This window comes from Ornithodoros turicata, chromosome 1, assembly GCF_037126465.1.
Source record: "Ornithodoros turicata isolate Travis chromosome 1, ASM3712646v1, whole genome shotgun sequence".
Classification (NCBI taxonomy): Eukaryota; Metazoa; Arthropoda; class Arachnida; order Ixodida; family Argasidae; genus Ornithodoros; species Ornithodoros turicata.
In genome coordinates, this window is record NC_088201.1 from 120590719 (window position 1) to 120734897 (window position 144179).

At 44.9% G+C, this 144179-nt stretch overlaps 4 protein-coding genes and 3 long non-coding RNA genes across 19 annotated transcripts in view; 3 read left to right on the forward strand and 4 right to left on the reverse strand.

Annotated features, from left to right (window-relative positions):
- Positions 1-5175: 5175 nt before the first annotated feature.
- LOC135368466 (uncharacterized) lies at positions 5176-9575 on the reverse strand. Of its 2 annotated transcripts, XM_064601775.1 has the most exons (7): positions 8949-9575; positions 8144-8291; positions 7412-8060; positions 7139-7282; positions 6918-6989; positions 6744-6809; positions 5176-6310 (listed from the first exon to the last, which is right to left on the reverse strand). In XM_064601775.1, exons 3-7 carry the CDS (start codon positions 7587-7589, stop codon positions 5235-5237), a joined length of 1536 nt encoding a protein of 511 aa, XP_064457845.1. In that variant the 5' UTR covers positions 7590-8060; positions 8144-8291; positions 8949-9575; the 3' UTR covers positions 5176-5234. The 2 variants fall into 2 exon arrangements, with proteins under 2 accessions (XP_064457845.1, XP_064457835.1); XM_064601765.1 differs by having other exon boundaries at positions 6744-6989.
- A 6608-nt stretch (positions 9576-16183) lies between these two features.
- LOC135378566 (uncharacterized) lies at positions 16184-75984 on the forward strand. 2 transcript variants are annotated; one of them, XR_010418473.1, is made up of 3 exons: positions 16418-17053; positions 17113-17522; positions 75919-75984. It is a non-coding gene; the product is annotated as an uncharacterized LOC135378566 (long non-coding RNA). The 2 variants fall into 2 exon arrangements; XR_010418472.1 differs by lacking the exon at positions 75919-75984 and having other exon boundaries at positions 16184-17053; positions 17113-17302.
- On the reverse strand, positions 49503-110508 carry LOC135378564 (uncharacterized). 9 transcript variants are annotated; one of them, XM_064611611.1, is made up of 17 exons: positions 108530-109533; positions 108419-108468; positions 107811-107929; positions 96835-96942; positions 94349-94450; positions 90161-90274; positions 82771-82887; positions 73462-73691; positions 63960-64200; positions 63684-63814; positions 63537-63605; positions 63328-63429; positions 63115-63216; positions 62666-62885; positions 59054-59159; positions 50343-50450; positions 49503-49591 (listed from the first exon to the last, which is right to left on the reverse strand). In XM_064611611.1, the coding sequence occupies exons 3-16, from the start codon at positions 107854-107856 to the stop codon at positions 50399-50401; spliced, it is 1740 nt and encodes a 579-aa protein (XP_064467681.1). In that variant the 5' UTR covers positions 107857-107929; positions 108419-108468; positions 108530-109533; the 3' UTR covers positions 49503-49591; positions 50343-50398. The 9 variants fall into 9 exon arrangements, with proteins under 9 accessions (XP_064467681.1, XP_064467680.1, XP_064467684.1 ...); XM_064611610.1 differs by adding an exon at positions 110363-110508 and having other exon boundaries at positions 107811-108700; XM_064611614.1 differs by lacking the exons at positions 108419-108468; positions 108530-109533 and adding an exon at positions 110312-110508.
- Positions 110509-113936: 3428 nt separating this feature from the next.
- On the reverse strand, positions 113937-117786 carry LOC135368470 (uncharacterized). Of its 3 annotated transcripts, none has more exons than XM_064601806.1 (7): positions 117291-117786; positions 116144-116160; positions 115775-116087; positions 115509-115715; positions 114866-115328; positions 114608-114783; positions 113937-114439 (listed from the first exon to the last, which is right to left on the reverse strand). In XM_064601806.1, exons 3-7 carry the CDS (start codon positions 116062-116064, stop codon positions 113956-113958), a joined length of 1620 nt encoding a protein of 539 aa, XP_064457876.1. In that variant the 5' UTR covers positions 116065-116087; positions 116144-116160; positions 117291-117786; the 3' UTR covers positions 113937-113955. The 3 variants fall into 3 exon arrangements, with proteins under 3 accessions (XP_064457876.1, XP_064457861.1, XP_064457867.1); XM_064601791.1 differs by having other exon boundaries at positions 117281-117786; XM_064601797.1 differs by having other exon boundaries at positions 115775-116160.
- Positions 117787-130801: 13015 nt separating this feature from the next.
- Positions 130802-133383, forward strand: LOC135378567 (uncharacterized). Its single transcript, XR_010418474.1, has 5 exons — positions 130802-130922; positions 131412-131506; positions 131712-131819; positions 132345-132453; positions 133295-133383. It is a non-coding gene; the product is annotated as an uncharacterized LOC135378567 (long non-coding RNA).
- A 2561-nt stretch (positions 133384-135944) lies between these two features.
- LOC135384482 (uncharacterized) lies at positions 135945-137540 on the reverse strand. The gene is made up of 4 exons (XM_064613686.1): positions 136932-137540; positions 136747-136870; positions 136448-136577; positions 135945-136254 (listed from the first exon to the last, which is right to left on the reverse strand). Exons 1-4 carry the CDS (start codon positions 136956-136958, stop codon positions 135945-135947), a joined length of 591 nt encoding a protein of 196 aa, XP_064469756.1. The 5' UTR covers positions 136959-137540.
- A 5566-nt stretch (positions 137541-143106) lies between these two features.
- Positions 143107-144179, forward strand: part of LOC135368484 (uncharacterized) — a 1129-nt gene continuing 56 nt past the window's right edge. The window contains exons 1-2 of the long non-coding RNA XR_010414786.1: positions 143107-143347; positions 143919-144179. The exon at positions 143919-144179 is cut by the window's right edge and continues 56 nt beyond it. This is a non-coding gene — a long non-coding RNA (uncharacterized LOC135368484). The remainder of the gene's footprint in view (positions 143348-143918) is intronic.

Consider the following 144179-nt stretch of genomic DNA (forward strand, 5'->3'; position numbering starts at 1 on the left):
TCATTCACGGCAGATCATAAAACGTCCTCTGTCTATGTCGTCAGCTAAAGAGCCTCAACCGTGGTACTTTTGCTTAAATTGTCTGCGTGTGTTTCAAGTATATTACGAACACAGGCTAGACAGTGAGCAAGGAAAATGACGTTCTGTATATCTGAAGCTTATTGCTTATTGGGTACTTACATTGATAAAATCGAAAGAGATTGAACTCTCTCCGTGTGTTCGTCAAGGAGGCAGGCTTTCTTTTGGCCAACATGAAAACAAAAAGAAAAGAACATTCCGGAACAGATAAGCTGTCGACGAACCGACAAGTCAAACCTTCCAGTGGTTTCATGAGGTCAGGCGGGTCAGTTTCTTATTTTTACTTTATCATGCTTCATATCTAGCGAATCGAACTTTTGATGCTTACGGAAGAAACATGCATTATAAGTGCAGCTGCATCCGCGTGTGAAGGTTATTTATGATCACGAAGCCGTCGTCTTCGCACGGTTAAGTTGACCTGTTAAGGGACATGGAAAGGCCGGGAAGGTGTACCTGCTCATGGTAAGTTGCTCTTTAACGTTGCTTATTTCCGCTACAACTACGTGCATGCCGTTTCCCAAAACGCGCATGTGTATAGCGTGAGATTAGTGAACGGTAGCTTGCCAGAGTGCGTATGCGATTGCTTGAGGGTTCAACAACCCAGAACCGTTCCACGTCAGTGTATTATTTCAGGCTTGTCTAGTGCTGAAGGTTATCGCCCCAGTTGTAGCGCTGAAATATTTTTCGATGTAGATACAGTGGCGCGTACACTTGCCTTAACCAGCGAAGCTCGTGTCATCGGGCGCTGTTAGACAGCTGGAAACGAGATTGCAATGATCCACTATCTCGTTGAAGGGAGGGTCGGTACGCACAACGGAGATGCCGAAACGCGAACTCATCCGCTGTGCGTATGACCCTCCCTTCAAGGGGATAGTGGATCATCTCAACCTCGCTTCCAGCTGCCTATCAGCGCCCAATGACACGCGCTCCGCTGGTTAAGACAAGTGTGCGCGCCAATGTACCTCCCGTCAGTACGACGAACACAACTACCCCATGGCATGGTCACCTCCAATGGATCCTTTCGAATCCAACTCTCCGAGTAAGGAAAAATATATAATTCTATACTGGAGCGAAATCTGATCGCCTTGATACACTGCTTTGCTGGAAAGTCAGGCACCAAGAGTAGCCAGTCGGTAAAACACCCATGGGTCAGAATGACGACTTCACTTAACGGCGTAGCGATGTAGTTTGTCATGTTAGTAATGTAGTTTGCCAACACTGATTATTCGTACGATCGAAATAAATCAAACGAAGTGATCGGTTTTGCTGTGCTGTTACTGCTCAAGCCGACATTGTAGTTTTATCTCTAATATCCAGACTTGTGCGTAACGCTTTACTAGTAATTGCGTTACTTGTAATCAATTACTTTGTTGAGTAATTTTTCGAGTAATCAGTTACTTTAAAGTCAAAGTAATTTTTCGAGTAATCAGTTACTTTAAAGTCAAAGTAATTTTTCGAGTAATCAATTACTCTTCTGAGTAATCGATTACTCAGTAATTGATTACTTTCCCGGCAGAGACTAACTCATCTTTTAGATGTTCTGCCCCAAGTCAAGATCTTCGTGCCATCAGCCTTTGTTCTGGAATTTCAGGGTATCTCCCCATAATCTGTTCCTACACCAGTGTGGTGGTACCTTTGTGGTAGCTTTGGAGGTTTAGTGAGTCATGGGGAAGTTCCACGCATGATCTTCCACAATCGGGTAAACGTCTTCCCGGGCGATAACTACAGTAGACGTACATATCTTTGGGTTATTTCAGCTGTTCCACTGTTAAACTTTTCTATTTTTTTTCTTCTTTTGCTGAGGCACACAAAGACGGGTATAATTTGCGTGAATGCAGAGTAACGACCGTAGTAACGCGTTACTTTTCTACTCGTTACTCAATTACATTTGAACTCCTGTAATTGGTAACGGTAATCAATTACTTTGTCCGTACAAGTAACGGTAACGTTTTTCGAGTAACGGGCACAAGTCTGCTAATATCTAAACTCCATGTTTTTCAGCTGATACTGGAATTCTACGTCAGATTCCGCACAAGCTTTGATCAAGCAATGGTGGAGGTGACCAACATCCTGGCGGCTTTTTCAGCCATGAAGGAAAAGAATCGTCGACGTTCGTCGATGTGGACGTATTCTTACGCCCCCAAAAATTCGAAGTATGACCTGATAGCAACGGTATGTGAACCGCTTCCTTTGTTTGAGACAATTATTTTGGAAGGCACAAACACGAACTAATTGCGGCGTTCCTCTTCAGACCGTCCCCAAAGAGGTAGTCTCTCCGGGACCGAAACTACTTTTCTGACAGGAGAGCCTTGTTTGGTGTAGTGACTGAGAGGCTGTGCAACTGGAACCGTCGGACATGCTTATATGTGTTTGCGCTGCTCTGCTGTTTGATAGTTCACTACGTAAAAAACTTGACATACCCAGCTGCTTTTGGCCAGTTGTTAGGCCTGCTGGGCGACAACCCGAAGGCGTACAGAAAGCCACGGCTTTCGCAGCTGCTGAAATCGCTGAAGGTAAAAAAAAAAAGAGCAGTTCAGTATTTAGATCGCCTTTTGTCTTTCTCCCGCATGTGCTTGCAACACGTTAGTCACCTTCGCGTACGTTACAGGTGCACACTTCTGCGAGTGTGTATTACCACTACCGATACCGAAGCATAAACTCACAATACATGATGCGCGTCCTGAATTTTGCTGTGCGTGCGATACGTCACTTACGGATTATGTCACCACATACATGTTCCTCTCCGCTGTGTGTGGACTGTATACTTCTTGGACAACTGTACCCCTTAGACGGGCGTACCTGTTAGACGGCTGTACCTCTTAGACGGTTGTACCCTTCAGACGACAGTATCTCTAAAATGGCAGTACCTCTTGGACGGACGTACCTCTTGGACGGACGTACCTGTTAGACGGCACTGCCTCTTAGACGGGTGTGCCTGCTAGACGGCTGTACCCTTTATACGGGGGTATACCTGTTAGACGGCAGTACCTGTTAGACGGCAGTACCTTAAAAGTGCTGTACCTTTTAGGCGCTTTCGTACCGCATAAAATAAAGGGTACGTTTTTGCAAAAATGTACCTTATAACAGGGGGTTTTAAGAGGTACGGATTTTACAATGTAGGGCACCAAGGGTTTGGGATAACTTCGGATATTATTGACCTCGGGATTACTCGTAGCGCTTTTTGGACTGCCAAAGCACTGTAGTGCTTAAAACAGCAGTGACCACGAGACCAGTTCACACTGTGCTGCTATTGTACACCTAATAATGGCCGGAACGAAGCGGTGCGAATGTGCGTTTCTCGTTAGTATGACAATTCGCTTTATGACCAATATCTGCGGGAACGGTGATGGTCATATTAACGAGGGTTCACTGTATCTGCTTTGATTTAGAAAATAATTTAGTGTGTTTAATGTGATAAAAGTGTGTCACAATCTGTAATTTGATCTGGTCTTCACATTCTTAGTCGTCATGGCAGCAAAGAAGCCGGACCCTCCCACCCCAATTGATAAGATCAAATTCAAACGAGATTCAGTGCATGTCTCAGCTGCAAGGAGTAGTTACCCTCCTGCGGGGCACCTGCTGCCTGGTGATCATTGCAGTCTGGTGGCTGCTTTGGAGAAAGTGCATCCAGAATGTATTTGGCTCCGGTATAATAGGGACATGGGAGAAGATGAAACTGATGTCCAAGTTCAACCCGCTCCACTTCTTCCTACGTCCGAAGACTTCAGACATGGTGACTGGATAGCAGTTATTCAACGCTACTTTGAAGGTATGAGCCAGATATTAATCGGATAAAGTACACAAGATTACGGTTGTCTTCCGATTGTTTCCGATAGAGATGTGTGCGCTCCTTTTTCGTAAAACAAAAGGGGGGCCCAAGCTTCTGTGGAAATGGGAGAAGTTACGTTCCTTGTTGTCTCTAACTATACATTGCTTCCCAAATGTCAGGATACCCCTGGGATTCTACGCTCATTATTCGGTGCAAGTTTGCCGCAATTCTGCCTTCAAGTCATTTTTTCTCTCTTTTTCGTGTAGCAGTTTTCAAATTATCTCGTTATGGTACACAGATATTCAATGATCGGTACATGACGGCATTATAGTTGACAAGGAAATCTCATAAGCACTGTCTTGCACACTTACCTATCGCAGAAAAAGAAAAGACAAACATTTTGTTTTCCCACTGCGTAGAAACATGTTGAAGTTCCAGTTTGTCAGTACTACATTTGCCTCCAGTACTAATAAAATTAATAAGACACATTCCTACCTTCTCCAGGTATCCAGCCTTTGTCAGGTGAAGAAAGGGAAAGCATATGTCAAGCAACAGTGGGACAGGCATCAAACCACACATGGCACCGGGAAAGACAAGGACGTGTAGCATCTTCACTATTCGGACGTGTCATGAAATGTAAAAAGCTAGAAGGGCTTGTGAAGGATATCCTCTACCCCAAAAAGAAGGTGCAATGCGAGTTTCTGCGGTACGGTAGAAACCATGAACCTGATGCGGTAAATGCGTACCTGTCATTAATGTCATACTATGACAGGCAAATAGTTGCGAATGAAAGTGGGTTACATATTCAGCCTGTATATGCATTTCTTGCAGCATCATCAGACAGAATTGTAAAGGAAGGGTCTGACATGGGTATTTTAGAGGTAAAGTGCCCCTTTTCACAGCAGGGTAGAACCCCACTAGAGGCATGCACCACAAAAGGCTTTTGCTGTGAAGAAGAAAACGGGGCTCTTCGTCTCAAACGAGGGCATCAGTATTATGCCCAGGTGCAAGGGCAAATGGCTATAACTGGCTACAAATGGTGTGATGTTGTTGTGTGGTCCAACAACGGCTCACTGCAAGATTCTGTTTCTGTTGAGCGCATTTACTTTGACGAAGTATGCTGGGACAACCTGTTTCTTTGCGTTGTTGCACTTCTACAAACATGCCGTGGTACCAGAAGTGCTAACCGGTCGTCTCAGGGCAACAGGAAAGTTATTTAATGACAAAGCTCCATACGTGCCATACTTGGCCAAAACCAAACAAGTCAGGCACAGAAAGTAGTATGCTGTACCGAAGTAAATAAAAATGTTATGCATGAATACTTTTATTCCTACTTTACATACACATCATTCAGCCGGCATGATATGCAGTACATTGATTTAAGGATTTATGAGGGGTCCTGGAATTTACTTAGAAAAGCATACACCCTCAAGATGTGACCAGCTATATCCATCATGTTGATTGAGATAGGGCTATCAAATATGTGGAATTCTTTTATGCGCCTAATAAGCCGTTCAATGTCGATCCTCGCACTCGCTATTTTGCGAGTATTCTTAACATCAGAAGGAGGCATCTGCATACTTTTCCGAAATGGCGGTACATACAGCTTGATCCCAGGCGGCAGAAAACATTCTAGTTTGAAGCCCTTGTCAGCCATGATGGCATCTCCTGGCCTCAAGTGGTCCAGGAGACCACTTTCCTTGACTATAAAACCGTCACTCACATGCCCTCCCCACAGGTTTGAAACAAAACACAAATATCCGTCTTGTATCACTCCTACGAGCACTTTGCAAGTATTGTAATGCTTGTAATTAGAAAAGGTTTGTCGTTGAGCAGTGAGCCTTGACGGCCTTTGTATTTTGATCTCTGTGAAGTCGATAACTACTCTTGTGTCCTGAAAACACGAAAAAGATTTGGGGAAGTCCTGCTTTATACCATTAGGTGAGGGGAAGTGTGTTTGAGCGCTCTGCTCTTGATCAAGGAATTTGACCCACGTGGTAAATATTCTACTAAATGTGGCTTCAGATATACCAAAATTTCTTGTGATTTCCTGGCTTGGCATTCCAGTCCTGAGTTTTACGAGTACCATTAAAAATTCATCGTCAAGGCTGACAGCTCTTTGTCGTCCCCTAGCTCCATCTTCAGTTCTGGGCCCCATCTGCCAGTAGTTCATTCGTCTTGCATTCCCTTCAACGTGTTTAAAAATTACATGGAAAAGTTGTTTACTCTTAAAACCGGTGTAATACTTGAACTTGCTGTCCGGAATACTCCGCAAGCTCAGTACGCGTAAAGACATGTTGCGGTTTTCTTCTTCCAGTGCTTGAATCCGCATCTTGAGGAGTTGGTTCTCTGTACTCATTGTTATTGTCGCGCAGGAGGTCTTGGTTCCAAACTTTGTCGTTGATTTGTCTTGTTGTAGCAGGATCAGCGACTCGGCTGCCATCAGTTCCAAGTCTGTGTGTCCTATGTGTCAGATAGGAAGGAAAAATGGCTTTAGTTACTGTCAGAAAGCAAGGATAGGCAAAAAGACATGAGCATATTTAGTCGGCAGTTTTGTTGGGGGATGAATGCAGTAACGCATATCGGTCACGTACAGTCAGCTATCAGTTAATGAAGAAAAATAGCCAGCCTTTCTGTTCGAGTGTTTTAAGAAATGTAGAAATATTTAAGAAAGTACCAATATGTTCTGAAGCAGGTTACGACATCTTTACAACACTGTTCTTTCATGCTGATCTGTGCAGTTGTGGTTGGTTAAGATACGTAGATGAAAAGTAGTACCCATCTATCAGAGGGGCGTGTATCACTCCGGAGTACACAACACTACTATGTAGAGTGGTGTTGTCTTATGACCGCTGCAGGTATATGTCAAAATTAGTAACAAATGTGATACTCTTACCGTCTTCACTGGTGCTCTCGATTGCGGAACTTGTGCTGCCTTCATCACAGACAAGGCTTTCAGAACCTGGCACAAGTATGAGAGATGAAAAGTACACATGTGCTCTGCCTGTAGTAAAATGTGCCAAAATGACCTTCTGCAGTAATTGCTCAGCTTTGTTTTTACAGTACATACCAGACTTTTCGCTGCTGCTGTGGGCTGCATACCCTTTTCCGGTACTCTGAGGGAAGGAGCTACGAGAACAATCTGTTAGAGGTGGGAGGAAGCAAATTCGGTCATTGACCTATCTGTGCCAGATGTGTGGGCTGCATCATGGATACTTAAGATATCTTCGTTTGATTGTTAGTTTTACTTCCCCTACACAAATGTCATGTGACATAGAGCAAAGCACATACACTCGTTTTTCTTTTGCTGAAACCATCTTTGCGATCGCTCAAGCCTCTGAAGGGCATCAGTCCTCCTCTGGCACGAGTTTTCATCATTTTGGTTAGCAGCACATGGCACGTAGTCAACATGTTTTGGTGAACGGCTTGGCCTTCCTAATGCATAACAAACAAATGTTCATTACAGACGTCGGACTTTTTCTGACTGCAATAGCACCAACACCATAAATACACATTTTCGTTTATTTCATTCCCGGCTGTCGTGCCGCCGTATTTCTCACGTACCTGTTGCGAAATGTCGATGACATATTCGTGGATACGGAGTTGGAATCCACGGCTTGACACGCCGAACAGCAGCAATCCAGGCGTGCCTCCTCTGTGTTTCACGTTTTTCCGACGGGAAACGGAAAAAGCCTTTTACTCCCCGTGACTTGCAGCCGGGCATTGCGCACGTTGACGGCATGATATGCTCTTCTGTGCCTTATGCTAGTAACAGTAGCATACAAATTACGACATTCAGTAACGTCAACAAAACTCCACGACGATAGAGTGAACACGTGGGTTAGTTTCGCTTCTGCACGTCTGCTTGAATCCGCCGCCACACATATCACTTGGTCGTCTGCTGCACTAGACTTGCCCTCCAAGTTGTTTCTGCGCTCCGCCGCAGGGTGGAGCATGCGCAGGTGGTATCTTTGAAAGAGGCGCATTACAGTCACCATGCTGTGTCAAAAAGTCTTTCGTTGGGCAATAGGTGTGGCAATTGCCTTCTAGTATTCTGTTTCTAAGCATTGTGAGATGGGTTGATCATTACGCAGTGCGTGTCTCAGCGTAAAACATTGGGTGGCCCTGAAAAGGGCCGTTTTGTTTTGTTCTTGGGGTCTTTTGTCTTGAGATCAGCACACCTTGTGGCCTGGATTGATTTTACTTCTGGAACCTACGTTAAAACCCACATTGTAAGCGAATATGCAGCACTAAGCAAGCGACGTCCAGAACATGGCAAAACCAATATCCACATGCCTCTATTACTGTTGCTCCACAGCTTGAGCAAGAACTGGCCTTTCCCCATACATGGAAGAACGTGGTGGCAGTGTCTCCATGGCTGCTGATGGCTTTCGATGCTCACGTATGCGACTGAAGACCTCAGTGATCAGTTCGGGCGTATAATCTACAGAATTAGGAAATATGAAATATCCATCCAAGCTTTTCTGCTCTTGAGGCTTTGGAGAAATTTGTGCACACACTGATTATGAGTAAAAAGAAAATAAACTTGCATAAGTACAGGAGCAACATCTTTTTTTTTTACAACAAAGGCGCAATGTTACAGATGAAGTTGTGCGTGATTATGCATTTTGCTCTTCCATTATTTCATATCCTAACATTGTTGCTTCATGAGCAGTGGTGTAGGAAATGCAGCGCAACTGCATTTTCAAACCTGATACTATGTATTCATCATGGGCGTACCGAGAAGGGGGCAAAGGGGGGGGGGCGTTCCCCCTGGAACTCTAAGGTCGCTTGTGAACATAGCGCACTCTTTAGTCATACATAGATCGCAATGATTATTCTCAGATGTCATGATAGGAATCTCTGAACACCCACACGGTGCGCTACGTCTGTCCCCAGAAAAAGATGTGGTAGGGGTGGGGATTTGCACTCTTGCCTCCACCGGAAGTGATTTGCCCCCGTTAGAAAAAAATCCTTGGAACATTCATGGTATTCATTTCACAAGGATCAAGCATTACACCAAAATTTGCAGTTCAAGGATATTCTGATGAAATCATCATAGTGACAGTACACTGGACAGCATATAATAGCAAGCACATACTGTAAGTAGCAGCTTCCTTCACAGGTACAGGCAGTTCCACACTTTCAGCTGTGCTAGTTTCAGCACACCCCAAGACCGATTGATGCCATGTAAGAGTGCGTGCGCTAGAGGGTGGAAGATTCAGGGTATTCTGGATTTTTCCTACTAGGCATCAGGTAGCGGGTCTGAGTAGCTGGAACGCAAGGTTGCGAACAGTTGTGTTTTTTCTGTTGTTTTTTTATGTACAGGACGATGGAGCTGTAAGCTCAGTATATCATAATATCACACCAAGTATCATGATGAAATGGCAGTACAATATTTCTAAGACACTGTGACGGTTTGAGGATTTGCTTCTGGGAGAAGTGTACTACAACTGTAACACGATACGACCCGCCTTGCGCGAAGTTGCAGTGCCAAGGGGGCCATGAGGACTCGTCCGGCAAACGTTCGGCCACATGTTTTCGGGTACTCCCGGTGTCCGGTTTCAACACAGCGTCCGCGAAGAGTGTCTAAAAATAAAGAGCAAAAAGAAAAGCCCGCTAAAAAGAAGGAAGTAGCAGTGGGCGGTTGGTTCGGACACGGAAAGGAAGCATAGAGAACGCTGCGACTGATAGCCAGAACCGAGGTTCAGCGGCCAGTAAGTTGCTGTAGTTTTCTCCTGAATCGGCCACCGCCCCGTAATTCGAAGGACGTCATAACCCAGGACTGAGAATTCTTGGAGAAGCATCTCATCTTTTGTCGACGCCGGGATCCTCGCTTCAGCCAGTCATCGGCCCCTACGCTTCGGACGTGAATCTCGCCCCGAATCCAGGATTCATCGCTGTGTGACGAGAGACGACGCACTCTGTGAGAGCACTGACTTTGTCACCGTGCCGAGGTCCTCTTTAGGTTAGGGAACGCCATAGTAGATCTGTCTGAGCATTTTTATCGTCTATATCGTGTATCGCATTTGCTACATTAAATGTTTGTTGTTTCTTTTGTGCTGAGTCTCTTTGCCTCTGCGGGTAACCACGTTAGCGTTTCCCATCCCTTTGTGCTCCGTCTGCTCCAAAACCGGGAGGCGTCACAACACCATATTGTGCAGTGGAAATGTTCGCCTGTTCAGCCTAGTCCTCCATTTTGGGCAGCAATAATGCAATATTGCTCTGAACAAGAAATGTTGCTACATGCTAATGTGGTACTATTAACGCTCTGAGCCATATGTGGAATCATTCCGCACTTGAAGTGCTTTCAGTTTTGCAAAAGTTACCTCAATTCTGAACAAATGGTTTCATTTCATAATTAAGATCCGTGGCTTCAGTTGAAATTATCAGTCCATTCTGCCCGGATTTGAATCTGTGCGCGTGGCAGATCGGATTCCGAATTTTTCTGATGGGGATACTGCATTGGACAGCATGCTAACTACACTCTAGGGAGTGTAGTAAAAGTAAAAGAGTAAATAAGAGTAAATGCAGTGTAACTATGACTTTCACACTTTTTGTATCCCTTTTTCTGCCCATTTTTAGTCTGGCAACCCCGCCTTACTGTTTCGATGCTCTCTTTACCCTGCAATGACGACTGTCACGTTGCCATACCATGCTGAAAACGCAGGTTCATGCCTGTTGCCTGTCTGTACTCTGAAATCACTGCTTGTAAGTGTTCACCAAGTATGTGCATGCTACTGAGCCATCCTTTGTCAGTCCAAGTCTCAACATCTGTACGTCTGTCCATATAACCCCTCTCAGTGTGCATATGGCCAGGGCAACATCAGGCACATGGTCTCAATGCCGGGCACTCTTCATCAATAGACAAAAAGCACTAGCATAGTAACGTACGTGAACGACAGTAACATCATTTTACAATGCATGAACACAAAGTAATTTATAATCCCTTGCAGTGTTATGTTACACTCCTGGGCGACAGTGTAACACGTTTGCAAAAGAAGTAGCGGATATTACACTAAAAAAGAGTGATCTCAGTGGCAAAGATTTTACACTGCAGAAGGTATATTCTGTTTGTTCTTAGTGTGTACAAAGGTCAATTGAAACTCTATGTACTGACAGAAACTGAGGGTGTGGTCAGGACTTCATCACCCCATTAAAGCCGCCCGTAGATGTGTTCCTGGTACACACGTGTAATATTTTGCATCTCACACAAATCTTGACTACAAAAGGCATAATGTAAATGCAGTACTACCCAGTGTGCAGGTTTGGAATGGCTGTCTGTGTCCCCCTATATTGCACTCTCTTTTGGTCCTTGTGCTCCGGATTGTATGGCACCAAGGTGTATAGGATCCCGTACTGGCTCACTGTCTGGTAGGGCACCAGAGGTCCCAGTAGCAGTTCGTCGAGCACAAGCACTATGGAATTTGATATAACTGATAGTGAACACATAGGAGGATAATAAGAAGTGATAAATGTGAGGTGATGCCAATCTGCTATAAAAACATACAGCCTCCAGAAAATATAGCGAAAAAAGTAACGTTGCTGCCATACTGTGCTGCGAGAAACAATAACAACCTGGTCGACTGCTCGCAGTCTTCTGGTTCGCTTAGATAAATACGTCACATTGATGTCGGTCTCGTTGGAACCACCACGGCTGCAGAGGCGGCGCGAAACTTTGAAATTCGTTTATTTAATATCGAAGAGGTTTCCGGCCGTGAAAATTGGCCAAGTCGATCACTCAGCGATGCTCAACATTGTGGTATCAATTCTATAGACCCATTTCCGGATGCGACTGTTACTTTAACCGGAATGCCACTAGTGATATCGTTGATAAAAAACAAGAATCAGGACTGGTCCCAAAACAGCACCCCCCCTTGGGGCACCCCAGATAAGACAGAGCTACACGAAGAGTGTGACTGGTTAATTTGTACAAATTGTTTCCGATTAGAAAGGTATTAGTCCTTCAGCCACTTGACCAGAAGAGGGTTAGATAATAACTTGTCAAGTTTTAGTAATAATTTTTTTATGAGAAGCTCTGTCAAAGGCCCTGGACATGTCAAGGAATCGGTCTGACCGCGGGCGTTCAACACCTCAGAGAAATCGTGTATTGTCGCGCTTAGTTGCGTCACGGTGGACATCCCCGTCCTAAATGAGAGGAATGAAAGAAGCTATTATCTTCGAAAAACGATATCAGGTGCTTGTTTACTATGTGCTCAAGTATCTTCGCGCATGTAGGCAAGAGTGAAACAGGGCGATAATTACCAGCGTTAACTCGACTCCCTGATTTATCCTTGAGCAAGGCGACAAAAGAAAGGGACGCAGACAACGACGACGCGAGTTGCTCAAGGATATGTACCAACCGCCCCCATACACTCTGTGTCCCTGATGTATGTATTGGAACAACTTGAGCTGTTTTCTATTGCTCAGGAACCACTCCTGTAGATAAAGATTTCTTATAAATCACAACAAGATATTCGCTACACCACTCGGCATAGAAAAGCATTTGGAATTCCGTCAACACCTACCCAGTAAACCACAAACGTCTATTAGACATACCAGAAAGATCCAAACATCTAAGACATTTGGGATGTCTAGTACACATCCGGATATGTCCAGCTAACATGGAATGGATTTACTATGGATCGTCGGAAGCTCATCCATAACTGTATAAATGTGAATGTAAAAATGTGTCCTCTGGATATAACAGCTGGACATTTGTCACATCCAAGTGGACGTGCTTGTGTGGCATTGCGGCGTCTAATATACGTCCTATCGATGTTCCTACCGGATTAACATACGACAATATAGACGTACATTTACAAAACGTTCTTTCGACTATCAATTCAATAGTAATTTTTACGTATAGCGCGAGAAGGAAGCTGTAGCGAAAACCGAAACCGAAATTAAAAGAATTACGAGAGTGTCCGCTTGGAGGCGTCGCGGAGGTGGGTTTCGTCACTAAGCGGGATTATTCGAATGACCAGTTGACCCACTTTGCCGCGACTCAGGGAGCTATAAAAGGAGCCTTCACTGGACAAAGAGGCAGTTGGGGATTGAGACAGGGTGGCCTTGTCTGGACGCCGAGTTGCGAGTCGACCGCGGACAGCCTGACCTCCTGGCTCTTACCTAGAGTTGCGCCGAAGTGGCAACCGGCCGTTCCTTCCGCGGAGACTCCCCCGTTTGGACTTGCGGCCTTCTAGGCCAGCTCCAAGATATTATTTAGCTGTTATGCGTCTTCCTTATTTCCGCCCGTTTAAATCTCACGTTACAAAGCGAATCTATCTTACGAGAATGTGAGAAATTGGAGAACAAGTAAAAGCAAGTTTTTCCATTTGTTCGCGTCCTGCTCTCTGCAAAGTATCTACGTAGCACTCATCCACCAACACAGGAAACCTGTCAGTTTGACAGCTCCACTCAGTAGGTAACCTCATCATAGACAATAGCCTGAATTACAAACACAATATTTGTCAGGAAGGAATATTGCAGAAACACATCCTCGTCACCGTTACAAACGTCTTCGTCCCCCACTACACTTAACAAACATCCCGCAATTATTGATATTTTAGTATATGTTCCACCCAGTACGCCAATAGAAATTGAGAAATGCCCAAGCCGTGTCGGGTGGAGTACGACCACGGCTACGGCATTTGCGCTGTTCATGCACACAAAATAGCTGAAAAAGTAGATCTGCAATCCGGTCTATATATTGTCGTATGTTAATCCGGTAGGAACATCGATAGGACGTATATTAGGCGTCGCAGTGCCTCACAAGCACGTCCACTGGATGTGACAAATGTCCAGCTGTTACATTCAGAGGACATCCATTTATACAGTTATGGATGAGCTTCGGACGATCAATAGTACATCCATTCCACGTTAGCTAGACATATCCTGATGTCCATTAGACGTTTGTGGTTTACTATGTTTACAACGAAAGCCCATAGCTCGTCAACACCACACGCTGGGTCATCAAAAACATCCCAAACCTTCTCGATATTAATGTCCAACAAATCTAATGCACTCTCATCTTGAGCACGACTGAAATCATAAAAGCTACTATGCCTATGGGACGATGCCTGACGATATAATTCAACGTCAAGGAGCACTAACTTATGATCAGAAATACCGTCGAGAACCTCACACTCACGAACCTTCTCTTCAATACCCTTTGATACAAAAATGAGATCAAGAATGGAATTGGACGAACCACATGACCTAGTGAAATCTTTTACCACTTGATATAAGTTCATCTGAAATGTGCACTTCGTAATGAAATATGTACTTTGGCAACTCTGGTTTGCTGGGCTTAGATTAGATCAATCAACGTTAGGCACATATTAAAGTCTCCGGCAATGTTAAGCTGCCGTTTCTTTGACAGAAGATCGACATGGACAAACAAGTTTTCCAGCACTTGTACAGCACGTTGCGGTGGGCGGTAAACAGCCCCAACAACAATATTCGGATGAAATTACAATAACTTCATCCAGACGGACTCCACTCCAACTATATCAGGTAGTCTAACGAAAGAAATATCATTCCTCAAGAGTATTGCTACGCCTCCTCTTCTCGATTTGCGATCGAAGCGTTCAATATTATACCATGACGGTGTAATCTCAGAGTCACTTATATCCTCTGACAACCACGTCTCCGTAATTACAGTAACATGTGGATTAAAAGACATCAAAATATTTTCCAATTCCGTTGTTTCATTTAACATGCTTCTAGCATTTACATTCAGTAATCTCAAGTTACCTGGACAAACATCACGTCAATCCGTTTTCCGAGATAACAGTAAACATCTATCCGGAATCCTCCTGTCCAAGACAGTGTATCCCAAGAAACAAAATCATTGTTTATGCTTAATTTGGTATAATGCAATGAGACCCTGTCGCCACGTCGTCTGTTCTTAGCCGCGCTTTCGCACAGCTTTTCCGTGACAGACGGACCTTTTTTGAGTAGTCTTCCGATATGAAAATACTGGATCCTTTCAACTTTGAACAGTTGCGCAGCACAGTATATTTCTCAGTGTAATTGTAAAGTCTGAGAATGACCGGGCGATGCTTAGATTCACTGTGTCTCCCAAGCCTATGTATACGCTCAACAGATGACAGGGTCAGGCCCAAGCGACTATTTAATTCGGTCGTGACTTTTTCGGTCAAGCTAGCAGTTGCTTCACCGATTTTATAAAGGCATAGGCACAATAGGACTGAAAGGACAAGCCCTGTTGAACAGTACAGGATAACAACAGAATATAAGTCACATCTTGTGAGGAGTACAAACAAGGTCAAAAACAGGGGGAAGAAAGAACAAGCAAAATCATGCGAGAACATACAGAAACTGCTGCAATCCAAAATGTACAACGCGGTCAAAATTAGATACAATAAAAACAAAAAGGATATAAGACAGGTAGATGAAGTGTAAGCACCCAGATGATAAGTTCCTTGGTTCATTGTCCCGATCTTGTGTCATTAATTTAATAATAATAATTTATTTGATTAAATCGATGCATTCATCAATGCAATAATAATAATTTATTCAACGTCCGGGCTAAGGCGCTAAGATACTCCCTGTAACTTGCGTTGGAGTGTGCAGCGTTCCGAGTTTTTTAACACGTGTAATGACTCATTTCAATTACGTTCATCGACATCACGACATCGATTTTTTTTTTTTTTTTTTGCAGACAGGTCTCATCTGCCATTAAGACTGTAATGCTATAGTCATGCATGTAACACTTGATTTTGAATTTGATGTTTTCTTGTGCGACATTATTCACACCATGGTTGTTGATGGGGGCCATCAAAATAAAAATTTATGTTCACTGAATTATTATTAGTGAAAATCACGCAATCGCTAATGTATTTAATAAATACTTTGATGATATCGCAGAGTATGCGAAATGTGACAATTTGGATCGCCACCTCACAAAAGGAGTAGGATAACTGTACTGGAAACACTCATAAGGTCCTGCACGTTTTGTGGTGCAAATGTTTTCTTGAGATATAAGCTTGGCTGTCAAACAGGCAACTTTATTGCGGTACTTGCCATACAGGACTGTTCGTATCATAAAGTAGAAGATGTTCATAGGTGAAGTATTATGTTCCGATAATATATTGTACATCACATATTGTAATACAAAGCACAAAGGTAGCAACACAATGGAAGAAAGTTTTACTAACGTGGACAGTATAGCTGTTGGGAGCTACGATAGAAAATATTGTCCCAAACACAATCGACGGGTCCTATACTATGCAGGGGTCTTGCAGAAAACACTGCAAGCAACTCTGCGCAGGCAATTGATGATGGTATTCCAAACGTAAGCGAGCATCATTTTCGAAAATACTAGAAAATTATTCCGCATTTAAGCACTTGGGTATAGTACACTAGTATTCAACGGAGGTATATTTTTATACCTGTCGCACGGTTACGTACTCCATTGGTTATATAAAAAAAGGGGGGGATGAGAAAAAGCGATGTGGAGCTCGAGCAGCGCAACTTATCAGTATGCCGTCAAGAAAAGTTCCTCTCACGCATTATCGCAGCTCGGGCCAAAATGCCGCAGCAATGCTTCGAAGTCCTTCCGAAGCTTCCGGAGCTCTTCGTCTCGAATTTTGAGTTCGTTCTTGTGTTTCTCCTCTTCTTTTTGTCGTTCTAGTTTCTCACGCCTGCACTCTTCACGCACCTGGCGGATTTCCGCTTCTAGGCTGTTCATTTGCACCTTCATCTCATGCATGCACATCGCGTGTTTCTCGAGCGTCAAGTGACGTTCCATTTCGTCATCACCAGCCTTGAATGTGCACCCCAAAGCGGCCATCTTGCAAAGCTTCGGTGTTTTGCGGCAACCGGCGCCATGTTCCTCTAAGCTGCCGCGTCTAATGCTCTCTTGGTTGCAGTACTGACACGTGACCGGATAATCCTGACAGTCCTTAAAGTGACTCCCAATCTCGGAGACGAAATAGTTTCCGTGGCAGAAACGGCACTCCTGCGTACGCCTGGGACACTCATCGGTCAAGTGTTTTGGCAGGTCGGTGTTGGAGACAATGGAGGAACACTCGTTGGGACACGGCGTCGGACGTCGAGGGCAGGTGCGGAGGTGGTCCACACAGTTATGAGGGATGGCCGTTTGATACTTGCAGCCAAATATTGAACCAGGACACAGCAAGAGGCTGCTTCCGTTGCAGTGGGGACATCGAGGCGCTTGCGAAGGTTCGTTGTTCAATAGGCACTTCTTGCATACGTAATGATCACAGGTGGTTGCTTTCCAGAGGTCGATGGAGGATGCCCCACAATACTCGCACATTCCCAATAAGTCCAGCGACGGCGGTGGAGAAAAACGGACGGCTGGCATGTTGGCACAACGAGACGTCCCGTCGAGTGCGGTGGGATGCAAGCGCTCCAGAGGCGAAAACAGCTCCAACGAGGAACGCACGTAATAAAGATATCGGGTTCCCTGGGTTACGTGGCGTGCTGTAATATGTGGTGACGCACAGAGGAAACGGTTGGCGATAAGTGCTTGCGCAGGAAATGGAATGGCGTCGTAACTTGTACTAACGATTGCTTAAGTTGTGCGGGATACGTGTGTAGCCCACCGCGGGATATTTGATTGTTGCTTTATGACAAGTGCGAAGTAACAAGGAGCCTGGCTGGAAGAAGGAAAATGAATACTTCTAAACAGGTATTCTCAACGGCGTGTTTGTTTAATTTTTAGTACAGTGTGCCGAAAAGCATGTCATTAAGTCAACAGCCTGTGAAAACTTCGCGGCAATCTGGCGGCGCCCGCGTTTGTTGCGGCATATGTTTGAGGGCCGCTTTGTTTAATGTGTTTAAGTGTTTCTATATCAAAGCAAAAAAAAATTCAGGGAGGTATTGTGACGCACGCCTAAAACTATCGCCGCCGTTCATTGTTATCTGTCGTAATTGCCGTCATCGCTTAGTGACACTTACTTAGGCTGTCTATAAACACGTAGTGAGAGTGACATTCTGCTTGGGAGGAGTGCACGAAAATGTCACTAAAATAGCCCATGTGACACAGGTATATTACTTTTGAAGGGTGTAAAAATTACTCCGAGGGGATATGTAGTATAGCTATGTCGCTGTGTTTGACTGACGTCAATTTGTTACTGCTTTTTGTTCATCAAGAGTGCCCCCTTTCTGTTCGGGACTTGTGCCCGACGTAGTCCTGCTCGTACACACGCTGAGACACGGATGACCAGTTGGTCAGAGAAAAAGGACGTCTCGCTAGTACGTACACTGTTAAAACAGAACTTCACCACATAGCACGCTCCTAGCCAACCATCATTCTGAAAGATATTCTGTGCATTGATTTGTTGAAAACGGGAGGAGGCGTCCCGAGGCGCCTATCTGTGACACACTATGCTTGTCCAAGATAGGCGCCTCCCCCCTGTTTTGAACAAATCGGAACACAGAATGATGTCATTCCAGAATTATGGTTGGCTTGGAGCGTGCTATGTGGTGAAGTCCTGTTTTAACACGGTACCCAGGTTCGAATCCCGGTGCCGGCTGTGTTGTCCGGGGTTTTTCCTGGGTTTTCCTCAGACGCTTTCAGACATATGTCGGCACAGTTCCCTTAGAAGTCGGCACAGGACGCACATTCCCCAGGGCGTGAGTCGTGACGTTGGCCACATACGTGAGGCCGACAACGGCAAGCCCTATCACCACCTGTTTTAACAGTGTACATACTCTGACGTCACTCACAGGCCGCTATTTCAGAGAAGTACCAGTAGTCAAGGGACTACTACAACATTTGTGTTCTGCATTAGGGAGCATACAGTCTTAAAAGTGAATTTCACAACATAGCGCGCTCTTAGCCAACCACCATCCCGATTCCCGAATGACAACGTTCTCGCCCTAGATTTGTTGAAAACGGGAGGCGGAGCCCATTTTGCGGCGAGAACGGTGCCATTCGGGATGATGGTTGGCTATGAGCGTGCTATGTGGTGAAGTTCATTTCTATAACCCTTCGCGATTCTGTCAAATGGCACCAGGGCACCAACATGGCAGCCGCCTGAGGGCGGCTATATATCGACTGCTATATATCGACTGGGGATGTCACCACTCTAAAGACCGAGTCGCGTATGTAGGCTCCCGATTCTGCATGTTATGATGACGTCGCCATAGTACTGCTATCAGCGCAGCCAGTGCACACTCTTAAGGGCAGGGATGGGCATAAATACATTTTTTTTAGTATTTAAATATAAATACAAAATACTTTGTTGAAAGGGGTATTTAACTACTCTTCATAAATACTTTTCAACATGAGTATTTAAATACAAAATATAAATACAGTATTTAAATACCGTAACTACTACCGTAAATAATGTGAGGAAGATGTCATCTGGAATTACAGAAATAATGATGATCATAAGAACAAATCAGCAAGGAACAATAGCATTTATTTGTTAGATTATCACGGCGATTTTAATATTAGAAATATCTCGAAGGCTGCTTCTTTCAGGCATCTTCTGTCCGGCCGTACAATCAGATTCGCAAAGGAGAACAGCTTCTTCACAGGTGCAGATGAACAAACGCTTTTATTAAAGTTGACGAAGATACTTCGTGGAACAATGTAATCGGGTAGTCGCGACCGTTGTCCGCAACAACAGTGAAAACCTCGCCATCTAAAATGGTTTGTCGCATGCGCATGCTAGCGCAAACCCGGCATAATTGCACCCCAAGCTCTCCCTTCTTCCCGAAATGTCAAATGCAGGGCAACTTTAAGGCATGAGTCAGTATATTCTATATTTAAGAATATTTATGAAGTATTTACAATAATAAATACCTTAAAATTGATATTTAAATATAACTCTAAATACATTTTTCGAGTCTGTATTTAAATACAAAATATAAATACATGTATTTATATTTTAAATAGTATTTTAATTACAATGTATTTAAATACTGCCCATCCCTGCTTAAGGGCAACCTCCATGGAGCGAATGCATAGTCACGTCGGGCGCCAAGCGCGAGGTGTCTGCCCTACTTTCCCCCAGCGTCCGCGATTCCGGAAGCGTGGTGGTGAAAGGGCTCGCCGTTGTCGGCCTCACGTATACTGGGACGTCCTGGGCCGACTTCTAAGAGAACTGTGCCGACATATGTCTGAAAGCGTCTGAGGAAAACACAGCACGTCTGAGGAAAGACAGCACAGCCGGGACCGGCATTCGAATCCGGGTACCTGCCAGTCTCGACGTGACATGGCCAGCACGCTAACCATTGAGCCACGGGTGGTGGTGGTGGTGAAAGGGTTCGCCGTTGTCGGCCTCACAAAGGTGGGCAACGCCACGACTGACGCCCTGGGAGAATGTGCGCCCTGTGCCGACTTCAGGCCACGAGTGGTGGTGGTGGTCATAGGGCTCGGCCTCACGAGTGGTGGTAGTGGTGGTGGTAAACCGGCTTGCCGTTGTTGGCCTCACGGATGTGGGCTGCGTCACGACTGTAGCCAGGATGAGATGAGATGATGTGATAGCAGATGAAGGAATGAAGACGGCCGGAAGTTACGATCTAAGATGAGAAGTCCGAGCAGTGCTCATAGCCTTTGAGCGAGGCCCGATTCCTGGAGAAAGCAGACGAGGCTGCGAATTTTGGAGTATCTTTCCGTGAAAGCGCCTCTGGGATGTAGGATATCATCCACCGTACAATTCCTGCAATGGCCAAGATATTTTTCCCGCACCGCAGCATATGCACCGCAATGCAGTAGGATATGTTCGATAGTTTCAATTTGCTGACAATGTACGCAGTTTGCGTTGTCTAGAGAGCCAATCTTGAGTAATTGTGATTTAGTGAAAGCGCTTCTTGTTCGCAACCTGAAGAGCAAGGTATGTGCACTGCGGGAAAGACCTTTCAGTGGGAGGTCAAGTCGATGATTTTCCAGGATGTCCCGGGTCGCAGGGTGCTGCATAAGGACGATCTCATTTATGACCAATTTTCTGTCGCTGTCTCCCGGGGTAGGCAAACTAGGGCTAGAGCTGTGGTGTGCAGCCTAAGCAAGTTGGTCCGCTTTTTAATGCGAACGTGGGAGGGGATCCATTGCAGGGAGATGTCTCCACCGATTGTCCTGTGTTGGGCACATGACGTCCTGATACACCTTGCTAGAATGCTATTGCATGTGGGGTTCATCACCATTTGGAGAGCGCTACGCGAGTCCGTGAGGATGACAGCCTGGTGATTCCCCTGACCTGTACCGCAGCTGCTGCATGTAATAGGGAGTTTTAGCAGACCGGATCCGGCAGCTCACGGTCGTTAATAAATACGGTGAAATCGAACCGATCGTGTCCGGAGAGAACGGCAGCATAGACACTTTTAGCAAACCGGAGGGAATCAGAGACGCGCTCACTGCCCGACGCAAGACATCTTTTTAGACGAAGAAGAAGCAGATAGCCATTCAGAAGAGGAAGTTACGTTCTACTGCTGTCCACATTTTCACGAATTGAAAGGATGTTCAAATAAGTGATATGCTTTTTTCCTGACCGTGAACGTTCACAAATGTGTGGACCTAAAGTGTATTCTTCGAAACTTGTCTACCGAGAGAAAAGACAGTTGCGGCTAAGTTGCTCTTTCGTTCTTGCACGCTTGAAACAATGCTTACTGGTGCCGCAATGTATATCAAATGCGCCGGAGAGTCTAGGTGTCCTGTATGAGCTCCTCACGGAGAAAATAAAGGAAATCGGTGGTCGTAGAACGCTTTCGGGAGGGTGTTATACTAGCACACGACGCAGCCATTACGAGATTTTCCAACCGTAAGTGTGTCCGGTAATGGCGGCTAGCGAGCGTAGCTCCGGAGAGGTACCGTGCGATCGGCGTCTTCTGAGCATGCGCAGTTGCGTGGCCGCGCCGACGGTAACATACCGTGCGGGAGAACGTGGTTTGCTAAAACTCTCTAATATTGCCAGAAGCTCAGCTGTCGTAGAGCATATTGGGTATCGAGCTGATTTTCCTTGCCATGCCACATTTAATGATGGTATATAATAGGAGGAAGTAGCGCTCCTACACTCTGCGTCAACGGAGCCGTCAGTGAACACCAGAGTGTGAGCGTGAAAAGTGTCACTAAGTGCCTCACGAGTGAGCTGCGGGTGGACACGAGGCCGGCCAATCGAAGCTCTCTTCCGCAATCTGCGCCAGCTACGCTGCCTTGTCGTCTGCTCTCGTGGGTCGTCGTCTTTTTCTTCTTCCTATGGGGTGCTGTTGTCTGCTCGCTGTCTCGTCTATACTGCACCGCTAGAACGCTAGGCATTCTCTGCAAAGAAACATGTTTCCCTTTTGCAGGATTGAATATGCTTTTCGGTAGATTACTGGGCAAACTTTTTGAGGCAGTTGCAGAATTTGTGGCATTAAGTATATTTCTTGAGCAACAGATTTCACTAAGCTCTCACCTTGTACTCTGGCAACAGTGACATCAGAGCAAGACTTTCCGGCGCCGTACGCTAGTTTTTCGTCCAATGGAGCTAGTGCCTGCGAACAAGTGGCGGCGGAACGCGCGTGGCACTCAGCCGCGCGAACTTCGTTACAAAAAAATTCGCTTCATGGAGGCTGGCCCTTACACATGAACTTCATCGCATAGCATGCTCCTAGCCAACCATTATCTCCAATGATATCGTTACCTGCTCTGATTTGTTGAAAACGGAGACGTCTTTTTTGCGACAATTATGAACAGCATAAGTGTCACAAAAAAGGCGTACGCCTCCGGTTTTCAACAAATCAGGACAAATAACGATATCATACGTGATGATCGTTGTCTAGGAGCAGGCTGTGTGGTGAAGTTCATTTTTAACCGTGCAGCATAACCAATGCCTTCTTCTGTTTATTTTTCTTTTTTCTTTGCGGAATAGCAAGCCGTTCTCAGCAAATTGGTAGAAAGAACTATGTCTCTCGGGATGGTTGGCTACACTTTAAAAACATAACTTCACCGCATAGCAAGCTCTGCGCCAACCATTGCTGCGAATGATATGGGGTCCTCGCTTCTGATTCGAAGCCAGACGGGGCCGTACGCCCTTTTGTGTCGATTTCGATATATAATAATTGACACAAACAGGTTTCTCTCTTCTTTTCCTCTCTCTTTGCATTAAAGGCGATAACCCTATCGTTCGTGGCCATGGTTAGAGCAGAGCATGCCATGCGATGAAGTTATGTTTTTAGAGTGTAGGAGGGTGCTATGTCGTGATGTTCATTTCTGAGAGTACCTCATAAGCACGCTGTGAATTGCGGCGTCGTCGGGTGGCACATCTCTGGGTGCGATGCGAATGTGGGAGCGACTTTATTTTCCCGCGCTCACTTCTATATATCGAGTTACCGTGAGTTAGTGAGTTTTTCGCGCGTTTAATTCCGCCATCTCGTATACCAACAGGACTAGTTTGAATATTTACATCTTATATTACATCTTAACATTGAATATCACAGCATAGCACACTCCTAACCAATTTCATCCCTACACTGTAAAAACAGAACTTCACCGCATAGCAAGGTTCTAGTCAACCACCAACCCGAATGATATCATTGTGTATCCTGATTTGTCGAAAGCAGAAGGAGGAGCCTATCTGGGTCATGCATAATGTGTACCAGATAGGCGCCTCCTCCAATCTTCGTCAAATCCGAAGACATAATAATATCATTCGGGTTGGTGGTTGGCTAGAACCTTGCTATGCGGTGGAGTTCTGTTTAACAGTGTAGTGATATCGTTCTCGTGCCTGACTTGTTCAAAACAGGAGACGTACGCCTTGTTTGCACCGATTATGTACAGCATCCCCAAGAGTACACTGTCATCCCAGGCATATCCTAAGAACATCATGCATGGACAGAGATGACATCCCCAGAATGGTAATATCTGATCCTCAAATCGCCCTCAGCGTGTCAATGCGGCACTATACAGGGTGTCCCAGAAAACGTGTCATTGAATTATAATAAAAAAACTACACCGCCTAGAATCATGCGGTCAACAGGATTTGTTCTTTTTAGGCTTTTGCAAACTCCTAATGTGAATGTCATGTACTCAAAGTTTAATTATGTAAATATTTGCGAACTTAACTCGGAAATTTGCCAAGTAAAGGTCACTTTTTTACCCCACCAATATGAAGAGCGTGCTCAATTCACTCAAACTCATGATAATTCACAGTGCTATTCAAGTGCTATCCCATCGGGAAAAAAACATAGACGAATATCATACTTTTCGGAGCACCGGACCATTGCGCGCGATGACTTTTTGAGCGCAGTCGCTCTCAGTGCGGGGAAAGGAGGTCCCGAAGCCAGCCCACAGAGTGATAGTACAAAAAGTAACAGTTCCTAAAATTGGGAGAGGGAGAGCATTATCACAGCCAAAGTCGGACGTGATAAGCCGTGTCTGTTTTATCTCTTTCTGCGATGTCTGGGAGGGCTGGCTTTCCAACCTCCTTTCGTCGGACTGACAAAGATTGCGCTGAAAAATTCATCGTGCGCTATTCTGTGCCACCTCCGTAGAGCATGATGTTCGGCTACTTTTTCCGATGGGATAGCTCCTGAATATCCCTGTCAATTATCATTAATTTGACTAAATTAGACACGCTCTTCACATTGGTGAGGTAAAAAAGTGACCTTTACTAGGCAAACTTCAGACGTAAGCTTGCAAAAATTTACATAATTAAACTTACGTTACACGACATTCACATGAGGAGGTGGCAAAAACCCAGTAAGAACAAATGCCATTGACCGCATGACTCCAGGTGCTGTAGTTTTTTTATTACAATTCAATGACACGTTTTCTGGGACACCCTGTATATGGCATACTCAGAATATCGTCAGACTTTCTTTGAGGACAATTTCAGGATAGAGTGATGACACATGAGGGACGAAACCATACAAGGCCTCAAGTTGCCTAAGAAATTAACGACGAAATACGAAAGTTACTGAAAAGGTTAGCCACCTGTAGGACTAGAACCCACATCTCCTGGATGATAATCCAGAAGACTTTATCCACTCCACGACCACGACCATCTCTATACGACGAATAATGAACCGTGACCCCCGGCAAGGGATGGACATAGATACAGAAGAGAACTGATGTTCTGAGGCTGGAACAACATAGAACGGACAATCACATACAAGGCCTCAAGTTGCCTAAGAAATTAACGATGAAATATGAAAGTCACTGAAAATGTTAGCCAGCTGTAGGACTCGAACCCACATCTTCTGGATGGTAATCCAGAAGACTTTATCCACTCCACGACCACGACCATCTCTATACGACGAATAATGAACCGCGACCCCCGACAAGGGATGGGCATAAATACAGGAGAGAACTGATGCTCTGAGGCTGGAACAACATAGAAGAGACAATCACATACAAGGCCTCAAGTTGCCTAAAAAATTAACGATGAAATATGAAAGTCACTGAAAAGGTAAGCCAGCTGTAGGACTCGAACCCACATGTTCTGGATGGTAATCTGGATGGTATTATGCCCCAAAATTTTATGTCGATACTGCCATTTGGTCCGTTTCTCTGCGGATAAATCGTGAAAATTAAACCGCCGCTGCCTAAACGGCTATACCTGTGTTTCAGCTTCTTTCCGTCAGATGGCAAAACGGTCGAACGTGGCGTTGCAGAGTACGACTCCGCATTCAGTTCCACTTGTGCACTTGGTTTCGATGTCGTCTGCAACGCCGCGTTCGACCGCTTCGCCATCTGACGGAAAGGAGCTGAAACACAGGTATAGCGGATTAGGCAGCGGCGCTTTTCTAATTTTCACGATTTATCCGCAGGGAAGCGGACCAAATGGCAGTATCGACGTAAAATGTTGGGGCATAATGCGTCCTCTAACATCTACTTTAGCTTCCCGACACTGTTCTATCTTCGTTACAAACCCCGAAGTTTATCTTGGCGAACCCTGTACATTTTTTGAGTATTTAAATACAAAATATAAGTACATTTAAATACCGTAACTGCTACCATAAATACTGTGAGGAAGACGTTACCTGGAATTTCAGAAATAACTGATGGTCATTACAAGTCAGCAAGGAAAAACAGCATTTATATTTGTTATTTATTATCATGGTAATTTTAATATTAGAAGTTTTTTGAAGACTGCATCACATGGCGTTTTCTGTTCGGCCGTACAATCAGATTCGCAAAGGAAAACAGCAGCTCCACAGGTGCCGATGAACAAAGGCCTGCATTAAATTTGATGAAGATGCTTCGTACAAGGTAATCAGCCGCCACCATTGTCTCAGCGACAACAACGGCGAAAAATAAACCTCTACCTGACAAACGTCATCATGACGTTGGTAGACAGACCGAAACCAAAACAGATCGGAAGGGGAGAGCTGGGTTCCACGAATGGGCAATTGTTCCCATTGAAAGAAAAGTAGGACCGAAGGTCGCGTCTTTTTCAGAGACCATCGTAATCCACTCAAGACCGTGGCTTTCGGCCGCGACCTTGTTCGCGACTAGCTTTGAACGTAGTTACGTAGTTCAACTCTACCAAACTCGTGGCGCTGTCGGACATTATGACGTCATTTGTTTACAAACAGGTAGAGGTCTATTGTTCGCTGAAAGAAAAGTAGGACCGAAGGTCGCGTCCCTTTCAGAGACCATCGTAATCCCCTCAGGACCGTGGCTTTCGGACGCTACCTTGTTAGCCACTAGCTTTGAACGTAGTTCAACTCTACCAAACTCGTGGCGCCGTCGGACATTATGACGTCATTTGTTTACAAACAGGTAGAGGTCTATTGTTCGCTGAAAGAAAAGTAGGACCGAAGGTCGCGTCCCTTTCAGAGACCATCGTAATCCCCTCAGGACCGTGGCTTTCGGACGCTACCTTGTTAGCCACTAGCTTTGAACGTAGTTCAACTCTACCAAACTCGTGGCGCTGTCGGACATTATGACGTCATTTGTTTACAAACAGGTAGAGGTCTATTGTTCGCTGAAAGAAAAGTAGGACCGAAAGTCGCGTCCCTTTCAGAGACCATCGTAATCCCCTCAGGACCGTGGCTTTCGGACGCTACCTTGTTAGCCACTAGCTTTGAACGTAGTTCAACTCTACCAAACTCGTGGCGCTGTCGGACATTATGACGTCATTTGTTTACAAACAGGTAGAGGTCTATTGTTCGCTGAAAGAAAAGTAGGACCGAAAGTCGCGTCCCTTTCAGAGACCATCGTAATCCCCTCAGGACCGTGGCTTTCGGACGCTACCTTGTTAGCCACTAGCTTTGAACGTAGTTCAACTCTACCAAACTCGTGGCGCTGTCGGACATTATGACGTCATTTGTTTACAAACAGGTAGAGGTCTATTGTTCGCTGAAAGAAAAGTAGGACCGAAAGTCGCGTCCCTTTCAGAGACCATCGTAATCCCCTCAGGACCGTGGCTTTCGGACGCTACCTTGTTAGCCACTAGCTTTGAACGTAGTTCAACTCTACCAAACTCGTGGCGCTGTCGGACATTATGACGTCATTTGTTTACAAACAGGTAGAGGTCTATTGTTCGCTGAAAGAAAAGTAGGACCGAAAGTCGCGTCCCTTTCAGAGACCATCGTAATCCCCTCAGGACCGTGGCTTTCGGACGCTACCTTGTTAGCCACTAGCTTTGAACGTAGTTCAACTCTACCAAACTCGTGGCGCTGTCGGACATTATGACGTCATTTGTTTACAAACAGGTAGAGGTCTATTGTTCGCTGAAAGAAAAGTAGGACCGAAAGTCGCGTCCCTTTCAGAGACCATCGTAATCCCCTCAGGACCGTGGCTTTCGGACGCTACCTTGTTAGCCACTAGCTTTGAACGTAGTTCAACTCTACCAAACTCGTGGCGCTGTCGGACATTATGACGTCATTTGTTTACAAACAGGTAGAGGTCTATTGTTCGCTGAAAGAAAAGTAGGACCGAAAGTCGCGTCCCTTTCAGAGACCATCGTAATCCCCTCAGGACCGTGGCTTTCAGACGCTACCTTGTTAGCCACTAGCTTTGAACGTAGTTCAACTCTACCAAACTCGTGGCGCTGTCGGACATTATGACGTCATTTGTTTACAAACAGGTAGAGGTCTAATGTTCGCTGAAAGAAAAGTAGGACCGAAAGTCGCGTCCCTTTCAGAGACCATCGTAATCCCCTCAGGACCGTGGCTTTCGGACGCTACCTTGTTAGCCACTAGCTTTGAACGTAGTTCAACTCTACCAAACTCGTGGCGCTGTCGGACATTATGACGTCATTTGTTTACAAACAGGTAGAGGTCTATTGTTCGCTGAAAGAAAAGTAGGACCGAAAGTCGCGTCCCTTTCAGAGACGATCGTAATCCCCTCAGGACCGTGGCTTTCGGACGCTACCTTGTTAGCCACTAGCTTTGAACGTAGTTCAACTCTACCAAACTCGTGGCGCTGTCGGACATTATGACGTCATTTGTTTACAAACAGGTAGAGGTCTATTGTTCGCTGAAAGAAAAGTAGGACCGAAAGTCGCGTCCCTTTCAGAGACCATCGTAATCCCCTCAGGACCGTGGCTTTCGGACGCTACCTTGTTAGCCACTAGCTTTGAACGTAGTTCAACTCTACCAAACTCGTGGCGCTGTCGGACATTATGACGTCATTTGTTTACAAACAGGTAGAGGTCTAATGTTCGCTGAAAGAAAAGTAGGACCGAAAGTCGCGTCCCTTTCAGAGACCATCGTAATCCCCTCAGGACCGTGGCTTTCGGACGCTACCTTGTTAGCCACTAGCTTTGAACGTAGTTCAACTCTACCAAACTCGTGGCGCTGTCGGACATTATGACGTCATTTGTTTACAAACAGGTAGAGGTCTATTGTTCGCTGAAAGAAAAGTAGGACCGAAAGTCGCGTCCCTTTCAGAGACCATCGTAATCCCCTCAGGACCGTGGCTTTCGGACGCTACCTTGTTAGCCACTAGCTTTGAACGTAGTTCAACTCTACCAAACTCGTCGCGCTGTCGGACATTATGACGTCATTTGTTTACAAACAGGTAGAGGTCTAATGTTCGCTGAAAGAAAAGTAGGACCGAAAGTCGCGTCCCTTTCAGAGACCATCGTAATCCCCTCAGGACCGTGGCTTTCGGACGCTACCTTGTTAGCCACTAGCTTTGAACGTAGTTCAACTCTACCAAACTCGTGGCGCTGTCGGACATTATGACGTCATTTGTTTACAAACAGGTAGAGGTCTATTGTTCGCTGAAAGAAAAGTAGGACCGAAAGTCGCGTCCCTTTCAGAGACCATCGTAATCCCCTCAGGACCGTGGCTTTCGGACGCTACCTTGTTAGCCACTAGCTTTGAACGTAGTTCAACTCTACCAAACTCGTGGCGCTGTCGGACATTATGACGTCATTTGTTTACAAACAGGTAGAGGTCTATTGTTCGCTGAAAGAAAAGTAGGACCGAAAGTCGCGTCCCTTTCAGAGACCATCGTAATCCCCTCAGGACCGTGGCTTTCGGACGCTACCTTGTTAGCCACTAGCTTTGAACGTAGTTCAACTCTACCAAACTCGTGGCGCTGTCGGACATTATGACGTCATTTGTTTACAAACAGGTAGAGGTCTATTGTTCGCTGAAAGAAAAGTAGGACCGAAAGTCGCGTCCCTTTCAGAGACCATCGTAATCCCCTCAGGACCGTGGCTTTCGGACGCTACCTTGTTAGCCACTAGCTTTGAACGTAGTTCAACTCTACCAAACTCGTGGCGCTGTCGGACATTATGACGTCATTTGTTTACAAACAGGTAGAGGTCTAATGTTCGCTGAAAGACAAGTAGGACCGAAGGTCGCGTCCCTTTCAGAGACCATCGTAATCCCCTCAGGACCGTGGCTTTCGGACGCTACCTTGTTAGCCACTAGCTTTGAACGTAGTTCAACTCTACCAAACTCGTGGCGCTGTCGGACATTATGACGTCATTTGTTTACAAACAGGTAGAGGTCTATTGTTCGCTGAAAGAAAAGTAGGACCGAAGGTCGCGTCCCTTTCAGAGACCATCGTAATCCCCTCAGGACCGTGGCTTTCGGACGCTACCTTGTTAGCCACTAGCTTTGAACGTAGTTCAACTCTACCAAACTCGTGGCGCTGTCGGACATTATGACGTCATTTGTTTACAAACAGGTAGAGGTCTATTGTTCGCTGAAAGAAAAGTAGGACCGAAAGTCGCGTCCCTTTCAGAGACCATCGTAATCCCCTCAGGACCGTGGCTTTCGGACGCTACCTTGTTAGCCACTAGCTTTGAACGTAGTTCAACTCTACCAAACTCGTGGCGCTGTCGGACATTATGACGTCATTTGTTTACAAACAGGTAGAGGTCTGATGTTCGCTGAAAGAAAAGTAGGACCGAAGGTCGCGTCCCTTTCAGAGACCATCGTAATCCCCTCAGGACCGTGGCTTTCGGACGCTACCTTGTTAGCCACTAGCTTTGAACGTAGTTCAACTCTACCAAACTCGTGGCGCTGTCGGACATTATGACGTCATTTGTTTACAAACAGGTAGAGGTCTATTGTTCGCTGAAAGAAAAGTAGGACCGAAAGTCGCGTCCCTTTCAGAGACCATCGTAATCCCCTCAGGACCGTGGCTTTCGGACGCTACCTTGTTAGCCACTAGCTTTGAACGTAGTTCAACTCTACCAAACTCGTGGCGCTGTCGGACATTATGACGTCATTTGTTTACAAACAGGTAGAGGTTCGCTGAAAGAAAAGTAGGACCGAAGGTCGCGTCCCTTTCAGAGACCATCGTAATCCCCTCAGGACCGTGGCTTTCGGACGCTACCTTGTTAGCCACTAGCTTTGAACGTAGTTCAACTCTACCAAACTCGTGGCGCTGTCGGACATTATGACGTCATTTGTTTACAAACAGGTAGAGGTCTAATGTTCGCTGAAAGAAAAGTAGGACCGAAGGTCGCGTCCCTTTCAGAGACCATCGTAATCCCCTCAGGACCGTGGCTTTCGGACGCTACCTTGTTAGCCACTAGCTTTGAACGTAGTTCAACTCTACCAAACTCGTGGCGCTGTCGAACATTATGACGTCATTTTTTTACCAACAGGTAGAGGTCTAATGTTCGCTGAAAGAAAAGTAGGACCGAAGGTCGCGTCCCTTTCAGAGACCATCGTAATCCCCTCAGGACCGTGGCTTTCGGACGCTACCTTGTTAGCCACTAGCTTTGAACGTAGTTCAACTCTACCAAACTCGTGGCGCTGTCGGACATTATGACGTCATTTGTTTACAAACAGGTAGAGGTCTAATGTTCGCTGAAAGAAAAGTAGGACCGAAGGTCGCGTCCCTTTCAGGGACCATCGTAATCCCCTCAGGACCGTGGCTTTCGGACGCTACCTTGTTAGCCACTAGCTTTGAACGTAGTTCAACTCTACCAAACTCGTGGCGCTGTCGGACATTATGACGTCATTTGTTTACAAACAGGTAGAGGTCTCTTGTTCGCTGAAAGAAAAGTAGGACCGAAAGTCGCGTCCCTTTCAGAGACCATCGTAATCCCCTCAGGACCGTGGCTTTCGGACGCTACCTTGTTAGCCACTAGCTTTGAACGTAGTTCAACTCTACCAAACTCGTGGCGCTGTCGGACATTATGACGTCATTTGTTTACAAACAGGTAGAGGTCTAATGTTCGCTGAAAGAAAAGTAGGACCGAAGGTCGCGTCCCTTTCAGAGACCATCGTAATCCCCTCAGGACCGTGGCTTTCGGACGCTACCTTGTTAGCCACTAGCTTTGAACGTAGTTCAACTCTACCAAACTCGTGGCGCTGTCGGACATTATGACGTCATTTGTTTACAAACAGGTAGAGGTCTATTGTTCGCTGAAAGAAAAGTAGGACCGAAGGTCGCGTCCCTTTCAGAGACCATCGTAATCCCCTCAGGACCGTGGCTTTCGGACGCTACCTTGTTAGCCACTAGCTTTGAACGTAGTTCAACTCTACCAAACTCGTGGCGCTGTCGGACATTATGACGTCATTTGTTTACAAACAGGTAGAGGTCTATTGTTCGCTGAAAGAAAAGTAGGACCGAAAGTCGCGTCCCTTTCAGAGACCATCGTAATCCCCTCAGGACCGTGGCTTTCGGACGCTACCTTGTTAGCCACTAGCTTTGAACGTAGTTCAACTCTACCAAACTCGTGGCGCTGTCGGACATTATGACGTCATTTGTTTACAAACAGGTAGAGGTCTAATGTTCGCTGAAAGAAAAGTAGGACCGAAGGTCGCGTCCCTTTCAGAGACCATCGTAATCCCCTCAGGACCGTGGCTTTCGGACGCTACCTTGTTAGCCACTAGCTTTGAACGTAGTTCAACTCTACCAAACTCGTGGCGCTGTCGGACATTATGACGTCATTTGTTTACAAACAGGTAGAGGTCTATTGTTCGCTGAAAGAAAAGTAGGACCGAAGGTCGCGTCCCTTTCAGAGACCATCGTAATCCCCTCAGGACCGTGGCTTTCGGACGCTACCTTGTTAGCCACTAGCTTTGAACGTAGTTCAACTCTACCAAACTCGTGGCGCTGTCGGACATTATGACGTCATTTGTTTACAAACAGGTAGAGGTCTATTGTTCGCTGAAAGAAAAGTAGGACCGAAAGTCGCGTCCCTTTCAGAGACCATCGTAATCCCCTCAGGACCGTGGCTTTCGGACGCTACCTTGTTAGCCACTAGCTTTGAACGTAGTTCAACTCTACCAAACTCGTGGCGCTGTCGGACATTATGACGTCATTTGTTTACAAACAGGTAGAGGTCTAATGTTCGCTGAAAGAAAAGTAGGACCGAAGGTCGCGTCCCTTTCAGAGACCATCGTAATCCCCTCAGGACCGTGGCTTTCGGACGCTACCTTGTTAGCCACTAGCTTTGAACGTAGTTCAACTCTACCAAACTCGTGGCGCTGTCGGACATTATGACGTCATTTGTTTACAAACAGGTAGAGGTCTATTGTTCGCTGAAAGAAAAGTAGGACCGAAAGTCGCGTCCCTTTCAGAGACCATCGTAATCCCCTCAGGACCGTGGCTTTCGGACGCTACCTTGTTAGCCACTAGCTTTGAACGTAGTTCAACTCTACCAAACTCGTGGCGCTGTCGGACATTATGACGTCATTTGTTTACAAACAGGTACAGGTCTATTGTTCGCTGAAAGAAAAGTAGGACCGAAAGTCGCGTCCCTTTCAGAGACCATCGTAATCCCCTCAGGACCGTGGCTTTCGGACGCTACCTTGTTAGCCACTAGCTTTGAACGTAGTTCAACTCTACCAAACTCGTGGCGCTGTCGGACATTATGACGTCATTTGTTTACAAACAGGTAGAGGTCTAATGTTCGCTGAAAGAAAAGTAGGACCGAAGGTCGCGTCCCTTTCAGAGACCATCGTAATCCCCTCAGGACCGTGGCTTTCGGACGCTACCTTGTTAGCCACTAGCTTTGAACGTAGTTCAACTCTACCAAACTCGTGGCGCTGTCGAACATTATGACGTCATTTTTTTACCAACAGGTAGAGGTCTAATGTTCGCTGAAAGAAAAGTAGGACCGAAGGTCGCGTCCCTTTCAGAGACCATCGTAATCCCCTCAGGACCGTGGCTTTCGGACGCTACCTTGTTAGCCACTAGCTTTGAACGTAGTTCAACTCTACCAAACTCGTGGCGCTGTCGGACATTATGACGTCATTTGTTTACAAACAGGTAGAGGTCTAATGTTCGCTGAAAGAAAAGTAGGACCGAAGGTCGCGTCCCTTTCAGAGACCATCGTAATCCCCTCAGGACCGTGGCTTTCGGACGCTACCTTGTTAGCCACTAGCTTTGAACGTAGTTCAACTCTACCAAACTCGTGGCGCTGTCGGACATTATGACGTCATTTGTTTACAAACAGGTAGAGGTCTATTGTTCGCTGAAAGAAAAGTAGGACCGAAAGTCGCGTCCCTTTCAGAGACCATCGTAATCCCCTCAGGACCGTGGCTTTCGGACGCTACCTTGTTAGCCACTAGCTTTGAACGTAGTTCAACTCTACCAAACTCGTGGCGCTGTCGGACATTATGACGTCATTTGTTTACAAACAGGTAGAGGTCTAATGTTCGCTGAAAGAAAAGTAGGACCGAAGGTCGCGTCCCTTTCAGAGACCATCGTAATCCCCTCAGGACCGTGGCTTTCGGACGCTACCTTGTTAGCCACTAGCTTTGAACGTAGTTCAACTCTACCAAACTCGTGGCGCTGTCGGACATTATGACGTCATTTGTTTACAAACAGGTAGAGGTCTAATGTTCGCTGAAAGAAAAGTAGGACCGAAGGTCGCGTCCCTTTCAGAGACCATCGTAATCCCCTCAGGACCGTGGCTTTCGGACGCTACCTTGTTAGCCACTAGCTTTGAACGTAGTTCAACTCTACCAAACTCGTGGCGCTGTCGAACATTATGACGTCATTTTTTTACCAACAGGTAGAGGTCTAATGTTCGCTGAAAGAAAAGTAGGACCGAAGGTCGCGTCCCTTTCAGAGACCATCGTAATCCCCTCAGGACCGTGGCTTTCGGACGCTACCTTGTTAGCCACTAGCTTTGAACGTAGTTCAACTCTACCAAACTCGTGGCGCTGTCGGACATTATGACGTCATTTGTTTACAAACAGGTAGAGGTCTAATGTTCGCTGAAAGAAAAGTAGGACCGAAGGTCGCGTCCCTTTCAGGGACCATCGTAATCCCCTCAGGACCGTGGCTTTCGGACGCTACCTTGTTAGCCACTAGCTTTGAACGTAGTTCAACTCTACCAAACTCGTGGCGCTGTCGGACATTATGACGTCATTTGTTTACAAACAGGTAGAGGTCTCTTGTTCGCTGAAAGAAAAGTAGGACCGAAAGTCGCGTCCCTTTCAGAGACCATCGTAATCCCCTCAGGACCGTGGCTTTCGGACGCTACCTTGTTAGCCACTAGCTTTGAACGTAGTTCAACTCTACCAAACTCGTGGCGCTGTCGGACATTATGACGTCATTTGTTTACAAACAGGTAGAGGTCTAATGTTCGCTGAAAGAAAAGTAGGACCGAAGGTCGCGTCCCTTTCAGAGACCATCGTAATCCCCTCAGGACCGTGGCTTTCGGACGCTACCTTGTTAGCCACTAGCTTTGAACGTAGTTCAACTCTACCAAACTCGTGGCGCTGTCGGACATTATGACGTCATTTGTTTACAAACAGGTAGAGGTCTATTGTTCGCTGAAAGAAAAGTAGGACCGAAGGTCGCGTCCCTTTCAGAGACCATCGTAATCCCCTCAGGACCGTGGCTTTCGGACGCTACCTTGTTAGCCACTAGCTTTGAACGTAGTTCAACTCTACCAAACTCGTGGCGCTGTCGGACATTATGACGTCATTTGTTTACAAACAGGTAGAGGTCTATTGTTCGCTGAAAGAAAAGTAGGACCGAAAGTCGCGTCCCTTTCAGAGACCATCGTAATCCCCTCAGGACCGTGGCTTTCGGACGCTACCTTGTTAGCCACTAGCTTTGAACGTAGTTCAACTCTACCAAACTCGTGGCGCTGTCGGACATTATGACGTCATTTGTTTACAAACAGGTAGAGGTCTAATGTTCGCTGAAAGAAAAGTAGGACCGAAGGTCGCGTCCCTTTCAGAGACCATCGTAATCCCCTCAGGACCGTGGCTTTCGGACGCTACCTTGTTAGCCACTAGCTTTGAACGTAGTTCAACTCTACCAAACTCGTGGCGCTGTCGGACATTATGACGTCATTTGTTTACAAACAGGTAGAGGTCTATTGTTCGCTGAAAGAAAAGTAGGACCGAAGGTCGCGTCCCTTTCAGAGACCATCGTAATCCCCTCAGGACCGTGGCTTTCGGACGCTACCTTGTTAGCCACTAGCTTTGAACGTAGTTCAACTCTACCAAACTCGTGGCGCTGTCGGACATTATGACGTCATTTGTTTACAAACAGGTAGAGGTCTATTGTTCGCTGAAAGAAAAGTAGGACCGAAAGTCGCGTCCCTTTCAGAGACCATCGTAATCCCCTCAGGACCGTGGCTTTCGGACGCTACCTTGTTAGCCACTAGCTTTGAACGTAGTTCAACTCTACCAAACTCGTGGCGCTGTCGGACATTATGACGTCATTTGTTTACAAACAGGTAGAGGTCTAATGTTCGCTGAAAGAAAAGTAGGACCGAAGGTCGCGTCCCTTTCAGAGACCATCGTAATCCCCTCAGGACCGTGGCTTTCGGACGCTACCTTGTTAGCCACTAGCTTTGAACGTAGTTCAACTCTACCAAACTCGTGGCGCTGTCGGACATTATGACGTCACTTGTTTACAAACAGGTAGAGGTCTATTGTTCGCTGAAAGAAAAGTAGGACCGAAAGTCGCGTCCCTTTCAGAGACCATCGTAATCCCCTCAGGACCGTGGCTTTCGGACGCTACTTTGTTAGCCACTAGCTTTGAACGTAGTTCAACTCTACCAAACTCGTGGCGCTGTCGGACATTATGACGTCATTTGTTTACAAACAGGTAGAGGTCTAATGTTCGCTGAAAGAAAAGTAGGACCGAAGGTCGCGTCCCTTTCAGAGACCATCGTAATCCCCTCAGGACCGTGGCTTTCGGACGCTACCTTGTTAGCCACTAGCTTTGAACGTAGTTCAACTCTACCAAACTCGTGGCGCTGTCGAACATTATGACGTCATTTTTTTACCAACAGGTAGAGGTCTAATGTTCGCTGAAAGAAAAGTAGGACCGAAGGTCGCGTCCCTTTCAGAGACCATCGTAATCCCCTCAGGACCGTGGCTTTCGGACGCTACCTTGTTAGCCACTAGCTTTGAACGTAGTTCAACTCTACCAAACTCGTGGCGCTGTCGGACATTATGACGTCATTTGTTTACAAACAGGTAGAGGTCTAATGTTCGCTGAAAGAAAAGTAGGACCGAAGGTCGCGTCCCTTTCAGAGACCATCGTAATCCCCTCAGGACCGTGGCTTTCGGACGCTACCTTGTTAGCCACTAGCTTTGAACGTAGTTCAACTCTACCAAACTCGTGGCGCTGTCGGACATTATGACGTCATTTGTTTACAAACAGGTAGAGGTCTATTGTTCGCTGAAAGAAAAGTAGGACCGAAAGTCGCGTCCCTTTCAGAGACCATCGTAATCCCCTCAGGACCGTGGCTTTCGGACGCTACCTTGTTAGCCACTAGCTTTGAACGTAGTTCAACTCTACCAAACTCGTGGCGCTGTCGGACATTATGACGTCACTTGTTTACAAACAGGTAGAGGTCTAATGTTCGCTGAAAGAAAAGTAGGACCGAAGGTCGCGTCCCTTTCAGAGACCATCGTAATCCCCTCAGGACCGTGGCTTTCGGACGCTACCTTGTTAGCCACTAGCTTTGAACGTAGTTCAACTCTACCAAACTCGTGGCGCTGTCGGACATTATGACGTCATTTGTTTACAAACAGGTAGAGGTCTATTGTTCGCTGAAAGAAAAGTAGGACCGAAGGTCGCGTCCCTTTCAGAGACCATCGTAATCCCCTCAGGACCGTGGCTTTCGGACGCTACCTTGTTAGCCACTAGCTTTGAACGTAGTTCAACTTTACCAAACTCGTGGCGCTGTCGGACATTATGACGTCATTTGTTTACAAACAGGTAGAGGTCTATTGTTCGCTGAAAGAAAAGTAGGACCGAAAGTCGCGTCCCTTTCAGAGACCATCGTAATCCCCTCAGGACCGTGGCTTTCGGACGCTACCTTGTTAGCCACTAGCTTTGAACGTAGTTCAACTCTACCAAACTCGTGGCGCTGTCGGACATTATGACGTCATTTGTTTACAAACAGGTAGAGGTCTAATGTTCGCTGAAAGAAAAGTAGGACCGAAGGTCGCGTCCCTTTCAGAGACCATCGTAATCCCCTCAGGACCGTGGCTTTCGGACGCTACCTTGTTAGCCACTAGCTTTGAACGTAGTTCAACTCTACCAAACTCGTGGCGCTGTCGGACATTATGACGTCATTTGTTTACAAACAGGTAGAGGTCTATTGTTCGCTGAAAGAAAAGTAGGACCGAAAGTCGCGTCCCTTTCAGAGACCATCGTAATCCCCTCAGGACCGTGGCTTTCGGACGCTACCTTGTTAGCCACTAGCTTTGAACGTAGTTCAACTCTACCAAACTCGTGGCGCTGTCGGACATTATGACGTCATTTGTTTACAAACAGGTAGAGGTCTAATGTTCGCTGAAAGAAAAGTAGGACCGAAGGTCGCGTCCCTTTCAGAGACCATCGTAATCCCCTCAGGACCGTGGCTTTCGGACGCTACCTTGTTAGCCACTAGCTTTGAACGTAGTTCAACTCTACCAAACTCGTGGCGCTGTCGAACATTATGACGTCATTTTTTTACCAACAGGTAGAGGTCTAATGTTCGCTGAAAGAAAAGTAGGACCGAAGGTCGCGTCCCTTTCAGAGACCATCGTAATCCCCTCAGGACCGTGGCTTTCGGACGCTACCTTGTTAGCCACTAGCTTTGAACGTAGTTCAACTCTACCAAACTCGTGGCGCTGTCGGACATTATGACGTCATTTGTTTACAAACAGGTAGAGGTCTAATGTTCGCTGAAAGAAAAGTAGGACCGAAGGTCGCGTCCCTTTCAGAGACCATCGTAATCCCCTCAGGACCGTGGCTTTCGGACGCTACCTTGTTAGCCACTAGCTTTGAACGTAGTTCAACTCTACCAAACTCGTGGCGCTGTCGGACATTATGACGTCATTTGTTTACAAACAGGTAGAGGTCTATTGTTCGCTGAAAGAAAAGTAGGACCGAAAGTCGCGTCCCTTCCAGAGACCATCGTAATCCCCTCAGGACCGTGGCTTTCGGACGCTACCTTGTTAGCCACTAGCTTTGAACGTAGTTCAACTCTACCAAACTCGTGGCGCTGTCGGACATTATGACGTCATTTGTTTACAAACAGGTAGAGGTCTAATGTTCGCTGAAAGAAAAGTAGGACCGAAGGTCGCGTCCCTTTCAGAGACCATCGTAATCCCCTCAGGACCGTGGCTTTCGGACGCTACCTTGTTAGCCACTAGCTTTGAACGTAGTTCAACTCTACCAAACTCGTGGCGCTGTCGAACATTATGACGTCATTTTTTTACCAACAGGTAGAGGTCTAATGTTCGCTGAAAGAAAAGTAGGACCGAAGGTCGCGTCCCTTTCAGAGACCATCGTAATCCCCTCAGGACCGTGGCTTTCGGACGCTACCTTGTTAGCCACTAGCTTTGAACGTAGTTCAACTCTACCAAACTCGTGGCGCTGTCGAACATTATGACGTCATTTTTTTACCAACAGGTAGAGGTCTATTTGCTATCTCAAACACTGCGCCCTGAACTTGCCCTTCTTCCCAAAAGGTCAAATGCACGGCATATTTAAAGGAGCATGGAAATCATTTGGAACATAACTTTTTCACCGCTTGATATGGACATACAATCTTCATAAACTGTCACGCAAAATATTTCAGACCTCTACCTGTTTGTAAACAAATGACGTCATAATGATCGACAGCGCCACGAGTTTGGTAGAGTTGAACTACGTTCAAAGCTAGTGGCACGGTAATCTTTCTGGTCAGGAAACTCCGCTCCAATACAATCGACTAGGTCACTTAGGGACAATTCCTACTCCTTGGGGCGATCGCGTCGTTCGGGGGGACACACCCTCGTGGAGCAGACGACGTTTCCGCAGCGCTGCGTATTTTCCGGGAATATTTGATAGGCTATTTTTAAAGTTGATTTCGTCTTCATAGCAGAGACATCTAAAATGACCCCTGGCGGTATGAGAGCAGGGGGATACACATGCTATAAATCGTATGGCTCGACCGTTTTCGTCGAGGAAATATACTTATATTGTGATGAAAGATGATACTTATATTGTTTTTTGATGTGGTGCAGTGCCATGCACAAGATTTAACGTATCGTAAAGAGCAAGTTTTACACACTTTGGGACGAGATGATGGGGAAAACTCGTTGTGAGAGATCACAACAAAACCAGCAGGCACAATGACTGATGCCTCCTGAATGCAGTTTGGACGAATACTCTGTAATTACGGAGGAAACGATATGTTCCTTTGCCGATTCTAGCAAGATTCAAGTCGGGTTATTAAATTAACACGATATAATTTTATCTTGCTGAAGTGTGGCCTGATAGCGCTTTTCAAATATAGAATTTGGCTGACAAGATTCAGATGTCAAATTCAACGGCTCCACTATCATCGCGTTGTAGATAGCCTCGGCATGTGAGTCAGATCAGTTCCAGGCATTTTACTGAACACACTGAATGGTGGAACGGAGTTATATTTGGGAGGTCAGCAGGAAATTTTGGGATTGCCCAAAAACTACATTTACGAGAACAACACGGTGGTATCTGGTTACAAAAAAAAAAAAAAAAAGGAAAGAAAACTGGAGAGAGATAAGCAGGGGGAAGGGGAGAGATTCTCTTGTGTCAGCCTCTCTTCAAATTCAGCATGAAGCACTATACATGGCCATGAATGAGCTCTACAGTCTGTAGTTTATGGTCCGCAGAAGCTTTTGACGCATTGCAGAAGCATTGCAGAAAGAAACAAGAAAAATAGATAGATAAAAAGAGAAACATCACCCCTCCCTCTGCCTGCTTCCGGTGCAGCAAAAACTAGGTATGAGCGGACTTCGTTTACTAAGCCGACTTGGCATTACATCTCTCCCCCCCCCCCCCCCCCAAGTTGTACCCTAAGACATGTCATTGTATTGACATCATGTTGAATGATATATATTTGAAAATTTTACGGTTTTTAGTGTTTGATGCTACACATATGTCACACAGTGATCAACTTGAAGGAGCTCAACAAACTAGGCTCATTGCAGTACATCTCCAATAAGGCTATTAGCGAATGTTTTCTGTTTATACCCGTAGACCAAGTCATCACTATTTTGTAGACAAAGAAAAAATACTTTCCATGAAGAACATATAGCCATCACGAAATGCTGCAGGCGAAGTCTCCTTTATGTGTGTAAATCATTCTTACATACGAACAGAGTGCAAAGATTGCAATAAACTTCAAGAATATTTAAAAAAGAACCTCTGCTTACGCACTCAAAACGCAAGCACAAAGAAAGAAAAAAGTGTACACTTCCAAACACCCATAGAAACACTATGCAATCCGTACGCGCAGGCACCGGCGGACACGAAAGTGCCCCCCGAACGATGGCCGCGCCACCACGCTCCGCTCGGCCGCCGAAATGAAGTTCTCGCGCGAGTTTCCTGACCAGAAGGAGTATTGAGTGACCGTGCTAGTGGCGAACAAGGTCGCACCTGAAAGCCACGGTCTGGGACTACGATGGTCTCTGAAAGGGACGCGACCTTCGGTCCTACTTTCTTTAGACGATTTCAGAAATTGCATGCATGGCCCACCAGAGAGCGCCGTGTTGCGAAAGCCCCGCTGCACCTTGGGATTTAGTTTTCATGAGTCAGAGAGAAGAACAAGAGCGTAAACGGTTTCGGTTTTCTCTCTCCTTCACGTCCCGCACCTTCAAGCAACAGGCAGAGGAGCACGAATGCAAACCATTTCCCACAACGCATTGCGCGATGCGCGTGACTTGGGCGACGGAGGGCCCCCGTGCGGAGCACAAGGGCAATATCTGAAATCGCCTAATTGTGCCTGTGTGTGCAGCATAGATATGATACGGCTAAATACATTCCTGCCAGTTGGAGATTTATTCCGTGAGCCATTGTTGTATGCTGCGTATGACCATTCAAAAAAGAAAATACTTATTTGGCCATGTGTTTTGGGGTTTCCCACAGATCGCTAGCAGATGAAGTCTACTGACTTTATTTTGGTATGCATGCTGTTGTGCTTGTGGAGACGTTGCGCTCCTGGTATCAGTAAGATATGGTAAGCGCAATGTTACACAGCTATGCATTCATCGGTCCGCTCTTTCGCCTCAGAGATGCCAGTGTCTATGCGGTTCAGAGCCCATAGTGTTGACCACAACACGGAGAAGTCATGATGGTCGACGACTTAGAGTGAAAACACTGGTCACTGCGCCGCGTCTTCATGACATGCATTTGTAACCAAGAAGAAGCACTATATTTCAATCAGAATGTTCGTTCACACTTAGCAGCACCACTTACCAGCCCCGGGTACATCCGTGTGGCGAAATCGAAGCTGGCGGAGCTTAGGCTCCAACTCCATAAAACGTTTCGTCAAGAAGAGCAGACGTGTCGCCTAAAGAGTGTTCAGTTCATCACGTGTCCTTTTCACGACGTCCGATGAACAACAACGCTTCCTGCTCGGTCGGCTTGCCGGCGCCGCGAGAAATCGCAAAAAAGAAAGAAAAAGACTGCGCGGCCACATGACGTCAGCGGCTGGCAACCGAGTGAGAGGGCATTTCTGCCGCGAGATTCAAAGCTCCCTCGCGCTCCAGGATTGCGCGCTACGCTCAAACTTTTTGTACGAATATGTATCACAGGGCTCAGAACCGTAATTTCTACTTCTCCAGTCATATTTTATACCCATCATTTCCATGCTGCTTTAAGACACGAGTCAGTATATATTTTTAGCGCTACATTTTATTTATTATTGGCATATTTTTATTTTAGCAGTATACAGGGTGTTTGCTCTAACGTGTCCAGAAATTTTATACGAGCGCTACTTTTCAGCTACTTGACTAAGGAACATGTGCTACTGGTGAAGCAGTACCTATTTCTTACTCAAGTAGCAGAAAAGTACCACTTGCTTTTCTCTTATCGCCCGCTTTAAATATAATTTCTGGACACGTTAGAGCAAACACCCTGTATATTTTGGAGTATTTATAAAGTATTTACAAGAATAAATACCCCAAAATGATATTTAAACATAATTATTACGTTTTTCTACTCTATATCTAAATACAAAACATAGATACGTGTGGTATTTATATTTTAAATAATACTTTAATTACAATGTACTTAAATACTGCCCGACCCTACCTCCAACAGGCTACTCGACAGCGTGTTCTCGTCATTTCAAGGCCGAAGACTTTAGCGTCGGCCCAAAGCGCAAAATTCTCAGATGTGCCACCGTGGCTATGGTACCTACTTTTAGCGATCACAAAGTTTACGTGGCCTTGCATCTCCCAGGAGTACAAAAGGAACTAAAAAAAAAAAGGCACCACAAGGTAGCGTCGCAGAAAAGCCACCATCAAGAAAAGTTCTCAGAGTGACTTCTATCCGAACAGCATAATAAAGGTTAGCAGAGCATTGTAATGGCAGACCGGGAAAAAAAAAGGTAAGAAGAAGATGACGATGGAGTAAAATAAAAAGGGACCAATAAGTAGGAAAACAAAACAAGCAACTGCTCATTCAAAACTGAAGTGCTTGCTTATACAACAAATTATTTGGACATCGTAACTGGTGTCAGCCATTTCCTTGCCAGGAACACTTTCTTCTTACGGTCGCATTCATCCATCCTCTGTAACTGCCTTCTGTATTTGTAACTGCCTTCTGTATTAACATAGAATGCCTCACACGCGAAACGTAAACTCTGAACGTGCTCGCGTCTGACAATCATAAACGCATGATAACTGGCCCGACACACAAGATGTTGCTGCCAAGTGTATGATGTACGGCATATAGCGCGCAAGTTTCGCAGTTTTACATGCCACCTTACGCTTCAGAACGTAGCCCATTTCTGAGTATTTAGTTTCACAACTCTTAGCTCTACATGCACAGAGTACCTGCGACAATACACAAACATGTACGCACGAAGAATTAACCGCAGGGACCACTCATATTGCACACAGCTGAGCTACAACAGGCGCTCTTCTGGGTACGACAAGTGCCGCCCGTGGTGGGCGCTCTGCGCATAAATACAGCACTTCCTCTCCTTGAGCCGCGGACGGAAGTCCCATAGGCAAACGCGCGAGTGTTATGATCGTGTATTATAGAGATGGTCGTGTCCACGACCTGTAAAGAAGTTGTCATTCAGAAAGGGGTCGTGGACGGGAGGCTTGTTTAGACAGGAAAACAAAAAGAGAAGTTAGATCGGCCATGCCACGTGCCCCTCTCCCAAAACAACAGCCTGAAAGGACCCTTGTGGGTTTTCACTGAAAAATGTACATAGACGGGAGTTCTTGGCTGTGCCCACTCTGAGAGATCTGGATATGAAGAAGGGGCCTGTTAAGCTCACCCCATTTAAAAACCTCTTTCAGAATTCCCATTGATGCCGTCAACTTTTGTTGTTGGCACTCATCTGCAAGCATTCTAGCACACAGTCTAATTCACTGACACAAAAGTAGACATTTCGCAGAAAACTAAAGGCCCCTTAATGGTTGTGTTCTGCACTATGTATGTAAACAAAGATGCAACAATGGACCTTTTCCAGTTGGACGTGCGACGCATGCGCGAGCAGCGCCCCGCGGCCGCCATCATCTTTGGTGGTCAGAATAGCACGGCCGGGGCGCTTTTGGTTTGCGTATTCCGTGCGAAAAATGCAACCAAACGATGCGCTGCTGTTGGTTGCACAAGTGCATGTAGCTCTTGCTGCCTTATTTTAGCCTTCTTATCTGCAGCTTCATGGGTTGTTTTTGTTCGTCAATCACATAAGCGCCATTCTTGTACCGCTGAAAGGGCACACACCCTACCCATTCTGTGTACAGAAACCCTAGAGATGTTTAATGTGTCTGGTACGACTGCTGCCTTGTAAAAGTATACTAGGCCCTCATGGACCTTGTTCCACATTTCTTTGCCGTTATCTGGAGGAACATCCGCCATAAACTTGCCCATAAACACATTCCTCATGCTAACCCACTTTTTCACGTCCAAAAAGCAGTCCAAAAGCCTGGTTGTTCACCCTAGCCCGTTCGACCACTTGATAGGTTTTTCTGCTCTGATACATAGTGACTAAACATGCCATATATGATTTTCCCCCATAATCCCCAACACTTTGTCAAATAATAATTGATGTCAGATAATAAATATTTTATAAATAAATAAAATAATTATGACATTTTTCGATGATTTATTCGCGTCGAATGTGGACAAATTTTAGCAACGTATTATTAATGTTTGAATTTAACTGACCATTGTATAGGAGAAATAATGGTTTTGGTCTATTTACTTTGCACATATGTTCAAGTGAATCTAAATTTCCTCTTCCAACATACATGTTAGTGAAGAAGTCCTTCGTAACCTAGACAATATAAGCTGGGGAGCAGATCCTTGTACTGTCTTTTCTTTTCTTCTTTTTTGATAGCCTGCATGTGTAGGGACCCACAGTGCAGGTGCATACTCTAAACAAGGTTGAACGAAGGTTTTATTTGCCTGACAATTCAATATCTTTCGTTGAACCATGGCGAAATTTCCCTCTGAGCATCCACAGACTTTAAGTGGCTTTCGCGCATATATGGCTATCCCATTCCAGATCGTTCCCTTTAAATATGCCGCCAGCAATGAGAAGGGCGCCCAGAGGAAGCACGGATTATTGGCTGTGCTCAACATGAGGCTATTTTCTTCAAGATGTGTCCTACTGGTATGCCGGATTGTTCCACACTGTTCTATTCAACTGTGCTGTTCGTGAAAGACAAAGATATACAAATAACCCGTGGTCTCCCCTCTTCAACGGAAAAAGCAAAGAAAAAAGAAAGAAAGCAGATGACACTGGTTGCCTGCTCCGTATGCTCAGAGAGTACCGTCAAAAGTTACAGAAAAATAGGTGTGAACAACACACTGAACTCCCTTCGAAAAAAAAGTATTTAGAACAAAGGGTGTCGAACAACCGGCTTTCGACCAAACGGAGTTCAATCAGATGTCTCCAATCACACGGCGTTTGTTGGTGGCTCGCGCGACGCGCGAGCCACCAACCGTGTTTCCGACTCCTCCCGCTAGAGGCGCTTTTCCGCTCTGGAAAAGGTCCATTGAACACAAAACTTGATGTGTTCAGAAAACCCTGGCACAAACCTGGGAGGCAGAAATCTCTAAGCTGGTCAGTCATATGGACAAGCTCTTCCAAGCTTTCCAATTTAAACTATGTTCACGCCTTAATGGCAACTGCGCATCCTCACATGGGAACTTTCGGATGACTAGTCTGAGCAAATGCCACGGGACTAAGTCTGCATTTGGAGAACTTTTCATGTCAGCGCATCTGCATATGTGGTCTAGTATAGAAACCATGATAAACAATTCTTCAAAGCTTCTCACTTATGCATGTTTGATTGTAACCCTTGAGGCATGCGAGGACGGGAGTGTGCATTGGGCCGGACCTCGCGTTTGAAAGGCTTCTCTGCCAAGTTATAAATGTGCATCTATACTCAACACTTCATGGGACGGAGGCAACTGAATTCTGCAGTACAGGGACCAAAGCATGTGGTGCCAGTCTCAAGCTTGTCTCAAGCTTGTCTCCACGTACACTTTGTAGCTGCAGATAACGCAGTGAGATAGAATGCACACTTGTATGGCTATTCCCAGCCTGAGCGATGCTCGATTATGGCCTAAGTAAGAACACAGCACAAGACAGTATGCAGAAGTCCAGATTTCAAATTTGTGCACTGCTCACAGCTAAACACTGTCACGTCACAGTTTGGAAGGTACTCGGAAACAAATGCTACGGTGCTCCATACACATCACACTTGTCAAGTTGTCTCTTGTGTGAAACCCGTATGTCTGAGGAAGAATGGCTGATGAGAAAACAACGCAAACCGCGTGTTGGATGTAAATAAATTCTGCGGGCACTGGTCAATGAGAATGTGCGCAGCAGAGTTCCTGGTGAACCTGGATCACAATTCGCTTTCTCCCTAGCAGCTTCTGAATTCCTTATCTTGTGACTAGAGCTTTTGTAGAGGAATCCAACTTTTGGAAGGCGGGTAAAGCTGTCGTACACGGTGCTTTCTCCCACAAGCCCATGTGTATCACTGGGCATGGTGTTATGACTGGGGAACACCACATATTGGTGGTATCACCAAAACTAACTATGAACTTCAAAGATCATGACTTGAAGGCTGGTATGAAGTGTTGTTTTCAGGTTCTTTCACATTGGGAAACATGCCAGTAAGTGCTATCCCTGAAACAAAAAGTGAAACGGCAGATCAAAGAAAGCACTTCAACAATGCTCAAGAACAATGCAGATCTGCAGCAGCCTTTCAAAGCAGCCAGCAAGCAAAAGAAGCAAAGCAAAAATGCAGCATCGATTCCCCGCAATCTAAGTAATATTCTGTCTGATGGCACATTAACATTTCCAAAGGTGGAGTTTGACATAGATATTACAATATTTAAGATGTTGCATATATTAATAGTTATTGCCCTCACCAGGGATATAAAATGGTCCTTTAATACAAGGCAGGTCCATAAGACAAGAACCAATCATGTCTAGCAGATACAAAGCCAACCTGTCGATTCCTTTCAGTGTCATTGCGTCATCACGCTTAGTAGTGCTCCAGTGACTAGTGAGAAGCGCTGTATGACTAGTCGCTGCAGTCATACATTGTACTGTTTTACTACTAAAAATAGCAGTAGTAGTAGTAAAATAGCAGAAAAAACTTAATTATACATAATGCGAGGCAGAACGTCCGAGAAGAGCAAAGGAATGCAACCCTGGATTCCCTGCAGCAAGCTCATTGCCTAAAGCAGCAGGACAACATCACAAGCGTGGCATTACAGGTCACAGACACTACACACACACAGGCACAAGCCACAGGCAATAATATCTTGAATCTGCAGCGTAAGAACACAACTCCTGAAATCTCTTTCACGTGGTTTGATGCAGTTGGCAAGCACGGTCTATCACATAGGTGCTGACTGTGTGGGGGCTCGAATACCCCCGGAACATTGGGGGAGGCTAGGCATTCCCAGGGATATCGTAAGAATATTTGTTTTTCATGTGAGTGATAAATGAAAATCCTGTAAAAATTTGCCTCACAACATTACTACACAAAATCTCCGACACCCCGCCTGACCTCTGCGTATGAAAGTGATGTAGGGCATATGCTCCAGCCTCTTCTGGCAGATTGAAGCTCTCCGACTTATGATCTGTCAGACTCTGTGAAACAGTGCCATACCAGGGTTACCAAAGATAAAGTACAGGGTTAGTAATGTAAAGTAATTCCAAAAAGAATAAAAAAGAGCGTGTTAGCTAAATCACACGTTGGAAGATGTAAATACCAGTTGGTGCAGTTTGATGCCCATAAATTGTGGAAAAGAGAAGTGTAACGTCCTCTTCCTAATTCCCAATGGCTGATATAGCCCCGTCTGTCTGCCTAGTGGTGTACTTTACGGCTTCGCAGCCGTTCAACAATTTTGAAGCACTTACGCTCATGCAGAATTATGCACTTTTGTTGAACAACTCTTAGTAAATACCTATGCTTTCCAGAGTAGAGATGCAGAGCCCCTACAATTCCCAATGATAGATCGAGATAACGATGGAATATAGAGTACTATGAACAAGGTTTTTTAGTTAACTTACACAACTTCCTGTAAGAAATGTGTAAGCTTTGACACTATTCTTTTTTTGGAATTCCACACATCACGATGAGGCCTGCAAAAAATGTGTTGAAGAAGTCCACGAAGAAGACTGAGAGACACGGACACAGAAGACGACGCACGTAGGTTCTCAGTTCTGTCGTCCTTTCTGTGTCCGTGTCTCTCGGTCTTCTTCGTGGTTCTATACCAGCTAGCCTGCACCCTTTCCCTCGTTTCTTTAGTTCAAGAAGTAATTGGGTTACAGTTAGAATTAGATGATTATAAAAGGAATTATGTTACAGAAGTACAAAACCTGAACCCGCCAAATAAGAAAACGCCGCACACTCAGAATGTGGGTCTCCGTACTTCGGATCCTTCCATCTTGTCATGTCGATGACGCTGGGGATATCGCTTGCCGCTTTTCTTTTTTTTTTTTTTCAACACTGCGAACAGCCGGAAAGGGAACAGACAATGGTGTTCATCCCGGTCCATCCCCTGAATGTTAGACGGAAATGCATAGCAGGTAGTGGCATAAGCAAGGTAGCTTCCTAGTTTCTGCCTGATTTTGCACGCATTTCCCACTTCTCGATTTGGTGTCACGACGTGTGTTTTCTTTGTATGTGTAGGTGGGTGTGAAGTGAAGTATGGGACATAGCGGACTGTGGCAGAAAACGCAAGGTGTCGGTTTTGTTTTGGAAGATGATGTTGCCGCAACTGGTGGACAAGAACGAACTAGCGCGTGAGCGAATCAGCAACAAATTTGCCATTTTGCAATCGACACCTTGTTTCGGTGAAGAATAGGGTATTTTTTTAACACTGCAGAGTTCCTATTTGTACGTAGCAGCGCAATAAACCTCCGAATGACTCGTCCCGCTTCATTTATGACTCTTTTAAAGCTACACCCGATATAGTGAAACTCCTGACATACACAAGTCCTGGCCAGTTTACTATAAAGACGTCCTACTATACCGTGTCTTCGAGGTCCTGCAGGATCCACTAACATTTGTTGACCTGTTTCCGAAGTGCAAGTCCGTGTCGACGCATGAAGCGAACGGTCCAACCGTTGCTGGCCTTGAAGTCACTGGCCCCGATTCCCAGAGCATGAGCAGTTTTCAAAGCGAACGTTTGCATAATCGCGCACGAAACAACCAAGCCTTTTTGTTGCCGCTCCCGTACGTAGTTGACAAGAGCGCTTTCAACTTCGGAAAACTTGCCAGCCTTTGGTCCTCGAAATGCCATCCGTGTCATCTCCGTCGATTCCAGGCTATCCTTCTGCTTCCTCCAGTAGCGCACTTGGGACTCGTGGACAGAGAAACGTCGGGCAGCATCACGGTTCCCATTTCCTTCTGCATGCTGGACCACAGCGAGCTTGAACTGGCACGTGTATTTCGCATATTTTCCTACTGGGTGCCGGGAAACTGCAAATGTTGATGCGTATACAATAAATACGACTTTACTACGTGCGCTATCAAAATGTACAGTGCTGGACAAACAATTCAGTGGTGATTTAGCGGTACATGTGAGAGAAATGCGTTAGTATTAAGCACCTTTTCTGGCCCATACTTGACTTCCGTGTATCCACTTTTGGTAATACACGGTTGTGGCACGCAATAAAGAAGGCAAAAAGTAGTGACCATAGAACATAACAGTATCGATACTGTTATGTAACTGCATGAAGTTTGCTCAAACCCAAATCTTGCAGTGTGTGTGCTATTTTGTTCGCCATACTTCGTTGCCACGACAACCATGTCACCAACGTAACCGATTTCTAAATAGCATTTTCCATTCATTTTTGCCTTATGTGGTACTTCACAGCACACATAAATTTCAATAGCACACTGCCACAACGTAAGTCATGTGTGTGTCACCTAATAACTTTGCCAGATGGAGAACTGGCTTATCTGAGGATGCAGTCCAGTGTACACATCTGAGGTTACTGCACACTGCAACTTGAGTACAGTGTTCGTCAATTAGATGTGTTGGAACTAAGCACTTGTGTCATGCCCTTTTTTGTCTGTTTGTCGTCTCAAATTTTGCGCTTCCTGCCGCATTACATCTCGTACCAATGAGCCGATGAGTTCGATTAAGCCGCGAAATTGCAACGCTTCACGCATTTGAAATGTTGTTGTTTTGAGCTCAGTGTTGCCACAGGGTAATTACATTACTCACCACCATCACCATCTTCACCGTTTCTTGGCAAAACATAAGGACTGGCATCTGAAGTTTCACAGGTCATGCAGAGGGAACCCTTCGATGTAATTCTTCTTATTCTTGCACCTGAGGGAAAGAAAGTGTACCCTTTTCATTTTGAGCACCAGCAACGCATCTTTGAAACAACATACATTTAAATGCACTAGCGCGAGGACCATTCTCTACAGTCAAAGCTATGTTTCTTTTAATGCGTCAGCATTAGCAGCAGCGTTCGAAGGAAAAATGTCAGCGTCGATCCGTGGTCAAAATGTGGTAGGAAGGAAGGGGGAACGCCACATGAAAGGAGGAGGAGGGCTGTGGCAACGCCATCTAGATACAGAAGGGCTGCTTATTGCCTCCTCTCCCTCCTTCGCTATGTGGACATATATAGTCAGAATCCGTGTGCTACCGCAATTCGCCGTACTGCAAATTAAGAACCCACAGATAACTGCAGCTTACTTGGAACCTGCAGACCCGAATCGTTAGACAAAAAGTGCAACATGCTTTCGAGAGAATCAGTTTTGAAAAAGATTGGGACCATTTTGCGCTTTATTTCCCCATTTAGTTTCCCCATTTAGTACGCGGGAACGTTCAATCACTACTCGCACACGACGGTGGTTCGTCTTCATGGCCACGACCGGTGAAAGCACGTTCGCGATTGGCTGCCGCCGTTAAAAATACGATCCTGATTGGCTGACTAGTAGTTATTACGTCACATGGACGAGCAAGCAGGCTTCCTCTATCTAGTTGGCGCTGGCAGTGCTGAGTTGAGAGGAAGGGAAAGTAGGTCACAGAGCAGAAGCCAATGTACGCATAGAGTCAGAACCAAATATGAGTGGCGGAGCAAGTAGGTGCCAAAACAAGACTGATTCAGCGCGAAGGTGACGAGCTGCCGAAGCCAAGCAATGTCAGGCAGCAGACGCTTCTGCTTGAAGCTCAAAACAAGTGAATGAGATGGAGGAAGAGCGAAAGCTCTGTTTCAAAATATGCCGCCGGTATGGAAGAATGGCTTGCACCGCTGTTGTGGCTGTGCAGTTAGTGATAGATTGGGGTAGGCAGAGGTGGACGGGGACAGATAGTAGTAGTGGGTGGGTCGGCTGAATACTAACGCAAATCCATCGCATTCATACATTAAGCATCCTTAATTTTTTTGTTTTTGTTTTAGTAACAGTGTACGGCAGTGAAATCATGGGGAGGCCTTAGCATTCAAGATGTGAAGGCTTAAAAATGAGATGCTTGAGGAGCCATCTGAATACTCCTTGAAATCAATATAAGGCGAATAAACCCTGATTGCTCATTTGAAGGGAAAATATTCAAACTCAACCTGAAGAACTTCATGTAGGGGCAAGGCAGGACTCGCTGGGGCCTTGGACCTTGTGTTTTAGAGTTAAATCCAGTAGAACCCATTTTTACATCCCCTCGATTTGCATTGCCGTCATTCTGGGCAAAACATGAAAATTTCTGAAAACAAACCTGCCAAACTTCACCTTTTCTTTAAATTTCATGTGGACAGAAGGAGTGGGGGACAGGGGGTACTAGTTTGCATCCTGGGCTTGCTTCGGGAGGGGGGGGTGTCTGTACTGACATCTGTCTGAAAAGCGTGCCGGAAAACCCAGGGAGAACCTCGGCCAGCGTAGCTGGTGGGGGGATTCGAACGCACCACCTCCCAGTCTACGGCACAACCTCGGAGGAACCACTCACGAGAGAATTACTTTATTCATTCAGCAGCATTGCTGGTAACTGCAAAATCAATCACCAAAGCAGGCGTTGGAGAACGCTAAGCACTGCCCATTCAACACAGCCTCTTGGCATCCCGCTGTTCTTCTGAAATGCTAGATGCACACTTTATTTCCCCATTAAAAAAATATAAGGAAAAAGAACTGAAAACAGTGATTGTGTTACACGGATTAGGCCAAAATGTTGCGCAGGATATTGGTGAATTGCTGAAGTGAACTAGATTTGGAACAATTACATTAATTTGTGTTCATTTATAGCTTATTTCTATTTCAAGTGGGTGGAGGAACTCCAGCAAAAAAAATTAATGGAACACTCCAGCACCATTCTCACATTCACCAGCTGTACATTCTGATGAGAATATGACGACATTTGATCACATGTCAGACTACCTGCCATGCTGTCCTTGAGTGCTGGTGCACAACACCATTCATTTGCCCCAAACGAACTGTTCCACTCCCTAGGTGTACAGTTCTGAGAGTTCCGTTGTACAGTAGTACAGTTCTGTCGTACACAGCGTGGTGCACAACATAGTGCACAACCTAGTCCACAGCGTAGTACAGTAGTACAGTTCCACTCCCTTAGTGTACAGTTCCATAGGGAGCAGAACACTGTAGCCGGTATAGTGCTGCAGGTGCGCTGGGCGTAATGCATCGTTCTAAAGCCACTATACCTGAGTTAAGGCAATAGTGTGCTCAAGTTGGTACATCACGAATGGGAAAAAACAGCGCTCCCCGTGTGTACGTGTCTTCTCTGTCTCTCCAGTTTTTCGCGCTGTTTTTTCCCATTCACTATACCTGAGGACATCAACAGCTCAGGGTGAGTGGAAGCAGGTTGTGATGGCATCCGAAGATTACCAAACTGTATTGGCCTGGATAGAGAACACCTTCAAATCCTGCCTCCACATAGGCCTGGGGCTATGTACAGAAACTATAAAGACAGCTTCAGCATTATGCTTTTGGCACTTGTGGGAGCTGACCTTGAATTTGCACACACTGATGTCAGGAGGAGTGCCAGACCTTCAGAGAGTGCAGTTTGGAATCATTCCCGCCTCATGGATGCCAGTGAAAGTAACAGGCTCCACATCCCATCAGCTAGGTTCCCTTCGGGGAACATGAGTGACACAGCCCTTCCCTACGCTATCTTAGCAGATTTTGGGATCAAGGCATACATACAATGTCCGTTCCAAACCAGGTAGCTCAGTCTAGGAAGGAGGATATACAGGGTACTTTCTTAAGCCTTTACAGAATTTTTATTAACGAGCTACGAGAGCAGCAGAGATGTCGTTTTTGCAGTTGAGTTGTACGGCCAGGCAGACACCCTCTCGAAGAAAGTACGTAACTACGAGATGACTAAATACGTAAAATTTATTAATTATTTAATTAGGGAATCTCGGGCAAAAGTGAGATGGCAGAATGGGAGGCAATCCTCGTTGAAATCCATTCTATCTTTTAAAAATCAAGAAAAGAGTGTGTGCCGTGAACTATCCATCCATCACTAAATTTTGGTACGCAAATGATCTGAAATGGGAAAAGGCCACCTCAGGAACACATATTGCCCTCCCCGACCGAGACTTATCTGGCCCCAGCTGGTCGGCACCTACTACAATCATCTCCATCGCTCTAAATCACGTGACCTCCTGCCTTCCCAGTCGCCGCGGTTTCAGCTCATCTGCATATCAAAATTCGGGGATGGATATTTTAACGCACGTGCGTGTTTCAGGATTTTTTTAAGGCATGGCATCTCTTTCAATGATGATAGTTTCTCAATCTGCTATGTCGCTCTTGCCCAAAATTCCCTAATTAAAAGAGTTAATTATAAAATTTTTGATAATTAATCTTGCAGTTCCATACTTTCTTCGAGAGGATGTCTGCCTGGCCATGGAACTCACCTGCAAAAACGACATCCATGCTGCTCTCGTAGTTCTTTTTGATAAAAATTCTGCAAAGGCTAAGAAAAAACACCCTGTATAACTACACCCTTAAAAAGGACTCGCTGTTGTCGGTCTCACAGAGGTGGGCAACGTCACGACTGACGCCCTGGCGAATGTGCGTCCTGGGCCGACTTCTAAGGAAACTGTGCCGACATATATCTGAAAGCGTCTGAGGAAAACCCAGGAAAAAACCCACACAGCACAGCCGGCACTGGGATTCGAACCCGGGTACCTTCCAGTCTCGACATGGCCAGCGTGCTAACCACCCTTAAAAAGGAACTTCACCGCATAGCATGTTCTTAGTCAACCACCTTCCCGAGTGACATCGTTCTTTCCTGATTTGATGCAAACGGGGAGGAGAGGCGCACCCCATTTTTGTGCGGAATTATGTAGTTCACAACTGCCACAAAAATGGCTGCCCTTTCTTCGTCAAATCAAGGAGGAGAATGTTGTTATTTGGGACATAGAAGCGTGGTATATGGTGAAGCTCTGTGTTTAGACTGAGGTTAGAAGGTAGTGTGTGCATGCTTATAATATTTAAATTTGAATAGAGCTGGCATGTGAAAACACTACATACTGTGCATAGCTAGTCAACGTACCTCCATGATGCAGATAGTGAATAATCGTGCATTCATGCTAATTGCATACAACAGTAGGGCAGCAGGATTCCAGCTGGACACCGGACAGTATTTAGTGGCAGGAATGGTTAAATTAGTGTGAGGAAGTCAACATGAACATTTTATATTGACTCAAGGCTCTCGAGGGCAAGCACTGCTGTAGGGAGCGCCTTTGGTGTCATTGTAAGCCTCTAGTATACAGAGGTCGAATGAAGGTGTATGCTGAAACTGTCAAGAGAGACACTGTCAAGACAGCAGTTCTGCCTTCAAAACAATTGCCTTCGCAATGCTACAAAGCTACGAAGAGGCCGTATACCACACCTGGCTATGTTGACATTGAGGACATCCTCAAAGGTTATTATATTGAAAAATTCAATTGATTTTTTGCAGTTGGGTAACCTAGTGTTGGGGCATATTAACCTGATGGATGACTTCATGTAGTAGTGACAGAGCTTGCGTATTTGTTTTCCAAAATATGGCTCCAAAAATCAGGTGAGGTGGACAAAACAACACAGGGGCAGCAAAGCTGGCAGAGGGCACTTTGTGCTCAATTCAACTGACAGAGAGTTATCAGACTGCAACTGAAGTCTCTGATTAGGAATGTAAACTGTCACAGACAGGACTGATGCAAGTTGACATGTGGCATAAGCGAATGTGAAACAAACAGTTATGTTACCGCAGTAAACATGAAAGTAATAGCTATAGAAGTAAAGCGGAGGCTTGAAAAAAAAAAAAAAAAAAAGGTGCAGTGAAAGTTAAGTGAGCAAAATAATGAAAGGATGGTAAAGTAGCGAGTGAGTGAGTGAGCTGTACCGATGCATATTGAAAATCCTGAAATTAGGGACGTAGCAATAGGGCAAGCAACATACAAGGTCTCAATGTTAGTTAATTATCAGCTCGTACCGATCACGCCCAGAAAGTTGGCATTCCTTCATGCACAACGAGATAATTTCACGATTCATTTCTTCCTTGTACATTGTTGGAGTGGAACCGCCTTCACGGTACAATCACCTCCATTACCGACGTCGAGCAATTCACGAAGTCTTTACGCGATTATTTCTCAATATAACCAGTTTTCATTCTACATGTTGTACACTTCTGCTGTCACTTTTTGCTCCCTAAGAGACCCTTAACCTTCTTCTTCTTCTTTTTTTTTCTACCAATACGTATCTGCGCAATTTGTTCAATAAGTGCAATTTTGTTCATGTGGACCTTATTTGAAAATACAGTAATCCCTCGTTACAACGAAGTCGCTTTATTTGAATTATCGCTTTATTCGAAGTTCCCCCATGTCCCGTATAAAACACACGTAGTTTTGACCGGATCATTCGAAGCATACTAGGGTATCACCCGATTCTGCATTTTACGAAATGCGAGCTGGCCCGTATGCCCACAGCTCCTGCACGAACTCAGTCCTGGACTCACGGAGCAGTGGAGACGCTGGGCAGCGTTCTCCGCAACCGTTCTTTCCCTTGTTGTAGAAAAGAGGCGAAAGTTTCACACCCTCTCCTCTTTTCTGCACGGAAGGGGTAGCACGTGCGTTCCACTTCGCTAGATCGGAGTCTTGCTCTCTGCGCAGTTCCCACGTTTCCCAATGGCTCCACCGAAGCTCCTACGAAAGTGTATTACAACTCGAGCAAAATGTCGCGCTAATTAGAGAAGTTGGAAGGGCTACTGTGCCTTTTGTGGAAGGAGCTAGCAGCAGCCAAGATCGCAAATTGCTTCGCGCACACCAGATTTTCCAGGGGTCGTGTGCACGATGAACAAGAGCACGTCCCAGACATAGAGGACTGCAACAATCTCTACAGGTGAGTGCATGAGCTCGTCGGACAGAAGGCGGACGATGACTTCTCTTCATTTCCACTTGAAGATGCGGATGTCCCCGCCATATGTCCTACTACGGATGAGGATATTGTGGACACTGTGATAGGACACTGATGCGAAAGTGACGACAGTTTGGATGATGAGCCCCGGGAAGTACCAATGACGGCTGAGACATGGGACATGCTCCGTTTGATCCGCAATAAAATTGAGTGCGGCGGTGGTGACGACGGCCTCCTGCAGTGCATGCACAGACTGGAGCAGGCCCTCCTGGCGCCCAACAAGACAGACAGACGCAGACAGACGCAGCTCACCTCTATTTTTGTAATGAAATAAAAGTGCTACCATGCTGATAACTTCCCAAGGTACGTGTCTTTTGGGATACTGTTGTTTGCGCGCAGTTTGAGCACCACTGGCAGCATTTTTAACCGTTCCGCATTTATCGACGTACCGCTTATAACAAATTTTTTTTCTGGTCCCGACGACTTTGATTACTGATGATTTGATTTGATGACTTTGATATAGCGAGGGATTACTGTATTTTGTATGCTGCTTGCATAAACATCTTGGTGCACCATCCCGTAAACCTCACGGTTGTTTATGGGCACCGTTCGAGAGAAAGTATTATTATTATTAACTTTGTAAAAAATCCATTACCTACTCCACTCTGTACTGCCTCACCGCCCTCATGATTAATCGATAAATAGATAAATAAATAGTCTTTTGAGAAGACCTTGGGCATTGCTGTCCCTTTCTCGCGTCCCAACTCTTAGCATCTTCAATTACCCCGTGTTTCTGGGTAAAACTTGGTAAAACTCGTTTTTACCCCCAAAACCCCCGTCATCACTTCGGGTAAAACCACAGAACTTAACTTTGAAAATTGGTAATTCAGCCACCAATACAGGCACTGGAAAATGCTAATCATTAGACATTCAGCACAGGTGTCCCACATCTCCATAACGTAGACAACACAACACAGCAGCTCAACTATTGAGCTGCAGTGTTGTGTTGTCGATGTGTTTTCGCCCCACTCAGGTTCGCCGTTATGGAGTTCATCCACCAGCTTGCCTGTGTCTACGCAATTTTATCTGTCCTGCATCTTCTGTCAATCTCAAATATGAGAAGTTACATTAATGTTACAAAGTTCTAAAGAGAAACACACATCCAGCCCACAAATGCTTTGCCTTCAAAGCTCTCTTGACCTTCCTGGATACCATAGGACTGCGACCCTTGTTGCGAAAGGGCTCATTATTTCATTGCCTGCGTCACCACCAGCAATGGCGTAGAGCACCGCCCCTAGCAATGAACTTCCCATTCATCATTTCATAATAAAGTTGTTGCTGTTGTTATTCTCTACCTGAAAATTTACTTTCCAACATGACATCACCCGAGTGAACCCTGTTTTACGGCTCCCGAAATAAAACCTGATTTTAACCCCTCCCCAGACTTTAAAAGAAACGTGGAACCCGATAACACAGAGCCCTATGCATGACCAAACTAAGTAAACTCTACCAACGATTCTATATGACAAAACCATTTATCACTCTCTGCCTAAACAAATTCTTTTGTATCACATTTCACAGCCATTGCTTTTGTCCACATTGCACTGAACAGCCTGTCTCGTTCTATCCCGGGTGGAATGGAGCGAACCACATTCCCCGGGAGTTTCAAGAAGTCGTCGACTTCATCGGTTTGTGGGGGAGGACGACAGAGCCTGTTCACTGCTGCTTCAAAAAGAGCTGCGCGTTGTGTCACGAGACTCGAGGTCTCCTTTGGTACAGCCCTAGCCCTCTTTTGAGCAAGTCGCCGGCAGCTGCTGGTTGAGGATGAGATTCTAGCTGTATGTTGTATCTCTTCCTCTAGAAAGAGTGGTCCTCTAACGTGCAGCCGCCCTTCAGTTGAAACCGCAACGTGCTGTGTGGACTCCAATGGTGCCTAAACAGGGAGCGTACAGGTGTCGGACAAAGTAATGTGAATTCCAGCACTCGGCGATATGCAGCTGAAGTTATTTTGTGGTCCTTACCTACCTAGAAAATGTATATGCAGGGTGTTTCACCTAACTTGAAAAAAATAAAAATAAAAACTATGCGGCTGAACGTTATAAGGTGAATTCTGTTAATCTCTGGGGAGATTTGCCATGACATCTGAGCACTTTATCGAGTTTAATTTGTGAGAAACTGAATTTTTTCTAATTGACCCCATAATTTGTCAAGTCCGCAATAAGTCTGTTGTAAGTCTGCTGCATTTTTGCTGTGTTTTGCTCCTTCGCTATTAGAAAAATACCATATAGCTGTCCGTTTGGCAGTCGTACGGAATAACTGAATGAACTCCATACATTCTATGCCCTGGTACGGACTCCGTACACTGAATGGCCTCCTATCGCATTCCGTACACTGTATGGCCTCCAATGGAGCCAATAGCCTGCATGGCACACCGACTGTATGGCTCTATGGCATGGGTAGGTGCGGATGAAAAGCGGCAGCCCGCATGATGATGGGACGGGAAGTGAGTGCATGCTGTATGTGAGACCAGTCCAAAATGAACGCAACTAGGGCATTTCAATTAGAGAAAGTTTATTCCCTTACATCTTTTTTAGGAAATCGGCCAAGTAGCTATTAACTGAATCAATTCGCTCTGTCAGACTTCTGCCTTTCCTGCAGGGCTTTCTGGCAGCATACTCTCGAAAGCAACCTAAAATACAGAAAATGGGCGTGTGTTTGTACCGAATACAACAGCTAAAATTGTGCTCTGTGGAGGCATGTTCTATGAAACAAGGAACTTCTTAACATTGCGGAAATTGATGTTCTGATGGTGGAACACAGCTTAAATGAAAACACACAAAGCCTTAAGTGTGTAAGAAATACAAAAGAAGGAAGTCACTGAAAAGGCCAGTTGCAGCACTCGAGCCCAGTTGTCTGGCCTAAGGCTCCGCAATTGAGCTAAGCATACCACTTCCCCAGCGACTTCCAAGGCTGTGTCATATGAAGGGACAAACTGCAAACGCACTGTCACTCATTCCACTTCCACTCTTGCATGTTTTCTCCCTAATCCAAACAATCATGCGATGGGGCGACAGAATCTTTGGAGCATCCGGTGAAAACGATGAAAATTGATGTTGTAACAATTGGTCTAATTGGTTGATGTTCTGAGCCTGGAACACAGATGAAAGGACAACACACAATGGCCTCAAGTGCCAAGGTTTGTGTTGTCCTTTCATCTGTGTTCCAGACTCAGATACATCACTTTCCATCGCTTTCAACAGATGCTGCTTGTGTCGCCTGATGGTACGATTGTGTATGTGAGGGAGTTAGAAAAAGGTGTGAGAACTTCCAGTTGGCTAGTTCCATCTCAAATCGAACAATCCGGTACACTTGATGTCTCGAATGAACGGGAAAAAAATATATGTTGAAGCCATCGGTGAGTTGGGAGAAATAAACGGTTTCCGAATTCTCTGCGCTGCGCGGTTCAGGAAGTAGGAGAGGAGGAAAAAAACTGCCTCTCATAAGACGATGTCGTCGTGCGCAGGTTTGAGCGTTCGCTACAAGGCTATTTCTTGTCGCATTATAGAAATTTCTTGATCTGGCTTTAGACCACTTAGGGCACAATAGGATCCTGCGTTGGCAGTGCTGTCTCCCTTTTTGTTTGTCTACAAAAAAATATCAAAGTTGACTCAAAGTGCCGAAAAGCACCATATTCACTGCAACTTTGCGGACGATGTACAAAACGGATAAGATTGAGCTTTATGCCGTTTAATTTGTCATTCATGTGGCTATCGAATGATGTATAATTTGTTACTCTACTCTGTCAGGAACGTAAGTGATACCTCTTTCAGTAACACCATACCACCGAAAAATGACGAATTTCGGAAGCCTTTATCTAAAAAACCCCACCAAAAACTTGCCTCGAAAATTTTATATGTTATAGGTAGTTCCTTAGACTATGCACAGAAGAAAAATCAAAAGTCGGACTTTATCGGTAGGCGCACTGTGAATTTTTTGCCAGCCCTATACGCAGAGCGCATTCAAGCCTTGGCACCGTGTCCCGCGTGTTGCAAAATCTAATTTTCGAAAGGGACTTTCAACTTCTGTCTTCACATAAAAAGTAATTGCTATCATTTGAAACCGTTCTGAGCGCTTGCGTTCATAATAGTGTTGTAATCGCTGAATGTAGATTGTGGAGCAACCATATGTGCTCACATTTTTTGCGGGATGACACACATTCATTGCAAGTGCTAGGAGCCCGTCAAGAACAGAATGCTTTAGAATACTTTTGCGTCTTTATAAGAGGTATATTTGTCCACGGTGATCATATCGAAGCATATTTACAGTACACAGAATAACAAGAACTTGACAGCGAAGAAGACAAGGTGACGAAGGTAAGAAGGTAACGTAAGTTATGCAGAGCATTCTGGGTGGATGAGAGTGCTCGTGTCATGAACTGCTTTAGGCCGTTGTGGAAGCCACTTTCCTTAATGTTACTTTTGATGGCAGGTTCTTCTTAGATTTTCTTTCAAATGTGGGCAACATTGCTGCGTGTTGTGATTCAGCCACCTTTGCTGTGAAGTACTTGAAGCAGCTTCTGCATAGCTGACCCACTTCTGGTACGCCTTTGGCTTGATCTGCTGGAACAACAGTCTTTATGGCAGCTACGCCGATCTCCGAAGCAAAGCGAAAATCCTTTGTCTATAGCACGTTTTTCTTGTGTATGAGGCGGTAGTCAGCGAAATCCGCACGATCAGCACTGTACAACGAAGAGGTCATTGAGGTAGGTGTGATACCAGGACGACACACTACAGTAATGCAGATGTCGTCCCACACTCTGTATAAGGGCACTCCATGCACTTCTGTAGTCGAGAAGTGAGTGAAGCGTCTTCAGTGTGTAGGCGAAACTTTGCGCAAGGTGTCTTCAGGGAGTAAATGCGATCAGGACCTTCCCATGGTCGCAGCATGTCGAACCGAATTACATATTGGACAGCGGCGCCGGTCGGGCTGTTTCGGCAAGGTTCACAAAAGGCACCATGAATGAGCCTTGAGTGTGTGCGTAGGACACTACAACATTTTCCTCAGTGCAATTTCCTCCCTCCGAGGTCATGAGGCCGTAGGAAAGGAAATGTTTCAAAGAATACTGGAAGTCACTGCGGCCCTCCTGCCATAATGCGTACAGTAAATATGCTTGTTTAGAATAACCCTGAACAGATATGTCTCTTACAAAGAGGTAAAATCATTATGTTCTTCCCTTGCTCCCAGCACTTGCAATACATGTGTGACATCCCGCAAAAAATGCGAGCACATCTGGTTGTTCCACAATCTAGATTCAGCGATTACACCATTGTTATGAACGCAAACGCTCAGAACCTTGAAAAGGAAACCTTGAAACCTCAGAATGGTTTCAAATGACAGCAATTACTTTTTATATGAAGACAGAAGTTGAAAGTCCCTTTGGAAAATTCGATTTTGCAACACGCGGGACACGGTGCCAAGGCTTGAATGCGCTCTGCGTATAGGGCTGGCAAAAAATTCACAGTGCGCCTACCGATAAAGTCCGACTTTTGATTTTTCTTCTGTGCATAGTCTAAGGAACTACCTACAACATATAAAATTTTCGAGGCAAGTTTTTGGTGGGGTTTTTTAGGTAAAGGCTTCCGAAATTCGTCATTTTTCGGTGGTATGGTGTTACTGAAAGAGGTATCACTTACGTTCCTGACAGAGTAGAGCAACAAATTATACATCATTCGATAGCCACATGAATGACAAATTAAACGGCATAAAGCTCAATCTTATCCGTTTTGTACATCGTCCGCAAAGCTGCAGTGAATATGGTGTTTTTCGGCACTTTGAGTCAACTTTGATATTTTTTTGCAGAGAAACAAAAACTGGTACAGCACTGCCAACGAAGGATCCTATTGTGCCCCAAGTGGTCTAAAGCCAGATCAAGAAATTACTATAATGCGAGAAGAAATGGCCTTGTAGCGAACGCTCAAACCCGCTCGCGACGTCGTCACCTTATGAGAGGCAGTTTTTTCCTCCTCTCCTATTTCCCGAACCGCGCAGCGCAGAGAATTCGGAAAGCTTTTATTTCTCCTAACTGACCGATGGCTTCAACATATATTTTTTTCCCGTTCATTGGAGACATCAAGTGTACCGGATTGTTCGATTTGAGATGGAACTAGCCAGTTCTTAGTCAATTTAGTAGCTTACTCTTCAGTGCTGCCAGCTTCTTTGGGGTCAGAGCCCGCTTCCCGCTCACACCCTGTTTCAGGAACCGCTGGCATGGTCTGCCAGTCACACTGCGGCCCCTGAGTTCCTCTGGTGTCCAGAGAGCCCGCGCAATTTGACGCACAAATATCGAGTCCGAGGTACTCCCCATTGCATGCGCCAGTTTTTCACTGGGGATTTGTTCCCCATTTTCAAGGTCCCTCTGAAATGCAATGAGATAAGGTGTGCATATCATAATATGCTTGTAGACAGGTAAAATTTCAAAATGCACGCAAGTTTAATGACTAAACTACGCACCGGGAAACCAAGACAATGAGTAGATGAAAAGTAACACACTCATAGGGATCTCGAAGTTTGTTACAGTTACAAAAGCAAATAAACGGTGAAGCAACAAACTTCCTGAAGAGCCAATAGGACCCCTATAAGTTTACCTGCGCTTGAGCTGAGAGACCTGTGGTGCCCACGGTGACAGCCAGTGCAGGTGTACTCGGAGGGTCCACCACCGCAGCGTCTGCTCCTCTGACCTGGGCACACTAATATGCCAAGGGCTTTACTCTCAACTAGCTAGCATGCAGTTCTCGCTTTAAACAATTTCTTGCCAGCGATAGGAGACACTACTTCGTTCTGCCTCAGTTCTGCTTTACCTGCGCTTCAGCCATGACAGTCGTAGCTCCACCCCAGTCCAAACAATTACCTGGGGAAGCTGCACTTTGATGCCCCGCCACTGCATCCTCTGAGACACTGGTCTGAACGTAGTAATACCAATGGCAAATTGCATTATCATTACGGGCAAAAAAAGAGGAAAAACGACACTCTTTGAAAACATTTACATTATGTCAAAAAATATTGTTACCTCTTCAATCCTTGAGGCAGCTGGATGCTCCGGTGTGAGATGAACTCCTGAGTGCTGTTGCTGCTGCTCCTGGAATTTAGCAGTACTTGTGAAGTAGTACCCATGAGTGTGGTTAGTAAACATATGGAATCCCTAAAATGCACCTACCTCATTATACATGCAATCACTGCTAATGCACCTCAATGCAGTTCGAAGATTAGCAAAGGTGGCAGGCTGCACTGATGCATCTGCTCTGGCACCGTTGCACGTGCAGTTGCGCTGTGCTTGAAACACAGCATCTAGGTTATCAAATAAAAATATTTAATTACACATCATTAATTAATTTTTTTTATCATTCGAAGCATGCATCAGATGTTCTCCTGGAATACGCACATCCTGTATAACTATTATCACCTGCATAAGGCATCACCTGTTATCACCTACCTATTTTGTCCAGGAGAGTGTCCTGCAAGCGGTCACAGATGTCCCGCTGGCGCTGCAGTTGCCTTTTTGTTTCCTCGAGCTCCTCCCTGAGCTTCGCAGCTTCCTCTTGGCTTTCCTCAAGGAGTCTCTTCGGAACAAATTCTTCTTGTGACGTGCCCCGTTGCAGGATCTCTTGTAGACTTTTGTTATGCGCGGTACGAGCATTAGCTTGCTTCTCCCTTTGAGACAGTGCTTGGGAAGGCTGTAAGAGATTGGTATGCACAAAGTGCTTATTTTTATCATTTACAGAAACCTTATAAAATAGCTATGAGAGCAGCCTAGATATTGTCTTTGCAGTTGATTTATACAGCCAGGTGGATGTACTCTCAAAATTGTGCTGCATTTTAGCCACATTTTGGCTGCAAAGCACTGAAAACAGCAGAATACCTCAAAATTCAGCTCAATTTCTTGCCAAAATTATTGTGGCAGAAATACACATTCCTACTGTATTTCTGCACTAAAACTGCAATACAGTAAAAATTCTGCTGCTATTCTGCTGCTTTCCCGATGTAGAGCAGAAAAACAGCAGAATACAGCAAATTTCCATTCACAGCAGATCTGATGCAGTCCAGCTGCAAACTGCAGCAAAATGCATTTACAGCAACAGCAGTAGGAAAACAGCCAGATTTTCGCAGATTTACATTCACAGCAAACCTGCTGTACTCCTATGCCAGACTACAGTAAAATGGATTTACAGCTGCAGCAGGAGAAAATCAGCAGCATTTCAGCAGATTTACATTCACAGCAAACCTGCTGCACTCCCACACCAAACTGCAGTAAATGCATTTACAGCTGCAGCAAAAGAAAATCAGAAGGATTTTAGCAGATTTGCAATCATAGCAAACATATTGCACTTCTGGGCCAACCTGCAGTGCAATTACTGCTGCAGCAGCATAAAAACAGCACAATTTCAGCATATTCTCATTCACAGAAAGCTTGTTATACACCTGATGCAGACTGTGCTAGAAAACATTTACTCGTAAGGTAGGGGAAAACTGTGTTTATTCCTTTTCTATATCTCCACAAAAGGGAAATAAACATCGCCTTTCACTCCCAGCTAATCCCTAAGATGTTATGTTACTCGATAACACAATATGTACACACAAAAAGGACTAATATCGAGACACACTCAGATGTAAAACAAAAGGTTAAAAATGGGAAACAGATGAACGATGTCTCAAAAGTAGACTACAGGGTGACATTTGTAAATTTGTTAATCTTTAGTGAATTGCTGACAAATTTTCATTTACCACTATTTTAAGCACGCTCTTCATCTCACCAATCAGCTTTTCTCACACTCGTTTGAAAGCCTTGCAACGTATTGGCTCGAGCCAATATCAATATACATGCATTTTGACACTACCTCAGTTATATTAACATAGATAATGTTCTTTGTCTTAATAATTTGTTTCAGATGTTCCGCATTCATAACACCTCTTACGGAGAAAAGTTGCACACAAAACATACAAGTAGCAGACTCCTTGCTGACATATATACTCTGTATAGTGCCATACTCCCCAGATGACAAATACACCTTGCTGTTATCACATTTTTTTTATAACCATTCACTGCTGGTGAACGTCGAGCCTTTGTATATAACCCTACAGGCTTTCCTGATATTGTTGCGGTAAATAGGCGAAATGTCGCTGACGCATTCAACAAGAGATGTCAATTCCAAGGCACGGACAGGCAAGGTCTTTCCCAGCACAGTGAAGATGTTAGTGGAAAAGCAGTTTTTCAGGTTTCGGTAATGTGTTAGCTTTGAAGCATAGTCAGATGCAGATTCAGATATCGGGGTAGTCAGGTTCATCGTTCTTAATGCTGATGTGAGTAGGTAGCCTCTTGCCACCTGAAGTGCAAGACTTTTTGGAACCATCCCAAATTTTTGAACAATGTGGTTCATGCCCTCAAATGTGAAGGCAGAATGTGCCCACACAGGTCCCCAGTTTTGAACGCTGTCTACAGTGTGCAGTAGAAGGTGCACATTAAATGTCGTTTCCTGTTTCCCATAAAGTTCCTCCATGCTGCAAACAAATTCTTGCAAAAGTGTACGGGCCCTGTTCAGTTCTACAGAAGAGATACTGTCCTGCAGCAAAATGTATATGCTTGAGACAAGTTTCAACCAGTGGTTCATATGGCTTGACGAAAGAAGTCCTTTAAGACAGGGAACACTATAATACAACAACCAGTTTTTCCACTCCATTGCTTTCCACATCTTATACATCTCAAGACTGCAGGGCAGACAACAAACTTCACTGGCCGGGCTGATGTTGCACAGTGTGCTGTTCAAAGTGTTTCATGCTCTTGGCCCAAGGCGATATGGATTTTGTGGTCCACTATACCAGAGCAAGGTGACTTGACGCACTACCCCGAGGCATACTGAGTGCATGTAGTCATGCACAAAGCCTGTCACAATTCGGAAGAGCAGAAGATTAAGAAGTGGCGATGGGCCCTTCACGCCTTTGCATATCTCTCCTGTATTCAATGAAACTTCCATATGACATAACATATTTCCATCTGTTCTTCGCCTGGACTCTGGTCTTTGAACAGTGTATTTTAGTGTACGATCTACAATTTCACCCGGATGGAGGCAGAAGGGACATCCAAATTTCCCATTGAAACGTTTCATGTTTTGTAAAAGTGGTCATGCTACTGAATCCACACAACAGCAAACAGCTGCGAACTTGCTGGTGATATCTTGTCCACATCTGTTCCACACCACTCCCTCATGAAAGAGACGTTTGGCTTGATGTACAAACTTATCTAAGAAGATGTGCATTATGGGGTCTTTTCTTCCAACCGATACTCATGCAAGGATGATATTCTCCAATCTTTGAATTGGACTTAGCTCATTCAACATTATGTACATTGGCCAGACAGAAAGTCCCGAAGACTTGAATGAAGGGCAGCCGTCCGTGTTGAGTGTGTACGTGAAGTTGTCCACACTTTTCAAGAACCCTCGTGTATATAGGTGCCAATACAGGAATCTGTCTTGGACATCTCTTATGGTTGAAGAATGTGTCTCTTATCTTGAAAAGAGAGGCCCCGTCTGCTCAAGAATCCTTCTGATTTCGTGAGTCACATTGATGGTCAGAAAATAGGAGTCTTTTGATTGGGTGCGTTTGCATGTCTTGTACTTCATCTCATTGTCAAGATCCGTACCAGTCTGCGTAACATCGTTGCAAAAGTCACAAAAATAGTGAAGCTGGTATGAGCCCACAAGCTTACAAACTGCCTTTAAAAAAAAAAAAAAGCATAGATCATGGGACAACATCTGTTCCAAATATTCGGTTGACAAGCTCAAGAAGGTCCCTTGTCGCAGCCTTTGAGAGTGAGTGTCTCACAATAAACGCAAGTATCATGAAAAACACATCCGAAGGACTAAGCTTGCTCTCAAGCACTGGAAGTGATGCTGTGGTATTTTGCCCATGCAACTCGTTCTCATGGTCATGGGATGGAGATGCACTTGAGTCATTGGTTTCTTCATCTATTTCCATACAATGATCAAGACCCACGAGGGCACTATCTACAGATTCAGAAAAAGAAGTTGGACTGTTGACTTGGTCAATCGTAGAGGCCGCCTCGCATGAAATCGAAATATCTTCCTCAAGCGTGTCAAGGACCCTTGGCTGAGCTTCTGCTGAGTTCCAAGTAGAAGATATTGAGCATAAATCGTCGTTGGATACGGAGTCGTCTTCTGTTTCGAGTGCAGAGGCATCCGTGCAGATCCCATCGTCAGATGAACAAGTCTCCGCATGTTCGCTTGCTCCATATGCACCGCAGTGTTCACTATCGGCACTTTCAGTTCCGACGTTATGTTTGACTGCGTACTGTACAAAGTGCACTCCAGCCACAACCGGAACTGTGCGACTGCACCGTAGAATTACTTAGTGCCTTATCTCTATGGTCATATCGGATGCTTATCGGTTCTATATCGGTTATCGGTTATATGTTCACGGCTCCAAGTCGTTCCACGGGAATGTGCGACGCCGAAAGCTGCACTACTGCGATTGCAATACTGCTTGTACTTCGGCATTATAGCCAATAAAACGTAAATAACATATAGCTCAAGTCAAATCGAAGTGTACAAAACGTAGGAATCGCACCATGTTGACAGAGTACCACACAAAGCGAAGGCACGTGACAATCGCAAGCAGGCATGCGAAAGCTATTACAATTCTTCACTGAAGCTCCATGATTACACATAATTTAGAGACGCTTCAGTAATAATGCTTGATGATCTCATAACACTTTTTAAGATAAGCTTATATTCACTGTGGGATAGCGTGCCTAGCTGTCTTCCCCGTCTTTCCTTTCTCCCAAATTCTCCCGGTGCACGTAGTTCCGGGTCTGTCGTACATACGTGGCTGATGACTGGCAGTGCCTGCCAATGTTCACTTACATAAGGTATTTGGGTTCAGGGGAGCGAGAGACCGTTCCAGTAAACCGCATTAAGCGGTTTTCACCAAAGTCGAAAGAGCAACTTTAGCGGCACAAAAGTGTATTGGGTCTGTTGGGTCCCCAAAACAGACGACGGCAACGAAGAAGGCTTTTACAAAGCCCAAGGTCTGCTGATGGAAGGTAAGGGTACCGAAAACTATATGTTCTTGTTTTGGGCACGGCACTTTATTGTGCTTTCTCTATATTTCAGAAACTGAGGACGCAATAAGTAATAAAGTTAGAAATGGACGAATCCGCGTACCCAAACTGCTCAGTCGGTCAGGTAGCAACACTCCGGACTGCTCCAGTGACGAGCTGCGCATCGAACGGCAGGTAATGATGCATGGAAAAATGATGTGCTAAGATAATTTTAGCCACTAATCAGTGGTGGACTACCTCATGTTTACTTTTGCATCGTGTTCTTTCTGTTAGTCACAAAACGCGGTGCGGGCAAGCTCTACAAAAAGATCGTGGCAAAAGATTATGGATGCAAAGCACAGTGAAATGGCAAGTCAAATGGTAGATACTGACTTATAATTACCTTTGACACACTTCCGCTAGAGTCTTTGCTGCATCTCATATCGGAAAGGATCCGGTTAGTTTGCTAGTCATTTGTCAATCGACACACAAAACAGCTGGCCCTATTTTGCCATGTTGTAAGTGTAGTTGAAAAAATCTGAAGTCTAAGAAAATATTAATTCCAGGGGTAACTGTGTTAGCACTGCTTCTGTTTCCCCCTTTCCACCTATCAGGAGGGAGCCTTGTCACGGGTTTTTCATCATTTTTATTATGTTTCCTATTTCACACACAGCAAAGACACAGGAAGTCCCGAAAGCGCATCCTATGCCCCGATGACAGTGATGCATCAGGGGAAGACACAGCACCGTTTCGGTTTTCAAGTTGCAGCGTAAATATATTTAGCTGTCATTTTCCCATCATAACATTGCAACACTTTAATTTGTTTTTCAATTAGGAAGGTGCCAGAAGCCCTGTGCTAACAAGTTTTATCAGGGCAGAGTCACAAGCCATAAGAGATGAAGACCACAATGTATGTTCTTATGCATTTAAGCTTGTATCACCAGCAATAACAAACTGATTAGATGTTTTTCGCATGCGTAGAATATGGCACATGCCAGGTGACTAATTATACCTGCTATATTTTAGAGCCTGATGTTTGCATTTGAGGCCTTGCAGAAGAAGCATCAAAGTGTACTGCGAAAATACAAAAAGTTAAAGAAAGAAGTGGATGAGCTGCGGCTTCTAAACATGTCACTCCAGAAGGACAAGATAAATATCGGTAGCAGTACTACAGGTTAGTATTCGTGGTTACTTCGTGTTGTAAAAGTAGTCTGGAGGAGTGTCTTATGATTATGTGTCTACCCTGCAGGCTGTAGACAGCTGTTTGTTGCTGACGGTGGTGAGGAGGTGAGCTCTAAAATTTTGTTAACTAATCATGTTGGCTTTTCTGACAAACTGCAGGCTATGAGTTACATTTATTGCCAAATACAGGTTCACATAGGTAATGGAGTGACCATCCCATTACAAACATGAACCTCCCTGCTTACAGCCATGATGGACAGCAAATTTATTTGAAATGTTTGTTCTTGTATATGGGGAGACAAAGTCCTCTGCCAAAGAAGCGTAAAAGGCATGAAATGCAATACAATGCGATGGCAGGCCAAGCCAGCCCTGAGTCCATAGATGTTGGCAGCTGCACGTGGTAAGCACTTTGCCTTTCATGGCACGCTTCCCTACAGGGCCTCATTTTGATACTGCAATAGCTGTTAACTGGGAAGATAACCAAAAAAATAATAATAATGCAAATACAATTGAACATAATGACGTGAACCGTAAATGGGAACATGTTTTCATGCACAGTTCACGTCCCTGTGCTCAATTGTAGTTGCATGTTACGTTGTCTCCTTCCTCTTAGTTACACTGGTATACAGTCAACCCTCGATTTATGAACACCCTCGGTTCCCCGAAAAATCGTTCATAAATCGAAGGCTTCATAAATCGAAAATTCAGTTAACTGAGTACTATCGAGCAAATGCAACAGTATTTCCGAGTTGGGATTGTGTTTATAATGCCATATATTGCGTAATTTTGCGTTAGATCATGCCTTCCGCTGTGTCAGTCAATCCTGGAAATAAGAGATGTCATCACATTCGCACTGGACTGGTCTCGGATTTCCTCCGGGATTTTTAACCTCAGTTTATTAATCTCCGGGTGACAGCGACCACCTTATTCATCAACTGAGGTCAAGAACACTTGGTCGCACAGTGCGACCCCGGAAAACCCGTTTGTTGTTCGGATTTCGAGGGGTTAAGAACCGAGGGTGCAACACCTGGAAAACGTTTTGTCCGTTCAGGCGTCGTTCATAAGACCACGGAATTATCCCTTTGAAGGTTTCTGTTGACCTCGGAACAATCCGTTCATAAATTGAGGGCAAAAACGCTGGGGAACTCCTAGTTGGTTCCCAGAAATTCCATTCATTATTCGAATATCAAGGTTCATAAAACGAGGGAAAAATTAACGGAAAAAATTTGGTTCCCCGTGCTCGTGTTCATAAAACGAGGGAAAAATTAATGGAAGAAATTTGGTTCCCCGTGCTCGTGTTCATAAAACGAGGGAATTCATAAATCGAAGGTTCATAAATCGAGGGTTGACTGTATTTCTCTCGGTGTATTCATTACGTAACTAGAATAATTGTGGCATCCGCATGAGAGCTTGGTCACAATGAAACATTACAAACTTAATTAGTTTGTGATGGTTCATTGTGTGCAATTTGTTTGTAGCTGTTAAGTTGTCTAGTAGTATGTCAGACATGTTGATTCTTCCTTTTCAGGTGCCTATCACGAGTACGTACCGGTAGCCAACGAAAGTCGTGCTGTAAGAGCTTCACCATTGAGTGACGCAGCATTTAACAGAATTGTCAGCGATAAAATTCAGTACTTGCGTAAGAAGAATTGATATAATAAATGTATTTTCACTGTTCAGCTCAAGTTTGTTTGCTGTGAGCAATGTACTGCATTTACCACAGCACGTACACACCAAAATACCACAGAACACTTGCTAAAAAGCAAATGTGCATCAAAACACTGCAGGAACCCTGCAATTCCAGCAAAAGTACAGCAGGACTGCTGGGTACAGCAGGACTACAGTGAAACACAGCAGGAGTGCTGTGTACAGCAGAATTACAGTGGAACACAGCGGGGCTGCTGTGTACAGCAGAGCGTCTGAATTCCCGGCGTTCCTGCTGTATTCGGCTGCAGCAAGTTTACAGCACATTTACAGCTTATATTTTTGACAGGGAATTATTTACGGGAACAGAAAGTGCATGTCAGACTCCCCTACTACTTTGGTAATAGTTGGAAAAAAAATTCTGGAAAACATCGTTTCGAGGCGTGGAAATTGTTGGCGGAGCTCAGTTCTCCGCCAAATTTATGCAGGATGCAGCGGAAGAAAAATGATCCCCCACCATAGAGCCCTGCACCATCCGCAGATGGAAGCAGATCTCCGCAGATATACGGAAGATACTTGTGGATTCGGATGGAAATTTAGCACTTCCTGCAGTGTGCGGATTGGATGCGGATGACTCGAGGTCAGATGTGGATCGGACGCGCATGTGAAAGCAGCAGTTCGGTAGCGGATCGGATGCGGATATATCGCGTGCTGCAATTTTTCCACCAGCAATTTATTTGTATTGTGCGCCGAGAGCGAGCGCATGCTCGGGTTCACCTTTGACCATGCACAGCCAAGATGGGAGAGCAGGCATTCTGGCATCTCGAACCACGCGAGCACCGGAGAGGTAGCGTTCCACGCGTTGCAGAAGTCTCTCCATATCAGAGTTGTACACGTTATGCGAAAAAAGTAATTCTTTACCATTACAGATTACTTCAGCAAAAATGTAATACGTTACCGATTAGAAACGTAACGTGTTAATTACTTTTCCTGTTACTTTTAAATTGTGGGCCATAGCAAAGCCAACAAGCCTGCAGGGAATGCAACCATGCAGCTCCTGTTGCAAATTCTAATATGAGACACCAACATACATGATAAATGAAATTCACAAATACATTTGAAAGCAATATACAAAACACATTACAGATTTATATACACATTTAAAACAACATTGAAACATCCGCGTGGAAACATCTGCTTCGTTTTGTTACTATTGTTATGTTCAGCCCGCACAATTCATCAATACGGTCACCTATTTTACTGTTGCTCCAGTAGGTCGCGATTGTAAGGGATATTACTACGCGATCCACAGAACACGTGTGGGGTAGAGACGGTCGTCCCAGTGACCTCTGCGTCATTGCTTCAGTCAAACTCGTGGTCGAACAGAAGAACAGCTTGGCTTCCTAAGAAGTGTTGTTCGGGGAAGAATCAGTAATCGGTAATCGGGAATCAGTAATCGGGTAACACCCTAAAACTTCAGGCTCTAAATATTTTTAAGGATGTAGTTTCAAAAGCATATTAATTTTCTTTAAGTACAGGGTAACATTCTGCTAAACGAACACGTAATTACTCGTGTTAACAGCGTGTGAAAAGCTACGCAGTGCGGCGATTTGTCAGGGTCCATATTTGTTGTTATATAGAGCACCAGAAACGGAGCAAAGTTGACACGCAGTATGCATTTGTCTCATCTTTGAATCTAAAGGCGCGTTGTCTCATTCTGTTGTCTCATGTTGACTCATCGTGTTGTATCATGTTTGAATCTATTGAATGTAGTAAAAGTGACATTCGCTTGGGAAGAGTGCACTTCACGAAAATGACACTAAAATAGCTCATGTGACGCGGGTATTAGTTTATATAACAGTTAAAGCACATTATGCACACAGTGCCATAATTAACTGGCCCGCTAAGCTGCCTAGTGCAGTTTGCTCAAACACTGCAAGAGAATGATAAATCTTTTTGGTGCTTTTGGTGGCGCTTTTATGGTGTGCGCAGGAGCAGTAATGTGCTCATGTTCAAACAAAGCTTCTCGTAATGTGACTTTCGGATATCAGCTTCATACCTGGACAGCAGGCGTCGGTGTCAAAGCGTCATATTCCTGCAGGGTATCCACATCAAGGCTCCAGTAACTCGTGCCCCTTGGGTTCCCAGCCAATGTGCACCCCACTCTCTTAAAATGAGCCCTTGACGACACATATGGCTGTCCGCCACCAGACCTCTTTGCTTCATCCTTGCGCTGCTTCCGGGCAAATGCCGAATGCAGGGAGTTCCATTTTGCCTTCGTGGCAATAACTGCAAGAAGAGAACATGAGTCAAGCACCGGTGGGCTGTGCAGTGTGCTACAGTGATGCAAGCAGGTACTCACCCGCATCTCCGAGCTGCTGCGCAATTTCCTCTCCCGTACCTTTTTTAAATCGTATTTCACCGCATACAATACGAACCCGCGCGTAATGTGAAGTGGCATTTTTCACAGTCCCGCGGGAGAAAAGTGACCACGAACCGTGAATAGGGTTGCCACCAGGCCGGTATTATACCAGCACGGGCGGGTATTTGCGCGCTCTGCTGGTTGCCGGTAGGAAGGTGATACCAGCAGCCTTTTGCCGGTATTTGTGGCTCAAGACCTTTCATAGGGGCTTTTACGGGGTTTCCTCTTCAACATTTCACTACAGCTCGAATAAATCTGGAGCACAGACCCAACTCTGCAGTCACCAGTAGTTTTCTTAGTTATTCATCATTATTATTATTATTATTATTATTATTCATTGTTATTCATTAAGTCCTGTGTTCGGTGGGGACAAGAGCAGTGGTTGTGCAAGGCTGTTGGTGGTTGTGTCGAGCCAGCTAGAACGTTCCTCACCCACTTTCCCTTTCCCACGAGCCTTTCCTCCTTCACCTCTATTCCACCTCCTCTCCCTCAGCCGGTATTTTTCGCTCCGAAAGGTGGCAACCCTAACCGCGAATAATGCGATAAAAACCCACGGTACTGGGCCAAAAGGCTCATTAGCTGTCTTGGATTCGTGAAAAAGTGCAAGAGGCAGCGTAAAAGAAAGTAAACAAAGTGCACAACAGGTGTTGTTGCTTCGTGCAAGCTACACTGAGCCTAATCGAATTTTTGTTTTTTTTTTTCTTAAATTCTGCGTTAGCGCCGCGAAGCAACTGTGGCTGTGAGTGGCGTACAGACATGGACAGGTGGAAAGAGGACAGCAATGGGGGACAGGGGAGCCCAATCAAACAGAAAGGTGTAAGCCTCAGGTGGTTTCTCAAAGACGTCTGCACTGCATCGCGAGCTTCTGAGCGATTATTGTTTATAAATTGACTCGAGGGGTAAAAACAGGCCCATCTTAAAGGGGCATGAAACACAAAAACAACTCACTGTTTCAACAACATGTTTCAATTTGTGCAATGCAAGCAAAATTAGTTCACACAGTGCTACCGTATAGAAGAAAAACGCAATAAAGACAGAGCTGCCTTTGGTGGCAACGAATGAAATCCCCTGGAGGCAAAGACTGGCGGCATCCAATGAGACAGCAGGAGAAGCATGCGCATAGCTATTGTGGTCGTGCAGATTTGGAACGGGCCTGATCGTAGTGTTCCGTATATGTGCAGCATGTTGTGCACTACTGCGTTTTTGAATACCAGTCCACTGAATTGTAGTCCACAACAGCTGTCACAAATGTTCCACTGACAACATATATCTTCACATTTTTGAAACAGTGACGCCAGTCTGCTTCGTAAGACGCATTATGTTTTTAACCGGGACTGCTCCATGGCATGACACGTGTGTGCATGTGCAGTCTGGGCTAAAAACCCTGATGCACGAGCTGAAACAACGCTCTCTGCTTAGCGTTGGAGCAAGAGCCCGGTATAATTTTGATTGCAGCTCTGTAACAGAATCAAAGTTTTGAATTATGATAACAAGTACGAAATTAACATTGCGGGTGAACTTGTTTCTGCATTTTAGTGCCCCTTTAACAATACTGATTGCCAGTATCCTCCATATCGAAGCTAATACCACTGTCAGACGGGCGCACTTACGGCCTTAACGGTTACGGCCATAAGTGCATACTGCCATTAGCTTCTTGCAAGACTGTAAGCAATACGGCCTTTGCGACAAAACTGAGATAGAAGGGCAACGGCTTTCCCACAAGGCTGTTTGCGGCATTCCATCGAAAGTGCCCAAGCCTCGTCACCAAGCGCCATAAGCAGGATTTTGCACATTTAATTCAATTCGAAATAAAATGTTTTTTACATGACGTAATGTTCTGTCATCTTTCTTTTCTCATTTTTCTGATGCATTTTTGCACTTTGCTTCACTTTTTATCTCGTCTGTTCAGGTGTAGGTGTGCAGTTCGTAGTGACACCCTCGAACCACTGCACGCGGTACACACTGTATAGTCTGCTGTTGTATTTTTAAAATTTTCAAAATACCAACGGAACATTGTTTTCATGTACTCTCAGTAAGAAAAAAACTTCACTGAAAACTTCAAAGACTTCACTGCATTCCATTTAACTTTTGCAGATGTGATTATCGCTGTGGACATCATCAGCAAAATGCCTCGATGGATACCATCTGGAAGCTTCCCAGCGCTTAAGGCCATATCTAACTTACGGCCATTTCTTAATGCACCTTAAAGGCCGTAGATGTGGCCGTCTGCCAGAGGCATTAAACTTTGCCAAAACCGACCGCTACCCTGTTCATCTCATCTGCTTCACGATGCACAAAACGTTGCAATGACATCCAAGACGGTGCAGCTTTTTGGTGAAATCGTGCTGCACTCCCGTTGCACTTTTTCCAATTGAATGGCCGAGTGTAGTGCAAAGACATTGCCAGTGCAATAAGTGAGCACTTGCTACATTCGTTTTCTTTCTAGATAGCCTCTGAACTGAGATGTGCTCATCATTAAACCATCCCACATTCTTAACATGTGATTGCTTCCATTCCGTCTGTCTGTCTCACCGGCACTTACAGTGCCAATGCAGGTTTTTAGTGTCCATGAAGGATTTTTTTTTATGGTTTGCCCCATGAACAACACGTTGCCTTGTCTTAAGGGGGAGGTGGGGACCAACACAAACTTTTTTGTTTCTTAATAGATTATGATGAAAATTTGGTTATGATGAAAAGACAGCTTGAACTTGGAGTGTATTCCCAAATGTATGGTTGAGGTCACGGTCACAGGTCATTCTTAGTTTTTTCAATTTCCACAATGACAATTTTTGGTTTTCATTTTTCGGCATGCGGTCACAACTGACATATCTAGCATAGAAACGTATGATGGTAGCATAAATTATAAATTGATTTACCTGAAAAAATAAGAATGTCACAACCTCTAGGAATGTTCAGTGATTGTAAGAAAAACGACCGCATCAATACAGACCGAGTCATTACGGAGATATCAGTTTCACAAGCGGAGCAGGTAGAGTGAGAAGTTGTTTTGAGAAAATGAAGCGCAAAGATTCACGCTATTTTTACTCCCAATTAGAAGGCACCAGCAGTATAGACTTTTGTGTCCTTTTGTGCACAGATTCTCTTGCCGTCCTGGCGCTTTGTTTGATGCACTTTGGCTGCTTTTGCCTTTGATCAAGAGTCTAACAAGGCAGTAAACCCTTGTCCAATGCTTTTATTATCTTGTTAGCTCTTGTTAGCATCGCAAAAGAGATGCTCGTAGGGGTTCTGCAGTTCCTCAGGGTTGAGATCATGGGCATACCGAGCACAGGAGTGTGTGTGTGTGTGTGTGGGGGGGGGGGGGGGGGGGGGGGGGGGGGCAAGCTTCCCCCCCCCCAACCTCTACTCTAGGGGCAAACCCCTTGGAGAAAACCCTGGGAATGCCAATGGTTGACATTCTTACGAATTAGCCTAAATCTTGGCTCAGTGCCAGACACGGAAGTCAATAACGCTTGTACGCCCGCGGTGCACCACCGGTAACACCAACGATGACTCCAAATGAACTTGGACAGTGCCACCTGTGCTTGTGAATGGCACAGCCTCCAGAAGATTATGGGAAGAAGCACTGGATAGTGCTTAGACAATAACATCAAAAGAAGTATTTGGTTGTGTTTCGATGACATCACCAACGCTAATCACGTCAACAAAGCGCTCGCTTTCGAATTCCGGCGCAGAAGCCTTTTTCTTCTCTGTCGTCGACAGCTTCCGGTTGTGGCTTCCGAAATGCTGGACGGTGCCATACTTTCATTTCAAAACTTGTTTGTCCATCGTAAGAATCGTCCACGTTCGAAACGCAGCAAGAAATAGGAACTAAAAGTTGCGATCGCAACCTCCTCGTGAGAAAGAACAGACGCTCCGGGAGCAGAGGAGCAGCCAATCTTAATGGGGTACGCGGGGATCAACTCGCAAAAAAGTGACAAAAAAACGGACCTTCTGAAAATAGCATTTTTGGTGACAAAAATCTGTCTTCTATATATAATCCCAAAGTATTTTTGCTCAAATCCGCCTCAAAGTGCCCCCAAACTCGTTTTTTCTGAGGCATGGTCGCAGGCAATATCGCGAAAGTGACGAAAAATCATCGTTTTTCAAAGAGCCGTGTCTCGGGAACGACATCACCGAGCGACGCCATCTTTACACCAATCGACAGTACTTTTAGTCCTCTAAGTTCCTGCGCATCCGAGCTTCTCCAGTAGAGAAGCGCTCAGACGAAGAGGGAAAATTCCAAGACCCCGAAGCATGGAGGAAGGAAGCACAGGAGCGGCCCTTCCAATATTTTGCCATTGGGACGGGAGTGCCAGCCTCGAACTGCATTCTGGTATGTTCCTGTCTACAATGTGGCCGCTCACGTAACCCCAAGAGCATGCGCAGGCCAGGTGCCAAGGCAGACAACGGGAGTCGTGATTGTCTTGCAGTACAGTCAGTTCAGATATCTGCATTGTGATGAACGTTGTGCATCCAGTTTTATTTGTGTGTGTTCGGAAGTTTACTCTCGGTTTACCCCTCTACTACAAGACCGGTCACGGTCTGCAGGACAAGCACGCAGGACCAGAAGCAACATTCATGGCACCGACGTGGCCACGTTTTGTGTATTTGTTGCTGAAGTGGTAAAGCATGCCAGTAATAAAACTTGTACAACAATTGAGGAAATCAAATGAATCTGCAGCCGTAGCACAGTGTAAGTTTCCAAAGGAACGATTCAAGATGGCTCTCACAGACAGGTGTACGAAACAGCCGATCAAGTACGTACTTGCAAATGAAACGTTATTCCCTTGGCAGAGCTGATTTCTTTTGAACGGCAGCTGCAACCGCGGTAAGTACACGTTAACAGAACGTTGTTTCCGCAATAGTGCTCACACTTTAAGAGTAAATGACTTTGGAAAAGCATAACAGCACAGAAAGCAGCGCAAGCAACAAAGCGTTGCTAAATTAAAACTTTAGAGAGGACCATGTGGTGGACAGGAAGTAATGGCGGTTTTGACAGGAGTGACCGCCAGGGGGTCCCACAGAAATCTGTTTAAAACGGCCGCTCCTGTGTTTCCTTCCTCCATGCCCCGAAGCGAGAAATCCATGCCACGTGATATGTGCACGTGTTAAGTCAACACACTAATACATGTTCCTTATTAGTCCATATCAAGCTCGTGCCCCAGGACATTTTTCTGAGGATCAGTAGCACATAATTGTGATGATGTTAGTTTACCAGAGCTTAACTGTTGCTCTTAGAATCCATTATCCTATGACACCATATTCAAAACTCGATTAGGTATTTGGAGGGCAATTTTACAGATGTCCCCATTCGAAGTGTTCAATATTCGCGTACTTCTAGTATCGAAAGATCTGTGGCTGCTTAGTGTTCAAAAAGTTCATCCATCCACATGCAGACTCCAGAGCATATCACTTTTCAACCATCCATTAACACTTCCGTGAAGCGGGACTTATAAATCCATGGGATTCCGTGGGCAAGAGAAAACGAGCTAAAAAATGTTGTAACGTTGTCCCAATATTGCTCACCGACTCATCCCACACGTTTTCCCAGCCTTACCTAACTTTTCAGCACACAAAGACTCAACTCACAATTTCTCTCGGGCCGTTCCCATCATTAAATTTTCCTTTTCATTTCACATTTTAAACATAAATAAGTTTTAGGTTTAACCCGTTTCTTCCCCGAATTTGCACCCCGAATTAAAGGTTGCCTCTTTAGGGTGAAACCCGATTTTTACCCGCAAATTGCCCTCACTGAAACATCTGTAGGAATGCACACTAGCTTGTTTGGTAGCAGATGCAATTACATCACCACTTGCACCAAACAGAGGTGGGTAGAAACACGTTACAAAGTAGTGTGTTACTGGTAATGTGTTACATTCGAGCAGTGAAATATGGTAACACATTACATTTGGTAGAAAAGTAATGAGTAATGTAACGTCATTACATTTTTTCTAACTAACACGTAACGGCATTACTGCGTATTCGGGAACATTGCTTCACAGTCTAAACTTCAAGGCTTGAGCTGAGGACCGTGCCCGCGGAATTCCAGAAAATCCCCTAATTTTTGTATTCGCCTTTAACATTGACAAGGTCACATTGGCACCCATGCACGAAGAACGCAAAAGAAGTATTATTGACCTACGCTTGTTGAGATGTCACCTTTGTTAACCACCTTTATTTTTCTCTCCCACTGGTATTTTTTGGATGAATGGGGTGAAAATGACAGAAAAAATCGCCTCTACCCCTTGCACAAGTGACAAAGTACCGCGGGATTTGCTATTTGGATTTATACTGTGTGTACGTCACGGCAAGACATCCTCTCAGCCACACCTGGGAGGCTCACAAATGAAAAATTACTTCTGCGTTGTAATAAATGCTTCCTGTACGTTGTGTTCATATGACCGTTGTTTGTGCCTAACATTGCTTGAATTATTTGGGGAATGCCCTTATGTGACTCAACGAAAATGTGGTACATATTATAAGGGTTCCTGGTGAAGTAATGCAAAAGTAATGGCATTACTTATCAGAAGTAAAGGTGTTAGTAATGCGTTACCTACTACCACAAAAGTAATGAACAACGTATCGCGTTACCTTTTGTAAAAGTAGTGAGTAACGGTAGTGCACTACAAAATAAAAGTAACTTCCCCACCTCTGGTACCAAATCAGTACAGCTCGTTTGAGTAATAGAGCCTGATTTCTCCCAGATTTAGCATACTGGAAGGGTTTTCACTTGTTGCATGAATTCACAGCACATGTTGATTTACCTGATTTTGACCCCCTGCATTGGGAAAAAAATATTTCCCAAAAACTTCAAGCTCTAGATACATCAAATACTGTATAAGTGGTTAAATTCGCTGGCTCAATAATTCACAAATTTGCGGTGAACCAGGATCAGTCAAATATTAGGGGAACCTAAATTCGCAGAACTGTGATGCATCGTCCCTGCATCAGGCGTCTTAGCTGCCATCCACCTTGAACTTCTAGGAAGAAGAAAAGCTATCAAAACTGGGTAATAAACTGTTGCATTTGTCTTCCTTTTGAGCCCTTCTCGCTTAGAGGGCTGCTATTAGAGGGTCCTTACTCGGATGGTATCTGGGTCATTGCCGAATTGCCCTGTCTCCTGTCATTCGTTTCACCACAATGAGCAGGTGGCACTCGATAGTGATGCAGCAGCTTTTACAAAGGAATCTGCATGCCTGGATGATGCAGGCTTACAAGGAACAGGAATAAGATGATGCTTACAGCCGTGCAAGATTCATGAGGGGTGCACTACTGTCTACACTTGCAGTGGAGAATAACGGAACACCTCGAGTTTACTCAGAGTCCTGTGTCACATCTCTTACGCATTTCGTTCGCATATTTTTCTCTCACTGGTTCAAATATTTCGCTGGACCTTAAATTTGTGGAGAAAAGAGCGCTCGCAAATTTCGCGATAATTAGTTCCTCGCAAAAATCACTACCTATACATTATTCAACGAAACACACAAGATTCTGATGTTTCCAGCAGATTCCGCGAGAAACGGCAAAATTCCGCAAAATTTGGCACAGTTGCGGATTCACGGGAAGCTAGGGGCTTTATGCAATGACTTCTATTTGGCGGAATACACAACAAGCGACCATGTTGTCAGACCATGTTGACAATTATAAGTGGAGTGTATGTTGATTCAGATTTGTCTTACAAAATGCATGTGCAGGAGGTTGTTAAAAAAACTTAAAAAAGTTGTGGTATCTTAAACGGTCCTTAAAATATGCTACATCAGACACTAAAATGATTGCACAGAAAACTCTAATCCTACCTGGCGTCGAGTATGCAAGCCCTGTGTGGCATCCGCGTACAAAATCCGCCATGTCGAAGTTGAAAGCTTTGCAAAATAAGGCTATTCGTTTTATTTATAATGAGTATAGCTCAACTGTGTCTGTTTCTTTTCTACGCTTCTTGGCAGGTTTTTCTACTGTAGGCTAAATATTTGACATGAATTGATTAAAACTATTATAAACTATTGATAAAGGTTTACTTCACATAGATAAATTGTGAAGTATTTGATAGCTTACTCAAATCGTGCATTGTGATCTACCCATGACAGACTTTTCACTGAATTCAGATTTTACACAGATTGTTTGGAGTTTGCGTTTTTCCCTCGCACTATTCGGGAGTGGGACCAATTGCCTTTGAGTGTCATTAGCTCTTCCAGTATTGATTCTTTCATGTCAGCCTTAGAGTTGTATTTTCAGTAGACCTGGTGTTTTGTGCAAATGCCTATATTCAGTTCTTGATGGCTGTGTGACCACTCCTATTGTGGCCCTATCGGCTGATAGTATTGAAAAAAATAATTATAATAATAAATAAAAAGAAAGAACAGACGCCAGATGTTTAGAGAATGTTCAAGTGTTTTTTTCATTTTCTCAGCTTGCACAGAATTAATGCCGTACAGATTTAAACAGAGTAATTAATATATGCTAATATACGTTATTTTATGCCAGAATACCCTCCCTGGAAAAGGGGAAGAATGTCATTCTCTACACCAAGCTCTTGCACCAATCAGAGCCCGGCCTTGTGAAACGGGATGTCGCTTCCGTGTGACACAGACGAACTTGGGGAAACAAAGCCTTTCTCCTCTGCATGCCTCCTTCTCACCCTTCCCGTTAGGGAGGGACATCACACAGATGCCGTGGTGCCTCCGCAGCTGCAGAACCAGCGCTGTATATTTGATATTCGTTTATTTAACATCTAAGCGCTTTTCTACCAAACAAAATCTACCAAGTAAATCATCAGCTGATGCCAAACATGGTGGTACTTGTTTCATAGATGGGTTTCCATATGCTACCGTCTCTTTAAATACAACGCCTGTGTCATTGCCTTGTTCAAAATATAGACTCCAGGCCTGAGGAGTCATCATGCTTAGCATACTATCACTACGTTGCTGGATCATCCTTCTGTTGACTTACCAGTACAGTTGTCAGTCATGGGTTCTTCCCTGTTCCCATACTCTCCTGGCAGGACAAATAAACTTGTGGTGTCTTGAGGCTCTCGCTTAATGTGGATGGAGTCGCTTGCATCCATTTCTGTTTTTGTGTTGGGGGGGGAGGGGGAGGAAAAATGGAGAAGGACTGTGAGTCACTTTGGAATATTGTGTGCTTTCAAAACACTCAGTACTGTTTTGAAAGTGCCCCACCGAAATGCCCCCCGAATGTCCAAGCACAAATTCAACCACCAATGCGAGCACTGGATAATGCTAAGGACTGTGCGTTCAACACAGCTATTCAGCATCTCAGGTTCATCTAAAATACGACGAGTGGCCTTTTTCTCCAACAGCAAGTATGTTTTCCACCCGATATAACCCGACTTCACCCTGCTGCTGCTGAAATAAATACTTTCTTTTTTACCTGTCCTAATCTTCAAAAAAACAAAAATCCAGAAAACACAAGGACCTAATTATGCTGACCACGCATAGTTCCAAACTCCTGGGAGCCGGGTTTCTTTTTATTGAGGAGATGTTCTTTTATTGAGGGAAGCAGTTATTTATTTGTATTTATTCATTTATTTTATTTTATTTAAGGAATAGCAAGCTGGCGTGATGCATCGCTGACCTTGCCCTTTTATCTTTCCTTTTCCGTTTTTCTTCCGCTGATAAATCCCCCCCCAAACTCCTGCAGGAGTTTCACCTGGAGATACGTTACACTATGGCCCAGGGTGTTCACATCGTGATCGAACAATTGAAACTGCATACCTTTAATTGGCAGAAGTGAACTCATGGGAAAGGCAGACAAAGGGACGTACAACCTGTTGTACTATGTTCAACACCTTGTCTAAACTCAATCTCAGCGACATGCTGCTCATGTCGTGTACAGTAGCTCGGTTGCACGTCGTATTTTCTTAAATCTAAGACACCCCCCGTGTTCAGAGTACACGAATTTGAAGAAAAAAGTAAACACGGTCTTGGTAGGCAGCATAACCAGTTGGAAATGATGACCAATGACAGACCACTCGTCAAATTTTGTCCAGAAATATTGCGCTGCTGCAAGAACTATGCCTGCAAGCCACCAGCTCCGTCGTAAAAAAACGCTGAGGGTGCTCAATAAGTACCTAGAAGACGTTCGCGATGACGTCAAGGACTCAAAATTAAGTTTTATCATTGAAGAGTCACCCGATGTAATGGGATCCTGACAGTGAATATGCTAATATGTTTCTAGAGCAACCAGGCACAGCAAAAGGTCGTCTACCTCGTAGACGTAAAGCGACTGAAGCTATGCAACGCATACCACCACAAATGTGTTTTGCGAAGTGTTGACATCCCTAGGCAAGCCGTGGACAGGCGTGATAGCGATTTGAAGTGATTCTGCACAGCCCATGCAAAGGATGGTGAAAGATGTGAACGACAGGGAAGCAGTAAAGATTCTGCACATAAAGGATGTGCCTCACTTGATGCACGTCACCGTCGGAATCGCTATCACTTCAGAATGTGTCAGGGACCTTCAGCAGGTTGTCTTGAAGAACGTCAGCACCCTGTTCAAGCACAGCAACCGACTCTACCAGGAGTACCAGGAGTTGTGTAGTTCCAATGGCATCCCACTCCCTGATATGAAAAAAAGTAAGAAACACCAGAAATCGTACCGCAGCAGTGGTACAGCTTTTACAGATCACTGAAGGTGACACTCGAGATGTGGGACTGCCTCAGAGAGCTTCTGGAAGTACACAGTGGTGGCAACGCAAAGGTGGAGAAACTGAGAAGCCTGTTGACTGGCAAAAAGCAGGAGCTATATGGAGCAGGTGTGCTAGTTCTTGAAGCGCTCTAACCCGTAACAAAAATTCAACGAGAGCTAGAACGTGTGGAGGTGTTGCTCCCACAGTACGACCACCTTGCAAATGTAAGACTTCAGGAAGTCCTCGCTGGCATTAAAGCACCAGTAAACACTGGCACCAGTCACAAGGCCCGCCTCGTGCTGGGACTATTGCCAAAGGATGCGAGAACCACTGTCAAGGCAACTTGCCATACATTTTGCAATCACATCCTCAAGAAGTGGAAAGAAACCACAAGCAGGAACCTATCGGGCACTGCAGAAATGCCATCCCAGTTGGATATGTGGCGAAAGGCTGCCATGCAAGACAAGACCTTCATAGCATCTATGACGAGGGACTTTGATTCCTACAAAGAACTGTTTTACCTGGTCACAGATTGTGGCGATCAGCTCAAATCTGAGTCTGGACAATATATGCAGGAAGACCCTCCCACAAATGATGACTTTGTAGTGTTCAACTATTGGAAGACTGCATCATCTAGGTACCCAACCTTTGCATCTGTAGCTCTGTCGTTACTTTGCATCCCAAATGGAAGCTGTGATGTGGAACAAAGCTTCAGCAGGATGCGGTACATGCAGACGCCACAAAGAACTCTGAATGAGCATCTGAAGGCCCAGCTGATATTGCTGTTCAGCAGCTGCTAAATACCTTAACAACCTTAACACCTTAACAACGGTTTCGTGTTATCACTACAAGACGCAAAAAGTTAATGTGCAAAAGGAACATGTGCAATAGTGGACTTGTAGTGGAGCATAATTACTATAAAATGATTGTGCTTACCAAGGGTCAGAGTTCTGTGTTTAACTGTTGCAATACTTTTTTCGCCTTCCGTTTTGTCTTTCACAACTTTTATTGCATACTGCATTGAGTCTTGCATTTGTAACCACACACACAACAGCAGCATCACAAAAATTTGTAACAGCCTTGCACGCAGCAGGTTGTTACCCATTTACTGTGAGATTTTTTAATTTTGGCAATTTGTAAAGAGAATGTTTCTTTTTTTTTCACACGAAAAGTACCCGAATAAACATGTCAGTTTTGACAAAAATAAAACCAGAAATGGTCCAACCCTACTTATATGTGTTTTCATTTTCTTTTTTTTTCACATATTTTTCTTACATGGGGCAGAGCAGCAATGTGTCTCTAGTACAATTATCTGGCTCTCCGTTTGCGTGTTCCAAGGTTCCCACTTAATTTTTGAACAAAAAATCACGGGTCCTTCAAGGACTTTTTAAGACAGAGTCATCATTTTGCCAGGGATGTAAAACACAGTTTTGACAAAAATATTTGTAAGCTACAGGTACCACACAACAGAATACATGGGAACCACACAATAGTGATCTGTTCACAAACGTGACTGATGACTCCTGAAAAGTTTAAGATCATAGGGTAGAAAGGGAGCTGGGTCAATACAATGCCATTCATTTCAAGCACTTCTGGTTTCTGCTGCTCATTCCTACTGCATTAGGTGCTAAATCCTGCGGTTTCAAAACTACTAGAGCTCTGACTCCAGAAAGGCGGAATTTGCACTAGCATCTCCACGAGAATAAGAAAAAGATGCGTAATCAATACAGCCTGAAATTTTCGGAAAATACTGTTTTCTAAATTCGGGGTGTAAAAATTGGGTACATAAACATGTGCTCTAAATTCATGCGAATTGGGTGGAAAAAGCTTGCAGTATGCTAAATTTGGGGAGAAATTGGGCTCAGCTACTCAAAACTAACTGTACTGGTTTGGTACAAACAGTGATGCAACTGCATTTGCTGCCAAACAGGTTAGTGTGCATTCCCACACACACCTCAATGAGTGCAATTTGTCAGGTAAAAATCGGGTTTCACCTTAAAGAGGCAACTTTTAATTCGGGGTGCAAATTTGGGGGAGAATCAGGTTAAACCCTAAAACTTCAGGCTCTCATAATCAGGGATTTTCAAGGACTATGCGAAAATTCCAGGGTTTTCCAGACCTTGAAAAATGGCATTTTAAACTTACACAGTATTCAAGGGTTTCAAAAACCAGTGGGAACCATGCCTTCATCCACCTGATTCAGACACTAAGATCACAGAACATAACAAACAGCTGCAAGGGATACTTTGGTATTACTTCAGTATTACACTCTGAAAGGTACACATCGCTTGTAGCTGTCATTGGGTAGGTGAGATAGTGTCCTCTTATCATAATCATGACGTATGCACTGTGAGTATTGTGTAACAGACTGGCAGAGAAGGAAGCGTCTCTTGCAGATGTTCCTCATCTTCCTTCACCCTGTGCACTCTGTGCGTAAACCTGTGTGAACGCTCACCTCGTCAATGAAAAGATGGTAACGTGGTACACTTTCGGGTTTCACGGGGACAGTAAAAAATATTCCATACAAGGCATACTCTGCAGGAAACCTTTGCAATCAGTTTTTCTCGAAACACTCTACAGCTTTCTAGTTCACGTCTCAGCCCCGAGACAAACAATGAAAAGCTTAATCAATTAATTCTGCATAATTAATCGCAACCATGAAAAAATACAGGCCATTAGAACACGTGACTTCACATAATATTCTGCCGTTTTCACTCGCGCATGAAGCACCATGTTTTTTTAAGACCCTGGTGCACGTTAGCCTGGACACCCTGTATTGTGGTTCTGCTGTATTAATGTTTACCCTGAGCAAGATGTTTCATCATGGTTCCCACTTAGTTTTCGGACAAAAATTTGAGGGTTTATCAGGGACCCTCTAACGGGATGTAAAACCTGATTTATGGCTAGGACTTCAATGTTCTGAGCTACAGGTATCCCACAACGCAACACATGGGGACTGTACAAAAACGATCTGTTCACAAATGTGAATGAGGATTCCGGAATGTTAAAGTGGGACTCCACAACAAAGTCACCACAAAGGTTGTGGTATATCAGTAATTTTTGGGAAGTCATGAACACGTGTACAAAATATTGCGGTCCAAAACTATGCAGATTTTACTCAAACGAATTATTACGAAGCGAGTGCTTCGCCTCTGTGAAGCAAGCAGCACACTGCTGACATCATCTCGCAAGGAAGAAAGAATGCAGGCTTTGAAGCAGACGACAATGCCAGGTGGTGTCATGGAACACTCCTCCGGACAAACCGCCGTAGTATGGAGCTCTGTTTTATGCCCTTCGCATTTGGGTTTCGGTTTGCTATTGTCATCATTTACAAATTAACTACTCACGCAAAATGAATGTGAATGTTGTATTCGGTGTTTAGGCGGTGGTTCGTGTTCGGTATGATGCTCACATAACTTGTTTTAAAATTCTTGCGAAGTATCCCTCTAAAGGTCATTGAATAGAAAGGGAGTCTGGTGAACGCAACAGAGGGTGACATTTCCACACCATGACTGATTGCTATTACAATGAGTGCTAACTCCTGCTGGTATTCCAAACTACAGTTCTGACTCCGTGAACATGGAATTCGCACTGCAGCGCTGCGAGGATGAGAAGGACCAAGTTAAAGGCCTTCAAGAAGTACGGAACATTTCATGGTTTTCCCAACCTCGAAAACAGCATTTTCCAATTCCAGGATATTCGAGGGTTTCAAGGACCAGTGGGATCCAAGCCTCGTGTATTTCAAGAGATAAAATGTGGTTTTTGCCAAGTTCCATAATGCTCTCCTTTCATTTGTGTTTCCCAATCCTCCCATTTATTGAAAACCTCTAGAGCTGTGCGAATAGTAAAGTTTCCACTGCGAATTGAATCCGAATAATTTCTTCAGAAGGCGAATCGAATTCGAATACAGTAAACCCCCGATAACTCGAAGTCGTAAAAACCGGAAAAAATTTCGAGATAAGCGGGGTTTCGAGTTAAGCGGACAGCGAAAATTACGTTGCCACGATGTTACTACAATGCGCTATGTTATGAAACTTAAAAATAAAGCGTTTCTACAGTAATAGGGCTCGTAAACAATTCCGAAGCCATTTATTTTTTAACGTCATCTGACACTGAATAACTCCGTAATAGCAATCTGCTTGGCATTTGTGTCTGTGAACAAGAAAGCATCTTCAAGCACTTCAATGCAACGCATGAGAGGCTCCTCCCGGCACGTCACTACCGCGGGCACTCTCGACGATTTCTGTATCACTCAGTTCACCGCTACTGGAACATCGCCGTCGTAAAGCGCATAGTCCTCGATGTTCAAGTCCTAAGTCACTCTCCCCAAAACATGCGTGGCGCATCACGTCGTTGCACAATTCATCACAGCCACTGAACTAGTCTGCTGGCTCCGGTACGGCGATGGAAGACCAGAAACCCGCATGAATGAAAGAGTTCATGCTATTGGCTTGATGAACTTTCTACCAGGCCTTTGATAAGTGCCACCTTCCGCTCCAAAGTCAGGGACTTTCATGCGCGTTGTTCAGCCATCATGGCGGCGCGAAGAACAAAACAAAGAGAAGCTCCAAGAAGCTCGGACGAATGCAGAGGAGGAGGAGGAGGAGGAGTGACGTTGGGTGGAAAGGGTAGTGCTGTCTGCCTGCCACAGCTAGCGGCGCGTGAGGCGTGAGTCACTAGGACTGAAACGCTTTGACCTTGACCTAGCCTCGGGGACCGAAGAATGCACGTTATCAGCCGTAGGTACGCTGACCTACCGGTGATGGGATTTCGAGATATCCGTACTCGGGCAAAAAAAGGCTTCGAGTTAAAAGGGCCCAAATATATAGGAAGCATTGGGACATGGATCGGGACGCGAAAAATATTCGAGATAACCGATATTTCGAGATCAGCGAGTTCGAGTTAACGAGGGTTTACTGTACTCAGAAAAGGCCCAATTTGAATAATTTTTCATACCTCATGGTGAAATATTTTGTGGTGTTGTGCTCATTCAATGATGTTCTGCTCCAAACTTGTGAGACTTTTCATGCAACATAACATATCGTGAGAGAAGGGTCCCTGTATGGTAGATTGCATTAGTGGGATGAACCGCATTGAGAGTTTGTCAACATGATCCGTGCAGCCTGCATTGTGTGCGTCTCCTCATTTCTGTTTACATAGTGAATGTATTGTACTTTTTTTTTAGAAACTTCACATACTTCTATCTGTTACTGAACATAACTCTGAAAGTTGGGAGTACATTTACTGGAACATGCAGTGCCCAGAGTATACAGTGTTGACCATGAGGTCAGAGAAGTTCTGGACTTTAGTGACAGAATACTGTAAGCAGGGTAAAGCGAGCTAGATGTGCAATCGACTCGCAGAGAGAGAATGGAGAAAAAAAAACAATGGTATAACACAAAATGGGCTTCACCTAACTCTTGGATGACATGAGGTGGACCCCACTTGTAGTATAGCGAAAGTGATACCTTACTTCAGTACTATTTGGAAAAAAATTCAAAAATTTCGAATACTGAAAATAGGTTGCGAATAGCATTCGAACAGCATTAGATATTCGATTCATATTCGAAATTTCCAATATTCGCACAGCTCTAAAAATCTCTATTTAGAAATCCCTCAATTTATGAACACTTTCAGAGACATTTTAGTCATGTCCATATTGAGGGCCAACTGCAGCTCAGGGTAATATATCACCTGGATAGTCATCTGTGATGAATTCCTCATTGCACCCATGGTAGTCTGACAAAGCAGACAGGCTGGTGTCTTCCGGTTCTTCCTTGACACAGATGGGATCATCAGCAACTGCAGCTAAATTCCAAGCAGAGAGAAAAAAAGATAAAGGCTTATCACAATCATTTTATAATACTTTGCAAGTCTAACACAATTCTAACACATTAACTAATAAGCAGGTTGGGAAATAATCCTGTGCTTGCACCGAACACAGTAGGGCTAGGACAACACAAAGAACACCCATATGAGGGTCCGTTCCTCGTTCTGCATGACATTAGTGTGATGTCATACATGCACTGCCACACAGATTGTTTTAATGTCATTTGCCTTAATGCCATTTTCTACCTACTGAGTTCGCCACAACTCACAACTCATTCGCCCATGAAATGCCGACTCTTGCTCCCAGTGTTAGCACAGAATAGCACTTTTAGTTTTCATGCAGCCACATTTTTTTCATTACAACAGAATGTGATTTCATAAATTTGGGCTTTCTCAAATATATTTTGAAGAAAGAAATCACAAGTTGTTAGAAATTTTGATCGACAACAGCAAAGCACGTTGACAAATACATTAACTGACCATATTATTCAAGTACGTTAGAACTACTCCACATGAAGACCTACTTGATATTATATTTCAAAATATACATGCATTTCAACACATTTAACTAGGCTTCATTTTTTAAGTTAATTCATCATTAAGTTTCACAAGGCTGCATAGCTTATATTTGACCTAGTGAATGGTCTGCATCGATATTGTGGCAATTAACGGAGCATGGAGAGTGTGTTAAAGCTGGCTAAGAGTGTCTGTTATGTTTATTTTTTTAAATTCCTTGCCCTCAAACCTGTCAGACTGTTTCATTTTATAAAATTCTGTTGGCATCGTCAAACAACTGTGGTTATGTGCGGCGTACAGACATGATAAGAAGGAGAGAGGACAGCAGAAAGGAGGGGGGGGGGGGGGGGGGGGGGGTGTTAGTGTGCGTCCTGGGCAGACTTTGCAAAACTGTGCAGTCATTCATCTAGAATGCCAACCCGAAATCACAGAGAAACCCTTGGACAGCAGATCTAGTGGTAGGATTAGAACCCACCACGTCACAGGTCTGCAGCACGACCATGGCTACCACGAACAAGCTGTTTAACTACTTGTAACTACTGGTAAATGGGGTAGCCAGCATGAAGCGAAAGAAAAAAATCTAAAGAGTCCAAGGAGGATCTACGAAACATTTCTAGAGGTCATTTTCATTTATCAATGCTATATGGGTGGACTGACCTGAACACGTGCAAGATGCATGAGATGTGATCCCTATCATGTGTATCAGGTGCTTACATCAAACTGGTTTTCAGTATGCGGTATAATTTTGATAGGGTTTTGATACGTTCGTGAGACACATAATAAACAGTGTAGGTAGGAAGAACACGAGTTTCACTCAAATGCATTGTTTCGTCTCCTTGAAGCACTCTATTTTGGCGTCTGTAATGCCCATTGCTTCGACTTTTCTACTACGTAATTACTGTGTGATAGGCTATGACTAGGGTTACACATTTTTGGCATTTATTCCTGGGGAGATTCGGCGGGTGTTCTTTGTCATTTATATATACGTTACGTTTATATCTTGTTTATGTATATGTTTTGTCAAAATTAAAATGTTTTTGACATCTTAAACTGTTTGTTCCAAAAACAGATGCTGAAAAATCGGCAGCTATAACGGCTCATGAAAAGAGGGCAGCATAGTAGGAGGACATTGAGAATGTGAAGAATTTCCTTTCCGTTGGTAGAGGGTTCCACATGTACTTGGAACCCCCTTGACCAACGGATAAATCTGTTTACAAGAGAAAGTTTTCCCCTGAACTCAAGACTAGAGCAGTATTCCCCACATTCCACGTGGAAACGTGGTGAAAGAATAACGGAAATGCGATACCCAAGAAGAAAAAAAACGCAACCGGGTACCGGCATTTTCGGCGTGTAGCCCCAAATCAAAGAGTATAATTCGGAGTTTTTCGGAATGTGCCAAATTTAAAAACATATAATATATTTTGCAAGTGTTTTGGGGCATTTTGGGACAAACATCAAAAGTGCGGATCCCTAGCTCTGACCTTGCGACATATTTATTGTCTGCAACCAGCAGAACTTTTCATAGAAAAAAAAAGAAAATGCAAAAGTGTGGCCCATTCAATTTTGCGCAGTTTCTATACAAGCTGGTGCTTGAATCACCACGTAAGTCCAAGTTCCAAATGAAAATATATTGAATACAGATATATCACCTTTTGCAAAAAAAAAAAAAAAGGTGAATAAACAAGGGACAACAATACTAGGATCCACTGCAGTACACAAACATGTTGAGTGACAACTTTTCACATCTCTCACCACAGGCATACCACTCACTTCACATTATCAAAAATAAGGAAAATTTTTGTCCACATACTCATTCAATGTGTGGCCTGCTATGACGACAGGGTTAACTTTCGCATATCGAATTTCAGCTTCTATTTTTGATTTGTTCACACGATCATGTCCCCGAATTATCTGCAACATTGATGCAAGCGAAAGCACTTTATGTGGCTGTTCCTTGACAGACTTCATGAATACCCGTGTGTGGATGCGAGCTAAGTCTAACATTGTACAAGTGACTGATATAGTGCATTTGGCTAGGGCTTCTGCCCGGGCTGCGAGATGTGAATGGTACTATTCCACATTCGCCGGCATCTCGGTACCTCCAATATGTTCCATTTACCCATAGTACACAAAATAGGTTGTTTCAATTATCCGAAGATTTTTTATTATTATTTATTTAGTTAGTTAGTTAGTTATTTTAGAACACTTGCAGCATCTTACGACGCCATAGAAGGAGGGCAAATACAATGAATGGTGTAAAAGGACTGCCTGCCAAATTCAACTAAAATACACTTCAATACAGTCAACAAAAGAAGATAGCATGTTGCATTCAACAGCTTGCTGAGGGAGACTGTTCCAACTTTGGATAGCTGCTGGGAGAAAAGAATTCCTTAAAATAGTTTGAGTGGAAACTGTACTGGTCAATATGTCTGGAATGTTTATTACGAGAACTACCTCTGTTCATCAGATTAATGTATAACGATGAATTAATACACGTCTGATTATTCCAGATTAGCCAAAGAGTTTTTAACTGTTGAACTAGCAGTCGATGGGACAGCGTGGGAACATTTGCTAATTGCAACAGTTGTGATGGTGAGTCATTGCGCAAAAATTTGTTTAAAATAAAGCACATCACTTTGTGCTGAGTCTGCTCGACATCTTTAAGTTTTGTGGTTGATGTCCGAAACCATACCACAGAACCATATTCTAACACTGAGCGAACTAAAGCTTTATATGCGAGTAATTTAGTATTAGAATTAGCATCTTTAAGAGTTCTTCGTAAGAAATACAGCTTTGAATTAGCCCTGTTAAGAACATTATTAATATGTTTATTCCAATGAAGGTCTTCACTGAAGGTCAAACCTAAATATTTGAACTGCTTCACCTGTACAAGACAAACATCATATATTTATCATTGCATATACAGGGTGTTTGCTCTAACGTGTCCAGAAATTATATTTAAAGTGAGCGATAAAAGAGAAGCAAGTGGTACTTTTCTGCTACTTGAGTAAGAAACAGGTACTGCTTCACTAGTAGCACCTGTTTCTTAGTAAAGTAGCTGAAAAGTAGGGCTCGTTTCTCTTTTATCGCTCGCTTTAAATAAAATTTCTGGACACGTTAGAGCAAACACCCTATATAGGAAAGCAACCAATGGTGACCCTATTGTTGCATTTATCTGTAATTTCTGTTTAACCGAGTTTCGTTTAGTGGGAGTGCACTGTACTTTTATGGAGATGCTTTTGCTCATACAATTAAAATTGTAAAATGTAAGCTGTGTACTCTACGATAATGTATCTCTATTTCATGACCACAGACGCAGAGCGGTGCAGCAAGGTGACACTGCGTAAGGTCATTTTCATTAGTGCAGTCCCAGCACCATAAACAAACTTTCCAGTCCGACTGCGACTTCGAAAAACATAAAGGTACACTGACCAAAGTGAGCTTGTCATGAGATTTAAACAAACTCATGACTGGACATCTGTGACGAGTGTAAAGTGCAGTGTGTCACCCATGGCTGCAGGCATCAATAGTACCAACCGTGTATTGTGCGGACTATTGTCTCCGACACAGGAACTGAGACAGAGTGACTTTGTGAGTGTTTCCCAATGGACATGGCTGCAGCAAAGAGAGTTCGGGGCCCTGCACAAACCAGTAACGTGACTGAAGACAACGAAACTGTACAGAACTGCTCCGGGTATTTCCGTGAAACCCACGAGTGACTGACCCGGTGAACCTTGATATTCTTCTGCACTTAACCCTGAGTATGTCTCTGCTGAGTACTATCTTCAGCTGATTGAATTACCTTTGTTCAGCAACAAATGTAATTCGTTCCCTTTAGGTGAAGTAGCATCAGGCAAGGTGTAAGAAGAAACCAAAGTGCTCTCTTTGCAGCAAGCATCCGGCATTCACTCTGCTCATGTCTGGTACAAAGTAGACAGCAAGCACGCTCAGAGTTCTTCTTTGCATGGTCTATGAATTGGGCACACACTAATCTCTGCCCTGGATGTGTATAGTAAGTAAAGCCTGAAGTGTTTCGGGAAATATCTTTTTCTAAATTCGGTGGGTGAAAATTGTGTAAATAAACATGCGCTATAAATTCATGTGAATTCGGACAGAAAAACTTTCAGGATGCTAAATTCAGGGAGAAATCAGGCTCAATTACTCAAACTAACTGTACATACTCGTTTGGTACAAACAGTGATGTAACTGCATTTGCTGCAAAACAAGTTAGTGTGCATTCCTACAGATGTCTCAATGAGGGCAATTTGCCGGGCAAAAATCGGGCTTCACCCTAATGAGGCGCCCTTCAATTCGGAGCGCAAATTCGGGGGAGTATCAGGATAAACCTAAAACTTCAGCCTCTAGTTATAACTACATGGTAGAAAGTTTGATATTTCCAGCTCGGGTATGTGTGCTGATGTATCCCACCCTGTTATAATTTTGAATAGCCAATATAAATACTTTTCCTTGCACGTAATAAATCTAAGTTGTAAGTTGGCAGTTGTTCCTGTTGTTTCTGTGAATCTTACTGGTCTATGTTCCCTCCGCAGCTTTCACGGTTGTCTTGGGTTATTGCTAGCTACCCCACATCATTCAGACTATAAAATCAGATCAGGTATGAAAGGCCTCGGTTTCTCTTGAAGTGTACAGTCGCAATCACATGTTTTGATTACTTTTTTTCCACACCACCATTCAGCATAATCATGGCTCCCACTGAATTTTGGAACGAGAATTCAAGAGTTTTCCAATTACGTTTTGAGGTTCAGACGTAATTTTGTCTGGGATGTAATACACAGTGTGAAGTAAAGTGAAGTGATTTTAATTGTGAATTTTAAAGATCATAATACAAAAGAAAAATTTCTTAATAGAATAGAGGATGACGTTCGTTTCTTGCTGTTGATTCCTATTGCATTAAAGAGACCTAAGTTCTGTGGTTTCGAAGCTACAGTTCTGACTTCGGAAAAGCATAATTTGCACAGGCAGCTCCATGAGAACAAGAAAAACAACAAACAAGATGCAAATCAAGGGTTTTCAAGGACTGTAAAAAAATTCCAGGTTTTCCAGACCTTGAAAATGGCATTTTCAAATTTCAGGGTATTCGTGGGTTTCAAGGACCACTGCAAGAATTGCAATAATCAGCTTAATAGATGTTGAAAAGAAACTAGAAAGAAGAAGTGGGAAGAGACTTAGAGGAGTACAGAGGGCCATCCAAAAAAATTTCAGATTAAGAGGTCTGATGAAAGTGTGTGTATCATTTTACCGAGTAGCTTGAAAGGTGTTTGCAAGTGTAATTTGTTTCCCAGAAAAAGCTCACAGAAACATGGCTCCGCACGTTCACACTTAACTCTCCATTCTGGGTAGGACGAGGAGGAGAAGCATGATGCCACGTCACCGATGATGTTACAGGGGCAACTCATTCTGGTTCGCTGGTCAGTGGGGTCAGTGCCTTGTCCTTTTGCCGCCATAAACCAGTTTTGCCAGATCTCCCGGAGAATTGGGGATAGAAGGAGCGGCTGAATCATGACCGAGCCAGGAGCAATGCTTTTTCAGAAACCCGAACAGCCGAGTAGCAGACGACAGCGGAGTAGCAGACATTTCTCCTGACCACTCAGCAAGCTTAATCCTTGTAGCGTCAGCGTGATGTCCCAGGCAGATCACAGGCTGGTACTGCTCTCCACCACTTTTGCGCATTGTCACTTTTTGCGGCATACTTTAAATTCAATTTCTGCGATAGTTATGACTCTGTGATGTGAATTACTTCTTATGGTGCATCTTACTGACCTACTTAACACTTTTATAGAAAGGAAGCAGGGTGTTATAAGTTACTTCTGTGCTACTTTAACTTCCTTGCCACCCAGTACTACAACACTAGGTCGTATCACTAGGGTGGGTGGAGAAAACAAAAACCAAAAAATGCAAGACAGACACCCATCTACAGAAATCGTGTGGGCTGGGTTTTACGGACCAGTGGGAACCACGGTAATGCGTGTACAAAGTAGTCGAAGCAAGTAACAAATAATTACCCATTTGATGTTCCTCATCGTTTCTGTGGCCACCTTGTGAATCGGGAAATTCAGCATCAACAGGTTCTTCTTTGACAAAAACTAGACTGCCTTCAGCCATCCTTGCATCTAAGAAAAGAAAGAACTGAAGCAAAATAATTCTGGCAACTCCCATTGCACTTTAGCAACCGATGTTTCTAACATCATGTCACTTATATAAACGCAGCCCACAGTTTCGAGTTTTTCAAAAATGAGGAACATAGAATATCTAGTAAGTCGCCCTAGAGCCATCATTGATTCCATATGTACTATCTAACAACGAGGTCAACGGGTACAACAAGCCTTCCATATGCATAACTAGGGCGCTGCGGTTTAGGGTAACACCCATTTTTACCCCCCATCTGCATCATAATCACTCGGTAAAATCTGAAGAAACACAAAAACACACTTTGCAAGGCATCAATTCAGCCACTAATACGGGCACTGGAGAACACTAAGCGTTGGACACTCAGCACAGTTGTTCCACATCTCATCTCAACCCCAAAGGCAAGAAGCGCTGCCTTTTTATTTTCAACCTGAAAACCTACTTTTCCACGCGATATCATCCCGTTTTACCCTATTTTATAGCTCCCAAAATAAAACCCTATTTTTACCCCCCTCCCCCCCAGATTTTCAAAAAAACATAAAACCCGACAACACAGGGTCCTACACACAAGCATAACCCTTCAGGGAGAGCCTTGAGAAGCACCCAGAGCTCATGCTTGGGTTGCCTCTCGGTGTGGATAGGATTGTGGAAAGACATGTGTGAGAGTTTCATTTTGTAATGGAACACGGATTGCAGGTCGGATGAAGCTAAAAAAAATTCTGACTTGCGCAGGACACTCTATTTATGTATGCAAAGCTGTTTCCTTTTCTTAAATGTATCAGGTGCGAGTGCTACGTTTTTTCCCCTTCTTTTTGTTCTTGTCCATTTGCTGCTGCGGGGTGCTGGGGAATGCCACCCAGCAAAAGAAAGCATGGTTAACACCTCCTGCACTACACGGACATGCGCAGCTGGGATGTCGTCACCTTCAGCCGATCACCGCACCACATATTAAACACAGGCATTCTGTGGCTAGAGGAAGACGCCAATATATCTGATAGTGGCCCATTCCATATAGCTACAGTCACCAACAGCATCGTCATGACCAGTGCCTCCTCTATCCTTCAGTGCCTGGCAAAAGAGTCGGAGAACAATAGGCCGCCGCCGTCACGGGCAGTACAATGCGTGGCCGCCACCAAAACAGGGCCACGACTGGGGTTGCCAGCGGCTTCAGCAATTGCTGCTTTTTCACAGATGCCGGCGATCGTCTGCAGCATGAGATACTTGTTTCCCGTTGTTTAAGATAAGATGTCACACACTTTTTGTGCACAGCTTCTCTGAACAAAGATGCTTAAAAGAATGATCAAGTGACGAAAAAAGCGGACGAAAAAAGCGAGCGAAAAAGGAGCATTTATTAATTGGTTGAACATGATCAAAGCTTCAAGCATTTCCTTGAAAGAGGCTTCCTTGCAAAATATTTGAAGGAGTAATTCTTATCAGTAACACCGAAAGTGTAGTTAACAAGTAGCGGCCTAAGGAAGCGAACTGCTATCAGCTCCATCAATTTTTTTTGTTTTTTTTTCTGTGATCAGTGGCAGTGGCAGCTTTGCACACAAGTAGCTTTGAGCAGCATAGGGCTGGAACTGAATCCTTGACCAATGTAGACAATGGCTTGTGAAGAGTTGGGTTTTCCCGTAGGGCCCTCTCACTGAATGTTCCCAGAGTATCGAGAATAAACAATAACTCGTCTGAAGGGTAGAGGAGGCCACCTCTGTCCTGACAATGTGTGTACTGCAGTAATGGCTGGTTCGTTGCTGGTTTTGTTGACACTTTGAGACAGTACTTGCATTCCATTTTCTCACTGACAATGGGATCTATGTGTCCACCAACGTAGACTGTTGCTGACATCTGGAGAGAAGGCAGGTGTTGAGGTAAAGTAGCTGAGTTCAGTCTCTGCAGTACCCTGAGGGCAGCTCTGGGGGTTGCCACATTTGAATCCTTGCTTGAAGATGGAGTCACTGTGGGCTAGTTCCATCTAAAATCGAACAATCTGGTACACTTGATGTCTCGAATGAACGGGAAAAAAATATATGTTGAAGCCATCGGTGAGCTAGGAGAAATAAACACTTTTCGAGTTCTCTGCGCTGTGCGGTTCGGGAAACAGGAGAGGAGGAAAAAACTGCCCCTCAGAAGACGATGTCGTCGCGCGCAGGTTTGAGCCTTCCCTACAGGGCTATTCCTTGTCGCATTGTAGTAATTTCTTGATCTAGCTTTAGACCACCTAGGGCACAATTACCTCCTGGATTGGCAGTGATGAGTCGGTTTTTGTTTGTCTGCAAAGAAATATCAAAGTTGACTCAAAGTGCCGAAAAACACCAGATTCACTGCAACTTTGCGAGCGATGTAAAAAACGAATAAGATTGAGCTATCTGCCGTTTAATTTGTCATTCATGGGGCTATCGAATTATATATAATTTGTTACTCTACTTTATCAGGAACGTGAGCGATACCTCTTTAAGTAGGACCATACCACCGAAAAATGACGAATTTCGGAAGCCTTGATCTAAAAAACCCCATCAAAAAATTTCCTCGAAAATTTTATATGTTGTAGGTAGTCCCTTAGACTATGCACAGAAGAAAAATCAAAAGTCGATAGGCACACTGTGAATTTTTTGCCACCCTCATACGCGGAGCGCATTCAAGCTGTGGCACCGTGTCCCGCGTGTTGCAAACTCGAATTTTCGAAAGGAGCTTTCAACTTCTGTCGTCACATGAAAGTAATTGCTACAGGTTGAAGCCGTTGTGAGTTTTTATGTTCATAACAGTGTTAAAATCGCTGAATGTAGATTGTGGAGCAACCAGATGTGCTCACATTTTTTGCGGGATGTCACACATGCATTGCAAGTGCTGGGAGCACGTGAAGAACAGAATGCTTTAGAATGCTTTTGAGTCTTTATAAAAGGTATATTTGTTCACGGTGATCATATCGAAGCATATTTACAGTATACAGAATAAGAACAACATGCATAATGTAAAAAACCCCCGAGACTAGGGAACACGAAGGGACAGACACAAACACGATTTTTTCATTGTCAAGAACAACATGACAACGAAGAAGACAAGGTAAGAAGGTAACTTAAGTTATGCAGAGCATCCTGGGTGGATGAGAGTGCTCGTGTCATGAACTGCTATAGGCTGTTGTAGGAGCCACTTTCCTTAATGTTACTTCTGATGGCAGGTTGTTGTCAGATTTTCTTGATAGGCTGTTCACACGTTACATGCTCACGTTACATGCTAACTCGCTGAATTCCTGGCAGTTACTCCTCGATGTTCCTGGCAGGGCAACACCGAAAGCGGTCTCCAGTTTACGGCCTGTCTTTCTGCCCATTTCTTCACGTATTTGGGAGTGTTTGCGCTGTGCATATGCCTCCACCGATTTCCTTCTTTACTTCAGCGGTGTGACGTTAATGGCTTCAGATGATACATACTCAACGATTTCTTGCACCACGTCGGGCTGGTGCACAAATGGGTCACCCTATGAGCTCCCTTCAAATATGGACGACATTGCTGCTTGCTGTGATCCAGCCACCTTTGCTGTGAAGTACTTGAAGCAGCTTCTACACAGCTAGACCATTTCTGTTACGCCTTCGGTTTGATCTGCTGGAACCAGATTCTTTATGGCAGCTACGGCGATCACCGAAGCAAAGCGAAAGTTCTTCGTTCGAAACACTTTTTTCCGTGTATGAGGCGGTAGTCGGCGCAATACACACGCTCAGCGCTGTACAACGAAGAGGCCATGAAGGTAGGTGTGATGCGAGGACGACAGAGTACAGTAATGCAAATGCCTTCACATACTCTGTATAAGGGCACTCCGTGCACTTCTGTAGTCGAGGGTGATGCGAAACTTTGCGCAAGGTGTCTTCCGAGAGTTAATCCGACAAGGACCTTCCCATGATCGCATCATGTCGAACCGAAGAACATATTGGACAGCGGCGCCAGTCGGGCTGTTTCGGCAAGGTTCACAAAAGGCACCATGACTTAGCCTTGAATGTGCAGCGTAAGACACTGCACAACGACACTTTCCTCTGTGCGATTTCCGCCGTCCGAGGTCATGGAGCCGTAGGAAAGGAAATGTTTTAAAGAATGCTGGAAGTCACTGCGTTTCTCCTGACATAATTGGTGCAGTACCTCTGCTTGTTTATAATCACCCTGAACAGATATACCTCTTACAAAGAAGTAAAAGCATTCTGCTCTTCACGGCCTCCCAGCACTTGCAATGCACGTGTGGCATCCCGTAAAAAAGTGTAGCACATCTGGTTGCTCCACAATCTACATTCAGCGATTACAACACTGTTATGAACATAAACGCTCAGAATGGCTTCAATCTGTAGCAATTACTTCCATGTGAAGACAGAAGTTGAAAGCTCCTTTCGAAAATTCGAGTTTGCAACACGCGGGACACGGTGCCACCGCTTGAATGCGCTCCGCGTATAAGGGTGGCAAAAAATTCACAGTGCGCCTACCGATCAAGTCCGACTTTTGATTTTTCTTCTGTGCATAGTCTAAGGGACTACCTACAACATATAAAATTTTCGAGACAAGTTTTTGGTGGGGTATTTTAGATCAAGGCTTCCGAAATTCGTCATTTTTCAGTGGTATGGTCCTACTTAAAGAGGTATCGCTCAAGTTCCTGACAGAGTAGAGTAACAAATTATATTTAATTCGATAGCCTCATGAATGACAAATTAAACGGCATAAAGCTCAATCTTATCAGTTTTTTACATTGCCCGAAAAGTTGCAGTGAATGTGGTGCTTTTCGGCACTTTGAGTCAACTTTGATATTTTTTGGCAGACAAACGAAAACTGACACAACACTGCTAACCCAGGTGCTTATTGTGCCCTAGGTGGTCTAAAGGCAGATCAAGAAATTACTACAATGCGACAAGAAATAGCCTTGTAGGGAAGGCTCAAACCTGCGCACGGCGACATCGTCTTCTGAGGGACAGTTTTTTCCTCCTCTCCTATTTCCCGAACCGGGCAGCGCAGAGAACTCAGAAAGTGTTTATTTCTCCTAACTCACCGATGGCTTCAACATATATTTTTTTCCCGTTCATTCGAGACATCAAGTGTACCGGACTGTTCGATTTGAGATGGAACTAGCCTGTGGAGAGGGGACTTGATGCTGCAACATCTTCGCTGTGAGCAACATTTGAGTCTTTGGAAGTTGCTGCAATGCCGGTCTTCAATACTTTCTCTAGGCCAACAAGGGTACTGCGAACATCCAGGATGTTGTTGCATCCAGATGACATCCTCAGTGTTCCAAAGTGTGATTCAAATAGGGTCGCTATTAAATTTGCGAGTCAAAACAAACAAGAACTTCTGATCTCTCAGCAGATACTTAATGCAGGCCACGGTAGAGTAAGTGGTGAGAAGGAGTGCCTCATAAGTTTCCCTTGTGAGGAACTCACGAGTGTGCCCAGAGCACTTCTTCAGCTACTCAACATACATTGGAAACGAAGCTTCTAGCCATTCCAGTCTGTCATCCTCGACGTGGTCATACTGCAGTGGTGGAACTGACAAATTGCTGTTCGTAGCGGCACTTGTAGCAGGAAAAAGGTAGCTTTGTAGCAGGTTTTGCTGCTTTTGGAGCAGAGCGCACAGAGCCCTTTGTGTTGCAAAGAGGAGAACAACATTGGTGGTTCTACTGGGGCCATCACGGAGCGGTACATAGACGTCCTGACAGGACCTGGACTATCATCTCTACAAGTATATATTGCTGTTAGAAGCCAATCTCACTTGCTCTGAAACACAAGACTGGAGTATTGGTTCTCTTCAGTTCAACTCGGACATTGCGACTTCTCTGTCGGCACCAATCACTATGCTTTCTTTCTGGAGGAGCCCTTCGCGAGCCAGAGTTATATGACAGGTTTAAGTCAATGGGTCTCAATGCCATACCGGACTTGCCTCAGTAAGCTTCTGCATGCAAAAAAACGACGCAGGATCATGTTTACGAGGTTTTCCATTTGGGAGAAAAATATGTGCAGCAAAAGCTCAGTCCGCCGGAACAGAATCGGGAATCCCACAGAAACGTCCGCACAGTTGCGCAGAAAAGGCACCTTGGCCATGAACTTCTTGTCATTCAAGGACTGTCTCAAACGACTGTATAGCACCAGATAGAAACGTCCTGTGGGACATTAATACTGCCTTAAGTCCTGGAAACTGCTGGATCAAGAGCCATACTAAGTGTCAGCCTGCGCAAAATCACGGTGCAAAGAAAGACAATCTGAGATGCACCAAATGCATTCTGACTGAACTTCACACGTTTGCTCTGCGACGCTGAGTTCTCGAAGTAGTGATAACAATCAAGAAGAGCAGCTTCCACATGGCTAGACGCGGCAAGTCCACAACCTTATGCAAAGAGGAAGAGGAGCTGGATTCAGTTGTTGTTTGAGCTCAAGCCGCTTCATGCTGAAACAGGTACGACGGGGTCCTACATGTAAAAACAAACAGACAAACAAACAAAAACACGATAGCGAAACAGACAAAAACAAAGCACCGTCTTACGAGGGTGTCCACACTGAAGGCTACCGTATATTGCCGCGTATAAGTCGACTTTTTTTTGGTAAATTGACGTCAGAGGTTAGAGGTGTCGACCTATACGCAAGGTCGGTCAACTTATACGCGGAGATGCGCCGTCCGACCAGATTACGGGCCCCCGTCCGGCAACATTGATGGTCCAAACACGTGGTGCATCATATGACCTACGCTGGATTACCGGAACACCATCACTGCCATAACGTTTCACTTTGTGGACGTTTTTCAAAGATGCCACCAAGCCAACAATACACCGCGTTGTTTAAGAGGAAGGTAATCCTCTTCGCCGAAGCCAACATCAACGTCGCAGCAGAGCGCAACTTCGGTGTTTCAGAAAAGTGTGTGCGAGGATGGATGCAGTAGAGGGATAGGATTTTCGCGTGGGCGGCCACACGACGGTCTTTCCGGGGACCCAAGACCGGGCAGTACCCCGCCACCGAAGAAGTGGTGCATGAATGGGTGAGTGGGCAGCGGAGCAGAAGCCTTAGTGTCACGTAAGACGACATTGAAGAGAAAGCATGGGCTGTTGGGGGCAGCATGGACATTCCGCGAAGTGAATTCAAAGCATCCAAGCAGTGGATCATGAAGTGGAATGGTCTGAGCCCGAGAAGGCGGACGACAGTATGCCAACAGCTCCCCGACGCTTATGAGTAAAAGCTACTCGATTTCCAACCGTATGTGACGGAGCTGAGGACGAAGCATGGATTTCTCCTCGGACAGATTGGCAATGCGGACCAGACGCCAGTCTGGTTCGACATGCCAAGCAAGAGGACGGTGGCTGGAAAAGGTGAGCGGCAGGTTCGGTTGCTGACGACTGGCAATGAACACAGCTGGTTCACCGCCATGTTGTGCTGTACAGCAGACGGACACAAGCTGCCGTCCTTTCTCGTTTTCAAGAAGAAAATGATCCCAACGAACCAGAAGTTCCCAGCAAAAGTCCTCGTCCGAGCGAACGAGAAGGGCTACTTCAATGAGGAGACTGTTCTCGACCGGTTTCGTTCGGTATGGTGCCGGCGTCCAGGCGCCTTGTTGAGGCCTCGGAACATGCTTGTTTTAGATTCATTTCTAGGCCACATCACCGACCGTGTGAAAAGAACTGTAGCTAACGAAGGCGGAGATCTTGTGATCATACCCGGTGGGATGACGTCGATTCTGCAACCTCTCGACGTGGCGCTAAATAAGCCATTCAAGGACAGAGTTGGCGTGCTCTACAGTGAGTGGATGCGCCGAGACAATCCGAGAACTCCAACCGGGCGTGTGAAACGTGCTTCACTGAGCGAGGGTGCACAGAGGGTGCACGACGTGTGGTATGGACTACCGGCAGACATGGTCTGTGGTGCGTTTCTCAAGTGCCACATTACGACGCCGATTGCCCCCGCAACCGTCAGCCACGAATGCAGCGTTGTAATTTCTAGCGATGATGATGACGTCTTAGTGCTGAGCGATGGACGGCAGTGAACTCGATCTAGTCTATGTAAATAAAGCATTTTTTATTTTTTCACAAATTGCGGTATTTCTTTTTTCTTTTTTAGGTTTGAGGCTCAAAATTAGGGGTGTCGACCTATATGCGGAGTGGGCTTATATGCAGCAATATACGGTAGTTTACTTTCGCCCTCAAAGTTCCGCGTCATTATATGGAGGCTGAATGCGAATAGCAATCGGGCATGTAGTTTCCATCGTCGGGCTTCCTCCGAGGCTCTTAGTATAAGCAGCGCAGCCTTGCGCACGTGCAGCATTCGCCTAAACTTCGTTTTGTTCTGGCTGTGTGAACTGTAACTGCGAAAAGCGTGGTTTAGGAAATTGCTTGAATCCTAGCAGAAGTTTTATGCAAATAGAACTGCTTGAAATGCAACGCAAGTTACGAGTGCGATTGCGTGTGCTGGCTCGAGAATCCGAATCCTTAGAACAAGGGGCGAGATGTCTCCTTAAGCTCTCACGCGACTCCAGACCCAATGGCGATCTCCAGTTGTAAGACATCAGTGCTCTTACCTCTGAGTTTTGATAGGGACATCACGGCCAGTTTAACGATGACATTGAACTCGCGTTTGACGTGAGCAGCATGATGCGGCTGCACACGAGACGCCGGAGCGTTGCCACGATAAAAGTAACATTATTACAATTTTCAGTTTCGGTTTCGGTTTCTACGTCCAGAGTTCGTTTGTGGAGCAGCCTTGGCGCAATTCTCCAAAAAACTGGCTATTTGTAGATGCATGTAGCAGGATTCGGGCATTGGCGCAATTTGGCGCAACAGTTCCACTGCTGATAATGTCGGGTGTCAGGAAATTTCTGCAGAATGTGCTGTGTCGTGTTGCTGGTGTCATGAAGAACAAACCGGTGATAAAAATTATTCATTAATGTAATACTTGGGCCACGACTTGTACTTGACTCGGGCTTGTAATACGTTCAAAGGAAGTTCTTCCGTCGTCGTCTCTCCATGCACACCTTGCGCAGTCTCACAAGGCGGAACTGATGTGTACTGTCTCTGAACCTCATAAATGTTTGACGAAACGCGGTCGTAGCACGACCGTTTTGCCATGCTTGCGCTGCTTCTTTCGAGTTGTCTTTTCGGCTGTAGATGCGATGGAAAGTCCCCAAACGCAGAAGGTACTACGCCTTTTCTCAGTCGCCGCCTCTTCCCTTCTATAAAGCCTTCGCTCTTGAAGTGACGACTGCAAACCTTCGTGTAACATGAAGTTGAATTTGACGTCCAGTCATCACGACGAATCGCAACAATCCATTTCTTTCTGAGGTCGGGATCAGCCGGTATTTCGTGAGAAGACAGTCCTGGGGTCTTCTTCTTCTCGTCCGACATGCATATGGGCACACAACAGTATGCCATTTCAAAAACGTGAAGTAGAACGTACAAGATACATAACCATCAGCAGCTTTCACACCACGTTTAGGCCAGGCTGCCTCCCTGGAGGAACCGTTTACACAGCGCCCCCACACGGTCACCGCAGGCGATGGGAAAGAGCGTGTTCCACGGCCTAGTGAGGGCGGTTTGACAGGCACTGAGACTATAGAGGAGGCACTGTCATGACTTGGCAGATTCTTAGTGTAGCTATGTCACTTTGCCTAAAGGGACGGTCTCGTACAGCTGGGGCGATTCCAAAACTTTGCCACAACTATCTTCACGAGTACTGTACACATACAACCGTTTCATACCGTACACAACCAACAACACAAAGTTTCATTCAGAATAACCAAGTTGTTTTCGAGGAATTTGTAGAAACATGCCGTAATAGCAGATGACGGAACATGCGCTTCATTCTCATGCAACATCACCCATGTGGGCCTGCGGGTACGTCGCCGTTGCCATGGCAATCGGAACCTGCAGAAGGACTTTGGTTGAATAATCCCATTGCACTCGAAATGGGGACACTCAGACATATATCTCCGCGAGCGGAGAATGTAGCCCGTGCATTGACTGCGGGGTCTCCGATAATGTGGCACATAATCGGATACGCAGAAGCTAAGTCACGTGCTTTCTTTCCCCGAGTATTTATTGCGTTTTTTAAATAAACATGCACTCCTTCTCCACATACGTCATCAGCGACACTTCATTTCAAACATGATCAGTGTGCAACGGGGAGTGCAACGGAAGCTCCCGTAATATATTTTTGGTCGGAGCTGTAATGCAACCGCGTGCGCAGATGGCTGCGACTTCAGATATGTGATTGTGAGTGGGGTTGTTATTAGACTTTTAACTTGTGTCTGAAGGTTAACATAGTTTTTCTAAACCACCATGTGGGCCACTTCTTAGAATGTGCGTTTTTCACCCGAGAACTCAAAGAAAATGCACAAGAGTTGCCGCGGTCCCCAGTCACTTCTGAAAGTCGTCTGCTCACGCAAGTGCACTGCGCGCGCACAAGCAGACGACTTCTGTATCCTATCACGGACTTTCCCGCAGGACGACGTAGCAGTTCGGGTTGTTGCCAACACTGACCGCGGCATGCTCTGCAATCTTTATCAACTTAATTCGGTTATTTGATAACCGTGACGTACTTTGTTGGTTAAATTTGCGGTATTCCATTTTCAACAAAGGGCAATCGAATGATACACTTATGAGAGGGGCAGGGGGTATGAGACCGTCCCTTTAAATGACCATGTTCTCTTCAGCTAGGTGGCATTAACTGAGGCCCTTGTGAAGTCCTTGATGTTCTTTTTTTTTCTCTCAACGTCCTTTCACTTTGTGTGATAAATATATTAGATTATTATCATACATAACAACACTACATTACATTACATACAACATTACATACATTACAACACTGTAATTATAAGTGCAGTGCTGTTCTAAAGTATCATTCCTTGCACTAACCTTGTATAATGGCATCCTTCATTCCTCTGCGCATCGAAGTTTCCATCACAAGTAGGGGCCAGGAATCAGCACTTTGCCGCAACACATCCAGGACACATGTGCTTCACATCTAACTGAACCTAAGAAGAGGACACAAGGCACGTAAGAAGACAAGTAGCAAGGACACTGTCCTAGTTTGGATATTTTCGAAGGCACCCAGACAGTGGTGGATCCAGACCCTTGGCTTCGGGGTGTTCTTTGTTGAAGCGCGTAACTGGGGAGGGGAAAACTAATGTGTAACCTAGCGTTTGTGGGGGCGATCGCCCTCCCCCTCCTTTTTGGATCTGCCACTGCACCCAGGTAGCTAGGACATAACATAGGATGTTGGTTGATTGCTGCACGACGACAAACTGCAATATTTTTCAGTCACACGTGGAAGTATTTCATTCCTGTGCAGATATGTCTGCCTACACTCAAAGAGTGCTGGAAATTATGTGTCTCTTACTAGGTCAGCCATCTAAATAACATATTTTCTAGAAACACTATCAAGAAATCTTTTGGATATAGAAATCTAGAACTGTTTGAATATAACTTTGTGCACCAACTGAGACTACTTATGTGGTACTTACTTAGTAGGAATGTTGTGTACTGCGGCAGTAATCAACCCTTTCGTGCCGGCCTACATTTGTAAACATGCAGTTTGAGTAACTCAAAACAACTGCCTGTGAAAACATCCACACCTGATGGAAAGGAAGTTCCGTACGGCTACACACTATTACCAAGGCATTTGCAAATGTCCGAGCACCATTTCGGACGGCGTGGTTTTACAGCTGTCCTGCAACAACTGCGGACACTGCGTTATTCTTTTGTAACGCTTCTTGCTTTGCTATGCAGTACTCCGGAAGCAGTCACTACAACAGCAGAACACAAGTATGAACCCATGTGAAATACAAAAAATACACAGTTTCACACAATGCTGTAGTCATCTAAGCAAGAATGCATAGTTGAACGTCTAAATGTACATGAAATACCACACTACAATGGTGTTTACTACTGATGACAAACATAAGACAGTCGTACATGATATCCATCATCTAGGTTTACAAAGTATGTGGCTTCTACGTTTGACTCATTGTTGACAATGGAAAGAGTAACTAAGCAAAGTACTTTGCTTACAGATTATTATTATTGTATACTACAGTGAACTTTACTTCCTGGTCATCCAAAAATTGACAACTTCTTCACTAACTGAGCGGGAGTTGGAACTTGGTGGCTGTCCAAAAGGGCGCCTGCAGCTCCATTTCTTGTGAGTTTCGCCAATATGGCAGTGACTATCATACGTGACACTTGACAACAGTGAAAATTACGTGAAAATTGACAACAGTATCCAGCACACAGTTCTCGATGTGTGACAGATTAAGTGATTGGTGCAAAAGTAATTACTAGCAATTCTTCAATATGCAAATTTTAAAACCGAAGTAACATCGTGAAATACTATATAATGGGTCCAGCGACTAATTGGCCTGTTCTAAAAGTGCTCATCTATTTGGGGGAGAATGAAAACTATCTGATTGCCTCAAAAGTTATGTGGCGGGATTTTCAACAAAGTGTACGAAAACATCACAGGTGCTTTGATAGTGTACAGTGAATGTATGCGGTATTGTATGCGACACGTAGTACAAGTGAAACGATGAAGCTCGCATCATGCTGGTTCTATATACAGGGTGTGTGCAGAAAAACATGACCCGCATTTTTACATGTAACTCGTTGTCTACTTAGCCGAGGAACTTCCGGTGGCGCACGACGGCGTATTTATGCATGCGAAAGCTACAAAAAAATCCTGGAAGCCATACTCAGTGTAAAAAAAATTAACTGAGCGCGAAAACATGGGCTTCCATGCATTAGAATAGGGTGGTCATGACAGTGCATGGTAGTGCATTTTGGTCTCATGAGAGTTATGTGCAGGCACCGCTAGGGGTACTGCCGATGAGCATTCATGTGGGACATCGTTTCGATTTATGCACCGATAGCTCCCCTAGCGGTACTTGAACACAACTCTCCTACGTGCACCACGTTGCCCTTTCACATACACCCTATTGTCCACCATGTTGCCGTATTCTGATGCACGGAAGCCGACGTTTTCGTTGTTTCGTTTATTTTTTAAGCTGGGTATGGCTTCCACAATTTTGCTACAGATTTCGCACGCATAAATGCGCCGTCGTGCGCTACCGGAAGTTCCTCGGCTAAGTAGACAACGAGTTACATGTAAAAATGCGGGTCATGTTTTTCTGCACACACCCTGTATATCTCGTGTGACGCTGCTGTTGTTCCTGACATGCTTGTTAGAGAGAAGCCACCGAATTTACTAGGTAGCAATAACAAAATAATCACAGACTGCAAAGACCAGGATATGCATGTGCTATAGCAGCGCATCACGCAAAATACTACCGCGAACGATTTTTACAAACGTTATACGCATTACACATCAACCGTCGTTTCGTTATTCGCTATGTCACACATACGATTTCAAACTGGTAAGGTTGAAGAAAGACCGAAGACGCAGTGGCGCTTACAACATTTTGAATGCAGTTGTATGAATGCAGCGATCGACTTGACAGTAATACTGTACTGACTGCCAAGTTTTCAAAAGTTACGCTAAATCATTTGCTTCATGCTCTAAATGGGTCTCAAAGGCGGCCGCCATGTTGATCCCATTGTAGCCAGCATGGGGATGTCGTTCTGCCGTTCTGCCACAAGCATAGAAATCTTATGGCCTCTAGAAATCTAATGAGATTTCTATGGCCACAAGCGTTTGCCTATGGTGAGCTAGAATTCATTCTAGCTCACCATAGTTTGCCGCGAGGAATGCACCTCCACCCGATTGGACATTGTGTATGACGTCATGCTCAAACCTCATTGGAGAAAATCTCCGGCAGCGTCGTCTGCTGCATGGTCCGCTGTCTGTCTAGTTCACGACCTACTACAGGCCACCAGCTCCCGTGGCTCAGTTTAGCTCAGGTTAGCGTGCTGGCCATGTCACGCCGAGACTGGGAGTTACCCGGGTTCGAATCCCGGTGCCGGCTGTGCTGTCCAGGGTTTTTCCTGGGTTTTCCTCAGATGTTTTCAGACATATGTCGGCACAGTTCCCTTAGAAGTCGGCCCAGGACGCACATTCCCCCAGGGCGTCAGTCGTGACGTTGCCCACCTCTGTGAGGCCGACAACGGCGAGCCCTTTCACCACCCACCCACCACCACCACACCTACTACAGGTTTTCTCGCTCAATTTAATCCTGTGGTCACTCATTTTAATCCCATGGTCACTGAAATTAATACCATCATCACTGAATTTAATCCTATGGTCTATCAATTTAATCCTATGGTCAACAAAATTAATCCACTGGTCAGCCAATTTAACCCGGTCCATATCATTGCATCTGCCGCCATTGGAATCAGTATAACCCAGTAATATGACTACTGCTGCACTATAAGGAGATAAATTGCGAGTACTTCGTCATTTGTTACATTGGTATTGCGTCATGACGTATGACTATGCGGGACTTTATGAGCTTTTATGACTACAACCTATATTATAGAGTATAAGTGGACTATTTCTGGGTAACCTCATTGCAGAGAGTATAATGCCATGATATATGACTGTGGGATTTTATAAGCTTTTCATGACTACAACCTGCATTGTATACTATGACTGAACTATTCGGACTACTCTTGTTGGAAAATGAATAATGCCATGACTTATGACTATGCGGGATTTTATGAGCTTTTTATGACTATAAGCTGCATATAGACTATGACTAAACTATTTCGGACTACTCTTGTCGGAAATGTTATAATGGTATGAATTATGACTATGAAAGACTTCATGAGCTTTTCATGACTATAACCTACATTATAGACTATAACTGGACTATTTCGGACTACCTTTGTCGGAAATGTTATAATGAGATGAATTATGACTATGTGGGACTTTATGAGCTTTACATGACCATAACCTACATTAGACGATGACTGGACTATTTCGGACTACCCTTGTCCTAAATGTTATAGTAAGATGAATTATGACTTTGTGGGACTTTATGAGCTATTCATGATTATAACGTGCATTATAGACTATGACTGAACCATTTCGGACTATCCTTGTCGGAAATGGTATAAGGACATGAATTATGACTATGCGGGATTATGGGCTTCTCATGACTATAACCTACATTATAAGCCATGACTGGACTATTTCGGACTACCCTTGTCGGAAATGTTATAATGAGATGAATTATGACTATGCTGGCTTTATGAGTTTTTCAGGACTATAACCTGCACTATAGACTATAACTGCGCTATTTTGGACTACCCTTGTAGGATATGTTATGAGATAAATTATGACATGCGGTAATTTATGAGCATTTTATGACTATAACCTACATTATAGACCATAAGTGGACTATTTCGGACCACCCTTGTCGGAAATGGTATAATGACACGAGTCATGACTATGCGGGACTTTATGAGCTTTTCATGATTATAACGTGCATTATAGACTATGACTGAACTATTTCGGGCTACCCTAGTCGGAAATGTTATAATGAGATGAATTATGACTATGTGGGACTTTATGAGCTTGTCATGAGTATAACCTACCTTATAGACTATAACTGGAATATTTCAGAGTAACCTCATTGCAGAGTACCATGATCTATGACTATGTGGGATTTCATGAGCTTTTCGTGACTAAAATCTGCAGTGTATAATGCTACTGAACTATTTCGGACTACCTTGTTGGAAATTGAATAATGTCGTGACTTATGACTATGCTGGATTTGATGAGCTTTTTATGACTATAACCTACATATAGACTATGAGTGAACTATATCAAACTGCCCTTGTTGGAAATTGAATATTGTCATGACCTATTGCTATTTGAGCATTTTGAGCTTTTCATGACTACACTATAATCTGTTACATGTGCTGACACTGGACGGTTTCGCACTGCCCTTTTTGGAAATGGTATAATGTCACGACATCACTATTTGGAATCTGATGATCTTTTCATAACCATAGCCTGTCATGGACGACCACAAGACTAGTTTGAACTACCCTAACTGCAAAAGGTGCAATGATATAGCATGTTAGTGTTGGGCTATTGACGGTTCGATGTATGTGCTCCATCAAGCGGAGGACAGCACTGCCATCGCCATAACCGATACCGAAAGATAAGTTATGACCACCGACGTAACCTGCGGCAATTCCATGACGATAGGCCATGTTGCGGACTTTCAAGTCAGACAGTATATATATCGAAGTAGCCTCTGTGCAAGCAGTGCAATGAGCTGGCGTGCGTGCATATAGTTACATGCTGTTCCTCTGTGGGTATCGGAAGTGAACCTTTAGCTTATGATTATACGGTGCTTCGTCTTTTTCTTCTTCCTACTCTTTCCATTCTTTCTTTTTATTTCCAATCCAATCCACACGGAGCTTCGTGTCCCAATTCAACGCTAAACGATGATCCGCGCCCACGTGGCATAAACTACCAACCCAATATATTTGGAGTGACTATGAGCTGCGGCGCGAAACATTTGTTATCTTAATCTCACAAACGCTTCTTTATTACATGAAACGAAGTAAGCGTTAGGCTCATGTTTATCTCGTGCACTAGCGTAAAACACTGAAAAGAAAAGAGAAAGGCTTCGTACACAAGGTTGCAAGCATTTTCTACATGTCTCCACGTTCGAGAGCTTGAGTTATGTAACGGAAGTGATTACGATCAAAAGATGCACAGTCCACGCGATGGATGCTCTCCACGCATTGCTGAGTGGCTTGCAACAAAATGGTACGGCGATGGTCGCGTATGGTTACTCCAGACGGGGCTGCCAAAATGTCTTCTTCCCTTTCGGTTAGAAAGGCACGAACATGAAGCTTGAACTTCGCGAACATCTCCTCTATTGGGTTAAAGAAAGGACTGTATGGAGGAAGCAGAGCTGTACACGTTACCCAAAAAAAGTAACTGAATACGTTACTCGTTCCTTCGGAAAAAAAGTAACTAAGTACGTTACTCGTTACTAAGAAATAAAAGGAACGCGTTCTCGTTACTCGGAAGTAACGAGTTACTTTTATACGTTACATTTGCAGCAGAAATACGAAAGCATGACCGGCTTTATTTTCCTAACGTCATCCATGAATTGCATTTCAATAGCAATTGATACTCGAAACTAGTATCTGATAAGCTAGTTCGCTTCCTTGTAAATATGTCAGCCGCCGAGCTGAAGAGCCGCTCCACTGACGCGCTCGAAGGGACCGCCGTATTCACCCTGAGGAAGAGTTCGTGGACGCGAGGAAAGTTTTCTTTCATCCTCGACAGAGGGTAGTCCTCCTCGATGCGCAAGAACTTCGTGAGCTCGGAGTCTTCAGCAGTTTCCACCATACGACTCTGACGTGTGAATGCGAAGAAGTCGTCTGTGCTGGAGCTCGTTGTGGTCGTTGGTGTCCCCGTTGCTGGCGTGCTGACGTCGCACAGCTCTTTTTTCAGCATCTCAGTTACAATCTCTCGGCGGGTAATGTCGGTCAGCCAGGAAATCTTGAAATGCGGAAAGACAGCCGCAGCAAGGAGGAGCTCCTTGTCTTCCATGAGGTGTTCAAACCTGTGAAAAGTGAGCGGTATAAAAAACACTCCAAAAACATGCGTCCCGTGTATAATGCACATGAAGAACCTTCACAGAAATATATAACACTGGCACCCGAGTCTGGCCATTAAATCTGACGTAGAAAATTCACTAAAACAGCTTATAATCCAGCAGGCAGCCGTTTACCTCCTCTGAATGCCATCGAGAAGGGCAGTGACGAGTGGCCCGCAGAACCGTTGCCCTTTCATTCCTTCGTACTGCAGTCGCTGTGTTACGACGGATACGGTTGGTAGAAGGTAGCCGACGAACATGTGTTTGTCTCCTAGCAGGATGTCGAGCGCTGTGCATAGAGGCTGCATTACCTGTACGACGGTAGAAACCAGTTACTTCACAGGGTGCTAATGCAAGGTATAGGAAGGATACAAAGGATGCACTACACCTTACCTTACAATACTCTTCAATAAATTTAATGTCTGTGCTCCGCTGCAGCACGGGAACGTTGAGCCTTCGGCAGAGTCCGTCGATATCTTTGCCCTCGTCAATGACACGAATGATACACTCCAGTGAATCATAGAGTGAGTTCCACCGCGTTGGTACGGGTCTTCGCAAGTACCGGCCGCAAAAACCTTTTACAACGCCCGCGGCGCGCGCAGATTGGCCTTCTTTGCTCCACAGTGCCGAACATTTCTTGAAAACAGCTTCGGACACTTTCCTATAGTCTGGGTCCATTTCGGCTCTTGAGGCATCCACCGTTGCGATCAGCTTAAAAGTGTGCGCCGCGCACCGTTGATGGGGTGGTAGACGGAGTCCTGTGTCGCCTTCGTCCAGCAAAGTATGAAGTTCTCTTTCCTCTCTGTTCGGCACCTCAAAGTGCTCAAACGCATCGTCTGTGTCAAGTCCAAAACACCTGCGACAGGAGACTGAAAGAATGTGCTAAACATGAAAACAACAACTTTATTTCGGGATGATGGGCGGGGAGTTTCATCGCCGGGGGCGATACTCTACCCCATTGCTGGAGGTGATGCGGGGAATGAACTAATGCGCTAAACATGAATGGTACATAGTTGTAATGTAAAATTCCACTAACCGAAATGTTTTGACGAAGTTCGAGCCGTTATCGGTGACAACCTTGGTCACTTTTCCGTGAAGCCCATATTCTTCGAGGATGCTGTTCATGGTCTGAGCGAGCTTGTCGTAAGTCACGTTCCCAATCATGCGACGGCAAGCTAAAGTTGCGATCTTTCGTTGCAAATTGTCCGTTTCGAGCCAGAGTGCCATGACACCAAGGAAGTGCCTTCAATACCAAGAAAAGTATCAGATATATGAAGATACATATTATGAGCTAGTATTTACCTGTGATGTGAAGACCAGCAGTCAGCAGTTACTGTCACGTACTGCACAGTCCGAAAAGTGTCTTGCATCCGCTGCTTCAGCTCCGTGAAACTGTCCTCAATTCTTGTGGCCAGCATCCTACGTGTAAGCACTTTCTTCATTGGTGCAGCATATTGCAGCATGCGGACGAATGAATCCTCCTCGACGATCGAAAATGGATGGGATCCGTTGACAACAAAGTCCACAACGAGCTTGTCTAAAGTCTCCTGACAGATGTGCCTATGGCATAGGCCCTGGTCATCGATCCGCATTTGCTTGAACGCGGGCTCTGTGCCTGTAGAGAGTTCAGCCTTCCGTTTTTTGTTCACAACCCCATCAAAGATTGCTGACCTTGTTGGATGAATTGCCTGCAAAGCACATCACGTATGAAGTCAAAAAGGTTATGCGTTCTTGTACAGCAAACGAACAAAGGCAGTTACAGTAATTGTTCATTAAAACAAAATAATAATGAAAAGAAAAAGTTTGATAGTTATAGTCTATAGTGCAGGTTATAGCCCTGAAAAACTCATAAAGCCAGCATAGTCATAATTCATACCATTACAACATTTCCGACAAGAGTAGTCCGAAATAGTTTAGTCATAGTCTATATGCAGCTTATAGTCATAAAAAGCTCATAAAATCCCGCATAGTCATAAGTCATGGCATTATTCATTTTCCAACAAGAGTAATCTGAATAGTTCAGTCATAGTATACAATGCAGGTTTTAGTCATGAAAAGCTTATAAAATCCCACGCAGTCATATAACATGGCATTATACTCTCTGCAATGAGGTTACCCAGAAATAGTCCACTTATAGTCTATAATATAGGTTATAGTCATAAAAGCTCATAAAGTCCCGCATAGTCATACGTCATGACGTAATACCAATGTAAGAAATGACGAAGTACTCGCAATTTATCTCCTTATCGTGCAGCAGTAGTCATATTACTGGGTTATACTGATTCCAATGGCGGCAGATGCAATGATATGGACCGGATTAAATTGGCTGATCAGTGGATTAATTTTGTTGACCATAGGATTAATTTCAGTGACCATTGGATTAAATTGAGCGAGAAAACCTGTAGATTATAACGACCATGTCACAATCAAAAAACCCTATGAGGAGCCTGTCCGCACGATCCGCCAGGGGCGCTACTGATCGGCGCAACACGATTGGACGATGGAAATTTGAATTCCGAACGCGCAGAAGCGTGTGCACGACTACCGTAGCAGACGACAACGATAGCCCCTATGAAAACGCGTAGAATGATGATGATAATCAACCTCAGAATGAAACATCTGGGGAACGTCCACCAGTTGTACGGAAATACTAAGGTAAGCTGAAGTACAAAGTATTGTAGAAGTTGAGGAAGCAATAACTGGGACGATGAGAAGCGTCACCGCTACCTTCCAAAGATGCGGCGCATAGAAGGGGTGCGCCTGACATGGTCGTCATAATCTGGTAGGTCGTGGTCTAGCTCAACCAACCTCAACTCACGTCGAGACTGGGAGGTACGCGGGTTCGAATCCCGGTGCCGGCTGTGCTGTCTGGGGTTTTTCCTGGGTTTTCCTCGGACGCTTTCAGACATATGTCGGCACAGTTCCCTTAGAAGTCGGCCCAGGACGCACATTCCCCCAGGGCGTCAGTCGTGACGTTGCCCACCGACGTGAGGCCGACAACGGCAAGCCCTTTCACTATCACCACCATTGTCTAGCTCAACGTCCCGCTTGTTTGTGTGATTGGTGTGTGAACGAGGGGCGGATCCAGGATTTTCCTGAGAGGGGGGGGTCCAGCCTTGGCCCGCATGGTACATACACGATCTAGGTACACTAAACACTATGTGAAGACAGAAACTGAGGAAAGGGTCAGGACATCCTGAACCCCTGTAGATCCGCCCCTGGTGTGAACCACGTTGTTTCAGGACTGTGTCGAAATTTTCCAGTGTAGGAATGGGAAAAGGGTGCTCAAGTCGCAAAAGTCATGCAGGATTGGAAGTCACTTCTTCGCTTCGATGGGTGTAACACGAGAGCAAGGACCCGCTGGTGCACGAGTGAAGGTGCGGGAACAGCACACAAGACATAGTGACCCACACTGTTTTCAGCTGTCACCCAACGAAAATGCAAGCACTGCAGGTATGGTGTGCTGCAGTGACAGAGTGTATTTCACATTATAAAACAACATGTACATAGGGTCCGACCATTCAGCCGATGTCACCCAGTGCATCAACAATTAATTCCTGCGAATAACGATAATTTATTCTGAGACGGTGGAGAATAACGTGTGTTTATTCCTGTACACTGTTTGAGTGCACACTGTTAATTTAGTCGCATGTGTATATACGCATGTAATAATAATAATAATAATAATAATAATAATAATAATAATAATAACGTATTTCACCAATGACACTTGGTGACGAGATACAGACAAAAAGCTGCAAAAACTGCAGCTTGACAAGGTCTGACCCCCCTTTGTACACTCGACAGATACAACAAAGCAATGACAAATAGCAAACCAGAACGAATTACGGAGTGAGACAATGGTAATGAACACAGTGCATTAAGATGCATAAAACAAAAAAAGCTATGAGAACACACGAAATAATATGACTATCCTAGTGAACATACGTGGCCTTTAGAGTGCGAGTTGAAAGACAGCTGATGTTAATGTTGTTTTCGATATGGGAATTGATATGTCGTGGAAGATTATATGAAACCAACGGTGAGCTATAATTAGTTTGTGCACACGGTGTGAAGTAGGGCTCATTGTAGCGTAGTGAATAAGAGGTTAATCTCATGGTTAAATTGGCTAGGGCTAGAAAGATGTGAATATTTTGCTTTACTGAAGTTACATATGTAATAGCCATACGGTACTTATAGAGATCGATACTTCTGATTATGCTAAATTTCGCGAAGAGGGATTCTGTTGGATGTAAAAAGGGAACGTTTGCTATGTGACGAAGTACCTTCTTCTGACACAAAAGTAACCTTTCAAGATTTTTTGCGTTGTGGTTCCCCAAACTAGGTGACAGTATGTGAGGTGAGGGTAAACCAGTGCGTTATAGGTCATAACTTTTGCCTTAGTTGGAAGGACGTTTCTGTGTCGACCTAAAATACCGATCACGCGCGATAGTTTGTTAGTGATGTAACCGACGTGTTTATCCCACGACATCGTATCAGTGCACCAGACGCCCAGTGACTTCACCTCCTTGACAAAAGATATCATGCTTGTACCGATAACAATAGATTCGAAGCAGGAAATAGCCTTGTGCAGTGGGTGGAAAACAACAGCCTTGGTTTTAAGGGGGTTATTATCTAATAATTTTTTGTAGACCACGTGTAGAAGGTTGATAAGAAGTTGTACATCTTTTGTTGTTAAATCTGTGAGACAGTTTCCTTGCAGGAATAGGGCGGTGTCATCAGCATAAGCTACTATCTTAATGTGGTTCGATAAGGCAAACATATGTCATTCACATAGATAATGAAAAGCAGTGGCCCAAGAATGCTCCCTTGTGGTACATCGGTTGTGATGTGGTGTATTCCCGAACACTGCCCCTGAATATCAACAAGCCGTTTGCGATGCTGAAGATAAGTGCGTATTAAATTTAATGGAACACCGCGGATAACACCGCGGATACCGTAGTGCTCAAGCTTTAAGAAGAGAACACCGTGATTCAGTAAATCGAAAGCCTTGGTGAAATCAATGACCAGACCGAGAGTAATGAGTTTTTTTTCGAACCCGGAAAGGATATATTCTTTCTGGGACAGAAAAGCTAGTTCTGCCGAGCGTTGCTTTCTAAATCCAAACTGAGAATCGGAAAGCATGGAATTCTTTGTTAAGAATGATAAAAGACGGCTATGGATTAATTTCTCTAACTTGACCCTTTGAAAATACTGGTATGATATGGGCCTATAGTTACTGAGAACATTAGGGTCCCCACCTTTATGTAAAACGACCACTTCTGCAATTTGCATGTCCTTCGGAAACACACCGGAATAAATTATTTTGTTAAAATGTGATGTATACTTCATATCAAAGACATGGTAAAGTGTGGGAGGCTGAAGGATACTTATATAATAAAGTTTTACACGACCAATGGTGGCTGGACAAAACTACCAACGATGCCCAAACCTGTGAGCAGCGTCCCATTTCACCCCGAATTGTGGGTTCAAAGATAGCACCCAATCCTTGCCCCCCAAATGCAGGAAAATTTTAAATTTCCTGAGGAAAACTTTAACACCAAATCTTTCCAAAGCATTCAAAAAGGGTACAGGAATAAACATACGTAATTCTCCATCGTCTCACAATAAATTCTCGTTATTCGCACAAATTAATTGTTGATGGACAGGGTGGCATCGGGTATAACCTGAATGGTCAGACCATTTTATAATATGAAATACAATCTGTCATTGCAGCACACCATACCTGCAATCCTTGCATTTTCGTTGGATGACAGCTGAAAACAGTGTGGGTCAACACTATTTCTTGTGTGCTGTTCCCGCACCTTCTCTCGTGCACCAGCTCTTCCTTCCTCTCGTGTTACACCCATCGAAGCGAAGCAGTGACTCCCTATCCTGCATGACTTTTGCGACTTGAGCATCCTTTTCCCCGTTCCTACACTCAAAAAATTCGACAAAATCCTGAAACCACGTGGTCCACACACCAATCACACAAACAAGCTGGACGTGGAGCTAGACAGACAGCGGACCATGCAGCAGACGACGCTGCTGGCGATTTTCTCCAATGACGCTTGAGCTTGACGTCATACACAAAGTCCAATCGGGTGGAGGTGTATTCCTGCCGGCAAACGCTTGTGTTCTGCAGTCCTGCCAAAAAACTTGTTTTGACGTCCGAACATGCGTCGAACCAGTGCTATGGTAATCTACCAGTCCCTGTGGCCAGAGGCACTGTCCGAACTCACTTCATGGGTGCACTGCATGGCGAGCTACAGGTATCTTAGGATACCGTTTGTCGCGGAAAATTTTCATCACGAAAACGATTTGGCATTTCGAAACAAAAATTTATAAACTCTATTTTGCTACACACTTCGCCATGAATCTTGGAACAATTAGGGATGGGCCAACCGAATCCGCGAAATTCGGGAATCCGGATCCCAGTGCCCAAAAAAGCGAATCGAATCGTTCCACCGACCCCGTTTGTTTGTTTCTTATACGTTGTGGCTAGCGTTACAACAATTGTAACTCGAACGGCCAGTTGGAGTTACAACAACGGGAACGGGAACGGCCGGTTAGAGTTACAACAACGGTAACGGCCGATTAGAGTCACAACAACCGTAACGGGAACGGCCGGTTGGAGTCACAACAACAGCAACTTGAATGGCTGATTAAGGTATAGCAACGGTATCCCGAAAAGCTAAGTTGAACGGGTAATCGTCAACACACGGCTACCAGGCCTCCTGTGCTCATTGCGGGCGGCAAAAAAAGGCCGGCTGAAGTTACGACAACGGTAATAACAATATGGCTCACTGAGGAAACCGTAGTAGCAACAATGTTAGGCCACAGCGCAATAGCGAAATTGAGTGTTTTGTGTCCATTGCATTGCCATCTGAGATTGGAGTTCGGAAGCGAGCCGCGAGGGTGCGGCCGGCGCCCCATGTGCAGTGGCCCAGCGGCACCGGCAGCGTTTTCATCTGTCGCTCATACGTTTTTTTCTCAGTACTGTACTGCCTGCACAGCCCGAGCCTTAACTATCCCATACTGCATAGATCCACAAGTCCGGCCTTAGCAAGAACTACACTATTCTACCAAAAGAGAGTGCACTAATTTCACTTTGGAGCATATTTGACTTGCAACTTTTCATTCTGCACCTCAGGTTTAACTTTATCAGCAAGAAAAATCAACAGTGTGAAAATACATCACTGGAGGAATCAGTAGATTATGGTTGCAGAGCTAGACTATAGACGACAGCACTACATTTGTAATCATTACTAACCACTGTGTTTCTTCAAAACGTAAGTGGCATAAAATATTTATTAATGTAATGCTTGCAGAGATAGATTATATAGTTCGTACTTGTCACACCATAAAGCAACTCGGCGTGATGCCATCGTAACCGAACCTGACTTCGGTAACATGGGACAGCGATTGCCGGCATAGGCATATAGTGCGGGGGGAAGGCCCCAGTCCCTCCGGAACGTTCCCAGGGGGCCAGGCCCCCAGCAGGAGGTCTACTTAGTTGACACTCAAGATGAAAGTTGCAAGCGATATCCTAAGAATTTGCGTGTCTCGTGCAGGTGATCACGAAATTCCTGTAAAAAAATTTGCCTCACAACGTCGCAACACGGAATTCCCCACACCTTGCCTGACCTCTGTGAATGAAGAGGGGGGACTTTGTGCCCTGGCCCCCCTCCACCAGATTGAAAACTCAGAATCTTAGCATAACCAGACATCCGTTGCACCACTACTTCAGAATCTACTCATCAGTAAGAAAATGAGTTCAGTGACTGTATGGATAGGGAATATTTTTACTGCACAGATCAACATCAGTATGAGGAAAAACATCGTGAAAACACATTGAGACAACTTATTTCCTACACTTTTCACAAAACCACGGTGCTTCACTTGGAAGATTTGCCCTTGGCACACGTGCACAAATCACATCAAACCAATGTAAACATAAGTCACATGCAACAGACTCTTCATCTAAGGCTTCTTTACAGATGTTGCAGTTCCACGCCATTGGTCTTCTTGGTGTTTACAACGTTGCACACTGCGGCCCAACCATCGACCGTGGAATATCTTGAAATTAGGTTCAAGTCAACTGCTTCGTGAACGACAGCTTCTGAGATCCTGTTAGGAAATACTTCAACGTCGTCTTCCTCTGCAGAGAAAGAGGTAACACATTGCTCCTCAAGGCCCAGTGGGACAATGAGTAGGACAGGTCACACTCACCTAATAAAGTACTTCTTGATAGTATATCGTCCACTTTCAACTTGGGGACAAACCACGAGCATCCTCCACTGTTGTGTTCTTAGTGGCAGTTCAGAGAACTTGGTTGGGCCCATCCTTGCACGGTGGCCCCTTGAACTGTGACTACATACTTGGAAGTCCCCAAAGTTATTGTCCTCATTTATAGGTGGATCGTGTGACACAATTGTCGAAACAGGTGCGAGAGCCTTGCTGCCAAGTCGACGTCTTTTTGCTGGCACACCAATGACAGTTTTTGATGCGCCTTTTGGACGGCCACGAACTTCTAAGCGTTCTGGCATTTTTATTTTACTCAGTGTGCCAGCAGAAGGTGCCATGCCTGGGATCTCGCACAGCAGGTCAGTGCCTCTGCTGGAGGCGTCAAGGAAGGAGCGGAGACGATCGCTCTCGGGAGCTCGACTTGCCTGTTGGGAGGTCGACACATGAAGCACAGTTTTCAACAAACAGCAAGCGCAATTGCTAGTAACAGATGTATATCTTGGGAACTCTGCTGGAGCCAGCGGCGTCAAGGAAGGAGCAGAGACCGTCGCTCTCGGGAGCTTGACTTGCCTGTTGGGAGGTGGACACATGAAGCACAGTTTGCAACAAACAGCAAGCGCAATTGCTAGTAACAGATGTATACCTTGGGAACTCTGCTGGAGCCAGTGGCGTCTAGGAAGGAGCGGAGACGGTCGCTCTCGGGAGCTCGACTTGCCTGTTGGGAGGTGGACACATGAAGCACAGTTTGCAACAAACAGCAAGCGCAATTGCTAGTAACAGATGTATACCTTGGGAACTCTGCTGGAGCCAGTGGCGTCAAGGAAGGAGCGGAGACGGTCGCTCTCGGGAGCTCGACTTGCCTGTTGGGAGGTGGACACATGAAGCACAGTTTTCAACAAACAGCAAGCGCAATTGCTAGTAACAGATGTATACCTTGGGAACTCTGCTGGAGCCAGCGGCGTCAAGGAAGGAGCAGAGACCGTCGCTCTCGGGAGCTTGACTTGCCTGTTGGGAGGTGGACACATGAAGCACAGTTTGCAACAAACAGCAAGCGCAATTGCTAGTAACAGATGTATACCTTGGGAACTCTGCTGGAGCCAGTGGCGTCTAGGAAGGAGCGGATGTAGCGGACGACGACAACGACGACAACGATGGCCACGCGCGTGGAGCACCGGCTTCAGTTCCACCGGCGCGGCCATGGAGATAGGCCACCGTCACCGCCTCTCCGTGGCATACCATCATCGCCGGTCGGGGCTCATGTAGAGGAAGACCACCGTCCTCTACATTTGGTGACCCGGACGAAGAACATTACGTCCGGAGCAATTCGGCCCTTCACCATCCCAAATTTCCGACCACGCCATCGAGCAGCACTACCTCCGGCACACACGGCCCACCTTCACTCCTACCGCACTCTTCGCTCTCTCTCACCTACGCTTCTCTCTTCGCTCAAGTCTTCTCACGCTTCTCACTGCCGGCCGCGACACTCGAGCCTTGCGCTCACCTGCCGGTTGCGGCAGTCGCGGCAGCCGACGCCTCGGCACGCTTAAGCCCGTCTCGGCACCTCACTCACTCCACCTGGGACTATCGAGCTTCGGCTCCCGTGCCGGTCGCGGCACCCCAGGACCACGACACCGAGCGCCTCACTCTCTCTGCGACGGATCGCTGTTCCCGTCCACACCTACCACAGGGATGACTACCTACACACGGATGCTGTTCCCGTCTTCATCCCCTCTGAAACGCCGCCAACGTGTGCCGTGCCCCTGTTCCCGCTGTTCCCTGTTCTTGCGATGCGTCCGCAACGCATCTGACGGCCGGGGGACCCCTGTAGCGGACGACGACAACGACGACAACGATGGCCACGCGCGTGGAGCACCGGCTTCAGTTCCACCGGCGCGGCCATGGAGATAGGCCACCGTCACCGCCTCTCCGTGGCATACCATCATCGCCGGTCGGGGCTCATGTAGAGGAAGACCACCGTCCTCTACAGCGGAGACGGTCGCTCTCGGGAGCTCGACTTTCCTGTTGGGAGGTGGACACATGAAGCACAGTTTGTAACAGACAGCAAGCGCAATTGCTAGTAAGAGATGTATACTTTGGGAACTCTGCTGGAGCCAGTTACGTCAACGAAGGAGCGGAGACGGTCGCCCTCTGGAGCTCGACTAGCCTGTTGGGAGGTGGACACATGAAGCACAGTTTTCAACAAACAGCAAGCGCAATTGCTAGTAACAGATGTATACCTTGGGAACTCTGCTGGAGCCAGCGGCGTCAAGGAAGGAGCAGAGACCGTCGCTCTCGGGAGCTTGACTTGCCTGTTGGGAGGTGGACACATGAAGCACAGTTTGCAACGAACAGCAAGCGCAATTGCTAGTAACAGATGTATACCTTGGGAACTCTGCTGGAGCCAGTGGCGTCTAAGAAGGAGCGGAGACGGTCGCTCTCGGGAGCTCGACTTGCCTGTTGGGAGGTGGACACATGAAGCACAGTTTGTAACAGACAGCAAGCGCAATTGCTAGTAAGAGATGTATACTTTGGGAACTCTGCTGGAGCCAGTTACGTCAACGAAGGAGCGGAGACGGTCGCCCTCTGGAGCTCGACTAGCCTGTTGGGAGGTGGACACATGAAGCACAGTTTGCAACAGACAGCAAACGCAATTGCTAGTAACAGATGTATACTTTGAACTCTGCTGGAGCCAGTGACTTCAACGAAGGAGCGGAGACGGTCGCCCTCTGGAGCTCGACTAGCCTGTTAGGAGGTGGACACATGAAGCACAGTTTGCAACAGACAGCGAGCGCAATAGGAGATATGCGAAATGAAGCGCCCCCTCTTGCCCGTTAGCGAAAAGCGCTCGAGCCATTTTCGTCGAGGCGATGCTTGGAAAGCATGGCCCCGCTGTTCCGTGTACACGGTTTGCGTTGCCCCTGAGTAAGTTTGACTGAATAGTGGCAGCTGAAAAGGGCTTCTGTTGTCATCCTATGTCTCATGTACCACTGCGTTAGTAAAAGTTCGTTGTGCAGCAAGGCAGCAGCCGGCAGCATAGTGTAAACGACACTGCAGGCTTTTCGTTCTGCTTAGTAAAGAATCGTCTGATTACCACAACTTTTTGTCGTGAAAAGAACTTCGTATGTCGAAACTCTGAAGAACAAAACACAATGTTATTTAGTAATGATGAAGGTGTCACCGAACTGCTGCGCGAAGCTGTACTAGCACGAATAAAACGACAAAAGGGTACGTATTCATGAATCGCTGTAACTGAGCACTAGGAAGAAAATGACATGAAGAAAAAACCTGAAGTGGTATCCTGTAGTTGAGACTACTATCGGACCAGACAAAAGCTTAACGAGTAAAGCTTAACATTCTCGATCATGCAGAATTAATACGAGTATGCAGTCACTTTAGAATCAGACATTTGACGCTCGTTTATGCACCACTGATGCAGAACCTGAGAGGCAGACCCATAATGTGATATGAGTGATCCTGATTTGACTCTTTGTAAAATCACTGAACTTATGGTGAATTGTATCATAACCCGCAGGTGAATTGTCAAATGTGATAGATTGGAATATAGTTTTGCATATGTACCTAGTGCGCTCTCTTGACGTACATGCTAACTCCAAATAAGCACGTGCACAATAATTTGCGGTCTCTACATGTGTTCTCTACTGTGTTTCAGTTTCTCGTGCACAAGGGAAAGTAAGAAAAGAAATTAGTCGAGCCACTAAATAGGCCAGAACGCGGGAATAGGACATCATCTATGAATATTTGCTTTTAAATCTTATTTGTGTTTGTGTGTGTGTTAAGGAAGATCACTTCTTGTAGTTGAACAACGTAGGATAAAACCACTCTTATTACAGGTTCAGAATCATGGCATCCCAGGGAACACATGGTAGTCAACTAGACGTCCAGACCTGTTCTAGCCCTAGACTTTAGGGATAGTGCCCAAACTAGACGTTGACTAGACGTCTAAAAGTCTTACCATTATTTAGACGTCTAAAATTAGTGATTTACTAGACATCTTGTAGACATTTAGTAATTGACGTCTAATTGTAGACGTCTTGTAGCTGGCCTTGTATGTACCACATATTAGAAATCATCAAGATTTTTGTTTTATTAGCTTTTTAAGAGGTGTGAACACATTCACACATCAAATACAGTCACTATATTATAAGAGGTGGTTCTAAGCTTAGCTTTCAGGCTTATAAAACTGAAGTTCAATTGTTACAAAACATATGCAGGAAACTGAATTACTTGATGGCAGAGTTAACATAATTGTGGTGTTCAAGTTGTCCGTGAACCGGCCCTGGTGAGTGAGTCTGTTCGCCTTCTGATCCCGAGATCGCTGGTTCGAACCCGGCCAAAAACAGCAGCAACTTAGTGCCAGGATACAGGTTGCTTAGACATGCCATCTTCCACAAGGGACATTAAATACGGTGTGTTGTGTGGTGAGCTTTCATTGCACATTTAAGGACACTCAGGTGGGCAATCCACAGACCGACTGCTGTGGCGTCGCTCATGATCTCAGTTGTCTCGCAATGTAAACCCCAATTGTTATTAAGTCTTCCATGCTGGTATTTGTCCACAAGAGTCGTCACAAGAAATCTAGAAAATGTAGCCAAATGCAGAAAGAGAACTGGAATTAGGAAGGCCATCCAAAAATAAGTTTCCCGATATTTGTTATTCAAAGGAAACACCACTAGGACAAACTGAATGGTGTAGTAGTTGGGTGTGACATCCCGGCACTGCAGATGTTGGTTAATGGAGTGCCGTTCACCTAATATGTCAGGCATTCAAGCATGGATGTAATATTTCCGAGTACGTCTGACTATCCTAGTACGGAAGAGTTATCCTATTTTTCGTTAAAGAATAAAAGAGTGAAAGAGTACTTTAGAGAATATCCACTGACAGTTAACACCTGTTTATACAAAACACTTTACAGGCATTGAAATGGTGTGTCCTCTATACAGGGTCGTGAAAATCTGCACAATGAACAGTACAGTGGGAGATCAGCTATAACACCACGAAACGACGTTTCTTTTCTGAAATTCCGAGAATTGTTAATGGAGACTGGCGGGTCACTGGTACTGCACTCTGATACTAATGAGAACAAATTTCCTTCAGCATGGTCAACGAAAGTTATGCGAGATGGGGGCCACATTTGCTCGGTAACGTTTGTAAAGAGCAACGAATGAATGCAGCTTGCATTTTCCTTCAATGGTATCAAGATGGTCAAGATGAATTTCTTGGAACAATTTTTATTAATGAAACCTGGATGCATTATGCAAGTGCTGAGACAAAATACCATAGGAAGTCATGGTGGGTGCCCGGTGAAAGCATTCTGAAGGAGGTCAAACTCGCGTTTTCGTCTGGAAAGGCTATGCCGACAATGTTTTAGGACTATCATTGTGTGCAACTTGTAGATTATCTCACATGCACAATGACAGTAAATGCAGATGTACTGCGAGATCCTGGGAAAGCGTCAAACTACAATGAAACAAAAACGCACAGGACTTGGAAGGGTGTAGTACAACCACGTCAACGCTGTCTGCACTCGTCTTGAAAGACTCGGGATTTGTTCCAGAAATTCATCTGGAAATTTGCCAAAGAGAGAAAAAGTACACAAGCGAGCTGGTACAACGTTGAAATAGGAAGCATCACCTTGAGCATGAGGAGAATGAAGTATACAGGAGACCCACAAACGTGAGTTTCCTTTTCGTGGGCTTCCTGTATACTTCGTTCTCCTCTTGCTCAAGGTGATGATTCCTACTTCAATGAAAATTTGCCCAATCTGCTGTTCCATCTTCCTCTCAAAGCACCCCTCGGCAGTCACCAATTCGCAAGTGATCATGAAACACAAATTGATCAGGTGAAATGCAAAGTGAATGCCTCACTTTGTAAACAGGGCATAGCATGGCACAGACAACGTATTGAATACTTGGTATCACAGTATCAAAAATGGTCAGCTAAATAAGGTGACTGTGTTAGGGAGTAACGTTGAGCTCTAATCTGTACATAAATGTTTTCAATGTTGTGCTATAGGTTTATTATTTTGATCACAGCAGAGGAACTTTTGTTGGATGATCCTCATACATGAAGGAAATTCCTTATTCTCTTACTTTCCATCACACGTGTGTGGAGCAGCAAGTACAATCTGTTTGCAAATGATCATACTGAGGTAATAAAACTGGACTCTGCAACAACCTTCAGAAACTATGCAAGGAATGGACCACATTAACTTTGTCCAATTATATTATGACCAAATGGATAGTATGTAGTCTTTCATGTTATGTGAGTTGTATGCCCATATATTGTAACAAAAGATCAGTCAAATGAAGGCAGTCTGACTGAGGTATGTAGATAATTTAAATAATGTCCATACATATGATGATTCGAGTGTTTTTGGCTCACTGACATGCATATACACTGACAGCATCCACAACTATAAGACATTACCAGAATCTAAGTGCTGTGAAGTAATATTTTATTTTACTGAATATATATCTTTTTTTCTTAACGGAAGCCCGCATTTGTTCGGGGCAATGTTTTTTGAACTAGCGTTCCTGATGGCGTTACCGTTGCTGGTAAATGTAAATTTTGTACGAAGTAACTCCCCTGCACCAACACCTTAGCACCAACTGCTACACCAACTTAAAGAAATCAGCAACTAAATTATTGAATCACTGAAACGTCAATAAAAAAGTCGACGACGCCGACGAATCGTGCAGCGCAGCACTATAAACCATAGCTCCACAAACACAGAAGCACTTTGCACGTACTGTGGGCAGCAGATAGCAGATGTTTGTTTACTGCACATAACGTTTTCCCACAAGCTACACAGCTGCAGCAGTAAAATGGAATCTGACGTGACTCAGGGTAGAGCCCTGCGCGGATGGGATTTTTGGCATCCGCATCCGACCCGCATCCGCGCACACGTTATCTGCATCCGATCCGCATCCACACCATACACAACAGTTTACATCCGCATCCGATCCGCTGAGCAAAACGCATCATCCGCATCCGATCCGCAAAATCCGCACGTTTCGAAAGACGCGTAAAGACCGCCGGAAGCATGTTGGCATAATTTCGGATGCCTCCATGCTGTCACGGAAGGACTCAGTCATGACGACAAGCAAAGGTAAACCTTTCAACAAACGCGATATGGAGAGACTTCTGGAACACGTGGAACGCTACCTCGTCGGTGCTCGCGCGGTTCGAGACGCCAGAATGCCTCCTCTCCCGTCTTGCCGCCGTGCATGGTCAAAGGTGAACCCGAGCATGCGCTCGCTGTCGGCTGTCGGCGCGCAATACAAATAAATTGCTGGTGGAAAAATGACAGCACGCGGTATATCCGCATCCGATCCGCTACCGAACCGCTGCCTTCGTATCCGCATCCGATCCGCATCCGACCTCGCGCCATCCGCATCCGATCCGCACACCGCAGAAAGTGCTAAATCTTCATCCGAATCCGCAAGTATCTTGCGGATATCCGCGGACATCCGCTTCCATCCGCGGATGGTGCAGGGCTCTAACTCAGGGATTTCAGAACCCTTCAAAAAATCTTGAAACTGCCTATGGTATCTCTTTGAAACCACTGAACAGGCAATGCGCTACATATTAGGCACACCTGTAGCTCAGTAGCAAAGGCACTGATAAAATGTTTGCAAAAAGAACAGCGATTTTCAACACATACATCACAAAATACGACACTCGTCGCTGCAACAACGATGGCGATTGCATAATGATGATGATGTTGGTGTAACTTCCGCTGGATTGGCATATGTGTTATTTAACATTTAACCTCCACCACCCAATTATAATGAACGGCCACGGAAATTAAAGATATTACAAAAAATAAGTACTCAATAAGCACGAGCTAAAGCAATGGCAATGACGCCTGCCCGTCTACCCAATCACCATCCATCATCCATCCATCCAACCAGTTCGAACCAGTTCAGTTTCAACGGTTGAAACTTCAAACTTTCCGGACGCGCAACGGGTAGCAGTTGGGGTCTTCGCGGCTGCATTCCACTGGTTGTTATACGAAAATCTTTCGAAGTTCTAATCTCCCGCGCGTTTTCTCTTGCAATTTTTGAGCATAGCGAGAACGTACGCCGTGCTGTCCAGTGATAAAAGCTGTTGAGCACAGCAGAGCTCCCAGAGTACTGTGGTGGACAACGTTTCTTTGTTCTCTGGCTTTCAAGTTTAAGGGGTGAGTTCACTCTTCATTAAAGTTTGTGCCTGTTTCTGTGCACCAAATCGCATGTAGTAGAGATGCGTGGCATAATATTGGAATATCGTTTCCTTTATTTCGGCCACCGATTGAAACATATTGGAAGTGTGGGTTGACCTGACTGCACTTGCATTCAAAGTAGTGATTAACGTTGTATGTTCGGCAGTACAACGTTTCATTAAGTGCCTTGGTTCGTCTTTGTGCTAAAACAAATACGGTATAACTAATTAACCATCGAGATTAACGAGTTTTCGATGACTGTTGAAGTCTTGAGTAAACGAAAGTCGACAGTTACGGTTTGCAGGGCGGACATGCCGGAACATAAATGCTGGTTAGTTCATTGTCATGTCAGCCCGACTTCGGTTGTTGCATTTTTCGCTGGTAGTGAAACTACACACTGAAAATTTTGCGCAAGTACTTTTGTTTGCATATCATGGTTTCATAGCAACTGGGTTTTTCTTTTTATAGGTGCTTGGACTATCTTGCATCGGTGGATATGAAAATAGTGGTAACCTACCCTACGAAACAGCTGTTTGCACATAAGCTTAACAGTTCCCTGTGAGGTGAGGGGAAGCAGTTGTCACTGACGTGTGACTGTGTTGTCCTCCAATGTTCCTGATGTTCGATGTGCCCCCTAATCTTACTCTGGAGGGTGCCTCTTTAAATTTTTTTGTCAACAAAGTATTGCAAATATAGTTGGTGGAAGACTCTAACTGCTTTCCATTTACATGGTTGTCTTGTGGTTAACGAAATCGAACTTTTTTTCAGATGCTGTGAAAGTCAGCAGGGAAGTGCGATGTAGAAGAAACGACTGCCAGAAGCTTGCTAAGGAACCGCACAACCTGTGTGGGCAGCAGACAAAATATTCATCAAACGGTACAAAACTAGTATTTTTGTGCTTGGTCGTTTTGAGACATCCTTGGTATTGTATGGAGAACAGCGTGACTATGTCATTCCGTCTTACTTCACCCAAACAGCTATCTGGTAGTAGTGCAAGATTTGAGTTCCTAAAAGGTTTATTCACTGAAGTCACCTCAGCGCCATACTATAGGTCCCGCAATGTTTAGTCCTTGCATTTGTTTGCTGCATTATGCTTTTTAGGTGACTATTAACACCAAAAATATGGAAATTGCTCAGACATTCTACAAATCACAGAGCAACAAGTTTTAGACACCAGATATACGGTGAGTATAATATGGGTAACAGCTTGACTGAAATCTACAATAGGGCCGATGGCAGCAAATCTGCCTGCTAGCGACAGTGGCGGTCTCCTGCGGATGACGTCATGTGAATAAACTTGTATACTACTTGTACGTACTTATAATATTTGACGTGGTGATACAGCTCTTGCTTTGTATTGTCTTTTATAATATACACAGTGTTTATTTTTATCCTGTACAGAAGTTTTGCACCAAAGTTATGAGAGCAGCACAGATGTTGTTTTAGCGTAATGGAGTGATGGAAGTGCTGCGCCAATCATGGAGTGCTTAGCAGTCGCCTGCTCGACCAGGTAAGGTCGTGTGTCACGAGAAAACGCCTGTCACATTGATGTACTTTCACAGCGAAAGCTGTTACATCCTCATTTCCCTGAGATCCTGGCAGCGTCCGCTAGAGCCCTGTGCAGATAAGATTTTTAGCATCCGCGTACACGTTATCCGATCCGCACCGTTGCATACACAACCGTTTAGATCCGCAAGTTTCGAAGGACGCGTAAACACAGCCGGAAGAATGTTGGTATAATTTCGGATGCCTCCATGCTCTCATGGAAGGACTCATGGCGACAAGCAAAGGTAAACCTTTCAACAAACGCGATATGGAGAGACTTCTGGAACGCTTCCTCACCGGTGCTGGTGTGGACGCCAAAATGCCTTCTCTCCCGTCTTGGCCGTGCATGGTCAAAGGTGAACCCGGACATGCGCTCGCTGTCGGTGCGCAATACAAATAAATTGCTAGTAGAAAAATTACAGCATGCGGTATATCTGCATCCGACCTCGAGCCATCCGATCCGCACACCGCAGAAAGTGATAAATTCTCATCCGAATCCGCAAGTATCTTACGGATATCCGCTTCCATCCGCGGATGGTGCAGGGCTCTAGCGTCCACATCAGGTAGTGACGCGCAAACAGATTTTCAGCTGTTGCTGCAATTTGTGTTGTGTAGCTGTAACAGTTCTGTGATTTTTGTACGTGCAGCTTCTTTTCTTTGTGTCTCTCAGATCAGTGTTGATACAGCTTTTGCTCTTATGTGGCCAGACAAGCATCCCGTGAAAGAGTGTGCATAGCCACTAAACAAACTAGTTAGAACTAGCAGGCTACATAATGCTTTCTGACATGTTTTGTTCTATTTTCTAGCCACAGTGAGTCATTGGAGGCAGTGCTGCAGCACCAACAATCACTCGTTGGAAGAAAGGAATGAGGTGGCCATCAACACCCTGCTGCCAGTCCAACACTCCTCAGTCAAAACACAAGACGCCTGCTTGGCGACAAAGTCAATCCAGTTTTAGACAAGAGTTTTGTACTGTAGACTTCGTGTGTGGTTTACTGCGAATAAATGTTTATGCTGAGATCCGTGTTGCTATCAATTATATCATATTTCTGCATGAATGCATGCCAGGACGGTAGCAGGACTAGTCATGGTCAAAAGTAGGTCTAAAGGTGGCTAAAGTAAGGTACAGGAAATGTATAACCCTAGACCTGTCGCCTGAATGGAGGGATAAAATTGGTCTAGCTGTAGACTTCATGTCTAATACATGGTTAAGTGTCTGACCCTGTTCCAGACATCCAGGTCAAAAGAGTGTCTAAATCACGGCTAGGTACATAGACATCGGATGTCTAGGGCTAGATGGCTAGGTGGCGTAACGTTAGACGTGTTATTTGACGTCTAGTGGAGGGATACTAGACATTTGGTCTAATTGCCTAGACATTCTATAGACATTCCATATCTCTTTTTTTAGACGTCATTTAGACGTTTACTAGCCCACCATGTGCTCCCTGGGATTTATGTTGATCAAATATTTATTTATTAAATAACATAAATAAATGTTGGTCATGAAGTCACATGCTCCACAAACGGGTCAAGTCGTGGCTTAAGGAGAGCAAGCAGCATTGATAGAACCAGATACCTTCCAACATCTAAATCTGAAACCTAATACTACAGGGTGTTACCCTATAAAAGTCCACCAGCGCCGGCATGCCGTGCTTTGCAAATACTCAATTCACGCGCAACATTGTGTTGTCTACATGTAAAGCTCTTAAGGACAATCAACCATGCTAAGTTTCAGCGCGATTGAGCTGCGCTGTGTGAAGTTATAACGCGAAATGTGTGATTCCCGTAGTCAAAACAACCAAGATGGCGGTGTTGCGAAGAGCACTTCAGATGTTGCCAACGCTGCTCCCGAGTCGCACAACATCACGCAGCCAGCCATGTGGAACTGCGGTTCCTCATAACCTGCTTGTCGTTTCAATTTCGCTTCCGTGTTTGGAAAGCGTTATGTGCAAATAAACCTTTTTGAGGTATACCGTCTCGGGAGCAACATCTTAACTGCCCTCTGACAAACCGCCATCTTGGTTGTTTTGACTACGGAAATCACACATTTCGCGTAATAACTTCGCATCGCGGGGCTCAATCGCGTGAAAATTTAGCATGGTTGATTGTCCCGAAGAGCTTTACATGCAGACAGTACAATGTTGCGTCTGCATTGCGTATTTGCCAAGCATGGAATGCCGGCGCGGGTAGATTTTTATAGGGTAACACCCTGTATATTGTAATTATATATCACAAATACCAAATGCAGCAGCACTACAACCATGGCGTGGTTCCCTGAATATCAAAACATTAACGAAGAGATTGTTCGGCAGAATGCGGCAAATGGTATGAAAAACTCCTGCATCAAAATACCCTTTTATAAGACCAGTATCTCATTTAATCTTACCATGACAATAGCAGCTAAAACTAAAAATTGAAGTATTGCAGAAAACAAAGTAAATGTAAATGCCGAACGCCGATGATAAATGCCGTGTGAGATCTCGCTGAAAATGGAATCGACCGGAAAACTGTAGGACTATATTTCTGCTGCTGAGACTAGACTTCTGAACTGTTTGTCGTTCGTACATTCCGCCGAAATGTTCTGTACTCCACCGAGAAGTCGTGCTTCAAAAATTGCGGCCGTGGATTCCTCTTTAGCGGAACCCCCTCAAGCCGCGCTGCAGCTCGTGAGATGTCTGCCCTAGCCATGGCGGTCGGGAGCGGTGCACTCGACAGATGGCGCTATTTCGCATATCTCCTGTTGCTAGTAACAGATGTGTAATACCAATTTTCAGTTTTGCCCGCTGAACGGGGGGTTGTTTGACACCAGGCGTCGCACCGCTCCACTACGCCGCATCTTTCATGGCAAATTAAAAATATTTATAGCGCGTTGTCGGTAGTATGGTTCCGCATATGGTATTTAGAAGCAACAAAGTCTCTAGTCACAATACCGGCATATCATGCCTGTCTACTGCTTTGCAGTACCTTTAAAGATAATTGTAATTCTGCATTTGGAAATTTGATTTATTTTCCAAAATGAACACTATGACGTGTTCCTAGTACTACCTCAGGGCGAGCAGCACGTTATTCTTGTGCCAAATTTATATTCATTGTACCTACTGACACTGCAGATTTCGCAGAAACTAATATGCGACAAATACAAGAAACATTGCCAGTGATCCTCCTTTGAATAATTATAGAAGATGCAAACTACATAGCAATGTTTTTGCTGATTGCAGGCCAGCCCAAGGTTTGACGCAAGTTGATAGGTTGTGAAACAAGCACCATGGTCAGTAGTTTTAGATGAAGCACTTTCACTGTTCCACTTCAAAGAAAACCTATCTTTGATAACTCAAAGCGGGAGGCAGGCCTCATGCACACACTGGAGGAGGTGTTCCCCTACATGAGTCCAGATCGACGATGATGTAATAGTAGCGGCCTTACGTTGCAAGGTAATTATGATGTAGACTTGAACTTTTATTTGTCTAGGTATTTGTCTTGCCACGACACGGTGCCGCACTCGCTGACAAAGTAGTCCCTGAACCTGTCTGTTCGAGCATTTTCCGATGCCCTTGTGCCAAATCCTGACAGGTCTTCAAGAACTCCAGTTGACTGTGATGTCGCGCCTTGGTTCCCCTTGTGGCTCACGTAGTTGTGTAGGGCATAGCATGCAAGTATTATCTGTGCTATGTTCTCAGGCAGTCCATTTATCTCGGTCAGCAGGACACGGAACCGTGAGGCCATTATCCCAAAGAAACTTTCGACGACATGTCGTGCCCTTGAGTGCCTGAGTAGAAATGTAATATTGTGGCTAGGGCACTTATAGAAATAGGAAACACGAACAGAGCAGAAATACTTTCTTAGAACAGAGAAAGCAGCGTATGTATTATGTATTGTCTCATGTCTAAAATGTCGTGCCTTCTTTATCTAATTGCTATTTTTCTAGTGCCAGTGTGCATGATACAGACTGCACAACTAACCTGTAACTGTACACACGATTTGCTTTGCTTTGCAGTTCTCTTTGAGTTCTTTCTGGTGGTCTCAACATGTAGTCTTTCATTGGGAAGGCTGCGTCCGCGACCACTACGAAAGCAGTTGGGCCATTTTGGCCTGTAATAACAAATGCAAAGTATTGTCCGCAATGTTGTCCGTGCTCAGGCTTTTTGTACAATGGATTTCGTCCACCAGCTTGCCTGCATATATGCTATTTTGTCAGTGAAGTATTTAGTGTAGTACGGCTACACTACAAACGACTGGAATTTAGATTGTTTATAAGTACCAGGGAGTGGGACAGGTTCAGGGATATTGCACTCTCCACTCTCGAGCTTCTGAAATAGTTCCGTACCACGGAAGCTCACAGAGTCGTTACACCTTCCGTGGACCCCGGTATCTACGAAGATGGCCTGCAATATAATGGGGGAAAGATGCACATATAGTCTTCTTTGAATGTGACCTGTAACATACCTTTTTATCTGCATCGACGAGCGCCATGAGCACCACGCTGTGGTATCCCTAATAGTAAAAAAATCGACTATTCTCTCAAAGAGCTGGCCTGAGATTTTCCCTCTCCCTCGCACGCCCCGCCCACCCGGAGCGCGCCAATTGGAGGACCCGTGGGGGCAGAGGTTCGAACGTAGACGGGGACGTGCTTTTGGCGATGCTACGTCCACTGGGTAGTTCCATCCACCACGGCCCTGAGTTGGCCCGTGAGATGGCGCTGCTCGATCTGTGAACCCAGAGCCGTTTATAGAGAGAGTTTGGTCATTAGGTGAAGCCTAACTTGAACCGCGTCATGCGACGTCACGGCTGAACGACCTCCCTCTCCGCGATCTATTGTTGTCCAGTTGTCAACCAGTCCCCGACGCCATGTTGATGCAAAGCGTTGGTCACGATGCAAGGGGTTGCGTACCGCATCCTTCGAGGCCCCTTCGTCCTTGAATCCTTTCAGTTTGGTAACAAAGCCCCCATTTCACAGGCGCTTGTGAGTGATAAGCCGGCGACCCTGGTAGATTACACTGAGCGCGACAAAAGTGCAAGTCGACCAGCCGGTGAACTGCATCAAGATGGCGCTTACCTGCTGGCTGATAAGCGGATTTCGCTTGGATTCAGTCTTTTTGGGCGGTGCAACACCGACTCTGACGTCAAAACAGGCTCCGCCCGTGAAGCGGCAAGAGATAAAAAGATGGCCAAACTCTCTCTATATACGGCTCTGTGTGAACCTAGGGACGCGCGTTCCTTGGGACCGCGAAAATGGTCGGCGATAAGTACTAAGTCATGATCCCATTTCTGCCTCTCTCTTTTTTTGTTCTTCTTTTCTTTTTTGGTGGAATGAATTGACGGATTTTGAGGGCTCCTGTGCTCGCTTGTTTTTGCTTTTAATAAACGTTTCATGATCGGCGTCCTTGAGCGGTGCCCGCGTTTGTTTGTTTGTTTTTGCTTTTAATGAACGTTTTATGATGGTTTGATTTAGTGCCTGTTAGGCGCGGACTTCGACTGGCGCGTTTGCGGCGTCCGTGGGCGATGCCCGCGTTTGTTTGTTTTATTAAATATATGGAACACGCATTGTTAGAGTGATCTTGATAAGACATCCGCGGAATCGTTGCGCCCGTGTTTGGGTGATAGTAGGGCGTTCTTTGGCGTGTGTGTGTGTGCCTTCCCTTTTATTGAGCATGTCATGGGATTCGTGTGCGATGCGCTGTGGACCGGGACACGGGCGGTGAGAGGTATACCCCGTTTTTGTTTATTTGTCGTTTCGCGGGACAATGCGTCATTATATGGACTGTTTCCCCTCTGCGTTTTTTTTCCCTCTGTTTCATACCGCCTTTTTGTCTTCACTGCGTCATGCGACACGTGCTGTTACGAAACGAATTTGATGAGATGCCATGCCCCTGCCGTTTTTGTGCGTATGTTGAGATAATGCCGACAGAAGACTCTTTCTTCTCCCCCTTTTACTGAACATGATGCCACACATGTTGCCACAGAAGGCCAAAAATCAAAAGGCCGAAAAATCAAAACACCGAACAATCACAAGGCCGAAAAGTCAGAAAACAGAATTATCGAAAGGCCGAAATATAAGGAACCCAGGATACGAAAACTTTTATTCCAACTGCGATAAAAGATTAGCTCTACAAATTAAGTAGGATAGTCTTGTTGTGAATTAATACAGCAAATAAATTCTTTCACCGAACTTCGCGTTAATAACGTGTTTTCGATCACTTAAGGGAAAACAAAAAGGAAAAGTAGACATATGAACCACTGTGTTATTGTATGTGTTTATTTTACACAATGGCAATAAATTAAAATGAAAAATTACGAGCTATGCGAGATGACATTTCCTATTTTCATCCCATTTTCAACAACGGCTTCAACCTCGGTCATTCCTAAAACCACTTCCCTATCATCAGCTCTGACTCAAAACCGCACCTAATTGTTCGGCCTTTCGATAAGTAGGGTGAGTAGCCGAGTGAATGACCTGGGACAACTGATGACTATTCTGGAAGAAATCATATACTGTGCTCCCGTGTCAGGGGACAAGCGTGGTCATTATACAATTCTTGAAATAGAACGGTACAGAAAGTTGCAGGCGAAGCAAAAATAAAAAAAAATCCTAGAGATCTTGTCATAGATATCCTATGCAGTCGTAAATTCATTGGTCATTAACTGGGTTTATGACCCATAGTTAGTTATTTCTGTATAGCAAACAATTCAGACGGTTGCTTGTTCAAATCACGTTCGGGTCACCAAATGTAGAGAAACACCATCTTCTCTACAAGTCATTCACTGGTATTCGCCCACGAGGCACTTTCTTTTGGTAGTAAACATGCTGTAGATTTTTTTTTCTCTAGCCAGTCTATTTCTGAGCACCAAATGCTACGCATTCCAATTATTCGATTTCTGATACAAGAGTCAGGAACCTTTTTTATAATCTTATGACAAGAACAGCCCCATTCAGGGTCTTCTGTCAGTTTGGCCTTTCCATTTTGGGCCTTCTGATTTTCGGCCTTTTGACTTTCGGCCTTATGATTTTTCGGCTTTCTGACAGTACGGCGTGATGATGTTTCGGCCTTTTGGCATTCGACCTTCTGATAGTTCGGCGTTATGATTTTCGGTCTTCTGATAGGCTTCCGACAACAGTACATGTGGTCGAGGGCGGTCCTCTGAAACCCGTGCCGTAATACCTCGGTAGTGGAGTACACTGTTGTTTTTATATGTTGTAGCATATCATGGACATTTGGTCGAAAGCCATTTGATCGAACGCCGTTTGATCGAAACGGCAGCGGTCGTTTGATCGATTTTTTTTATTGGTTCGCTTGTAGGGTTGATGTAACAAAAAACAAGAAGAAAAACAAAAGAAGCGTCAGTCCTAGATGCTGTTATCCTAAGGAATATTTAACTCTGTGTAATACGCTTGCCCATAGACACACTCCTCATTCTAACCCACTTCTTCGCATCCAGAAAGCGGTCCAAGGGCCTGGGTTGCTCACCCTCTCCCGTTCGACAACTTGATAGGTTTTTCCTCTCTGACAGATAGTGACTACATGCCTTTCACCCCTAGTCCCCCAACACTTTGTCAAATAATAATTGACGTCAATTGTCAAATAACAAACAACTTTTACAAATAAATAAATAAATGACATTATTGAATGGTTTATTCGCGTCGAACGTGGACAAAATTTAACAATGTATTATTAATGTTGATAGTCAATAACTGACATTGTATAGGAGAAAGCACAGTTTTAGTTTATTTACTTTGCGCCTATGTGCAAGTGAATCTAAATTTGGTTCTTGCAACATACATGGAACCGAAGAGGTCCCTCGAAACCCTGACAATATAAGCCGGGGAGCTGATCTTTGTACTTTGTCTACTTTTTCCTTCTTCTTCTTTTTCATTTTTTTTATTGCGTGCATGTGTAGGGATCCCAGACTGCAGATGCATACTCCAACCAAGGTTGAACTAAGGTTTTATATGGCTGTTAATTTAATATCATTATTTTGTACCATGACGAAACTTCCTTCTTAGCATCCACAGACTTCGAGTGGCTTTCGCGCACATATGGCTATCCCATTTCAGATGGTTCCCTTTATATTTGTCGCAAGCAATGAAAAGGGTGCCCCGAAGAGGCACAGACTATCGGCTGCTCACAATCTGAGGCTATTTGCTTCAGTATGTGTCCTACGGTTCGCTTGATTCTTCCGCATTGTTCTATTCAGCTGTGCTGTTCGTGAACGACAAAGGTCTGCAAATAACCGGAGGTCTCCCCTATTTAGTTGAAAGAAAAAAGAAAAAAAAAGAAGCAGAGGACACTGATTGCCTGCTTCCGTATGCTCGAATCAAAAGTTACAGAAAAGAGGTGCTAAGGACACGCTGCGAGCTTTGAACTCCCTTCGAACAAATGTCTGTCGAACAAACGGCGTCGACCAACCGGCTTTCCATCAAACGGCTTTCGACCAAGCGGCTTTCGACCAAGCGGCGTTCGAACAAATGGGCGGACACCGGAGTGAATATACGGAATGGCTCGATATGGATCACGCGTCGCATGCCGATATCCCGTAAGCCGAACCCCCCAACCGTTTTATAACCACCGGCTTAGTGCCGATATCACGATGTTGAAAATCAGTGCTTTGTCGGCGGATAAGTGAGTGACAGAGGACGAAGCATCAGAGATAAAACGTGAAATTTAATTCAGTTAACTTCCCCGCGCGCAAACAGCTTTGGGATCATGTATCAGCGTCAGCCACAGCTATATATAGGTTGGCACACTGCTAACGCATGTGCTTTGCTATATTCAGGATATGATTGCGCGATTGTTGCGAATATTTGCATTGTTGCAATTGCGAAGAACTGCAAAACACGCCTTCGCCAAGAACCTAAAGTGCCGATAAACTGATTCTAACATAACAACAACAATAATGACGTCTAAAATGCTAATACGCCAACTTTAACGTCTATAATACCCACACTATAATTCTAACATGACCTAACGTCTAAGATGCCAGCAGACTAATTCTAATCTGACTTAACACCTAAAATGGTGGCAAATTGGTTCTAACGGTGAGCAGTTGTCCGACGGGCAATTGTCTGGTGAGCAACTGTCCGGTGGCGTTCCAGGAAACGGCATTCGATAAAATGGTGTCGATGAAACGTCGTTCGACGAACCGGCGTTCGATGAAATGGGTGGACACCCGATATGCTTGCATTGCTTTTCTCAGTGCGCCGTGGTACGCAAGAGTCCTTAGGCAAATAGGCGCGTCTCAAACTAACGAAATCATACCAGACATCAGTCCAGCGTCCTTACGGTCTAGCACGTACATCAAGTGTACTCCAGCAAAGAGTATCGTTGTTGTCCGATTTGAGTGCCCAGTCGATTGACAGCGGTACGGTGCCACCAAAAGTTTAATGAAAGAAACCACCAAAAAAGTAGTCTTCTTTCGTCATTAGCCAGCATTGCCAAACATACGCGCAAAAACGGCCTGGGCGTCTCGTCAAAGTCCTTCTGTAACAACATGTGTGGCATCATGTTCAGTAAAAGGGGGAAAAGAACCAGAGCCTTCTGTCGGCATTATCTAAACATACGCACGAAAACGGCACGGGCATGGCATCTCATCAAATTCCTTTCGTAACAACAGCTGTCGCATGAGAAAAAGGGGGTACGAAACAGAGAAGAAAAAAAACGCAGAGGGAAACAGTCCATAATGACGCATTGTCCCGCGAAACGACAAAGAAACAAAAACGGGGTATACCTCTCACCGCCCGTGTACCGGTCCACAGCGCATCGCACACGAATCGCATGACATGCTCAATAAAAGGGAAGGCACACACACACACGCCAAAGAACGCCCTACTATCACCCAAACACGGGCGATATGATTCTGCGGACGTCTTATCAAGATCACTCTAACAACGCGTGTTCCGTATATTTAATAAAACAAACAAACGCGGGCATCGCCCAGGGACGCCGCAAACGCGCCATCCGAAGTCCGCGCCTAAGAGGCAATGAATCAAGCCATCCTAAAACGTTCATTAAAAGCAAAAACAAACGAACAAACAAACAAACGCGATCATCGCTCAAGGACACCGAAAACTTGCCACGGATATGTTCATAGTCAGCGCGCAACAACAGGTCATGAATCAAGCCATCATAAAACGTCCATTAAAAGCAAAATTAAAGAAAAAAACGCAGGCATCGCTCAAGGACGCCTATCATAAAAAGTTTATTAAAAGCAAAAACAAGCCATCATAAAACGTTCATTAAAAGCAAAAACAAACAAACGAACAAACGCGCGCATCGCTCAAGGACGCCGATCACGAAACGTTTATTAAAAGCAAAAACAAGCGAACACAGGAGCCGTCAAAATCCGTCAATTCATTCCACGAAAACAGAAAAGAAGAAGAAGAAAAAAAAAGAGAGAGAGACAGAAATGGGATCATGACTCAGTACTTATCGCCGACCATTTCCGCGGTCCCAAGGAACGCACGTCCCTAGGTTCACACACTGGGTTCACATAGAGTCACTGTACCCGGGGGAAGAGTATCGCATTCGCTTTCCCCGTGCCGCCGCCTTGCTCATTCGCCGAGGCGCGTCACGTGGTGCGTTTTCCTCCTCTTTGCTTCCAACCTCCCGCCGGGTCTACGGGGAACGCAATAGCTGGGACGCATGTGCGCGTACGTTCGTGCGCCGCTCTTGTTTTTTTGTACGTGAAATGGATCTCAGAGAGCTGAGGAACTACGAACAACCATGTCTGGATGTTGTGCTGCAACGGGACAGGGTCAGGCAAAGCATTTTTCTACATTCCGACGGGCAAAAGTGACGAGACGCGTAGATCGGCACAGATCCTGCCGGAAGAACTTCGCGCCTACGAATAACACACGCTTGAGCGAGGTAAATTTCGTGGCGTGTTTATTTTTCATTGCAGAACCTTTGCACACAGTATTTAATAACAGTTCAACTATGCGAAGAACAGCCGGGCGTATCAAAGTAGTGCTTGTTGGATCTTGCCATTGCGTTCCTTTTCCTGCGGCACTAACAAAACGCCACTATCAGGACCACTTCACACGCGACGACTTCGAGGACAAGGAGATTCGAAAGAAGTTGAAGTGGACGGCAGTCCCAAGCGGTTTTGCATACCGGACACCTACGAGGCTGAGGAAGGCTCCTATTCCCCGTTCTTCGCACGCAGAGTTCTCCGAGGAGTCACCAAAACACTTGCACACTGACGTTGATGACAACCTAGTGTAAGATCAAGGGGCAGTGGAGGATGGTAATGCGTCGAAATATATGTAGATATCCACTATGAAAATTATTGAAACTTATGAAAACTATTCCTAAATATTGAAAGTTATGAAAACTATTCCTAAATATTGAAAGTTGTGAAAACTATTCCTAAATATTGAAAGTTATGAAAACTATTCCTAAATATTGAGCTGTAATTGTAAGTGGATCAACTTTGCAGAGGAAGCCAACACCGTCACAAATTTCTGTGACCAGAGCATCGAGGAATATGCACAGGAAAAACCTGCAGACAAGTCATGTGATGGTCCCGTCGACGAGGTCGCAGAAACGAGCAAAGGCTGAGACGGAATGTAGTGACTTGAAGCTCACGGTCTACTCCTCATGGAAGATCAACTGCTTGCGTTGGATCGGGGGATTGGAAGAACAATTCACAGCACTTTACATGCGCGTGGAAAAAAGTTGGCATTCACATAGCCATTGA

Excerpts from the sequence above, each read along its gene's own strand:
- LOC135368466 (XM_064601765.1), bottom strand. The coding sequence starts at position 7,589 with ATGCCGTCAACGTGCGCAATGCCCGGCTGCAAGTCACGGGGAGTAAAA. Across the intron at positions 7,283-7,411 it reads TCATCGACATTTCGCAACAG|GAAGGCCAAGCCGTTCACCA; the intron begins GTACGTGAGAAA and ends GTTATGCATTAG. Across the intron at positions 6,990-7,138 it reads TCAGCAAAAGAAAAACGAGT|ATTGTTCTCGTAGCTCCTTC; the intron begins GTATGTGCTTTG and ends CACCTCTAACAG.
- LOC135378564 (XM_064611610.1), bottom strand. The coding sequence starts at position 107,856 with ATGGAAACTTCGATGCGCAGAGGAATGAAGGATGCCATTATACAAG. Across the intron at positions 64,201-73,461 it reads CACCGACGCCTGCTGTCCAG|CCTTCCCAAGCACTGTCTCA; the intron begins GTATGAAGCTGA and ends AATCTCTTACAG. Across the intron at positions 50,451-59,053 it reads GCCGATTTCCTAAAAAAGAT|GTGCAAGAATAAGAAGAATT; the intron begins GTAAGGGAATAA and ends TCTTTCCCTCAG.
- LOC135368470 (XM_064601791.1), bottom strand. The coding sequence starts at position 117,423 with ATGTGCGTCCTGGGCCGACTTCTAAGGGAACTGTGCCGACATATGTCT. Across the intron at positions 115,716-115,774 it reads TGCTGGTCTTCACATCACAG|GCACTTCCTTGGTGTCATGG; the intron begins GTAAATACTAGC and ends TTGGTATTGAAG. Across the intron at positions 114,440-114,607 it reads CTCGATGGCATTCAGAGGAG|GTTTGAACACCTCATGGAAG; the intron begins GTAAACGGCTGC and ends CACTTTTCACAG.
- LOC135384482 (XM_064613686.1), bottom strand. The coding sequence starts at position 136,958 with ATGGCGCTCGTCGATGCAGATAAAAAG. Across the intron at positions 136,578-136,746 it reads TGAACCTGTCCCACTCCCTG|GCCAAAATGGCCCAACTGCT; the intron begins GTACTTATAAAC and ends TTGTTATTACAG. Across the intron at positions 136,255-136,447 it reads AATCGTGTGTACAGTTACAG|GCACTCAAGGGCACGACATG; the intron begins GTTAGTTGTGCA and ends ATTTCTACTCAG.